The sequence below is a fragment of the Gobius niger genome (genome assembly GCF_951799975.1).
Source record: "Gobius niger genome assembly, chromosome: 2".
NCBI classification, from domain to species: domain Eukaryota; kingdom Metazoa; phylum Chordata; class Actinopteri; order Gobiiformes; family Gobiidae; genus Gobius; species Gobius niger.
Genome location: NC_136853.1, coordinates 15,316,147 through 15,460,325, shown reverse-complemented (window position 1 = coordinate 15,460,325; position 144,179 = coordinate 15,316,147). Strand labels below are relative to the sequence as shown.

The 144,179-nt window shown below is 41.1% G+C and overlaps 6 protein-coding genes across 8 annotated transcripts; 4 read left to right on the top strand and 2 right to left on the bottom strand.

Moving 5' to 3' along the window:
- The first annotated feature begins 37,792 nt into the window (after window positions 1–37,792).
- On the top strand, window positions 37,793–40,045 carry ube2g1b (ubiquitin-conjugating enzyme E2G 1b). The gene is made up of 5 exons (XM_079582646.1): window positions 37,793–38,041; window positions 38,278–38,380; window positions 38,460–38,557; window positions 39,656–39,834; window positions 39,912–40,045. The coding sequence occupies exons 1-5, from the start codon at window positions 37,999–38,001 to the stop codon at window positions 39,993–39,995; spliced, it is 507 nt and encodes a 168-aa protein (XP_079438772.1). The 5' UTR covers window positions 37,793–37,998; the 3' UTR covers window positions 39,996–40,045.
- Window positions 40,046–40,823: 778 nt separating this feature from the next.
- On the bottom strand, window positions 40,824–43,701 carry arpc3 (actin related protein 2/3 complex, subunit 3). The gene is made up of 7 exons (XM_079551577.1): window positions 43,589–43,701; window positions 43,198–43,297; window positions 42,915–42,991; window positions 42,571–42,639; window positions 42,366–42,492; window positions 41,170–41,264; window positions 40,824–41,061 (listed from the first exon to the last, which is right to left on the bottom strand). The coding sequence occupies exons 1-7, from the start codon at window positions 43,592–43,594 to the stop codon at window positions 40,999–41,001; spliced, it is 537 nt and encodes a 178-aa protein (XP_079407703.1). The 5' UTR covers window positions 43,595–43,701; the 3' UTR covers window positions 40,824–40,998.
- Window positions 43,702–43,956: 255 nt separating this feature from the next.
- On the bottom strand, window positions 43,957–46,516 carry gpn3 (GPN-loop GTPase 3). The gene is made up of 7 exons (XM_079551726.1): window positions 46,375–46,516; window positions 46,167–46,275; window positions 45,908–46,075; window positions 45,169–45,293; window positions 44,964–45,079; window positions 44,767–44,863; window positions 43,957–44,192 (listed from the first exon to the last, which is right to left on the bottom strand). Exons 1-7 carry the CDS (start codon window positions 46,420–46,422, stop codon window positions 44,004–44,006), a joined length of 852 nt encoding a protein of 283 aa, XP_079407852.1. The 5' UTR covers window positions 46,423–46,516; the 3' UTR covers window positions 43,957–44,003.
- Window positions 46,517–46,791: 275 nt separating this feature from the next.
- rnf170 (ring finger protein 170) lies at window positions 46,792–48,742 on the top strand. 2 transcript variants are annotated; one of them, XM_079582830.1, is made up of 7 exons: window positions 46,792–46,944; window positions 47,336–47,497; window positions 47,571–47,646; window positions 47,754–47,868; window positions 47,971–48,044; window positions 48,129–48,260; window positions 48,335–48,742. In XM_079582830.1, the coding sequence occupies exons 2-7, from the start codon at window positions 47,358–47,360 to the stop codon at window positions 48,602–48,604; spliced, it is 807 nt and encodes a 268-aa protein (XP_079438956.1). In that variant the 5' UTR covers window positions 46,792–46,944; window positions 47,336–47,357; the 3' UTR covers window positions 48,605–48,742. The 2 variants fall into 2 exon arrangements, with proteins under 2 accessions (XP_079438956.1, XP_079438955.1); XM_079582829.1 differs by lacking the exon at window positions 46,792–46,944 and adding an exon at window positions 47,218–47,258.
- Window positions 48,743–49,220: 478 nt separating this feature from the next.
- Window positions 49,221–66,269, top strand: hook3 (hook microtubule-tethering protein 3). Of its 2 annotated transcripts, XM_079582596.1 has the most exons (24): window positions 49,221–49,395; window positions 54,788–54,873; window positions 55,197–55,269; window positions 55,344–55,394; window positions 55,841–55,973; window positions 56,060–56,127; window positions 56,208–56,270; window positions 56,413–56,496; window positions 57,527–57,690; window positions 57,810–57,950; window positions 58,029–58,116; window positions 58,190–58,303; window positions 58,415–58,525; window positions 58,965–59,046; window positions 59,124–59,193; window positions 60,764–60,904; window positions 61,145–61,232; window positions 62,769–62,803; window positions 62,886–62,968; window positions 63,044–63,144; window positions 63,768–63,872; window positions 63,965–64,036; window positions 64,261–64,397; window positions 65,343–66,269. In XM_079582596.1, the coding sequence occupies exons 1-24, from the start codon at window positions 49,339–49,341 to the stop codon at window positions 65,356–65,358; spliced, it is 2,163 nt and encodes a 720-aa protein (XP_079438722.1). In that variant the 5' UTR covers window positions 49,221–49,338; the 3' UTR covers window positions 65,359–66,269. The 2 variants fall into 2 exon arrangements, with proteins under 2 accessions (XP_079438722.1, XP_079438723.1); XM_079582597.1 differs by lacking the exon at window positions 65,343–66,269 and having other exon boundaries at window positions 64,261–65,060.
- Window positions 66,270–75,804: 9,535 nt separating this feature from the next.
- trabd2a (TraB domain containing 2A) lies at window positions 75,805–139,951 on the top strand (the record flags this gene model as incomplete). Its single annotated transcript, XM_079582619.1, has 6 exons — window positions 75,805–76,411; window positions 77,781–78,341; window positions 111,360–111,506; window positions 112,702–112,876; window positions 134,105–134,195; window positions 139,699–139,951. Exons 1-6 carry the CDS (start codon window positions 76,310–76,312, stop codon window positions 139,949–139,951), a joined length of 1,329 nt encoding a protein of 442 aa, XP_079438745.1. The 5' UTR covers window positions 75,805–76,309.
- Window positions 139,952–144,179: the final 4,228 nt, after the last annotated feature.

Here is a 144,179-nt window from a genome sequence, read left to right as displayed (position 1 = left end):
TAAAAAAAACCTAACCAGGGTCCCATTAAGAGCACCAAGAGCACATTAGCTCTGAAATAATAAGTTTCCGTTTGACGTTGCGCCTGCACTGATCCCACACACCCCGAGTCGATGATAACTGTTCTCAATTAGTTGAAAGAAGGAAAAAAAAATGTGAGATGAATTATTAGCGCATGGCCATTGTCCCCTAAGAAAACGTACATTTATGACATCAGAGAAGGGCCGATAACCATCTGAATTTGATTTGCATGCAAAGTGAGTCACCCGCACCGGCAATAAGCTCTGCCTGTGGTACTTTAATAACATTTGGACTTCTACCGAGCACCATGAGGCTTTCCTGCATGCAGAGACATAGTCCCAATCGCATTGTGTCACTGCACCCGGATTTGATATGAGGCAAAAAAAAAAAAGATGATAACTTCCAGTAACGTTTGTGTCACTCCTAAGTTTAATGCGGTTAAAGCAGACTTCATCTTTTTTTTGGTGTGAAGCACTTTGTGGCTTCTCTGTCTGTGAAAGGTGCGATATAAATAAACTCTATATATTGCTTCTCCACGGTTGGACGGCAGGTACAGAAGAAGCTACATTTTCCTGTGGTTCCAATGTCATTTCATTTCATTTATTAATGTATTTGAATGGGACCGTGCATTTTAATGGACAATTAGTGCTGTAAATATGCCAGATTTAGCTCAAGGCTAATTTCCATCCGCAGTCCCATTTGGCAGTACTGAGAGCATTTGGACAAAGTATGCTCTATAAATTCCATGTTTATTTGGACAAGTTACAGTCAAATTTCACCGGTTGACACTGGCTTAAAACAGGCAGTTGTAAAGAAGTTAAATGTGTGACACATTTGGAGTGGAATAAATCAATTTCCATAAAACCAATTAAAAAGGGTCGACATTTAGTATTTACAAGTGAGTGCAAAAAACAGAGGTGGAAGTATTACACCAAAACAGGTATTTGGAGTTATACCTGCCAATGCCATTATGTCGTGGCCCAGATAGCGTAAGTACATCAGCCCCTATACATGCAAACCTTTTTAAGTGTATATTAGAAGATACTATGCATCCATCGCTCACGTTGCCATGACATACAGTTTGTGCGGCTCACTCGTTCTGTTGTCAACTCAGCACTCAGAGTCTCTTTTATTATTAATTTAGCTAAAGAGCATAGTTCTCAATTATGAGTCCCATTCATCACACAAGTGCATCCTGCTGAATAGTAAACACAGGCACACGGGAGGCACATCAAATAAGTTTAGACTGACAACTGCACAAGGGAAATGTAATCAGGCAGTCTAACCGACCCCCCACGTGGATATCATTAGCGGTAACACTTAACATTTAATCAGTTTGTGCGCTCAATTAAATGCATTTTTAGGTAGCCTTTTATGCCCAATTTAGCAATGTCTTTTGACTCATTTGATATAGTGGAGACAGAGCAAGCATTTCCGCCTGACCTTTCCCATCCCGTTCTATTAGAGCCGATCAAAAGAAAGCTGTGCGTTTTAACTTTGATTCACACAAAAAAAGGCCCGGAGAAGTCTTCTCCAGCTAAATGTCACATGGCCAGTCTGGTAATCAGGTGCCTTCTGTTACCGGGCAGGTTGTGTATTTGCCATAAACAGCTGCCTGCCTCCTGAAGCAAGATTAATGAGTGGAGTGAGGGTGAGCTCAGTGATCAGAGCAAAGATAAATCAGCTTAAAGGTGGTAAACATCCTCTCACAACTGAGAGACTATGGAAATGTTGCTGCAGGTGTTTTGATGCAAAGTGCCTGTAAGTGCCGACTGCTTTATAATGCTGCTTATGGAGCTTCTTCTGTAAATTTAGAGTGGGGGGAAAAATAGGCGTGTTCTATTTGTAAACATGGATATAAATACTGTGAGGATGGAGGAAAAGTAGACATTTTGAAAGCAAAAAGTCAAAATCTTGCTGATCAATTATACAGCCAATACATAAAATATCCAGAAGCCTATTTTCACATGTCCCCTGGTCATTATGTAAAAAGAGCATCAAAATACAGCACATACACATGAAAGTATGGAGCAGGGGTCACCAAAATGGTGCCCGCGGGCACCCAGGGGCCCTTTGGGGCATGTCCAGTAGCCCTTGGGACTTTTTCTAAAGTGTAAAACACTTCATTTTCTTGTATCTAATTCTTAAAATTACAGTTATTTCGGTTCTTGTGACTCAGTATGAGTTTAAAATAAAGCTATTTTAATATAATATGGGGTCAATATCCTATAAGTGAACAGTGTACGTTTAAGTCTTTAGGATTTGTTTTTAACTGGTAGCCCTCGAACAACTTAATGCTCTTAAAGTAGCCCTCAGCTGAAATAAGGTTGGTGACCCCTGGTATAGAGATAGCAGGACATATGACAAAATTACAAATCCTTTACATAGCAAAAGAGTTTAGGGCAATGGAATTTAAAACCTCGGTTTAATGAGGAGCATCTTTGCTTTTTTCCCCCCACACCCTCCAACAACCAAATGGCGCATAAAGTGCATCACAGAACACAGGGAAAAAAAAGTTGATCAAAAGGCCAGTCTAAGGCCCCGTCCACACGAGGTCGAGCTCAGGACTAAACGCACAAATATTTGATCAATCCAGCGTATCATCCATATGAAACATTTTCCAAACTAGGAGTGAAAAGATCTGAAAATGCTGTTTATGAGGTAAAATGATGACATCACAGCGTTAGCGTTGTGTCGGTTATCCATAATCTACTGACCTTATAATTCCCTTCACTGAACAATCCTCAGCGAGCCACAGGTGACACAGAGAAAAAACACTGACAGAATAAAGTCACCTCCTCGTATCTTCGGTCAATCATAAATCCATTGAGAGGTTTCTTCTTCTTCTTGTTTTACGGCGGTTGGCGACCAGTTTAAAGGAGCATTAGCGCCACCTACTGTTCCGGAGTATGGGTCAGACAGTGAGCTTACAATCCACATCCTTTGTTATCCAGAGGTTTCATATTTACCAGCGGAGTTTTGTTTATAATTCAAAAAGTTTACAGCACTATGTACAGTCTTGTTCTATTTCTTTGGCAGATGTACTGCGGCGTGAGTCAAGCCATGTGGACGCACACATTAATCGACATGGCTCCATATTTACAGAGAACGTTTCTGAAACTCTAAGTGTTTTGTCTTTGTGTGGATGTAGCTTTATTAAGTGTGTCTTCAGCCGGGATTTAAATACTGATAGTTCAGTGATGGCTCAGGGGAAAGTGCGTTCCAGAGGTTGGGTTCATACACAGCCAATGATCGACCGCCCCACTTCTTAAAACTGGCGGGGAGTCTTTTTTAATCCTATAGTGTCTCCCATTGAGTCCCCTTAGCCCCCTGTGGGCCCCCACCTCTGTTCCTGCTCCGTCTGTGAGCTGCAGCCTCGTGCTGAGCTGTGGAGGAGACACAGGCTCCAGACAACACTAAAGCCAAAACTTATTCCACGACCTGACCTTCTGCTTTTGTTGTTTTTGTAATGGGCAGACACAGATGAAAAATTATGTGAAATAAGCCGTGTGTAATCGCGTTGTTACTTTGTTATATAATTTAATCTGACTATATATATGAGGCCGACTGTCAAATAGACAGTGGCAGCCGGACATCTGGGTCAGTGTGATGCGAGAGGCTAAAAATTAAATAAAGATTAAAAGATGTTTTATTAGTCAATTCAGTTGTCAATGAATTGAAACGATCGTTCTCTTGTCCTTGTCGTGGAGCGAGGGGGGGAGGGGGGGTTGGGAGCACAGGGAGGGCAGTGTAGGAAGGGAGGGAGTTCAGCTTCGTGACAGCCTGGTGGATAAAGGTGTTCTTCAGTCGACTGGACCTGGTCGGTGGATTCCGCAGTCTCCTCCCTGAAGGCATTACCTTGAAGAGACGATGTAGGGTCTGAAGGTGATTCTGATGGCTTTGTGGGTGACATGGGTGGAGTACATTGTGGCTCTGCAGATCTTCTCCGCTGCTGTGATGGAGCTGGTCAGGATGCTCTCTAAAGTCCCTCTGTAGAAGAACCTCACAGTGATGGATCTGGTCAGGATGCTCTCTATAGTCCCACTGTAGAAGAGCCACACAGTGATGGATCTGGTCAGGATGCTCTCTATAGTCCCTCTGTAGAAGAACCACACAGTGATGGAGCTGGTCGGGATGCTCTCTATAGTCCCTCTGTAGAAGAACCACACAGTGATGGAGCTGGTCGGGATGCTCTCTATAGTCCCTCTGTAGAAGAACCACACAGTGATGGAGCTGGTCGGGATGCTCTCTATAGTCCCTCTGTAGAAGAACCACACAGTGATGGAGCTGGTCGGGATGCTCTCTATAGTACCTCTGTAGAAGAACCACACAGTGATGGATCTGGTCAGGATGCTCTCCATTGTCCCTCTGTAGAAGTTGCACATAACGGAGCCTGGGATTCTGGCTCTTCTCAACTTGCGAAGAAAGTAGAGATGACTTTTTCTTGACCAGTGAAGAGGTGTGCATGGTCCAGGAGAGCTTCTCTGTGATGTGCACACCCAGGAACTTAGTGCTGGTCACCCTCTCCACAGCAGCACCGTTGATTGTTAATGGAGCATGCTGGACCCGCGCTCTTCGAAAGTCCACCACAATCTCTTTGGTCTTCTCCACATTTAGAGAGACATTGTTCTGTGTGCACCACATGGCCAGACCGCTCACCTCATCTCACTTGTTTGACTCGTCTCTGTTGCGGCTAATATCAGCTTACAAGTACAGAACATCAAACACTATCAAGGTTGAATGGAGAACAAGAACGTAATTAAAAGAGCACAAAAGCCAAACGTTGAGCAAAAAAATAAATTAAAATAAAATAAAAAAAGTTAGACCCTGACAGATTGAACTAACAGTGAAACATTGAGGTGTGAATAACGGGGAAGCTACCTTGGTGTCTTAACTTTCTGAATGCCAAACAACAGGACTATTCAGAACGGGCACAAATGCCCTTAACCCCTGAGCTAAAAAAGGAATCCTTATCCTTACATTGCAAATAAATGAATAAAACTTACAACATCCAACACCAGTGACGGCCCTGAGCACGACAACACACACCTTTAACTAATCCCATAGCAAAGGGGTGTGGTGCGTTCACAGGTGCTCTAGTGTGGGATTTTAGAGTGATTTCCAAAACACACTATTAGCTTCCTGGTTACATTAGCAACAAAGGCCATCTTATTATGAGGTAATACAAGCTGCTGGGGCAGTCAGCTCTGGTTCTTATGCAGCAAACATGCCAAACGGGTGTTGTATGCCAGGTTGCACCATGAATATTGCAGAAACCCCATTAGAGCTGGGCAGAAATACAGCACAGAGGCACTCATCATGGCTGCACAGGAGCAGGCCTTGAGCACCAGAGCAATAGAGGCCTGGAGGGTGAAGGCATCAGTGGTGCCCGTGGTCGTTGGGGCACTCGGGGCAGTGTCTCTTAGGAAAGTGTTTTTTTAGGAGCCACAATGTACTTTTAATGAATAAAAATTAACTAAAGAATTAACTGAATTCTTTTCAAATCACAGAAATAATTCGATTTTTTTTTTTTATTCATTCATTATAATTTAATTCAAGACCTCTTCTTTGCCAGATTTAATTAAAGGTGCACTATGCAACTTTTGATGTGAAAATAAAACCTTGATATTTTTGCATATTTAACCTTTTAGTGGCGTTATGGGTGCATCGTGGCACCTTTGCTTTCCCTGACAGAGGCCTCTACGAAACTCCACAATCAATTGTTTTTAGGGGTTCGTACCAGAAACTGACCAGAAACCCCAAATCCCCAAAACAATGGATTCTGGAGCATCACTGTGAGGGAAAGGAAAGGTGCCACTCTGCACCCATAACGCCACTACAAGGTTAAATATGTACAAATAGCAAGTTTTTTTTTTTTTTTTACTAAAAAAGTTACATAGTGCACCTTTAACTACCTGGACAACTGAGAATTTGTGAAGTTGTGAAATATTGTAGTTGTACAGCCTGTTCCATGCCTTTAGAAATGCTGTGAATTTGCAGTGAATGTTTCTCTTGCTTTTTCACGCACATCAGGTTTCTGCCTCAAGGTCCTGTGTCACTTATCCGCATGTGTCTGTGTTTGTCTGCCATAAGAGAAAATAATTCCATTTAAATAAATATTTCCCTTCGGGCTTTTTAATCTGCATGAATAAAAAGCATCTGGCTGGCCAAGACAGATTCAATTGTCTTGTTTTCAGTGTTTGTCATTTCTCTTTTTGCCTCACATTTGATTCCGGCAGTACATTTTGACCTTTAATAGCAATTTGTGAGCGTCCTTGGTCAGGCTGATATAAAAAGAGGCCTTTCAGAGATGTTTACTGATTGTTGTTGATGCACTTAAAGCCAATTTATTTTTGGAGGCATTTTGTTTTTCACAAAAACAGACACTAAAAGGTGACACTGGTGGAGTTCTCTGCCGAAAGAGGTGAAACTCGGGAAATTAGAACATCTTTAAAAAGTGCATTCATTTCTAGTATTCAGTTTAAGCTGTGAAACTAATATATGACTCATTACATGCAAAGCGACATATGTATAATAGCAACAAGCATTCAGAGAGCACAAATGCATCTACGAACACAAACATTTAGGAAAACATTTATAACATCACGTAGATACAGACGGCATCGCATCATAGAAGGGGGCGTGGCCTCGCTGAGGGGGAAAGCAGAATCTTTTGGGAAACACCATTTTTCACTCTTTTTAGCCATTTTCTGACGAATTATAAACTTATTTATCCCACACAAATAAAGTCAAGTCTAAATCAGGTCCATATGGATGTTTATTCACAGCAGATTGTTCAGTAGAAAAGAAAAAATGGCATGTCATGATATCATCCAAGTCTGCTTTGGAAATAATGCGAATGGCTCTTTCTGTAATAGAAAAAAAGGCATTATGTTGCTGTGATATGTATTACCCCATATTTCTACACAATAATTAAAATAAGGTAGAATAATTGAACAATATAGCATTCTCATTGTATTACACAGTAAACTGTATTTAATGTAATTCAAAACAAATAAGCTTTTAGATACTTTATTTTTTCACATGCAATATATGAGCTTTCCATGTCAACTTCTCATCTAGGACGACCACTAGAAATCTTATTTTACCTTCTCAATTTTCACTTTGTTTATGGATAGACTGACTTCTGCCTTTCTTTTATTACTGAATACCATAAACTTAGTCTTTGTCAAATTTGAAGATAATTTATTTACATCAAACCACGATTTTAGTATTATCAGTCGTCTCCTGAGCAGTATAAATTTGTATCGTTAGCGAATAATACGTACTGTAACGATTTTGAAACCTCACAGATATCAGTGCCGTCATGGATGAGCTTAATATAGAGAGTGCAGTTACGAGTAAGACCTGAGGTGGCAGTAGTGAGTATAAAAATGACCAGCATGCATCTAGTCCCTTTAACTGTTTTCAAACATGACCATGGTCGATTCCAGAGACGCCGTCTGTATCTGTTGGCACCCAAACTGCATTATTCTGCCCAGCGCAAAAGTTGTTTTCTTAAAACAAATATTCACTTCACGTTGTAATTTGCATTATCTCCACCTCAAATTGTGTGCATTGTGGCAAAATCGCCCTGTTTTACATATTCATGAGATCCCGTGAGCTAAATGTGCACTGCTTTTCTTTGGCGTTTATGAAAGACGCAAATCTCAACTGCACTTGCTTTTTGCTCCACGTTGGTACACACTATAATTTTAGCATTTTTGTCATGGGTCACTCAACTTGAGGAGGGCGGTTCCTCAATCCACTGGCACTGCCTGACTGACTGAGCACTCCTGGCTTAAACCGTTGTCCTCTGCAAGAATAACATAATAATAGAACCCCTTTGAGGGAGAGATCCACTTCCATGTACGGACAGGCAGATAACCCATGGCTGATGGTAATTACTGTATCTATAGGTTAGGGCTGAAGCCTAGAAATCAAATGGTATTTTCCAAAAAATGACTTGATTACGCACAGATTAAAGCAGCTGTCTGAGCAAGAATCAGAAGTGAGTCATCCCCCACACAGTCCTGATAGCATTTCCTGTCCTGTTGCTCTGCACTGTGACAAAATGCATTTGTCTGGAATCACAGGAGTGGCCCAGATTTTCCTGGTCTTTCTCCAGCAGGATGGATGTGTGTGTGCTCCTACTCGCTATGAGCTCTGTTGACCTGGCACAAGACCAATCCTCACACACAAGCAACTTTAACCCTTCAGCTGTGAAGAGTTGTAATAATTAAGTACATATAGGGAAAGCATGTACATAACAAATGAGGCAACAACTGCTATCAACTATGAAGAAACTGAACTCTCTCACCTTAACCTCTGCTGCTTGTACTGTGGACATGTCTATTACACCATTATTGAAGGGAGGTGATCCCTCTAATCTAAATAACTATCATCCTATCTCGAAGCTCTCTGCCCTGGCCCTGGCCAAAGTTTTAGAATCTTTAGTAAGTGCCCAACTAAAAGAGTTCCTTACTCTATCTAATGTAAGTCCTTTGCAATCAGGATTTCGAAAGCAGCATAGCACTACAACAGCAGCGATGAACGTTTTAAATGACATAATGGAATCTATAGATAAAAAGCAACATTGTGCCGCCGTCTTTGTTGACCTCTGAAAGCTTTCGACACAGTGAATCATTCGGTACTAAGCAAAAAACGACAGAAAATTGGATTGTTAAAGGGGGGGTATTATGCTAAATTGACTTTTTCAAGCTTTACATCATGTTATTAAGTCATTCCCTCATTAAAACCATGCCTGAAGTGTTGCCTTAGCACATTCACGTATTTTCGAGTTATCTGTAGAAACTCTGATGGCGGCCATTTTAGGGATAAAACGCCTGATTCCTTCAGGAAACGCCCTCGACCTCCAGGATACGCCTCCGACCTTTCGTCACCAGCCGAGTAACCAACCACTGCTCCTCAGCAGAACCCCCTCCCCTCAGTGTCTAGCCCTAAGATGTAAACAGAGTCATCATGGAGGATTAGCTTCATGTGTTTTGAACCGGAGTTACAGCAGTTCTGAAACTTTTACAAAGACACACATCAGTGTTTCTGTTACCGAAACACCCAGGATTAAAACCGGTGACAAGAACACTTATTTCAGTGTCTGGTTCTGCGCTGGGCCTTGATGATGCGCAGAGCCTCCGGAGAAAGCTAATGCTAAGCTAAACCTCGAGTCATCACGTGAAAACGAGAAATATGCACACATAAAGTCAATAAAACCACCACACACATAAAGAACCGTTTAACAATGATCACACACGGAGCCGGGCTTGTTGATTTGGAAGTTTATTGCTCACATTTCATCTACAATGGGTCATAGCCGAGTGGTTTTCTCCCGGAGCTAACAAGCTAGCCGTGACAAGCTAACGGGAAAATTCACTGAATACAAGCAGCATATTATGCATTGAAAACGTCACTAAACAGGCAACTGCTTGAAGCAGCCTTTATGATGATCACACACGGAGCCTGGCTTGTTGATTTCGTAGTTTATTGCTCACATTTCATCTACAGTGAGTCTTAGCCGAGTGGTTTCTCCCGGAGCTAAGGCACTATTAGCCGCGACAAGCTAACAACCTTCACCTTCACAACATTCATTGAAAACAGGCAGCATATTATGCACAAATAACGTCAATAAAGCAGCAACTACTCGAAGCAGCCTTTACGATGATCACACAATGAGCCTGGCTTTACACATTTGTGGTTTATTGCAGACTTTTCATCAACAATGAGCTGTAGTCGATTATAACAAGCTAACGGGGTAACCTCGAAAAACCATTGTCCACCTGCACAGATAATGTCCGTCTTTTGAATCGTATGGGCTCCTGCAGATCCTGGTGTAGTCCATGGGGGTATAGTTAGAGATCCATAGGGCATGGCAGATGCAAAGAGAGAGCCTCCAAACAGCAGTTATTTTTCAGGCAAGAGCCCCTTCCAAGCGTCCGGGGTGGAAGGTTCGTCTCCAAATAATATCCTGTTTGGCCATTGTTCACAAAGTGATAAACAGTAGCTCCTTTCCAACAATAAAAATTAAAATGCACCGATCGTAGTTTCAATACTGTTGAGACAAGCGGAGCGTTGTTGTGATGCCACAGACAGCGTGTGGAGGGGGCGTGTCGGAAAGGGTCAGAGGTTCTTAAAGAGACAGGGGCCTATTTCAAGTCATTTGCTACCGCCATTTTGAAAGAGCAATTTTATACAAGGCAGTTATTCTAATTTACTGCATTTACAGACCAACAGAAGGTTTGGTCATCATTGTAGTGTGCTATAGACTGGTGCTATGTGGCTGAAAAAAGCATAATACCCCCTCTTTAAGCCGCACTGTTGGGTGGTTTGAAAATTATCTGACAAGCAGGACACAATGTGTAAAGGTCCAAAATAAAAAATCAAGCCCTTTAACAGTATCTTCCGGTGTACCCCAGGGTCCAATCCTTGGGCCACTTCTTCCGCTGCGCGTCGTGGTGTTCTCGACTCTGCGTCGTGCATTATAACCGTCTAATGCACGGCTCCTCGTTGTTTAATCCTTACTTACATTTTAAATTATTATGATTATGTGAAATGTGATTATGTGTGTAAAATTGTACCTTGTATGTAAACCTGTTCCCCTGCATCTTGGCCAGGACACTCTTAAAAGAGATGTTTTTATCTCAATGAGTTTTATCCTGGATAAACAAAGGACAACATTTTTTTTAATCCTGCGCCTGACCAAAAAGTTGGCCGAAATGTTTTGAAGTGGGGGTAGTTTGAGTGCTGAAAGGAATTCCATTACATCAGCAGGCGCGAGGCAAGGGATTTCAAGTTTTCTCCTCAGTGAGGCCCACCACATGTCTTTTAGACCCGGTCCCAACGCCGTTTTTTAAAACATTTTATGGATCTTTTAGAAATGAGCTTTTAACCATCATGAATTGCTCTCTTCAGACGGGGGTCTTCCCTGCTGCCTTTAAAGGGGCAGTGGTGAGGCCCCTGTTGAAGAAGAGCAATTTGGATTTTAATGACCTGAACAATTTCAGGCCGGTATCCAACTTACCATTTTTAAGCAAAATTTTAGAAAAACTTGTTTTTAATCAACTTAGTGATTTTATTACCAAACAAAATGTCCTTGAAAAATTTCAGTCTGGCTTCAGGGTAAACCACAGCACCGAGACGGCCCTTTTAAAGATTTTAAACAATTTTAGATTAAATTATGATTCTAAGAAGTTGACAGTGTTGGTTCTTCTGGATCTGAGCGCTGCCTTTGATACAGTCGACCACACTATCCTTTTAACTCGTTTAAAACACATCGGCCTCTCCGGTGCTGTACACAAATGGTTTACTTCCTACCTCACAGACAGGACGTTCATGGTAAGTGTGGATACCTGCTCCTCTAAAGTCCATAAAATCACATGTGGTGTGCCCCAGTGTTCGATTTTAGGCCCAGTGCTTTTTAAACTGTATATGCTCCCTCTTGGTGATGTCATCAGGAGACATGGAGTCAACTTTCACAGTTATGCTGATGATACACAGTTATACATCTCCATGTCTCCTGATGACACCAGGCCAATGGATGCACTTTTTAACTGCATTTTAGATATCAAATCCTGGATGGCAGAAAACTTTCTCCAGCTTAACCAGGACAAAACTGAGAGAGAGACTTTTACCCAAACTACAGTCACTGTCTTTTAATCCTTCCTCACAGGTGAAGAACCTGGGCGTGATTTTTGACTCTGAGCTGACTTTTATTCCACACATTAAGAATATCACAAAGATAGGTTTTTACCATCTAAAGAACATAGCCAGAGTCCGCCCCATTCTCTCTCGGGCCAACACGGAGACGCTAATGCATGCTTTTATCACCAGTCGTATCGACTACTGTAATGCCCTGCTTTCTGGTCTTCCCAGGAAGAGTATCTCAGGTTTGCAACTTTTGCAGAACTCGGCGGCTCGTGTCCTGACGAAGACCAGGAGGCGGGACCAGACGGCAGACGGCTCTGATGGCATTTCCTTACCTGGTTCATCTGTACCCAGACTCAGCACTACGTCCATTATTTCATCGTGTGTGTGTGTGTGTGTGTGTGTGTGTGTGTGTGTGTGTGTGTGTGTGTGTGTGTGTGTGTGTGTGTGTGTGTGTGTGTGTGTGTGTGTGTGTGTGTGTGTGTGTGTGTGTGTGTGGCTGCGTGTGTGTGGCTGCGTGTGTGTGTGTGGCTATGGGGAGGGGGGTGGGGAGAGCAGTGTTGTCTGTTTGGAAGAGTGGGTGGTTGGGTGGGCCGGAACTGCTTTTAATCTGTAAAGCACTTTGTGTTACAACTCTGTATGAAAAGCGCTTTATAAATAAAGTTTTCATTGATTGATTGATTGATTGAGGAGCACTTAATTTTGAACATGTGAGCAACACAATGGACCTTTACAAAATGTAACATACAGACTGTTACACATCAAAAGACAAAAGCAAACTTGTCAGTTCTCCTGAAAAGCCAAACATACAAATGCACATGTTCAAAAACGCATTTGTCTGTTTATGAAAATCAAAAACTCCAAAGGTGTTCAGAAAGCACCTACGTTCCTTGCCAAAACACCAAATTTAGTAAGTTTTATGCAAATAGTTTTTCTTCAAGTGCTCTTTGACCGAAAATATTGAGCTACATTGTCACACAAGCATTCATACGACTTTGCAGTGGGGGAAATGGATGGAATTTGTGCAGTTGTTTTTGGTGGGCGGGACTTAGCTGGAGGCAGAAGAGAGCGCTAGAGGCCATTGAAACTTATCGAGGGGGCTGTGTTGACAAGTGTTAGTGAGCAAGTTTAAGGTGGCTTTTTTTTTTTTAAAGGATGATGTAAAAATAAGGATCAGTTTGTGAATGTTTGGACTATGTAAAGTCACTCACTCTTTTGGATGTGACAGCTTTGTTATTTATTTGTTGCTTTCAGGTGAAGGAAAACCTGACTGGGCTATAGGAGTCAATGTGGTGCTTTCATGACGGGACTAAAATACAATAAAAAATCTCGTCAGTACTTCTTTAGTAGTATATTCTGTGTGGTCGTAATGTTTGATTCTTAAGATTTTGAACTTGTTAGCATGTAGTTTTAAATCTGTCCATCTGCATTTGTCCATGCACATTGCTCTTGTTAAGTTATAACTTCATAAAATGTTTGTTTAGACATTAAGACAAAGCTGGAATCATTTTCTTTAACTGCATACTCCATATGGTGTTATCCAGTAAAATTGCCTTTATTTATATAGAGCATTTAAACAGATTATTTACATTAAAACACGCTTCTTCATTTAGCTCCATTTCTTGTCAATAAAGAGAGCCAAGGTTCCCATTGGGAGTTACAATATACCGGTAATAATAATACCACCTCAGGCGGGCTGTTTTTTTAAACTTGGATTAATATTCCAGTTTTCTAAAGCTAACTCTGATTGTGTCATTCACCGTAATTGCTAAAAGTTGAATTGCAAAAGATTGTTCAAACAGTCTGGTCTTTTATATGCGTCTCTCATCTCAATAGCATTTCTACTGCTTGTTACTGTTGTCATTGCTATAGCTACACAGTCAGCAGAAGAGAATAAGGGCAGACGGGACATGGACCTGTCGGGTAGAGGGTTTCCCCCCTCCTAACTGGCGTATCACACAACGAGGGTTGCAAGCATCATCTAAGACAGTTATTTAGGTATAGCTGGGCGGGGCTTGTTGGTCGGGGGCTAAGACCTACTCTCCACTGGCCCACACCCTGGCTTTTTAATGCACAACACAGACAGGGCACACATTGAAAGAAACAACGATAGTATTAATAATAATCATCATAACAAAATGAATGTAGTAAATGTACACACAGTTGCTGTGGAGATGGTAATGACAACAAGGAAGTAACAAAATAAAATGTGTAAAAGAAAAATTTTTATTCCTACATAATAATGATGACGCATACATATACACATAAATATTGAGTAATAGATTGATAATAATTGTATAAAATAATACAATTATTATTGAAAGAAGTAACACCAAAAGCTGGTGACTCATGTCAGTTATGATTGGTATTTGTGATTATTTTATTATTATTATTATTAATAATAATAATCATAATCATAATCATAATCATAATGACTTGGATTTATATAGCACTTTTCAGGACACCCAAAGCGCTTTACATTTATCAACAATGAGCTGTAAGCGATTGTAACAAGCTAACGCCGTAACCTGGAATAACCATTCAAGTGTATGGGCTGCATATAGGCTTAAATACTGGGGAGATCCTGGCGTACACCATGGGGGGTATAGTTAAAGCTCCGTTGGACATGGCAGTTGTAATAGGGAGACTAGTTAGCACCAAAACAGCAGTTATTTTTCAGGTAAGGACTTGCGTCGAACACACTTTGAGCTGACGTCCAGATCGTCTTGACAAGCGTCAGACTTCAATAAGCACAAGAGGCCACAAGCATGAATGCACTGTCACAAAAAGCCTGTGCAAATGATGAATCATGTGGGAAGAAGTAGTAAATGAGTTTTCACTTGATGTGACTGGTCAGGCACACCACCAAATAGGCTGACTTGTGCTTTATCTTTCTTTTTAATTGTATTGTATGATGCTTTTTACTGATTTTCTACCTATGGCTATAGACGCCTTATGTACAGTACATGACATCGGCCACCTAGTTGACAATGTTTTCTTGTTCTGTCCCTGGCAAATAAACACATACATAAACTTTGGTTCCTCCAATAGCCTATTTGCAAAATGGTGAAATTGTGGACTTGATGTCAAAGTTGTGTTCAGCTATATTATTTTTTTGTGCCCCATCTGGAAACTAATCTTCTGCACTTAACCCATCAGTGAAAATTATGCCATTATATAAGTAAGTACATTTAATTTGCTGAGGGCCTTTTAGAGATAAGCTCACAATGTTCTTCACATAATTAAACGGTCCATAACTAAATATTGACCTAGAAACAAACAGTGAGTTCCACGTTGGCAGATCTGAGACATCAACAAGTGTCTGTGAATCAGACAGCTTACTTGGGGCTTCAGAGATAAATATACATAATCCAGGTTTGGCCTCAATGCAACCGGAAGAGGGTGAGGTGAGGGGCAAAGGCCATGTCATAGCAGCCAGCCCCCTCTCACTGTGTCCTGTGACTGACACAGCAGCTCCACCCTTAGCCTCTGACAGCCTTCATGTGTGAGCCCCTCTCTGTCTGCCCCCTCTGCTGCTCTGATCAATGATAGCTCTAATAATAAGTGCCACGCTGTCACCTCCGTCCCATCATCCTGCCTGGCACAGCTAGGGGCAGCCTTCAGCAGATCGCCACCTCAGATTAGAACTCCATTAAGAGGAGCTATTTACTCGCACATCCTCCCCCTGGGCTCAAATATACTTTGTTTGCCCACCAAAACACCATGAGGTCATTTTGACCCTTTTCAAAGTGACAAATAATAAGTTTGTGTCTATAGCTCCAGAGACATCTGATAAAAGTTCTGAATCTATTCACTGAAAAAAGCAGTCTCCTGCAAACTTTGAGCTGACTGGCCCGAGAGATTCCAAGCTATAAGTTCCATCATTGTCTATGACCTGGTCAGAGTGGAGCACGGCCCCTGTGCCTTTCTTGGGGTATTTACTTTAGATAAAATGGTAAACCATTTAAACTAAAGCAAAACTAAACTTTTTTTTTAAAAGTAAACAACAAAAATGTGGAAGACCTCGGTTAATTTATGGAAAAGAAAGCTGACATTGACTTGCAGTTAGGACAACACATTTCCAATTTCTAGCAATCTATTGTTTGCATAATTTCATTATGAGCAGAGGTGTCAGTCTGCGCCACCTCACTCACAGTTATTAAATGCATTCAAACTGTCCTGTAAGACAAGCAAAATAAATGTTGTTATTGTATTTGTTTAAAAAAAATAATAATAATTATATAACATTTATTTCCATATGAAATCTTCATTTGGTTAACTTCACTATGAGCCTAAATGTTTTGTCTTTATTCATTAACCTCTTGGCTAACATTGCATGTATTAGCCTGAAAATGTATTAACTATGTAACTATTAAACAACAGTATTCTTAGTACTGTAAGTATCATCTACTCGTCCACATTTTTCCCACATTAGAAGTTGGCATAAGTTTTAGGTTTGCAGGTTTGCAGTAGGAAGAAACAGAATGCAGCTTTGGACTCTTTCTGAGCCATTCATCATGTTGCCAGTGCACACACCTCCATGCCATCACCCACATAAGTTAAAGGCTAACTCGGAATAAGGTTATTCTCTCCTCTGCAAGGCATCTATAGAATCACACTTTCTTCTGCAGAATTAAAAAACTGTAGCATACAGATGTATCTCCTATCCATTTGCATTGTTTTAGATTTGAGAAAGCGATGCTTTCAGGGTGAGCCCTGCAGGGCAGTTTCAATGGCACGATGACAAGAAGGAGTGTCATAACTCAACAGCCCCGGCCCCCCATCCCATTACAGCACTCACTTAAACCAATCATTAGAGAGAGAAGAGCCATCGTCCTCCCCTCCTTCGTAGCCATTACCACTTCTATATTAATCTTCTGCTCCCCTGCAGATGGAGGAACCTACAATTTCCTCATTTAGCCCGGGAACAGCACAACAAGGTGCTTTGGCTTTGTCTGCAGGCAGAAGTGTGCAGGCTGAAAGATAAGGTTTTGTTGTCACTGGACGTGTATCCGACTCAATCCCACAAAATTTTAACTTAATATTATTTAGCCTTTTCTCATGTGCCACTTTAACACACCATTTATTATCTAAACTAAAATCTCAAAAGGAGTGTAGGTTGATAGTCTTTGACATCACACGTGGTTGACGTCTGGATTATTCATAATTTGTGATTTTTGATGCGTCAATGCTAACATTTGTAAAACTGCATTGGCATATTTTCTTTCATAGTATTTTTTTCTAAGCATTACAATGGTCTGAATGTGACATGCAGTATGTGTCAGAATGTGATCTGTTACCTCATATGCTGACACAAAGTACTTTTGCCTCCAGTGCAAGTTGGCACTGCTTCTTGTACTTATAGACTTCTATCTTATGGAGGCCATGAAGGAACCGAGAACGTAATAACAGCCAAAAAACGTAATCATTTTGTCCAGTTTCAAAATGTAATAAGCCGATGAGCCACATTCACACATATGCACACTTAATGCATTTGTCGAAGGAGGGACTCAAACCGGCAACATTTCCATCATAAGATGCCCCGCTTTACACTGTGCTACTGTCGTAGGAAAACACATGTGAGATGCAACAAGGTAACTAAAATGAAAAACCAAACAAACAAACAAAAGAAAACTGTAAAGTACAAAAGTGAATGACAAACCCACAAAATTACAGGTCAGCTAACAAGAGAGACATATACAAAAAGGACAATATAAAAATACAATCATAAATACACATATACAGTGGCATAAGAGGACAACTTTGAAGAGTAAAAGTCAACTTCCAAAAGTAGCTAAATGCCAAGGAGATAGTATTACATTTGTGAACATTTTTTATCTTGTCAGGCCAATAATGTAATGACCAGCCAATAACGTAATAATTAAAACATTATCGGCCGGTTAATATCATTTATCATGTTATTACCTTATTGGCTTATTACATTTTGAAACTGGCCAAATTTATTACATTATTGGCTCCTGCAGGAACATTCTTATCTTGTTTTTTTGTTCATCAGACAGCAAACAAAACCCTTAGCTTCACCTATGATCCTCCATGTATTATAGACCTTACACACAGAATGATAAAAACAACAATTGCATTTAATGTGCACCTTTCATTTTAGTGGATTGGTAAAATAAATGAATTCAGACCTAAGGTCCTAAAGGTAATGAACATAGTACATGAGACAGGCAGAGCAAAGGCATCTCAGGTTTTACAGAGCAAGTGAACATGTCCAACTTTAGGTGATGACGAACATGCCCTCCATACCGATAGTCTATTAATTATGCACAATGAGACTTGTAAATCCAGTCTTGACGGGGAATAATGTGCAGGTGGATTGCTTCAATGACACAATTGAAAAATAGGTGTTTAAGAGGCTACAATATTTCCATTACGATTATCATCTCCCTTGTCTCCCACATTTCCCAAAAGGCTGTAAAAAGCATTTAGATTTTTTTCTGTGCCAATCTGCCCGAGAAATTACCAGCAAATCTCGGGCTCTGGCAGTCCATTATCAGACTAGTTTCTCTCCAGGTAATTTCAGCAGTGAAGCAAGCATTCCCAACAGACAGAATGGAAAAGAAAAATGTCACATTTCCTGCTCTTTAATTCATGAGTCCTGCACCTTATCGCTCGAGCCCTGACCTGTTTTACTTTCTGGAGGCGCCCATTGTCTGTGCGGGTGTTCTTGCCCCCAAAGACTTTTGCCTTCATTTTTTGCTTCCTCTTTTTCAAATAGTTCAGAGCCAAGGTGTGCAAGATTCTCTCGAGGGACTGATAACACCTGGTGCGCTCAAGAGGATAGGCCAGGATAACGCTTTCAGAATTACAAATTGGTTTCTTTCCTCAAATTTTATTCAAATTTGACTCGGCTCCTTTTTTTTATTTTTATATAATCAAGGTCGAATTCACAGGTGCAAGAGCGGTCCTGGCCAAAATATTTAGCATTGATTTTATTGTGCAAGTGGTTAATTTGGCCTTGGATTGGCGAGGGAGAGTCCTGCTTTGCTATAGCCACATGTCAGGTTTTGACTAACAAAGACCACCAGAATGCTTGGAGACAGAAGTATAAGGATTTAAACAATTATGAATCCAGCATATATATTACATTAATAAAAATGTCGGAAGATCAGAATAAAAAGATAAAAATAGACGTATTAAAATACAAAAGTTCAAACTATAAAAGTCCATAAAAATAGCTTGAGATCTGGGGAAACCCTGATAATGCATGCTTATGGAAAACTAGGTTGTTGTGCCGCCCCTGTACGCGGCCATTGGCTGCAACACAGGGAAGAGTCTCTTAACTGACTCAGCCTGGGTCACCCTCACGCACAACTCCACTGGCAATATAGGCTCTATTCCACAAAGCGCGACTCGACCGCACACGCCACGATCTATATTCACGTATCGACTCAGAACACACTTCTGTTTCCAACACACACACCCACCCGCAGTCGTGGTGGGCGGCGCCCGCACAGAGGAGCACGCTGAACAGATTGTCATTAAAGTTTTGTAAGCCGCGATGACAGCAAATGTGGACAAATGCTGCCGCTGGTGAGGGTGATTGAATCATTCAGAGGTGCCAAGGCAAATAAAACAAAAAAGAAACCGCTAAAATACAAACTATGAAGGTAAGCAGCTTGCAAATGTTATGCTAACACCAGCTAAAGTTGCGCCAACAGTGCTAAATGCTAATAAGGGCAAAATCCCCTTTTAAAACAGCTGTATGATGTTGTGAAATGTTAAGTCCGTATGACCTGCGTGTCAATAGTGAGGGCTGTCCACTCTCTCTCGTTTGCCAGTCAGAGGCCAGCAGTCTGTTCATGTCATGTTAGTATGGTTGGCCTCCGCTAAACTCGCCAAACCGGGTTGACCAGGCATTGGGCTTATATCACCAGCCGCTGTCTTTGCCTCCCTCGTCCCACCCGTTTTGCTGTGTGCTCTTAGCCTCTACAATCAGTCGGTGCTAGGGCCACAGTGCAGGTGGGTCACACTGCAGGCGGGTCAATGCACGTCTCTTCAGGTTGGTTTTGTGAGTGTTGAACTGGCAAAATGCCTCCACTTGCATCCCAACTATGGCTGCCTCCTGCTCGGTGCGGCTGTCGCCTCTTTCCTCCCCCTCGTAGGAATGGCTGTGGAAAAGGTGGAAAAGGTGCTGCACATCCTCCACAGTGTGCCTTCGCTTCTTCCTCCATGCCTTCTTACCACCTCCTCCACAGTCCGCCTCTTTCAGCTTCAATGTCGCCTGCCCTGCTGTGACACCGTCCTCATGTGTCCACCCCTCTCGGGCCCTCTTTCAATTATTTAAGAACGCAAACGTGCAAGCAAGCCATTCACTCTCAGTGGCGAGGAGCGATCAATTCAGGACTTTTCTCTTTAATGTAACATATGTTATGAAGGGGAAAGTGGGTTTTTCTTTCTATGTTTTGTTTCTCACTTGCTGTTGCTGTTGTTAGTGGCGTAGTGGGTCGAGTGTTTGCCCACCAACAGGGGGGTAACCGGTATACAGCTCTAATCTAAAGTTGAAAGAGACATGTGAAAAAAGATGATCACGCTCATATTCACCCCACCCCCAAAATAAAATAAATTACAGAAACCTCCCCCAAGACAACTTCCCAAAAGAGAATAAACAGACTGAAAGAAATGGTGAAAAGGAATCACAATACCTACACGTCCACTTGCTCCACATTATGTCTAATTTAAGCTCAGTATCTCCTACTTCTATGCCGTCTTACGCAACGCACTTTGTAAGCGTTTCTAATCAGCATAGTGACTCCGCACAGGTTTATGTTAATGATTTTGCATTTGGATAATATGCCGGATGAGTAAAAGCACTGGAGGTTAATAGTAGCCCTACGATTATATCTAATCAAATTACTGCACCACGGTTAAGACATAATTAAGGCGCAGAAGATTATCGGATTGTAGACTTTTTCTGTTCAGCTCGACACTGTGGCGCAGCGATTAGCGTTCGTGCTTCACAGCAAGAAGTGGGGGGCCTACCACTAAAAACATGTACAATAGGTGTTTGAGCGTGCGAGTGGCTACAATCTGGTGTGACAATGATCTGAGAAAACGGGGCACACTGCCAGATCAGTTGTTGACCCATTGCACACTATGGAGAGGTAAATGTGGACTGCCTTCAAACATGCTTGAGCAATCAATCTTTTCCTGTCAAAACTAAACTTTTTATTCTATTGGTAAATGGATATTAGCGCCTCGTCTGCACGCCACAAAACCACCGGGATGTCCTTTACCATTTCAGCAAATTGTAATGTATTTAAATCAAATTCATATAAGCAGTTTTATGCTGTGGGATTGTGCCAACCTGGCAGCGTGCGGATAGCAATATAGATGTGGTGTGGAAGATGGCAAGGGTAACGTATTATCTGAATAGAGCTTTCCATCAATCATCACAGCTCAAATAATGTTTAAAAGTCGCAAGGTGCACCTGACAATACGGCATCCATCTGTCTTGGCCTTCATTAAAGTCTCCCTCCATTTGCATTGATTTGGCGGCACAAAATGAATGTGGGCAGTGAAGGGAAAGGAAATACTGAGGGCGAATTGGAAAAGTAAAGACAAGCCATGAGAGGTGAGTTAATGGTAAAAAGGTGAAGCTTAGGCATATGTTTAGTGTAATTTTAAGGGGAACATACTGTACACCTGGTGCAGAATTGTTAAGCAAAGGTCTATTACCATAATGTTTTAATCTCTTTACAACTCCAAAAGGTGTCAAATTGAAAGCCCGTTTAAGTGTGAGGTGTAAGGTGATGAGCTATTGTGTGATAGTGATAAATATGGCTGAAGGAAGTCCACAGTCTATGGGGGTGCAGAATTCCATCCATTCATTTTCTTCCGCTTAATCCGGGGCCGGGTCGCGGGGGCAGCAGTCTCAACAGAGATGCCCAGACTTCACCTCCTCCAGCTGTTCTGGGGGGACCCCGAGGCGACACCAGGCCAGCTCGGAGACATAGTCCCACCAGCGTGTCCTGGGCCTTCCACGAGGCCTCGTCCCACTAGGACATGCCTGGAGAACCTCCCGCGGGAGGCGACCAGAAGGCATCCAAACAGATGCCCGAGCCACCTCAGCTGCTCCTTTCGACGTGAAGAAGCAGCGACTCTACTCCGAGCTCCTCCCGGGTAACTGAGCTCCTCACCTGATCTTTGCACCCAGCCACTCTGCGAAAGAAACTCATTTCGGCCGCTTGAATTTGTGATCTTGTCCTTTCGGTGCAGAATTATTAAATGCAACTCTCTTGAAAGTACAAGGTGTCCAGTGCTTCTTAACATTTTCCAGGATAGAAACTTGTCCACAAAAAAACAAGACTTTTAAGATCATATGCCTGGATGGGGCCAAAAGTAGAGATTAAAAAACATCTAAAAAGTAGCCAGCGTTGCACAGAAACGTGCTGACTGTCTTTGGATCACACCCCCACGGTACTGACTTTGTTCTGGTGTTTGTATTTGTGCCATTGATGTGTCCTGTCTGGTTGTACGTAGGAGAGGGAGTAGGTTTTTTTGTGTTTTTCTTTGCATCTGTGGTGCCAGAAAGGTGGAGGTGGGGCACTGGAATGAGCTGGTATTCTTAAAGATGATGTTGGACCATTTCGGGTTAAAGATAGACTCAAGATGAACTTCCAAACCTACTGCCAAGTTTTAAAAAACACAATCTGCAACCAGAGATATGGGATTTGTTGATAAAATTAATTTAAAAAATCAATATAGATTGTTAAATTTTTAATTTCTTTTCATTGAGCTGCATGATGATTTCCCCAACATTTATTGCATAAAAGGGGAAGGGAATCTTATTTTTAGAGCACTTTTCACATGATACAAGTCGCCCAAGCGCTTCACACAAGGTAAGAGGATTTCCATTCACTCCATTGGTAAGTAAGCTCTGTATGTACTGTTGCCCTTGGGGTAGACTGAACAAATTGACTCTGCATCCACCACCAACCACTCACACATGACACAGGCTAGCTGGTGTTCGCTCACAGTACGAACCGGATATCCAACTCTGCTTAGCTTCCTACATCTGACGTTCTGTTATAGGCGAGTGGAGTATAGTAAATTAAGCAAGAACAACTCATTGAGATTAAACATCTCTCTTTCAAGAGTATCCTGGGGGAGAAGCAATGACATAAATTACAGTTTCACCATCAAACCAACATTGAATCAAGACAATACACTTGAAAAAAAAACTTGAAAAAAAACATGTAACATATTTACAGTTTACAGACTTTCGAGATTTGTCATGAACAATTAGAAGTGTCAATTGACAAACATTTTGTTCCAATTGAAACTCATTGTGGAGTTTATTCTAAGAGGCATTGCAAATCTAAAGACCCCCCTGAGAAACGCAGGCTGTAGGTGCTGCTGCCGCTCCTCAGCGTAGTGAGTATTTTGGAGGGACAGCTCCAAGAATAGGTTTATCCTTAGATTAAAAGGTACCAATGCTTCAATCTGGTGCATTGGTACATAAATCGAAAATTGAATTTTTTTGTCAGTAAGTGTCAGTAGTGAACCCTGCTCTGACCCTCCTCCTCTCCTCCTCATGGCTTTCCCCCTTCACTCCCCACCACACACGCTCCTCGGATTACATTCAATGAGATACTGAAATCTCTTTAATCTTGTGTGCAACACACATTTATCAGCATGAATTGGAAAAGTAAACATTTTGAAACTTGCATTAATTTGCTAAACTGCAACTTTCATATAAGTCTCTCTTTTTTTGCATTGAGAACATAATACTTCCATGTAGAACTAAGTTTACTGTGCAGAGCTTTTTTCCCCCGCAACCCTTGAACACCTCAGTGTCTCGTTACCTGCTTAGTAATGATGAGGAGGAAAAAGGCCTGAATGCTCCTTGTAGATATTGGTTGGTCAGATGTTTATCAGTTTAGAATCTTTTTGTAAACTTCTGTCATAATCCGCCATAGTCCGCTAACTGTTGCGGGTTTTGTTGCATCTGCACATGTTTGTGTTTACATGGTGCTGGGCAGGTGGGGGTGAGGGGTGTGGTGGGGGGTGTCCTGTGAGGGAGGTGCGGCGCCTGTGTCCTGCAGCACAAAGTTGCCTCATCAATGAAAACGAAAAGCTTGACATATTGAAGCCATTGTTATTTGGCCTCATCATGACCATACCAGGCCATACAAACCCATAAGGGCAGATCTCCGAAATAATAGTTTTTCCTCTTGAAGGGAACCAAAGGAAAATGCAGTCTGATAATGATGATTATCGCTGGCCTTGCTCCCACCCAGCTGCTTCTGGTCACAGAGAGGCCGTGCAGGCTGCATCCATCAGCCCCTCAAATGCAGGATAGACTCTTAAATGCCCCGGTTCCTCCCCTTCCAGCCACCACAGAGTGATGACGGCCTTGTCTGGGATAAGGGCCGATCCATTGGCCTGATTTGTGGCCGGTGGGGCAATTTCAATACCCGTCTTTGCCTTGATAGATGAGCCCCCTGCTTGATAAAGGGCCAATTTGCCATGGGGCCAATAGGGATGAAATTGCAGCAGTCGCCTTTATTTTGTCCTCTCCTCAATCCAGGCAAAACAAGGCTTAGGAGAGGGAATACTGGTCATGTAAACTAGGAAAAGAGCCTGGCCCAATATTCTTGTTCTCTTGGGCTAAATGCAAGCACACAATTTGTTTGTGTGCTAGCACAAGATTTTGAGATTTACGAAAAGGCACCAGGATGGATTCCAAAATGTAACACCTTTATAATGACAAAATATTTGGATCTTAGTTCATTTGTACTGACAGAGAATATTACAAAACTTGTGCTGGTTTTGGTTTGATGTGGATAGGCCAAATAATTACCGTCACAAGAGACATTAGCCATAAACCAGGTTGAAACATCTGCATTTTCACAGTTACCATAGAATTGTTTGCTGCCCCCCACCTCAAACTATTAAGAATGTGATGTCATGTGAACGCAACCAATACTCAGCCGAGGAAGCCCTGCCCTATAGTGTATGTAGGGTATAGTTGATTATATCTGTGACCCTAGAACTGAAGGTAAGAGGTTCTTTGTATTTTACTCATTTGACTTGTCTGGGTTGATAGGCCAAGATCGGTGTCATATGACACATGGTGACTTTCATTAATCACATTTCATTTGAGCGATATAAAACATCCATTCATTCATTTAGATGCATCTTAATGAATGATTCCATGTGGACAATACCGTAACTTTAATGGAAAAAAATAGTTGCAATCCAGTCGCGAAGTGTCACACAGCCCTACAATTTTCACAAAATTTTGACAAAACACAAGAATATGAGTTTTATGAAATTGTTTCCAATAAATGGCTGTAAAATTCATCTCACTTTTTCTTTCTAAACAACATCACATAAACTACATATAATCTCCTCCATGTCTTTGCTTGTTGTAAATGGAGACAAATTGATGACTGTCCCCTTTCTTAGGGCTGTTTTCGTTCCAGCCCTAGCCCTTAGCCCTCTGTTTTAAGGAGTAAGGGAAGGAGGAGGGCTAAGAGGAAGGGGTAGAAAAGAGAATTGAGACTGGGCCCAACTGTGCTTTGGCAGTATAGGTGAGGAGGCCCCCTACTACCATCTGTGCACTGCAGTTTTGATTTCAAATTGGCAGTCTCTTTGTATAGACTGCCATCTCCTGGGAAATCTCATCTCAGTGCTGCATATGTGTGTCACTCAATTTGAAAGATTATACAGACAAAATTGGCACTATGGAATCTTAAAGGGACAAGATAGAAGTTGTATTTTTATTTTTTTTAACTTGCAAGACTGCCACCTCAGGTCTTACGTGTAACTGCAGTCTCTATGTTAAGCTAATAAGTGTACTAATTGATGGTTAATTAGCTCTTAGTTGTTTTTTATAAAGCACTTATATGTCTTTATTTTGGATGACCTTATTCAACATCTTACTAACTACAAACAAATACTTTGCCGCATCACTTCAGAATTGGGGAACACATTATCCGATGCAAATACTGAATTAAGAGGTAATTGAAAAAGGAATTAGACTGAGTAGGATTTGTTTTCTGGCTTATGATTTGTCCCTGTTTATCGAGAGTTAAGGTAGTATTTTATAGCGTTAACCTTGCCATCCCGCCTGATCAGGGGCTTGGGTTATGACTAGGTTTAGGAACGGCAAATGATTGAAGTTGTGTTTCACTCACACAGATCTACACATATTTCAGAAATAATAAGGTCTTGGCTTTCAAATGAGGCATCACACTGGCATATAGGCTGTGAGCTCTCCTGTAATAAAAATAATTGCTAACTCTAACCCTAAGCTGGCAGATAACTGGTTACACCAAAGGCCGTGTATAACCTATAACCTTGACCATAACACTATAATTAATGTCCAACAACATCCTAACTTCTCGCAGTTATTAAGAATTAATAAATGGGAAAGTGTGAGTAGTTAGTAAGTAACTAAGTAACTAGTAAGTACCGTAAGTAATATACATATACGCGGATGACATGGCCCTGGTCACGCATGTGGTGGATGCTGAAGCTCTGTCCTAGTATCAGCAGGAGGTGAGCACCTTAGTCCAGGTGTTCACTGAAAGCTCACTGGAGCTGAACATCTCAAAGACTAAAGAGCTGTGCTGTGGGCCTAAAGGAAAGCTCCCACTCTGCATACAAGGTCAGCCGGTGGCCAGTCCTTCAAATACCTGGGAACTGAAATAGATGTCGGCCTGTCTTTTAAACATCACGCAGACTCTGTGTTCAAAAAAGCACAGCAGCGCCTCCATCTGCTGAGAAAACTCAGGTCATTTTATGTAAAAAAAAAAGACATTTTAACGCTGGTTTATAAATCACTCATAGAATCCATAATCACCTTCAGTATCACATCATGGTTCAACTTTCTGACTGTTGCTCCCATCAGGCTGGCGTTTTAAAGTCCCCCTGGCCCACAAAGACATCTATAAAAAGTCATTTGTTCCAAAGGCAATCTCCACTTTGAACGATCACAAACCATAGCCCTGTTGTTCATTATTGTTATGTTGATTTTAAATGTGCCTGTGTTTTTATTGGAAGTGTGTGTGCCTGTTTTCAGCCTGTCACCGAATTTATGTCGCCTTCGGGGGCGGACAATAAAGTTTCTTCTTATCTATCTTATCTCATATTAAACGTAGGCCTAACGGGTGTAATCACCAGGCCATAGTGTGTTGTGTATCTATGGAGGCTATACAAAATAAGCAACTAGCAAAACAATTACTCAACCATTGACGGAGTAAACATTCACTGAAGATGCAAACAATTTGCTCTGAAAACGCAAATGATGGCTTTTACATTTATTAGCATTGGATTTTATTTTTCCCATGAACTTGTAATGATGTCTTTCGAGTAAAAAGAAAGACAACGGTGGGTCTTTTAAAAAAAATGTACTCTAGTCTTTGACTTACGCCGGTCTGACTCCAGTTTACATCGTTTAGTTGCGCTCGAAAGTTGTTTCTTGTGTTTTCTTGGGGTCTGTGATGGAGTTTCAGCTGTGCTCGAGGCCGGTCTCTTCATGGTTTCCACAGAATCCATCCTCAGTGTTCAAAACAAACCTCTCGTTCCACAGCTGTGGTGAACAGGTCTGGGCTCATTCTACACATTTGGACATTGCTGGAGCATGTAGGGGGTGCAGAATACATACAAAAAAATGAAATAAAGTAATTTTTAAACTCCGTCTGTGTCCCTGTGTAGCGTTTTTATTTTGGTTGTAGAAATATGACTAAGAATTGAGCACAGATTGCAGGATGAAACATAATAAAGAGGGGGATCAAGTGCAACATGTGAAAATTGCAGATGACTGGAGCGCTGGATTCACTTGATGCTTGTGACAGGAGGTTGTTGAGGCCATTGAAAGCTGACAGCACAGAGCCCAGACTATTCACTGCAAAACGAGTGTTATGACATGGGGAGTGTAGGTTGGACGAGCGCACATAATTGGTAGAATGTATGATGACAGGGAAACAACTCCAAAAGCTATATTTTAAAGGGAACATAACTGTATATCACTTTGGCATGCAAATAATGTGGGTCTGATGGATTGTAAATGTACTTTTGCAGCACCTGCTTTTTCAGTTGCAACGCTTTTAATGGGTGTGCATGATGGATGTGAGCTTGGATAAATAGGCTCCTGTCCCTCACCTCCTCCACAGAGTGCAGGGGGCAGCCCGAGACAGAGCTGGCCCTCCTGACCAGCTTGTTCAGTCTCTTCTTGTCTCGTCTGTGCAGCCCAGGCCCGACACACGGCAGCGTAGTGGAGAGCAGAGGCTACCACAGGGTCATAACTGGTGTGTGCGGTAGTGTCTTCCTCCTGAAGTCGCTCACCATCTCCTTCGTCTTACAGGTGGTTGCACTCACATCAGTCCACAAAGTCCATGATGACCGACCGGTACTTCAAGGGTTAGTTAATAAAATATTTTTTATATACTTAAACATGTTTAGAGTTAATTTGGATCATAATTAAGCTCTATGTTGGTCAGTGCAGTACAATGGGCTGTTGTCCCGTTTTTTAATCCTGTAAGAATAAATAACGTAAACTTTACTTCTGCTCGTTCAGACCTCGGCACTGTAACAAGAGGAACATGATGGTTTGTTTGATTTTCCATGAACACGTATTTAACAGCCTATTATCACACCTCAATCTGAGACCACTGAATAAATGTATGTGGTTAAAAGAAGACTGATGTGAATACAGATGCTTCCCTGACTATTCATAAGGTGTGAGAGGGAGTTAAATGATTTTATTTAACACATGCACAATAAGAGGGCAGTAAACATAATTTGCATTGTGATGTGATATACAGTTTAATGTACATGTGTGCCGTTATAAAGAATGGGAGAAAATACCATTATAGTTCATTGTGCTGGTGGTGCCACCTGTGCTCAGTGCAGCCTACACACCGAGCCATATATCAAACCCCAGCTTCTCTAGCAAATAATCTAGTTTCTATCTCCCTACACACAGTCTACCATACACACACACAACAGTATATGTGTATATATATATATATATATATATATATATATATATATATATATATATATATATATATATATATATATATAGCTTCACAGCTAGGACAGCTAGGGTTTTTTTCTTGGTGCACTCACAATTTATATAAAAAATATGCTGGAATATTAAAATAAATAAGATAATAATAAAAACTAAAATATGGTAAGACAACAAGTGATAATGTGATAGCAGCAGATCTAAGCGTGGACACACCACACAGTGCAACAGGGCAGATTACATCCATGAGTCTGTCACTAAGTCATGGGTCTTGTTTTTTGTTCATGAATCTGATGGCTGAGGGGAAAAAAACTGTTCAAGTGGCGGGATCTATGGGTCTGGATAGACCGTAGCCTCCTGCCTGAAGGGAGAAGGGTGAATAGTCTATGGGTCAGCAGTGATCCGACCCACACGCCTCCGGGTCCTGGAGGTGAACAGCTCACAGCCAGTCACCCTCTCCGCAGCACGCACAATGCGCTGCAGTCGATGCTTGTCCCGGTCTGTAGGATGATGGTGGAGGTGATGGAGGAGATGAGGATGGACTCTGATGGCCGTGTAGAACTGCACCAGGATCTTGGTCGGCAGCTTAAATTTCCTCAGCTGCCGCAGGAACAACATCCTCTGCTGGGCCTTCTTAATGAGGAGCTTATGGTACCTTACTATTACCGATTGCACATTTTCCTGTCTATTTGCACCCCCTGATTTCAGATTAATAAAGTCCTATCTTATAATAATAATAATAATAATAATTCATTTTATTTCTTAGGCACCTTTTTCGACACTCAAGGTCGCCTCACATCCACAAGTATAATTACACAACAATTAAAAACAACTTATCTCTTACTTTGAGTTGTCAAACAGACACAAAAACACCCAGTTTGCATTCAACATAAAGGGTCTCTTTCTGACTTCCAAAATAATAGCACTCTCTTATCCCCATGCAAGTTTTTACAAGCACACATGCAGTCCTGTAGCAGTTGAAGGTCAGAGACGGCGAGGTTGAGTTGTGAATATAAATATTATTGCACGTACCCCATGTATAATGGCTTAGCTCAGAGTTCAGTGATGGCAAACCCACTGAAAATCTATATCAGATTTATTTAGCAGCTCTTTGTTATTCACGGTTACTTTGCCACTAATTTCCCATTTTAAAAAAAATGCTTTTGGAAACACTGCACAATGTAATCAGCCATGTACGGAGCAGAACTGTCCTCAAGGGAAATAAAAGTTCTATTATTTAAAGTCATGTGCCAAAACAAAAATTATCACTGGGTTAGACGTATTTCTCTGAAGTACCGAATTCTGTTTTTCATCCATTCAGTGGCAGTTCACTCTTTCTCCTTTAAAAAGTTATTCTACTATCCAGAATGAGAAACATTTCACGTCGGAAAACAAAGAGAGGATTTATGCAGCTATGTCTTTCAGAACAAGTGATTTCATTCTTTGACTCTCTGGCTACCTTCAGTTCAAAACAAACTTTTGCCACAGTTTGTAAAGCCCACTGACTTACATTCCTCCATGAATTTAAATATGCTTCACTGTGAGAGTGCACAGTGAATATGAAAATGAAAAAGGTGAATGCACATTTCAGTGACAATGCAAAACAGCCCGATTGTAACGTAGATTTGTTTGGGCAGCATTTTAAAAACACACCATGGCAGACAGGTACATGTTGTTATAAATAATCACATGTCTCATGTATAGGTGCCTCCCAGTCACGTGACTAGAAATGCAAGCGCGAGACATTTTGAAGGGAAACAAAAATGGCAAATGCAACTGAAAACGATCGCGATTCCACACAATTATGCAGTGTTTTTTCATCTGTTACAACTCACTTACAAGGAAATGCGGCACTTCGATATGCAAACAAACTGTCATTGTTGGATATAGTTATTTACTGACGTGAAGTTCTCGGTCAACATACTTTCACTCGAGTTTGGCGATATTTACATAGTACATAGTTTCTTGATAGACTTTCCGTCTTCATACACAGGGAAATCATTAAAAGCATATAAAAGCCTTTCTGCATACAGATATTTTGAGTCAGGATGGGCATCGAATACATCTGTCTGGCAACCAAAGAGAAAGGATATTCTCATTGTCAGGAGTAAGGTAAGTTACTTGACACTTCGCTAAACCAGCAGGCTAATAATACTGTAAAACACACTGAATTGGACACCCAGCTTGTTGTATAGACAGCTATCATTCACAGATTAACGAACAGTAAATCTCACATTGGCAGTAAATCCTTCTATGCTACAGCAGTTTTCAATAGGCTAATCATTTGATGAGATATCCGATTGAAAAGTACAATGGGACCCCATTAAAAGAGTAAAGACATGAGAAATTCTGACACCACTAATTTGCATCCAACTGCGCAACAAGTTTCAGGCATTTCAGCGGTTTTGAAATGTAGATTTTAAATGGAACGTTGGTGTGAGTTTATCTGGATAAGTCAGCCAATTAGAAAGCCAATTTAATATATCTGAGTGTGTGTTGCAGCTAAGTGCGGATGTGAATAGTTTCATCATTTGTCTTCCAACTTCAACTATTGAGTAGCCCCAAGCTTACATCCCCCCCCCCCATTATTCTGTGAGACAGCCATCCAGATGAAAATGTTCTTACAACAAGAAAAATCTGAAAAATGGATCCAAATTTGCCATGTTTTTGACCATCCAAAACAAGCTTGAATTCACTAATCTACGAAGGGAATGCAAAATGCTACCACAGAATATAAGCAGCACTCTTTGGCAGTGCGGTCTGTGATGAATGCATCTCAATGGGCATTTTTGTATAACAAGCCCGTAAATCCAGCTCTGATCTGGCATCTTTGTAACGTCGGCTACTAACTCTCTCACAATCACATGCATTCAAGAGACAGGGAAACCACTGCGTAAAATGGCTTGAGCAGTTTCTCCAGATAATAAAAGTGGATGTTGGACAGTGGAAGTGATGTTTCTATCTTTCAGTTTGAAGGGAATCACTATTGCAGCTGCAGGGTACTATCTGTTCTCACTGTGCTCTCCAAACCACACGCTCAGCATAATTCGCCAAGCAGGGGATGGACAAATATAAGTGTCAGAAATTTGACACTCAAAAAAACGTACGCACAAAAAAAGTGCAATGTCTGTTGTCCGTCTCAGTCTTTGCACTGTATGTTGAGTGGGTTTGAGGGAAGGGAGAAATGCAGGGGTTACACTGCCATCTACTGAGAAGAAAATGTGAAATGTGGATTATGTTAAAACACAAACTACAGGTATTAGTTTATTTGTGTATTTAGTACTGCATTGTTGTACAAAATACAGCACGACATAGTCATTTTCACTTGTCATTTTTACATTTTCATGGCAACATACATTTTTGTGTCACAGACTTTCTTGTTGCCTTTGGGGAAACAGATTTTTGCAGTTCCAAGTGATCATTCCCATTCATGACACGGACAATTGTGAATTCCAAGTAATCCTGTGCGATGAGGCTGTCGCCGTCACAACAGACAAATACTTGGTTTCGTTTTTTTTTTTTTTAAGCAACACCTGCCACAAGACTTCCTCCTCCAAGTTGACAATGGCCAGGTTGCAAATGTTTCATCACTCTTTTGGCTGTGAAAAAAAATGGAACTCCTGTCTTACCCCTGGCAATCAGCTCGGGAACATGCTCATGGGATCATTTTATGTTCAATTATTCACCCCAGCACAGCCCCGTAATACTGTACGTACACTTTTTCGGGAGAGCTGCAGTCCTCTGTTGCATTGTGCACGTCGAGCTAAAGAGGTGCAGGTCAGCAACTCATTCACTTTCCCCCTTTAATCAGTATCATTTGTGGAGTGTGTGCCTCCCAGCGCCAAGCAGTAGTGAGACAAGCCCAAATCAATGCAACAAATTACCTGCTATTAGCCACTGACCAGGGCTTTGTATCCTTTCACTAAGCTTTATGTGCACACAGAATGCATGTGCCGGCAGTGCTTTAAATATCAACCTTGAGATGCATGAATTGCTAAGTTTTGAAAGCTTTGGCAATTTTATGCTCTCTCGCAGTGACATTCAAATGTATCAATAATCTTGCACCTGAGCAGCTTAGTTCATTTATCCAGAGACAAAAGAGCGGCGGCTCCATCAATCACATACTGTGCAATTCCACACTGCAAGACGTCATTTGGTCTGTTGGCTTTTTTTGTGCAAAACCTGTGGGACTCATTCCCCACTGCGACTGGACTTAAAACCATGGTTTAAAATGCTCACCTCTCAGTTGTGTAAATGATGTTTGTGTGTGTGTGTGTTCTTGTAATTACGACATTGAGAGGACCAGTATGAGATTTTAACCAACAGAGAGATGACATTTTATTGGAAAGTGAGGACATTTTGGGTGATCCTCACTTATTTGAAGGACTGTTTGGGACAAGGTGTGATTTTAAGGTTAGGGTTAGAATTGGGTTTACATTAGGGTTAGGATTAAGGTTAAGGTTAGGGGTTTAGGGTTCAGGGTTAGGGTCTGGGTAATACATTGTCTATGAGTGTCTTCCTGTGTGTGTGTTTGTTCTTGTACTTACAACATTATGAGGAGCAGCTTGAGTTTTTAACCAACAGGGTGAGGACATTTTTGTAAAGTGAGGACATTTTGGGTGGTCATCACTTATTTGAAGGACTGTTTGAGGGTCAAGACGTGGTTTTAGGGTTAGGGTTAGAATTGGGTTGAGATTAGGGTTATGTTTAGTGGCCCTAGGGTCTCGGTATTACATTATGTCTATGAGTGTCCTCACTAAGATAGAAGTGCAATACAAGTGTGTGTGTGTGTGTGTGTGTGTGTGTGTGTGTGTGATTTGGTTTTAAGAAAGTCTCAATCCATATAGCACTTTTTTATTCAGCACTTTTAGCACGTTACAGTAAAGAACCACTCACTCTCATTCATGCACCAATATACGCAGACACTTGACGCAAGGTGGGTTGAGTGTCTTGCCCAAGGCCCAACGGCAGTGTGCACCTGCAGGAGCCGGGATTTGAACCCCCAACCTTCCGATCATGAGTCGGCCCGCTCTACCACCTGGAAAGAAAGAGTGTACTACAAATGTCATTGTCATGTTGTGTAAAGGCCCAACCATCAGCTTCAAACCTGTTTTGTTCCATGTTGAATTGCTATGTCCCTGTAGAACAAATGAATGAACACCATCATTTGGTGCTTAATGGCTTGTAATGTACTCAATACAAATGAGACCTCAATCAGTTCTATCCTGTGATGATGGAAGATGGAGCTGGGTGTTTTCATTGGACTATTCAATTATTATATGAGCCCAGTGACCAATGACAAACAATCTGGGTAAGGAATAATTATGAATAAAAGCTGCCACCCTCTGTTTAAACCTGTCATTATTGTAGTGTATTAATTTACCACTTCATCTTTCCGTTGCATTTCCTATTGAAAACATTATACTAAATACAATACTTCACAAAGATTTATTTTTCTCTTTCAAAATTTGAGAACAAGTGAATTTGGAAATGGAGATGAGTAATGAGTAAAAAAAAAAAAAAAAAGTTCATGGTATAAACATGTTCATGTTTATACCATATTCAAGTGTAAAGTCTTAAAAAAAACAAAAAAGAGGAATCATCATCTTTGCCACGATCAAAGCTGTCTCTGTCAGGTAGTTGAAAGTAACACATGTCATCATAATCGTGTGCATAAGGAAAGCATGTCCTGTCCCATCCACACTGAAACTCTGGGTTGATAAATATTTGATTACCCACAGCCTCCTTCTCGCAGCAATGATGATGGGCCCCCTTGGGCAAAAAAACAAACAAGTCAGCAGAAAGACCTGAGGTGACTGTGGTGCAGCTTGAAGAAGTTGGAGGAGCGCAAGTCAAAGTTTGGAGAAAAGAGATGCGAACATGTGGAGCTATATGAGGCAAAGGGCACGTGGAGATTGACAGGATGCTGCAGAGACACTATCCGCGGGGATTCAAATGAGTTGTGTAAAGACAACAGTGTTAAGTGTTCAGGATGCACTCTTGACTGGAGAATCAAGGAGGCTGAGAGCCAGTGGGCACGAGTTAAATATGTTCAAACTGAAAAGTATATTGCAGCATGTTGGAAATAAAATTTCACTGAACGAATGCATTCTAGATGGTAAAGTCACAAAAAATAATTCTATTTAAACACACAGAAACTATCTCTGGAGAGAGCAGTGTGAACCAAGAGGTCAAATGTTTCCAAATATTACAATAAAACTTTTGTTTACAGAGACATTCTGTAGCAGACAGCTCAAATTAAACATACTGAGAAATACATAATCTTGGTGTATTTTAAAGCAATTCGTGGCATCCACAAAAAACAAAAAACAAAAAAACTTCAGACCCAAATTAACAACTTTTTCAGTGACAGTGCAGGCTTTAAGCAGCAGTTGTGGTGAGTAGGTCTGGGCTCATTCATTAGGACTTTGCTGAAGCAAAAAGAAGGCAGAAAATACACAGTAGTTACACGATCCAAGTGTATTTACACAAAATCAAACATGTCGATTTTCTAAGCTGATACTAAGGTGTAATAACAGCACAATAATATCTTCACTGCTGAAGCTTCTTCAATTCTGAAGATGTTACTGCATGGACGTGGACATGCTCCTAAGGTGTTATTACGCCTACAATATAGTACCGCTTTTATCTGCTTAGAAAATCGTTTAATTTTGTTTAACTATACTTGGATCGGGTAACTCGCGTAACCATTTAAATAGGGATAACGTGGAAGAGCTTGATCGCTTCTAACTTCACCCCCATTTGGATCCATAGGAATATGCAAGGAGAGGCCAAATGCTAACAACATCTCTGGTCTTTTTGGTGACTGAGGACCAGACAAGTATGCATCAACTTGTCTAAACTCAGGCAACATATCTCAGTATGGAAAAACGGTGGCCTCTGTACACAGAGTACAAAGTTTAAGTTCTATTATTCTGAGCAGTACTTTTGTTTGTCTGTGTCAAAGGTTTCCAACCTGCTTCTACAATAAATGTCGATGGAGAGACGAGTCAGTGTCCTCTGTATTCTCCTGGTTTTGTTCGTTGAGCCAGCATTGAATTAAAATACAACTTGACAGTCGTAAATAAGTATTCATATGCAGAGAAAAATCCTCATTGGCAAAATCACTGATGTCTAGATATAAAATTGGGAAAGGCTCCTCAGGTGAAAAACGAAATAAAAATCTGCATTTTCTGAATAGCTTCTTCATTGTACAACAACTAACAGCACAGCAGGAAGTGGTAACAAGAATAGTAAAATTTTAAAAAAAGATACAAAATTACCATATGCTTAAAAACAATTTTTAATAATTCAAACTCTAAAAATACCACATTAGAGGGGCATCAAATAACCAGGCCCAGTCAGTCAAAGTCTCTCACCCACAAGACAGTCTTCAATAAAACTGCGTAACCCTGCCATACAAAATAAACGGCACTTAAACTCAGATCACACAAATAAAACATTCATACATTCATCAGATTACCAGAAATGTTTACTTCATTCACTACACAAACGGGTCCCAACAAATGTCCTGGCCACCCCTCAGAAAACTGGCACTTCCGACTACTTGCCATCACTTTCCCTAAATATTGTTGAAGTCAGTGGCTGCAGAATCTTTTTTTGCAGTCCGAATGTGCAAGTAATGTAGTTTTTATGAAAATGCTGTTGGTGACAGCTGTCATCATAACAGAAATAACCAGAATGCTCACTGCAGCCACTAGGGGGCAGCCAAAAATGTAAAAAAAAAAGAAAAAAAAGGAAAGAATTCCACACTTGTCCAGCAGAGGCCACACACGTAGGAGATCAGGATATAAACAACACATTTTAGCCACGTGCTGGTGAGTCTGCCCCAGGGGTGACTGTGGCTACAGTTTACCCCAATCAAATATGGAGAGAATAATGACTACAGTGGAGCACTTGTGACACGCTGTCGGGCTTTGGACCAAATCAGCATTATTTTAAAATCACGTACGTAGTGCGCTGCTCATTATTATTATTCTTTTTTTTTTTTTATAGTATTTTCCTGTTTACATATATTACATATGTGGCCCATGACCCAAAGTGAGTTTGACACCCCTGACCTAGACGGTTTGTATAGATAACTCTAGATTTGACTATTTTGTACCCCCTGAGTGTTTCTTGAGAGCTGATTTAAGAAGTGAATGTCTCCATTGTGAAATCAATAAAGCCTTATTTTATTTCATCTTTTGGACTAGCCTATAAATATACTAATTTACACTACAATTACAACATAAAACAGGGTTTTAAAAGCATCAGAAATACCGTTTGTCAGCATAAAAACGTTGGTTTGGTCTTCAGTTGCACGCTGGTAATAATAAATCATATTTAGTTCTTTTTTTTTTACATATATAGCTTTAGGCTTTGATTGATGGGCCCTGGGGCACTGTGGAGGCTTGTTGCTGCTCAGATTCTCGTCTATAAATACAGTATAGCCTATAAGATAGACTTATAGGCTACGTTATTATTATTTATTAGACCTATTATTATTAGGTTGTCTTCCTTAGCCCAGCTGTCTTACTCTGACTGTGATTTTATGACTTTGTTGGTGAACCAAAGACACATTTGCAACATGGTGGACAGTTAAACTAATCTAATCTTAACAGTCTTTGAAATAATATAGGTGTAATGTCACCTTCCATGCTGAGCCCAATGGAAGGGGACAGGCGCTTGGCCTATTAGACCTAATCATTGATTTACCATAACCAGTTAGTGCCTACATTGTTTGACTTTGATTTACAGATGTGAAGTGACTGCGGTACAGTAATAACATGAAGTAGTTGGCTATTTGTCAGTGGTCTCATACAAAAGAATATATATATATAACCTCAGCCTAATGTATTTACTTTTGATAGCCTTTTTTAATGACTTCCTTCTTCGCATGCAGTTCACTTTCTAAACTGTAGAAGGCAGTCTTTGGACCATGCCTCGTACAGGCTCTTCATCCTGCCAAAGAAGAGAAGAACTGTGGATGTATCACATGTATCAGGCATAGCCAGTTTGGACTCGCAGGCGCCGCATTAAGCCGGGATAAAGTGTTTTCTATGACGTTTTTTTTTCGGATTAAGACATTTTAATAAAACTCGTTATGTTTGTAGATTTTTTAAGTCATAACGATTCGTGAGATCCCTTGTTTTTCCTCCTTAGTGTAAGGAGAAGACCGGCGGAAGTTCACAGAATAGCCTAACCTCGCCTCGTCCAAAAACGTGGGCACTGTTATTTCTGTAAATAGTGTTTGCTCTTTTTGTGCGATCTGTTCTTATCGCTATTATCATTTTAAAGAAACTGAAAGTGAGAAATGACTAAACAGTCTTCGTTGCTACTTCGCAAACAATTATCAGGTAAGAGCACAAAAGTTTGCTATTTCTAAGAGTGCGTTGTCTTCACCAGAAGTTCTGTATGTTTGTGTTTAGGCTGTATTCTGAATAAAGTTACGTGTGCTTTGTAGATTATTCACACGTGGTAATGGTCATTAGCTATACGTGTCTGGTTATTGAGCAATGCATTTCCAATGGAAACAAACACAAAATGCCAACAGTAGTTCAGCGTCTTTACATAACCCCCTTTTTATGTTTAGAACTCAACAAGAATCCAGTGGAAGGATTTTCAGCCGGTCTTGTGGATGACGATGACATCTATAAGTGGGAAGTACTCATCTATGGACCCCAGGATACATTATAGTAAGCTGAGAATCAGAACAATTGTTGACTAAAGTGTGTGCAACTAAAATAACCTTGCCTGTTTTCCACCTTTTTACAGTGAAGGAGGTGTATTTAAAGCTTCACTCACTTTCCCTAAAGATTATCCTTTGAGACCTCCTAAAATGAAGTTTGTCACAGAGATCTGGCACCCAAATGGTAAGTCACGACTTATGGTCTGCAGCTAACGGATGCTAATACATTTGTGTTATGGTGCTTTTATAATGTGGACACTCACAGTAATAATTTACTCCAGCAAGGGTGAAAGGGCACATCAGCTGTATGCACTGGTCAGCTCAAAACAGGAAGTTACATAATGTATGGCAGGGGTAAGTTTCTTCATGGTCAAAAGACCAAGGGCTGGACCCTCCAATTGTAGGCTGAAGTAAAGAAATGCCTGTGTTATACATTATATCTGCCTAGAAATGTTAAAGGGATTGACAGTATATTTCACATTTCTAGAGGACTTTTAATAGGCATTTCAGCTCTGATTTGTGCAATAATATTTCTCCAAATCATCTTGAGGGCCAGAGGTTCTATGATAGAATAGAAGGTAAGGTATGGTCTTACCGCCTTTGCGATGCCCAATCCCATCAGACCTTGGAAGCTAAGCAGGGAAGGGCCTGGTCGGTACTTGGATGGGAGACCGTTTGGGAACACCAGGAAGCCTAGCGAATGTAGTGAGTGAGTGGTGGTGGTCGGAGGGGCCGATGGCGCAGACCGGTTGCCTCGCTTCCGTCAGTCTACCCCAGGGCAGCTGTGGCTACAATAATAGCTTACCACCACCGAGTATGGAGTGAACAAATAGTGCAATGTAAAGCGTCTTTGAGTGTCCAGAAAAGCGCTATATAAAACCAATGCATTATTATTATTATTATTAATATTATTATTATAGAGGGGTGGGTTTTGGCCCCCGGGCCTGACATTGCCAGCCCCTTATGTATGGTATTAACGTACCTTTATAGCACTGATGCGAGTACAATGTTTTGTGGGTAAAAGTTAGTAATAGAGCTGCAATCACAACTTTAAAGTGATCTTGTATTTTACATTCACCTTATTCCGGAGGTTCCTGTGGGTGCCGCTGCGAATTGTGGCACTCGTATTAGTTTGCATAGAACTGCAGACAGCAGGGGAAAATCAGTTACTACGCGGATTTTGCTGTATATTATGGCTTCTGGCTATGTGTGCAGTTATAATTATGTGGCAATGTATTTGGTTTGGAAATGTGTAATCAGACGCTTTTTTCTTTCTTTCTAGTGTCTAAAAACGGTGAAGTCTGCATCTCGATCCTGCATGACCCTGGCGAGGACAAATTTGGATATGAGAAGGCGGAGGAGCGCTGGCTGCCAGTTCATACGGTGGAAACAATAATGATCAGTGTAATATCCATGCTGGCTGACCCTAATGGAGAGTCCCCTGCCAATGTAGAAGCAGCTGTGAGTGTTACTGTACATTAAAGCATAAGAAGTAGAAGTCATTTATAGTAAGTAATATTGTTTGTTTGTTCCTACAGAAAGAGTGGCGGAAAGACCCTACTGGAATCTTTAAGAAGAAGGTGGCACGTTGTGTCCGGAAGAGTCAAGAGACTGTGTTTTAACTGGCATTTTCACAATAAGATGAATTAAAAACAAATATATATAATGTAATCAACATTCTGAGTAAAACTAGACATTTATTTATTTTGTTTTAACTTAACAGGGACTAAGCATTGCACCTTAAGCTTGTTACAATGTTTTCCCCCTTTTGGTGCACATCCTAATGTACTCGTATTGTTTTACTCAGTGTCCACTTAAAACCTAAGGTTAAAGGGACTAGATGGAAATGTACATGTTTATACTCGCTACTGCCACCTCAGGTCTACCGTGTAACTGCAGTTTCTATATTAAGCTTCTGTACTTCGGACCCGAATTAACACCTTCATGAGTGACAGTGCAGGATTTTAGCTACAGTTGTGAAGGTCTGAGCTCTTTCTACACATTAGGACATTGCTGGAGCATGTAGGGAGTGGAAAATACATAATTAACATTTTTACACTCCGTCTAGTCCCTATAATGTGCTTTATCATTATACGACAACTGTACAATGAAATAGCTTTAGGCTTTGATTGATGGGCCCTGGGCATGACCCGTAAGGAGCAGCAGCGGCAGTACCGCGCCTGGGAACCCACGTCCAGATGTAGAGCCAGGCTGGAGGATTCACCTATTGTACATGTTTTTAAACTGGCCCGAGGCCATGTGAAAATCTGTAAACTGTAAAGGTGATCAAATCCACGATCGGAGCAACAATGAGATGAAAAATGACATGAGCAATTTGACTAACAAAATGTACAAGCATGTTTTTTCCTTTGATACATTTAACATGCGATTTGCTCCGACTACATTTGTATCTATTGCTTTAATAAAGCTCAATGACTCAAAACAATTCCCAAGATCCATTATTTTATTGCATCAAGTACCAGCTCAATATGAATATCAACCGTTACAGAGGGATAAAGACATTTGAACTTAAGAGTATAAAATCATCTGAGCAAACAACCCCACAACAAAAACGTAATCCATCCTTCGTGCAGGTGTCGAGTAGAAAAAGACTGCCGTGACCGTTTACTGACCGGGAGCCGATAAGCTTTTGTTCATAAACTGTTTCTTGACAAAGCACACCCACCACTGAAAGACACACACGTACATAAACACAGGTTAACTTGATGCAATTGGGGTGCGATTTATTGTGCAAAATATTGAACTACGCCCATTGCTAGATCCAAAACGACTCACCTTGCTGGGTTTGTCTGTCTGTGGGTCAAAAACACGGTCGCATAGCCTCAGACCAGTCTCCTGCCGGATCTGCTGCAGGTATGCCCTCATGGTTTCTGCAGATGATAAAGAAAAAAAATATAAAATGTAACTATAACGTATTACTACATCACATATGCAGCTCTGTCCTCTCTAACCACAATAAAGCTGGGGGAAAAAGCCATTGTGATGTTTATTTTTGACAATCCGTTGCTTAAAGGAATAGGCCACCGTTTTTACATACTGAGATATGTTCTTACCTTAGCTTTGACGAGTTCTTTAGGACCTGTCTGGTCTTCCCCCGTGCCTTCAATCACGTAAACACAGCGCAGACGGCGTTAGCATTTAGCCTCTCCCCCTCTCCTCTATAGCTCCAAAACAGGTCAAGATAGAAGCTACCAAGCTCTTCCACGTTTTCCCTATTTAAATATGGTTACGTGAAGTGTTCCACTACAAAGTATAATTACACAAAATTAAACAATGTGGATTTTCTAAGCGGATAAAAGGGGGAACTATAATGTAAGGCGTAATAATACCAGGAGTAGTTCGAAATCCGCGCAGTAATCTTCACTTTACTGTGCGGATGCCAAATTACTCCTGGTATTATTACGCCTTACATTATAGTTCCCCCTTTTATCCGCTTAGAAAATCCACATTGTTTAATTTTGTGTAATTATACTTTGTAGTGGAACACTTCACGTAACCATATTTAAATAGGGAAAACGTGGAAGAGCTTGGTAGCTTCTGTCTTGACCTGTTTTGGAGCTATAGTGGAGAGAGGGAGAGGCTAAATGCTAACGCCGTCTGTGCTGTGTTTACGTGATTGAAGGCATGGGGGAAGACCAGACAGGTCCTAAAGAACTCGTCAAAGCTAAGGTAAGAACATATCTCAGTATGTAGAAACAGTGGCCTATTCCTTTAAGTATTCCAGTAATTGACAGTACTATGATCTGGATGGTCTTCTAATACAACCATCACTCGTTGTGCTTTGGATCAGACTAAAGAAAGAGTGACAGAGAGAAAAAAACATACCAAAAACATACCGAAAATCCCAAGATTAAGTCAAACAGTACACAGTAATGCAAACGTTCTGCATGCTACTACAGTATGCGTCCCATTACATCCGTCTAATCCTGGTATATAATTGAAAACCTGCTGCTATGAGTGCTTATCCTTACCATCCTCTTGCTTGTTGGCAGGTTTAGCATACATTGCATTGAGAGGGAAGCCAGGCTCTCCAGGAATGGGAAAGTTAGTAATGCCCAAAGTGTACATCTCCTTTTCTCCCTGACCCCTGGAGCTGCACTGTAGAACAAACACCCGTCAAATATGAGAAGAGACCAAAGAAATGTGTGCTCACTTAGGGGATAGTGCTCATCTCACCTTCTGCAGTTTCTTAAGGCATTCAGATATGTAAAGAGTGACGTAGATCAGTGTCCTATCTGCCTCATTCTGTCCATAAAATAAATAAGGCATTTTAACACACGTTACAGATACATTTTAAAGCAATTGGAATACAGTGTTCTGCGAAAGAAAGTAACTAGAAAGATCACGGGTGCACTCTACAGCTAAGGAGTGGGCAGAAACAAGCCGGAGCATGTGAAAGAATGACTCCAGCTGCTTCATCACAGAAAGAAGATGAGGGACAAAACAAACTTAGGTATTTTTAGTAACTGAATGCAACAGCAACATGGTATTATTGATATAACAAACGAATACATTCTTACCTTAATTTCATAGTTTTTGAAGAAAACGTTGGCCTTGAAATAATAGATGGCCTCATCAATTATATCAGAATCAATACCTGGGGGGGAAAGTTGTATTTCATTATCTAATAGGCAGATGTTTTTGACACAACACTGACTTAAGTATTACAGGAAGAAACACACAGAAAACTGGAACTATGAGACACACAGCAGAACTCTTCCATACATGGGCATAACTTTAACCAGGAAATAAAGGCGTCAGAAATACTAAGAAAATACATGGATTAAGAATAAACAGACTGACCGTCTCCTCTGGCTGGACCCTTGAACTGGGTTTTGAGAGGGAGCAAAGCCATATTCCCCACCATTCTGGTGTCGGGGGCCATCGAGCTGGAATGATACGCCTGGAAGGAATTAAAATTGTTGTTTGCAAGGTTTTTGAAATGAATGAGGACAGACCTGACTGAGGTCACAGCTGGGTTGAGGATGCTCGGCCGATGCAAAATGAAAACACCACCTCAAAGTGTTCAGATCGCAGCCTCAGCGGAATGTATTTTCATAAACATTTCAGCAGCGAGTTGCTAACATCTCAGCTAGCTTACCCGCGAAGGCCACTGACGTGCTCATGTCAGTTTCTCGATTTCAATCATAATGTTTAGTGAGATGGCGAATAAAGACATTTATGATCTACTCACCGGCATGTTGAATGATAGGTATCAGCCAAATAGCACAGCGAAGGACAATTTGCACCTCAGATCCTGCTTCCGCTTGTCCCACCCAACAGATTTTCCGGAAGTGAAGAAATGCAGTGGCACGAGATTGCCATAAGGGGGCGATGATAAACCAAAACTGTAATACGTTAGGTCCGTAATGGCATTATGTTCTCTTTTATTAAATAATATATCTTCACATTTCAGTTCAAAAAACAAAATGAAAACAAACCAAGAGCCTATAATTTAAAGTAGAACCAATGACGAATATCTCACAATGAGTATAGTGTCAATGCAGACCACGATTTTATATACAGTACATATACATATACCTTTACATGAAATATTGTCTGTCCTGAACATTTTAAACACACATTTGTCAGTATCATTTAATGCCTTTTCAGCTGTCAAGTTTGCATTGAAAAATTTCATCATAATTCAACTCCTCTTCATCTAATTCCTTAGGCTCTTTAACCTCGAAGTCTTCGCCATACTGAATAGAAAAGTCTATATGTTGCAGCACAATGTTAACACCCTCCTCATCGGTTCGATCAAAGGGCAAGAACCGCACCATGCTGTAGTCATCAATCTGAGCAGAGATATTACAAAGTTAGTGCTTTATCACAGACACAAACATCAATACTTTGACATAAAATAATATATACACATATAGATTAGGGCTGAACGATATGGACAAAATTTCATGTCTCGATATTCATGCCAGATATCTCGATATCGATACGACACGATATAACTATGGGCTAGGTGAAAACCAAGCACTATTCAGAAAAATAAAAACATAATAATAAAGACTGCAGCTTTATTGATGAAAATCGATTTCAGCCCTAAGAGATATGGTGTATATGATATCATCAAGTATTTAAGAATCCAGGGCCAATGTCAAAGTTGTTTGCCCAGGATGTAGGGTTTGGGTAAGGCTGATTGGCTGGCTGTAACATTTGTCCTGGGCAAACAACTTTACATTGGCCCTGGATTCTTAATTACTTGGGGATATCAGAATGACCCATATATATATATATAGATCGATTTATATAAATATGTATGTGTATATACAGTGGGGGAAAAGTATTTGGTCAGTTTCACATAGACTTTCTATTGGATTTTGGCCAAATACTTTTTTTCGCCACTGTATATATACCTACCAGTCCAAGGATGGCTTCGGTTAGTTTCTTAAACTTTTTGCTTCTGATTGAGTCAGAATTATCTTCCAGCATTAAATACATGTCTGGATCTAGATACCTTAAAAAAAGAACAGAAAGAAAAAAATAAATAAATAAATAAATGCACACATATATGCACAATATAAAACTACAAATTTGAAACATTATACAAAACTTACTTTTCAATTTCTTTCTTTGCTTTTGGACTGAGCAGGTCCATTTTAGTCATGATATTTACTTGAGGAATCTCAAGTGAAACCATCGCACTCAGAGCGGCCATTACCCCAGAAATGAACTGCAGGCATTTAGTAGAAAAAATATTTGCAATTGATGTTAGGAACTTTGTTTTAGTATCAACGTTGAAAATGAAATAGAGGTTGTTACCTTAAAAGACTCCACCATGAACTGAGAGTCCACCAGAAAGATCCCACATACTCGAAACTCCCACTGCTGCAGCTGGTCAACAAGCTGTCTCATTACAGGAAGGTGTGTATAAAGTTCAATCTGGCCTGCAAAAAAAACATATTTGGTTTATAATGAATTTCACAAAATACACAATTGATTGATAATAATAAATACTTAGCAGTAAGGCTGGGCAATTAACTGAATTTTTATTCAATTGTATCTGATATTGGCGTGGTGCTTTTTAATCGCAGGTCAGGAACTGCCCACTTGGGGACGGACATACGGACATACGGACACACGGACACACACACGGACGGACACACACACGGACACACACACACACACACACACACACACACACGGACACACACACACACACACACACAGACACACGGACACACACACACGTCGGGCTTCTTCTACAAGCCCGACAACTCCACACAAATGGCACACACACACAATTAGGGCACATGGAGCAATGTCGAACCTGGAAGATTATACATTATGCTTGAATCAACCAATATGGATTTTAGGGGTCACATACCATGAAGGGTTGAAAAGGTCAATGGGTGATATGATTAGTGATGTTCTTACGTTAAAAGCAAAAACATTGTTTGTCGATAATCGAAATTGATCAGTGGGGTAAAATAACCTGTTTTAAAATAGCCCAGCCCTAACATGCAGTTATACATTGAGATTGTGGTAGTTGGGCATTTACCTGGACAGTCAAACAGTATGTAGTCATCTTCTACATGACCCAGAGTCTCCTCCAACCAGTCAAAGTTGTTGGCAAAATACTCCATGCAGAAGACCAGGCCTCCGTTGGGACCAAATCGCAGAGAATCATCTTCCATCACATCATCTACCTGAATAAGTTCGCGGATGTCTGATGGAACAAATGCATAGTATAATCACAACAAGGTGCAAGAGTAAAACGTCTCACTGTAAAATGTTATTGCTGAAGGCCAAGTAGTCACCTGCCATAACAGGATAGTCAAAGTGCTCAGCAGCTGGATCCAGATTGATCACCTGCACTGAGCGGTTCATAGACTCGGCATGTTGAACCATCGTGGAACAGTAAGTACTCTGAAAGAAAAGAATATGATCATAATAGAAAGCATGATGGGGATATGCCTTAGCAATTAAAAAAAAAAAAGTAGTTATTTCAAGATATGCTAAATATACCTTTCCACTACCAGCAGGACCCATGACTAACTGTGCGTAACGAGGCATTTTGCCCTAAATTCAAGCGTCGAGACAACAGTAGATTAGTTTATCGAACCTTGCTAACGGTGTGCTACGTGCTACCACCGGCATGTTGTTTTTCCCTCTTCTTCTTCTTCGTTGTGATTTAAAGGTAGTCGGCAACCAACAAAAGGGAGCATCACCGCCCACTACCGCTCGGGAGTGCGATAAATATCTGTATGGCAAAAATGGAACACGTGCTTTTCAGAAAATACAATGAATATTTAAAAACGAAATTATCTCAAATGTTTTACGTGTAATTTACAAAACATGGACACTTAGAAGTTAGACGGTCCATTAAACTGTAATGTTATTGTAACCAGTTAGTGGCGCTAACGAAGAGGACGAGGGGAGACGAAGAAGACAAAGAGGAAACCAACAGTAAACCTAAGGAAATAACAATAAGCTGCAGTTACAGCAAAGCGCTTACTGAACTAACGAGACCGAGCATTTCACTATTATTTTGTCTCAAAGTCGTGCAATGACTGAACTGGGATTTTACTCTACGAGGTGAGGCCATTATCCTTGACTCGTAAATGTAAATCGCCGCTGGCGCAGCAGTTCAGCAGGTTTTTCGACTTCAGTCAGAGGATATGTGTGTGGACTCGTCTTTTTTTAGTCTATGACATAGGACTCACCTTAATAGAATCTATGCAAACCTAAGTCCACAAGAATTAATGCTATGATTGTGTAATTACATAGTCTTTACTTTAAGTTGCTGTAACCCCAAGGAGGAAGCTGTTTTTTCGCCCTTCATTATTTTGAATTGGACTGTGAATCTGTAAAAAAGAAAAACATTGCCAGAGATTTGCAACAGGTTGCATGTAAGCCCCACCATTCTGACGCTGTAAATCTACTCTATACTGTATTGTGTTTGGCTAACCATTGCTGTTTCATTCAGTGTTATGCCATGAGCGAGGGTGATGGAGGACAATTCGTGTGGGGACGTGGACTACCTGATCCAAGATGAGGACACTATAATCGAGGGTGTTAGTAACCAGGTGTTGTTTGTTGTGGTCGTCAGTGTCACCTTTCTGGCAGGCCTGCTCACTCTGCTCTGCAGGTTGGTGACAGGTGACATATGGAATGAATTTAATTGTAACTTTTAATGATCAGCTTCCCTTTTTCCATTTCAGACAAGAACAGAACGATATTCATCCAGAGAATCAGGAACATGTTAGAGCGGTTCGACAACAGCTCCAGACAGAGCAGGTGAACATTATTAATACTGTCCTTTTTTATGTATATTTAAGTGTTACAGAAATTGCTGTAAATGTTTAACAATGTCTAATTTTCTGTGTTTATTTTCCCCCAATCAGGATGACACTTCTCAGACAGAGGCAAGGCAGCAGTATTACACAGACATGTCCTGTCCTGTATGCCTACAGCAGGCTGTTTTGCCCGTAGAAACAAATTGTGGACACCTTTTCTGTGGTAAGAATTTGTTACATATTTGTGAAATATGTAAACTCAAACTTTACAATATTACCTGAATACAATAAATGAAATGATAATCACTATGCAAATATTTGCTAGGTTCCTGCATCATAGCTTATTGGAGGTATGGCACCTGGTTAGGTGCTATTCACTGTCCAATCTGCAGACAAATGGTAGGACATCATTTGCATCAACTCATCATTGGTAATCGTGGGATATGATTGGGTTGATGATTTCCCTTGCTTTTTTCTTTCAAGGTGACATTGCTCTTCCCATTATTTCACGAAAATGCCACACCTCAAAGTGTTCAGGATGGTGAGGCTGAACCACAGCTCATATTGAGGGACATCAATGATTACAACCGCAGGTTTTCAGGACAGCCCAGATCTGTAAGTTCCCCAACATCTACAAATCTAGATTCTTTGGTTATTTTTCACATGTAATTTTTTTTGTGTCCCCATAGCTTATGGACAGGTTGCGAGATGTGCCAACCCTCCTCCGTCATGCCTTCAGAGAGATGTTTTCTGTTGGTGGCTTGTTCTGGATGTTTAGAATTCGTATTCTGCTCTGTCTGATCGGTGCTGTTACTTATCTGGCGTCACCACTTGATATCATTCCAGAAGCACTTTTTGGCCTTCTAGGATTCATGGACGATTTTTTTGTAATCCTGCTGTTATTTGTGTACATCTCTATTATGTACAGACAGGTTGTAACACAGAGATTGAACGACTGACAGAAATGCACAACAAGTTTAGGGAACTTTACACTCAATGAATTCCACATTATGCCAATGAATGTATCATACTGAAAAGGCTCATTTTGGTTGAGCAAGAACATTGCCCATATCTATTTGCAGTTAGTTTCAGTCTCTAAATAAGCTCTTAAATAATACTGAGCATGCGTTCGTATATTGTTCAAATCAATACCAATTAGTTTATTTTCAATATCAGACATTTTGATACCCATGCATATTATTAAAAAACACACAAGCTTTTTATGCTGGGATACAGTTTATGCACAAGCTTAGTTATTTCTTGATGGTGAATGTAAACTTATTTTGAGTGTAAAACTGGTAACCAATCCTTATTTCACTTGCTTCAAATCCTTCAGTTCTGTAGGCGATAACATCTCATTCTTCCAAAGTGTTCTGTGGTGATAATAAATCACTTCTGTTTAAATGGGTGGCATTGATATGTCTTTATTTGAACACATTCTACTTTCTTGGTAAATGGGAGAAAAAACTGCCTCGTATTTAGTTTTTTTTTTTATGTCTTGAAGTGCAAATATGCAGCACAGTCTTCCACACACAAGCTCCTCCCCGGCCCTGTGGCATCCCACGGGCCAACCCCAGCCAGCAGAGGAACCGGAGCAGCGGATTGCTAGGGTTGAGATCTCAGTGGTGTACAAGCCGACTGTTACCCACTATCCCCCGACAACACACACAATCAACCCGAACATAAAGTAACAATGAGCACATCGGAGCCTTTGGACCGTACGGAGCTGTGCGAGAGCTTATTGACATGGGTGAGTGGTCGAACTGGGATCGGTGGTCCGCTAAATCCCACTGTGTTTGCGAGGAGACCCGGTTTGCTAGCTCTTGGGCTAAAGGCTAACGTGAAGCTAACGTGAAGCTAACGCGATCCCCAGTGAGGGCTATGGGAGCTCTTTAGCCTAGCCCACCGGCTAAAGGGGAAACGCTCCTGTCTGGTTACGTATGCAGGCCAGCTGTTTGCTGTCTGCGTTTGCTGTTGTGTTTGTTTGTCACGGGGGGAGACATATCTTTGGCTAACGACGAGTGGACTCTGCTCATTATTTTCAACTTTGCGTGTGTTTATCGGGCTTTTAACCGTTGGCTCTTTTTGTTGTTGTTGTTACGTTAGCTTCAAGTTTGACGTCTTGAATTCGGCTGCCGCAAAACGTCCCTTTCTCTCTGCGAAGAAAATAGCGATTTTACTCTAGGTGTTTAATGATCACGTTGTCTAGAGTTGGCGATCCACAGCCACATGCGTTAAGATCTTTGGTCTCTGTAATTGGTGGTTATAAAGGGCAGCACCAGTGTGTATGTGGCGATTGTTTTTGTCACACAGGCTGCCCTGGTAGCCGCGGTACACACAGGGAATCGCACCTTTCACTAGCAATAGATACAACGTTGGTTTGTAGCTTTATTATCTTAGTTATGTGTTTTATTTTAAATTACGTCATTCACTGGTATTCACATAGCATCACGCAGCTCATTGATGTCATGGCTTACCTCATGAAAAATAATAATATTTAAAGATAATACAGCCTCTCCTTAAGATGACGTAAGGGTCTGGCAGGCAGACATTCCTCCCATGCCTCCCATGCCTGTCACCTGTGGAGTCACACTGAGACCTGACATTGCTGGAACTTAAGACTTTTTGACAACATTCGTTCAAGATAAGTTGAGGGCCTTGGTATCCCCCCCCCCCCCCCAACACAGTTTATCATAATTTATTTCAGACCCATCAACAAATTGTGACAGGCTCAGCTGTTGTGATTTAAGCCACACCGCGTATTAAATGAAATAAAATAAAAAGCGTTTATTTTATGACTGATATTATTGAAAAAAAACACTTCATAAATGTACAAGCAAAGAGAAGCCTTAAGTCAAGACTGTAACTTTACAGTCTCCAGCTCGTTACCATGGAGATCCGCCATCTTTGCAGCTGTTAGCATACATTTTCATTGACTAACATGAGCTAACATCGGTATAAAAAGTGGAGAAAATAGCTGTGGAACAACTCCGTTAGCTGCTGAGTTACAGCTGGTAAATACATCTAACGCACTGTGGTGTTCAAGTGCTTTAATGTGAACAATAACTCCAGTATTTTAACTTTCAAAATCTCCATTAGTTTACAATTGCTGCTAAACTCATAATGCTTAGCGATATGACATCACATTCCCGAACTCTACAGGTTAGGTCCTCGTCCAAATCTATTCTTTGCTTATCCATTGCAGTAATAGGATTTTCTGTGTCCGGCTGGTCAGTAGGAGCATGTTTTGTATTGATGACAACTGTATAGTCAAAATGTTACGCGGTGTCCCTTTAAGCAAAATTGTTGTGGATCAAATGAATCAATGACTCCAACTGTTTAGAGATTTGGGTCCAAAATGTTGTGCTTTTGAGCCTTTAACAAACAATTGGTTCCTCAGTTTACGGTTACATTGTTCGAGAGCTCAAACGGGTCATTGTTACTTAATTTTAATCTGATCAAAGACGTTGCACAATCAAACAGCTCAATTCTAATGAACGTCACCAGTTGAGAGCTACCAAAGGCCACATTTCACGTTGCATTAATTCTCATGGTATTAACCCTCCAAGTGTTTAAAACTGTTCAAAACCTCCACCTCCTAAGACACGGTCATTGATCGTTTAGTGCTCTTTTAACTACTCTGTTCGGGCCAGTCATTCGGTCACATGATGCCTGAAGTATTTTATCCATACTTTTGGGTGCAGGGCAGCTTGTGATAAAACACACTGATTGGACTGGACTGTCCTGTAGCTTTCCTTCCTGCCTACTTACCATAGATTATAGTGCTGAAGGAAGGTCGCCGTGCCCAAATGAAGATAGCTTGACACATCTGCAACTTATTGTTATCTTTCAGATTGTTCAGAATTTTTTACAGGGGAAGTGGCGCAAAAAAGAAATTCTCTCTTTGTCACACTTGAACAAGTTGGATTCATGAATTTGCTCTTGGTCATGGGGTAAAGGTATCATATCAAGAAATGTTGTTTTGACCAAAGGGCCCATCACCAAAACTAATCCCCTTCCTCAATAACCAATATAATTTTTATTTTTATTTTTTATATATTGATATATGTCACAGTTGCCTTCGTGTACCGTGCCCTGCTCTTGTTGTTGCTAACCCTTTCTTTATGCGGGAAGTGTAAATGTTGTGCTGCCCTGATGTCACTGGGAGGATGTTCCTCACTTTGCATCGATTTTCGCCTTGTTAATGCTTTCTTTGACCGTCCCGTTTCTGTTAAACATGCTCACCCACCGCCACAAATCTCAACATGATTTTGCTTTGGCTTCTCTGTCAAATTAAAGCATGTAGCTAGCTAGCATTTTGTCCTCTTGAGAAACACACATGCCACTTGAGGAGTTTTATTGGCGTCATGTTTTTATCTGATGTCAACAGGTGTGAAAGTGATCTGTGTCTTGCCTTGAGGTTTTAGTTTGGATACCCCTGTCATAGGGCTGCGCAATATTGAGAGAAAAATGTGCGCTATGCGATATTAGGCAAGGCAACTTTATTTATACCACACATTTCCTACACAAGGCAACTCAATGCGCCTAATACGGGTGCGTTCAATATTGATATTATTGTGATATTTTGACTAAACCGTTTCAACACAGTATGTCCCATTATATTTAAAGGCACACTGACTATACTTTTGCCATCAACACATGATCCCGATGTCCAGCTCGAAACAAAAAAATCTATTTCTGCAGTGGGTAAGCAAAGAATGGATTTTGGTCAGGACTGAACCTGTTTAAATCTCAAATTCTGCTGACTTTAGTCACATCTCCGTGGAGACGAGCTGGAGACGTACCCACTCCTGGTAAACTAATTTCTTAGGAGAGGTGAGCTGCTCACAGCAAGTGCTCATGTTTGTTTGTACATTTTATGAGTTTTTTTTTTTCAATTATGAAAATATCTGTTATAAAATAAATGCTTGTATTTCAATATTATTTATTGTCTAAAATGTTACGCGGTGTGGCTTTAACCTCTTACCACCTGCCTGAACCAAATGCATTCTGTCCTCTTTGGCCATTATATAGGTCTGTGTAACACCTCATTTGAAAGCTAAGACCCACAAAACTGATCTTTTTCCTTGCGTTGTTGCTGTGTTGTGTCACCTTTTTTATGTTATTTTTTTTTTCTTTTTGGTCAAATTTTTGTTGAGTTTTTGTAAATTTAAAAAAAAAAAATTTGGCACTTTTTGGTTGAGTTTTTGTCACTTTTTTGTTGCGTTTACATCCTTGTTTTCTTCTCATTTTTTGTGGCTGTTTTAGTGTTTTTTTCCCCAAGAAGCTTTTTTGATTAGGGTAAAGCCAAACTGGAGAAAATGGGATCCGTTCAGGTGGGAGTTAAGAGGTTAAGCACTCATCTGTATTTGTTTTTCAGCAAAATGTGTCAAAACATTTATAACTAAAAGCTGAACTTTACCACATTTATTAGCTCCATGCATTTTTTTGTCTAAGTTCAGTCACTCCAATTGACTTTGTGCATAACTTCAAATCATAACAGCGCAGCCCAAGAAGTGACTTCCTATTTCGATCCAGCACACCAAAATAAAACCACACATTTGAAGTGTTTTGCCTGTTAATAGGCAGAAAGAAAGTTGAACTAATGAACTGCTGAACTAATGAATAAGATGGTGCTTTTATTTTAGTGTGCTGGATCGAAACCGGAAGTCACCTCTCGGGCGGCGTTGTTATGATTTAAAGTTATGCACAGAGTCAATTATTACAGTCAGTCAGATGGAAAAGTTGCTTCACCTAACATGTATTGTACAGCCTCGGTGCCCTTGTCCTACCAATTTCATACATGTATTGATTTTAAATGGGCATCATGTAAAGTTTAATGCAAAAAAACAAACAAAAAAAACAATACAGATCTACAAACAAGTAGTATATTTGACCTTTTAGTTCCCCAGCGGCTGTGGGTAGTTAGCATGGTGCCTTTGCTTTCTATCAAAGTGGTCCCTGTAATGCTCCGGAATAGCTAACCAACCACCCATACAGCCACTGGGTCACTGAAAGGTCGAATACGTACTACTAACCAGATTAGCTTTGTTTTTGCATAAAATGTTCCACTATGAAGCTTTCAGAAGGATGTGGTTTCACAGTGAGCACTAACCAGAAAAGGCAACGTTAATTCGAGATAATCAGAATGATATTGATCTTTAGAACACATTACTCTGTCGATATTGTCTGCAGCAGGAATTGAAACCATGTAATTTCTCTCATGTCAGATGTCAAACATTCCTGCTTTCAATTCAATCCTCCACTCCTTAAGCGCGTGGCAGGCATGTCGGGGAGAAAAGTCTGAATAGTGCCAGAGAATATATCGGCAAACCAAGAATATACAGTGGGTTCAGACAGGACGGAAACTGGATTATTCACTTTGGATTCTGTAGAAATAAACAGGAATCATATGAATTATACACAGATTTCCCTAATTATTACAAGAGAAAGAAAAAAAACATTTCTGAGGGAGAAGAGTAATCATTCCCATTCCTTAATTGTGCCTATTTTATGTAAAAAAAGAAAAAAAGTAAGGCATTGGTCTGGTCCAAACTCACTAAGATATACCTCACAATGGAGAAATGAACTTGTTACATCAGCTCTCAAGAAACGGTAAACAGAGGTATCTGATGACTAAAAAAGCTTTAAAGGGCAAAATGTATAAATAATAAAAAATAGAACAGAATATAAAATGTAGAAAGTGACGCTGTTACCGAGATTATTGCACGTACTTTTGCGCTGAAGTTGTGGCACATGAGTTACTTTAAAGTGGGGTTTGTACAGTCGGACAGCAGTGGGCTTGGGACTTGCGGTAGCGCTCCTTCTTACACTGAGGGCGTCTCAGTCTGCCACTGAAGGAGCTGCTCAGCTCCTCTACAGTCCTGTGCAGTGGGTGGGAGGTGTTGTCCATGATGGAGGTGAGCTTGGCTAACACCCTCCTGTCCCTCACCTCCTCCACAGAGTCCAGGGGGCAGCCCAGGACGGAGCTGGCCCTCCTGACCAGCTTGTTCAGTCTGTTCTTGTCCCGCTCTGTGCTGCTGTAACAAGTTGCCTCGCCGGAAGAGCCATACTTGCAGTTGTATCTGAAAGACAAAGAATGAGTTGTGAATGCATGTGTAATGTATTTTTTTTTCTTCTAGGTTCAAACATTTGGAGTGGAGGCCCCTTGTAAAACAGTAGAGGATTTGACCACTGGGATTGTCATGGCCCAGGCACTACAAAAAATGTGAGTTTATCCGTGACAGTCCTTGCCTGAGCTGGTTTTTGAGCATTCTTCTGTTTCTGTTCTGTTTGAAGTTCCTATTCCTTCTAGTTTATACCTGATAATTAATCAAGTCAGTCAGCAGTTGTCACTTATAAAGACCATTTTGTCACCAGTAGAACAGCGCTTTGCCTGGTTTGATGTGACGAAATGCTGAACATATAAATGATATTTCACTTGCATCAAGTTAAAGCTGCCCTTCCTTAAAAATGTTGTTTGTCACTTAAACCTCTTCAAAAGCGAAATATATACCACAGTCCCAAGTTATTTTTCATTGTCTTTCATAGAGATTCACAGTATTTTAACGATGCATGGATTAGTAGAATTAAACCAGAAGTGGGAGACAACTGGAGGTTAAAGGTAGGTCTTAAAATTGTTGCATTACTTGCTGTTATTTATTGGCTGTACTTTGACATTATTATTCTGCATTTTAGATCAGCAACCTAAAGAAAATTTTGAAAGGCATTCTAGACTACAACCAAGAGGTAAGATTCAGAAAGTGAACAAAGACAAATCATTCATCTAATAGTAGCCATGCCACAATAGTTACTTTAGCAACTTATTGTTTCATATATTTAAAATGACATGGGTCCAATGTTGATCATATACTATATATTATATACTATACATTTGTAATGGGGAACTCTGGTGGTTTCTCTCTGCATTGTGGTTCATGGAAGATCAAATAGTAAATGAGGTTTGATCATAAGAGTTTGATCATAAGAGATATCTTACTGATTACGAACCAATTTATCATATCTATCTATTACACGATGTACCAAGCACAAACACAATTTTAGAGAAGTGTCATTGATTCCAGCACATACTGTGATTAACAATACTATCGTTAATTGCAATATTTTCTGCTGCAATGTATTGCTCAGGCCTGTGATCAGTTCAATGTAATTCCTTTTTTTCTGCTCCCGTGCAGATCCTAGGTCAACTCATAAATGACTTCAGACTACCCGACGTGAACCTCATCGGAGAGCATTCAGACGCAGCAGAACTTGGGAGAATGTTACAACTTATTCTGGGCTGTGCGGTCAGCTGCGAACAAAAGCAAGGTGCACCAGTTAATGAATGACTTAAAAACTACCCATTAGGCTTTTATGCTGCAGTTAGGTTTTACGCCTTTTTGTTTGCTTCTCAGAATACATTCAAACCATTATGAGCATGGAGGAATCGGTGCAACATGTGGTCATGACAGCCATCCAAGAGGTGCAACATCAAAGTTTATTTTTGTGATTAAAAATCAGAAGGTTGTGTTGTGTTTTTAATGGCCTTAATTTTCTCTGCAGCTTATGAGTAAAGAGACTCCTGTGACAGTAGGGAGTGACTCTTATGAAGATCTAGACCGACAGGTATGCATGAAGACAACCATACTACCTGTATTTTTAATTGCTTAATGCTGTATTACCTAATCTGACTGAATATATATATATTTGCGCAGCAGCTGGAATTGTTGTACAATATTTTAAATGTTTTTTCTTCTTGCCACCACAGCTGAAGAAGACCGTAGAAGAGCTAAACGAGGCTTTGAACACCAAAGAAGAAATTTCTCAGAGGTGTCGTGAACTTGATATGCAGGTTTGATTTTCTTTTTTTTTACCTTGTATTAGTAAATCTATTTGAAATCACCAATTGACAATCTTAATCAATGAATTGTTAATAGTATACTTTTAAAGGGCTGCCTTAAATGAACCTGCCTGTGTTGACTGTTTAATACTGTGCCTTGCTTCTAAGGCTCTCCATGTCCAAGAGGAGCGTGATAGACTGAGGTTAGACTTAAATGAGCTAGAAGAGAGGGTAAATTCAATCTTTCTTCTATTCCTGCACCCTTCTCTGTGCCATGTTTGCTGTGCCTAATAGTCCTGGATTTTGACCTAAATGGTTGGCTTGCGAAGGCATCCTTTGGAGAATCCAGCCCCCTCTCTGAATACCGTGTGTGCATGTGAGTGCACATGTGTACGTAAACGACACATGTGCACTCTGTGGTCCTCGGCCACAACTAACTGCAGTGCAGTGTCAGGTGTCACTAATACTTCCCTGCCACTTCACCCGGATGTTCCATGTTCTTCCCCTTAAAATTAAGATTTTTGTTTGCTGAATCCCTGGAGAGGATTTTCCTTGAGATGTTAAAACATGTGTGTTTACTTTATTATTTTATAGCGTATGTCAGAATGGCATTTGATATACATAATTCTGTGTGATCTCAATATGTCAAACGAGATACTGCTGATCTAAACTATCTAAATGATTTGCAATTATATGTATAAATAAAATGACTGTGTAATTACAGTAGGGAATGTACAGTACTGTTCAACCCCAACCTGCTGCTTTGCTTTGTGTGGAGTTCAAAGCCTTGTCCGTCACAATAAGGAAATATCAAATTGTTTGTAGCCCTCCTTTTTATGTGGAAGTTCGTTTTTCTTGCCATACTGTGTGCCTATTATCACATCTGATATTTCTCTAGATAGGAATAATGCAATTAAAACACATTTTGAAATGAATAACTATTGATTTCTTCTCTTTTCTTCTCCTCGCATTCCTTTTCCCGGTGCATCCCCCTCGTCTTCCTCTGTGTCCGTTTTGCCCCTGCTCCTTCCTGCAATTGTAGGTGGCAGCTCTACAGGATGAGAAAAGCAGTTTACTGGCAGAGAACCAGGTCTTGATGGAGAGACTTAACCAGTCGGACTCCATTGAGGATGTAAACAGCCCAGCCGGAAGAAGGCACCTCCAGCTGCAGACACAACTGGAGCAGCTGCAGGAGGAAACATTCAGGTGGGGAAAAGTTGACCCACGGAAAGTAAAACGTCTTTGAACTAGCCTTGAGCTGTCATTGTGTCCCCCTATTTTGTTGTACCGCCCATTATTTTTACGCAGACTCTTTTGTCTTTAAGACTCGAAGCAGCCAAGGATGACTACCGGATCCGCTGCGAGGAGCTTGAAAAAGAGCTATTAGATGTCAAGTCACAAAATGAGGAGCTCTCATCACTAGCAGATGAAGCCCAATCCCTCAAAGATGAGATGGATGTCCTCAGGTGATTTTTACATTACCAGCTCTAAAAAAGCGAAGTGCAGATTTGTCAGTAACTAAACTCATCTTTGTCTGCTGGTAGACATTCATCAGACAAAGTGTCTAAACTGGAAGGCACAATAGAACACTACAAGAAGAAACTGGAGGACATGGGACTCCTCAGAAGACAAGTACTATGAGCCCTCTGATTGATTTTCCTCTGCAACATTATTACCTCAAGCTTGATTTCTCTGTGGATTTCAGATTAAGCTGTTGGAGGAGAAAAACACCGTGTTGATGCAGAGTAACGTCAGTTTGGAAGAGGAGTTACGAAAGGCAAATGCTGCTAAGGGACAGTTGGAAACGTATAAAAGACAGGTTCCTATGATTTGATTATTTCTTCTGACTTAGTTTATACTTTGCAGAAGCTTAATTATCTCCATGTCTCCTGATAAATAACACCCAGTCTCATCCATTTCCTCTGCTCAGGTGGTCGAACTCCAGAACAGATTATCCGAGGAGTCTAAGAAGGCTGACAAAATGGAGTTTGAGTATAAAAGACTCAAAGAGAAAGTTGACTCTCTACAAAAAGAGAAAGATGTAAACGCTGCTTGCACTTTGTTACTGCATTTTACTTTACGACACAGTGATAACATGGCAATAGGATAGAAACTACATCAGTCAATCAATTTGTGTGAAGCCCAATATAATAACAACCTCACAGATTTTCCAAATATTGCTGATTTAATCAATCAGAGGGACTTGCAGAGAATGAATTTCCCTATGGGGATTAATAACCTTAACCTAAAAGTGTAATTATATGGAAAATTATGGTCATTTAATTAAAACAAAACAAAACATGACACCCCTCATTGCAGGGTAATATCATTAATGTCCCTAACTCTTGTCTCTAACCCTAGCCCTAGAGAGACTTATAATTGTCATGTTATTGCTATCCTATTACACTGTCTGTACTGTGCAGCCAATAGTTTTACAACAACTCCACATGCAGCTGCTTTATCTTCCTTTCTGTCTCCAGCGTATGCGCTCAGAGAGAGACTCTTTAAAGGAAACGATAGAAGAACTGCATTGTGTTCAGGCTCAAGTGGGGCTAACTGCAGGTATTAATCAGATAGCACATCATGTCTAATGCTCACGTGTTTTGAATGTCCAGCGACTAAGTTTTCCTGGTATGTAGGTATGTTCCCGATGATGGGCGGTGACGGTTCTGACTCTTTGGCGGCTGAAATAACCACGCCAGAAATGAGGTAAGATGTAAGACTGTCTGTACTACGAGCTCTCCTATAACAATGTCCTGAAAGACTCTGGACCCAATCCTGTTTTGAAATTGTAATACAGAAAGTTACTTAACTTTTTATTCTACGTCCAGGCACATTCCGAACATTCCGGTTCCTTGCGGAGATGGGTTTATAAGCACAACTTTTAAGAGGCAAAGCAGAAATGTACTGTCACGAAATGCTTTAAACAACTACTTCAGGATTGCTAAAATTAGTTCAAGCAGTACTAAGTAACTCATGCCCCTAGAGGCCATAAGTGCCACTGCAGGTGTCGTAGCATGTTGCGTTTTTTTTACTCATTAATTGTCCGTGAGAGTAAATACTACGCTGACAGAAAAGACAAAGGGAGAGTGGGATATTGTACATGCAATTACACAATTGAGATAATTTTTTTCACTCAAACTTGGCTGTAAATACAGTTTCAAGTGGCGCTAGCCCACAGTTAGCTTTGCCCATTAGCCTGTTAGCTTCTTCTTCGTGATTCCATTAATGTGTATTGGGGCCTCCAACCCAGAGGCAGCGAAGTTGCAATTGTGGTTTTCTGGTCAGAGACACCAGGGACACTTGTATTACCCCTAGAGAGACTACGACAAGGATTTATTGAGTGCAAATAAAGATTTATATTCAAATAGTACTCAATTTCACTTTGGTTGGTTGGTAGTACTCATTGACTTAGGCATCTCCGTTTGCTGTAGGTATTGTACTGGTTACGAACAAATCTTGGTAAGAGAGAGAGTTTTGTTTCAAATGAATGCAGGCAGGAAAGGTTTATAGTTGGGCTGCATATCTAATCAGAGTTGAATTTCGTTTTTACGGTTACAAATCATAAATGCTGCACTTTCCAAGTTAGTAAATGAAATTTAGCTGAACAATCTCCTTTGCAAACAACAGAATGTCTGTGGAATCGTGTCATGTATGAAATCCGCTAACCCTGCAATTTACACCGCTGCATACACTTTCTCAAATGCATACTGAGCTTATAATAAAAATGGCAGAGAGAGTTTTGAAACTTAGAGTTTAGTGTGGCCTATATTGTGGCTCTGCTGTTCTTTTTGTGGACTGAGGAAAGCGGTCTGCTCAGTTTTGTAAGAGAAGCTGGTGTGTTACATCATCTCAACTGATTCTTTCCAAAAGGATGTGGCTCTCAAATGACAGGCTCGGGCTAGACTTACCCTCCTCATTGATAAAGTTGCAGGTTTATGCTAAAATGTAGCAGTTTGCTGTGTTTAAAGCTATATTTTATTGTATTCTCTCAAAAGCTTTGAGATTTCTCACGGAAGGGGCAATTTGTGGAGCCTTAGGGTGATCCTAAATATGGCAGAAGTTTGAAGCTGCATATGGAAATACAAAGGTTTACTTGCTCTTACTTGTTCCATGTACAGCAAGTTAGAAAAAGAAAAGGTCGCTCCACACTTTTGAATATGAATATGAATATAAATATGAATATGATCATTAACAACAATATGAATGTTTATGTTTATACTAATACTTACCAGAAGAAAAGCAGTTGACAGTACACTGTGTGTCTTTGTTTCGTCAGGGAACACTTAATACGTCTGCAGCATGAAAACAAGATGCTAAAACTCGCCCAAGAAGGATCGGACAATGAGAAAATTGCATTATTACAAAGTCTACTGGAGGACGCCAATCGCAGGAAAAACGAGCTGGAGACGGAGAACAGGTCAGCAGCGATGACATAACAGATTTACAACATAAGATTAGTCCTTACCAACTGTGCGCATTATAAGGATTTGTATTCAGAGTTGCATTACATTTCCAATCACATTTGGTTTTCTTATTTAAAAGTAAGAGAAGGCATCATTTTTCTACTAACATTTTGTCATTCTAATATAATGAATTCTGAATGATAATAATAGCTAAACACTGACTTTTTTCACATTGTTTGTGTTTTTCTTTGTAGATTAATCAACCAGCGCCTAATGGAAGAACAGAGTCAAGTGGAGGAGCTGCAGAAGTCTCTCCAAGAGCAGGGCTCCCAAGCAGATGATGTAAGTACATTATCTGTTTATGTGTTGTTGCAATATTATTATTATTGTATTTTCTCTGAGGTTTAAGTGTGTAATATCCAATAACTACAGGTTTTTTATTTAATTTTCTGGTTTCGCCATTTTGAACTAACACAATTTCATTTTCCTCATGTTACCTCAGCCTATAGTAAGTATTGCTTAACAGTGCTAGATCTGACAGTCATTCCAAAAAGCTATGTGTTAAATGTTGTTCACGCGTATAAAACAAAAGAATAAAATGGACAGAGAAAAACTCCTTATTGATTACAAGCTGTGATGTGAATGAGACGTAGAATAAGGAATTAATTTGGATCATTTTGTTTTCCTGTACATAGTTTTGGAATGTGTAAGTTGTAGTGCATATTTTACTAACACTTGTATACAGTGGGGCAAAAAAGTATTTTGTCAGCCACCAATTGTGCAAGTTCTCCCGCATAAAATAATGACAGAGGTCTGTAATTTTCATCATAGGTACACTTCAACTGTGAGAGACAGAATGTGGAAAAAAAATATCAGGAATTCACATTGTTGGATTTTTAAAGAATTTATTTGTAAATTATGGTGGAAATTAAGTATTTGGTCACTTCAAACAAGGAAGATCTCTGGCTCTCACAGACCTGTAAATTCTTCTTTAAGAAGCTCTTCTATCCTCCACTCGTTTCCTGTATTAATCAAAGTCCGTGTTGCTCGGCGACAGCCCCAAGACATCACTGCTCTCGAGAAGATCTGCATGGAGGAATGGGCCAAAATATCAGCTACTGTGTGTGCAAACCTGGTACAGACCTATAGTAATCGTTTGACCTCTGTTATTGCCAACAAAGGTTATATTACAAAGTATTGAGTTGAATTTGTGTTATTGACCAAATACTTATTTTCCACCATCATTTACATATAAATTCTTTAAAAATCCTACAATGTGAATTCCTGGATTTTTTTTCCACATTCTGTCTCTCACAGTTGAAGTGTACCTATGATGAAAATTACAGACCTCTGTCATTATTTTAAGTGGGAGAACTTGCACAATTGATGGCTGACTAAATACTTTTTTGCCCCACGTATTTGGGTCTTTGAGATGTTCCATTAGAAACCCGTTTCCCTCCTCCATTTGTATCTCTGTCAAAATGTACCAGTATGGTATCAGGGATAAAAATGTTCTGGTATAAAACAAAGAAGAAGTGACCACAAACTGGAACCCAAACAATATTTTTCTATCTATTTCGAGGTTTAATACCTGGTTCATTATGAGACACAGTAACTTTCATGTCCCAGCTCAAATAAACGATAAAAAGCTATTGATTTTGCTCAAAGAGAGTCATGAATGGAATGTATGACCAATGGTTCTAGATAATGAATGGTGTAGTCATAGGTATCAGTAAACGCAGCGTTGAGATACCGTTAAACCTCCATGTATCTTTATACCCAGCCCTAGTCTTCTGTGTACTGCAAATGAAAACAGATTCTCTCGCTTGCCCATTGCCAGTTTGCCCTCTATTAACCCACCCATTGTATTTTTTTCAGTCTTCAATACTTAAGAAGAAATATGAAGAGCACATGTAAGTGTTTCAGTCGTATTTCACTAAATTGTCATGTCTTGAGATAATGTTTGTGTCCTTGTGTTTTGTTTTGCTTCAATAGGGAGAAGTTACGGGAGTTGAATAATGACCTTCTGAAGAAAAACACTGTGATTGATGAGATGGAGCCGAAATACAATGCCAGTTGTGAGTCGAAAAAAAGACAAATCTTGTTTTTTTGTCGATGTTGGCGAGACCAAAATGCTATGATTACATTCTTAGGTCAAAGGGTTGAAGAGCTTGAAGATGCTTTGAAGAAGAAAGATGACGACATGAAACAGATGGAAGAAAGATATAAGAAATATCTCGAAAAGGCCAAGAGTGTAAGTGTATATATATATGAAGGATGAACCATAGTTTTCTTTTGCTACGTTCAGGTCTTAAAGCTCACTATGGATTTCTATCCAATGCAACCTGTATGTGATCTACTGTCTAAGCAGGATACGTCTTGAAGAGAGATGTTTTTGGGCAATGCCCTTTAGTGCAGCAGTGGCAGTGAGGTCTTTACAGAGAAATGTGTCACTGTGAGAACTCAACAGTGGTGGATAGTGGGGTGAGCCCTTCACTCGCACTATCTTTATTCATGACGAGTGCAAGTGCTGTTTTCTATCCGCTCCCGTCCACTTTAATAAAGAATGAGTGGCATTCGCAGCACATTGATGGTTTGATAAATTCGACCTGGCCGTTCAATCTGAAGTCGCATTGCAAGCGATCTCGGATTAAGGACCACACACATCCAAGTGGCGTGAGTTGCATTTAGATATAGGTCGCACGGGGGCAGAAAAAAACTTTGCTTTTGGGTTACCTTAGCCTGCCGTCTGACGTGGCTTTCTTTCCCCAATGCTGTAACTAAGCACCAGTCTAGCTTAATCTCTTTATCGGTTAACAACATACAACCCTAGTAGACACTCCCAGCATCAACCCCACAATGTTTTCTGTGATTTAGGTGATCAGAACCTTGGACCCCAAACAGAACCAGGGTTCAGGCCCAGAAGTGCAGGCTTTAAAGAACCAGCTGCAGGAGAAGGAGAGGATGCTGCTCTCACTGGAGGTAGGCATTCTGTTGGAACTGAGGGGTATGTTCAATGGACAGTTGCATGTGCACGTCTTCTGATGGAGTGAATACACGTTTTTCCCAAACAGAAAGAGATGGACAAGACAAAGACTCAGAGAGATTACGAGGAGAAGCTGATTGTATCTGCATGGTACAACATGGTAAAGAAGACATTTTTTTTACATTACCATAAAAGTTCACCTATAACGAGACTGTATGAAGCCTAATCAACAGGGATTATAAGGAAATGTAAATTATAGTGTAGCCACTAGGGGGCAGACTTGACTAATGCATGTTTTATCTTGTCTGGCGCTTCTCTGATGTGGTACAGTGGCAAACTGTTTGCTTTTTGAACTGTAGTTGAGTTTGCTGTTGGTCTTTTCAGGGCATGTCCATGCAGAAGAAGGCGGCAGAAGACCGACTTGCCAACACTGGCTCTGGTCAGTCCTTCCTGGCCCGACAGAGACAGGCCACCAGCTCACGGCGCTCTTACCCAGGCCATGTCCAGCCAGCTACCGCGAGGTAGACTGTTTGAGAGAATCAACCTGCTCCTCTTTTCAATTTAGTGGAAGATATTGCTTTATTGTCTTTAAGAAATTGTGTTCCAAATCTATGAGATCACCACATCACCTTTTTCAATTTTGTTTCTCGGTATTTTGTTTCTCGCCCCTATGCGGCAAAGATGAACACAGCATTGAATTTGTGTTATTTGTGGGTTAAAAGCACTTGTGCTTTTTCCATTCATCTGCACTGCAAATATGGCCCTCAAAACAGAGTCATTAACACCGCTGAAGGGCCACAAGTGCAGTATTTATATCTTTTACTTTTTCGATTGTTGCAGATTTGGGCTGTTTTTGTTGGACTAAGTTTCTAATGATTTTTTTTATAGTTTTTACCATGGAGTGACGGTATTGTGCAATTTTATTTTAGTTCAAAGCACAATGATTGCCGACATAGGACTTATTAATGTGCTCATTTTTCAGTTTAATCGGTTTATTCAATCTCCTGTTTGTTCCCCATGTTCATTAAGTGCAGCAATAATTAGTTATGTTTAGACTTTTTTCTTTCTTTTTTCCCATCTGTAACCACTTCAGCTGTGCCTGCATTTACAGGGTAGTCTCTGTCATGCCATATGTGCCACAGTGACACACAACTAAAAGCACCTCTCAACAACACAGTATAACTTATCTAAGTCCCTAAATCTCCTTTGGCTGAATACCCCAATTATGAAATGTTAGAATGAACTTCCATCAATTTGATTTATTCACCTTTTTAAAATGAAAACGATCTTTGCGACGCCTTCATTCATAACGCATTCATCAGACAGCGCCCTTTCCACTTGAATTAGGTGTTACTTTTAATGAGCTATTTCAATCGTTCAATGTTCTGAATGAAAAAAAGGCTCAGAATGTTCTCTTGTATCCGATGTGTGTCTGACTGTTGTCTTTTTGTCTCCTCCCTCAACAGCAATATCACTGCATGATTGGCCCTGACTCAGCTGAGCCTGGTTTAGCGCGGTCTTAGTCGCCCGCCCAGGCTCAGGCACCTGATGCATGAACAAGTCTGCCTTCTTTTTGCATGAGTTTGTGTTGATAACAAACCTCCAAATAACCAGCAGCAGCAGCAGCAGCAGCAGCATGTGAACTAACACGTCCTGCACTGTCATGTTCTGTCACCCTCAAAAGGGAGCGCCGATTTCTCTAATCCAACTGTTTTTATTCTTTTTTTAACCCCTCTGTCCTCATGAACTGTTACAAACCTGGACTACAGTGACACAGTATCACTTTAACTAGCTAAATATATGTTACAGTTAAGTATTAAGTATTTGTAGGCCAAATTTGTACTGTATTTTATTTTATATTATATAGGATGGCTGTCACATGATACCTCAAAGACTTCACACTTGGCATTTGTTACATAGAAGTGTTTTCGAGGTGTATAATCTCATTGGTCCTCTCATGCTGCCACTTTATTTCACTGCGGCTCTGACAGGGGGAGATGTGCTCAACCTTTATGCAGCGATGCAACATTAGGGGGCAGAATATTTCCCTGCAGTGAAATTGGCCGCAATTTTAAGTGTTTACTGTTTGTTTTTAAATATTCTTTATAAGCCCTTATTAAGCCTACTTGTATTAACCTCTTCAGCAAAAGCACTGCTGTGTATTCTGATATACTCACCCAATACAGTATTTGCAACATTATTCACCTGCTCAGCTCTTAAGCATTCACTGTTCGGATTATGGCGTTACATTTGCAATTGTAGCATTTGGGTTTTAATCTCCTTCATCCAAAACCGACTCCAAATGCATTGTTAGCTACAGGCGCACAGATATCGTACACTGAAGTGCAAATTCATTTTCTGTGGATTGATTGTGCATTAAGTTTTATTTTATTGCTCTTACTTTTTTGTGAATTTGAAATGGCGGTGACACTAGAAGCGAGCGAGATGTATATGCACAATATACATAATATATGCACATGTCAATTTGAAAGAGAGATGCTCGAATCCTCTTTGTCCAGTCGAGTGCCTTTGAATATTTAAAAGAACGGTTTGTATTGGCCTTAACAGGACGGTCCTCTTTTACCTGTGTGGTTTATTTTACTTGATGAGAGATTCTTGATCAAGCAAATGTGTTTAAACGGGCTTAATGGGGGCTTTAACTTGTATCCATTTTACTAATTGTATATTGTGTAACCTAATATTGATTCATGCAGTGAGTTTTAATGGATTATTTATTCCCGTGCCGTTCATTCTAGTATTGAACATACTTTTGCTGTTGCATCTGACGTGAACTCCCCTTAGTTATTGCTGCATTTTACATATTCTATGCAAAAAACAACAACACAGCAGTGATGATAGTGTTTAAAGTGGCTCACTTTATTTAAAATGGTGAGTGCAAACGCATACAAGTAAATCACAGTATTTTTAAATATGAACAAATGTTACTCACCACAAAGCCGGTCACTAGGTTGTATAGCTTGTAAATAAACAAATGTATCACATTTTACTAATTTGATGGCTGGCTTTAAACTTCTGTATTATTCCTGTTTAGGCTAAATGACAAAACAACTTTGCGAAAACAATAAATTGATTTAAGTGATCTTGGCTGTTGAACAGAAATATTTGTTTTTATTTCATTTGAAGTCCTCATTACAGCCGTCCATGCACAAATCCTTTGTGTAAATGCTTCACATTTGTTTTTAAATCAGGGATTATGTGAGAGTCACAATAAATTATAACTTTTCACCTTTGTAGTAGCCCCTATCATATACTCTTTAACTTGCAATACACCAGCCGCTGTTTTGTTCTTGGCACTATGTGTTTTACATGACGGATGACCTTAAGTTGCCACTCCCTGATCCCACAAATGTTTGTTTTTAATATTTGAAATCCTTGCAAACCGTGGATTTGCATTTTGTTATTTATTTTGTACTCATAAAGACATTTTCTTAACATATTGAAGTAGCAGATCCCTTTTCCATTTGCCAACTTTTATATCACCTGTATATGACTGTGTACAGACATTGTGTAAGTGCAGAAAACTATGGCTGTAGGAGGAGTACAAAAATGAAAGTTTTGTCTCAATCTCTTTCACGATGGAACCTGTTGTCCTCACAGGACAAATGTGCTTCCTACACCGCATATCCTGAAGGTGCCATGTAAATAAAGCTTGTATGAAAGAACATGCTTAACGTCACTGTGTTTTTCGCCTCACTTAGTGTTTTCTTACTGGAGTCCTGAGCCTGTAAAGTGCACAGTGTAGACTACATCCCCAGTGTTTGTGCCCTTCATACTGTACTTCTGCCCCTTATGGATCAACCTCTGTCTACAGATGCTAAATGTATCCTTTGCATCAATATTCTTATCTTCATAATGTGTCTTCTGCCACATGAATCCCCTTTATCCAAAGCTTTGCCAGTGCTGTTGTAGTTTCTTAAGAGCAGTAGTACGATCCTCTGCTGCTGTCTCCACAGTGAGTCACTCTGGTGCCGTGACCACTAAATCAAAGACCTATTTGAACAGCTGCATTCCTTCACACTCCTCCATCCTCTCACTCTCTACAGACGTGCTACAGTCCTGATGGGAGTCAAAGCTGCTGACCTCAGCCCCGCACTGAGGTCCCTCTCAGCCACTCTGAACCCCTGTCTCGAGCGCTGGCTCTGCTATGACAGAGATGGAGGCAGTGCTTCATTTGTAGATCAGTGTGCAATGCTTGGATTGCTTTATTGCAACAACAGACCCAGGACATGCTATTATATCACCTCTAATCTTTGACAGATCTTCTACAAAAGTTCCAAGATCCATTACCCACAAAAATGAATAGAAACGTTTACAAAGATGATGGAATCAAGCAGCACATTTTTCCCCCAGGTACTTTTTTACTCTTAATTATTCTGGTCACTACTTTACTTTTCCTTGAAGTAACGTGATGAGCTTCATGTCAATGTATTTGAAACAAGTAATCCTGGAGGCAGGCTGGAAAGTAAAGGCTCCATGCAAACAACCCATACAGCCGCCAGGTCACTAAAAGGTCAAATACACACTAAAATAAATAAAACGTTCCATAAGTAGGGACAACCGGGGCTATTTTTCTAGACTTTGCTGCTCATCAATAGAAAATCCCACAAGAGTCAGACCTGCATTAAATGAAAGCTTGAACCCTTGACTTGAAGGAGACCTCCCTGTCTTTTTCTTCACATTACAATAAATTGTTATTAACCGACTGTGACAATGTGCCCCAAATGCAGGGCAAGTTGTCACAATGTGTGGGGTTGGTTGTCACTAATGGAGTTTTTGATGTTAACTTGACATTTTATATTTGAACCTTTGTAACGTTTTTTGCTGTTTGAGATAAAAGGACACAATACATTTTAAAACAGTAGCAAAGCAATACTAGATAAACTCACTGTTGTTGTTTTATTTTTTGCTAAATGCTCTGTGAGGTGTAAAATGTTCAAATTCACTGAATAACTAAACATACAGGCTCTATAAAATATACTTTTAAAATAAAGTGATCATAAAAACATTAGACCCAAAAGAAAAAAAGTTCCACCATGTTATACCCCACATGACAAATAACCCCTCGGTTTTTATGACAAATAACCCCGAGTGTCCACTTTACCAACAAAACGGCTTTAGCATGTTAGCTCTAAAACGGATCAAATCAAAGCAAACTTTCAAATCAGTGTCTTTTGTTTAAGGCACTAACAAAAGGAAAGCTCTCACTACAAAAATAGGCTAAACGTTAAAGTTTGGGAGAAGGCATAAAAAACATTCAAATGTGCCCTGTCCTCATGTCTTCAGTCCAAATGAGAAAGTTATTATTGGAAGAGAAGAGGAATACCAATACACATATTATATATATAAGTACCAGTGTACAGCGCCCTCTAGTGTGGCTATACAAAGCCAAATTACCCCGCGTGACAACTACCCCTGGTCTCCCCTAAACAAGAGGAAAATCCCTCAGACGGAACCACGACAGCTGTAACAGAAACACAGTTAGTTGTTACTGAGAATACAAATAATGTTTTTTTTTTTTTTTTTACTTTTTGTCAACTGGCAGTAATTTTTCAAGTCAAAAGACATAAGTGGGCTCTTTGTGTCTTCCTAAAAAAAATAAACTGAATATATAGACTAAAATGGAGGTGTAGTTGGAGGAGACTGCTTCACACACAGGCGACAGTGGCGGTGAGCGAGTTCGAATCCCGCAGGTGCCTCCAGTGTCTGACGACGCTGAATGAGAGTGTGAACGGGTGAGCGAGTGCCTAATGAAGGAAGAAAAGCATTTACAAACACAATCAAAGGCCAAAGGAAAGTGACCACAATGTGCAAAACAAAAACCACACAAGGACACCGAGTGGGCTTTTACAACATGCATTTTACAACATTGCATTCTCTGCCAAATGTTAAAAACACATTTCATCAAACTGAGCCGAGTGTCACGGGATACTTCGAGCTGGATCAGATACAGAGGCCGGAATTTGTCTCCACCACAGAGGGCCTGGACACCCGCAATTCCAGTAAAGTCTACCTAACCATGAACATTATCGTCGCTTTGAAGCTCTGACTAACTGCTCCGTCACCCGACCACTTCCAACCCAGCTCCCCGTGTTCATGTCTCCTCGGCTCCCATTAATGCTATGTTTGTTTTTGTAAAATGAGGGCTGTTTAAAGCAGGCAGATGGTTCGACATATAGTGAATTTCACAGGTGGTTTGCTGCTGATTTGAGCACGCTATAGATGAATAGAGTAACTTAACCTGGGTAATAGGGGTAAAAATGTCAAAGTGACGCACAAACACTGCTTGGCCATGGGATTGGTCAGGTTAGATTGGCACTCGGAACAAGCAAAGGAAGTTGTGTGAAGCCACAATGACAGAAAAGATCAATAGGTGAAAACAGAAGACCTCCACAGTAAGGTGATACTCAGTTACGTTTACTCATGTAACTTGTAGGTTTGTTGCACAGTACTTTTTACTTCTACTTTTGATTTGGGAAGAAACAATCAAATTTTTGTTTCGTCTTTCCACATTGGAGCACATTTTCTCCAGTTTGGCTTTACCAAAATCTGAAAACTTCTTTAAAGGAACTGGCCACCGTTGAGATATCTTCTTACCTGAGCTTAGACGAGTTGATGCGTACCTGTCTGGTCGTTGTGCGTGCCCGTGGAAGAGCTTGGTCTCTTCTAACTCCCCCCCCCCCCCCCCCCCCGTTTGGAGCTATAGGAATACACTGGGAGATGCCAAATGCTACCAACATCTTTGGTCTTTTTGCGTGACTGAGGGCTGGCAGTTCTTCCATACTGTGATATGTTCTTACCTGAGCTTAGAAGAGTTTATACATACCTGCCTGTTTTTTGTGAGTGCAGGGCGTGGCAGCTTCCAACTTCACCCCCGTTTGGAGCTATAGGAATATGCTGGGAGAGACCAAATGCTAACTTTGGTTACTGTGCGTGACTGAGCACAGTACGCGGGTACGCATCAACTCGTCTAAGCTCAGGTAAGAACATATCTCAGTATGGGAAAAACGGTGGCCTGTTCCTTTAAATAAAGCATCAAAAATAGTGACAAAAACAAGAAGAAAGCAAAGATGAAAACGGCACGGCAGCATTGCAAGGAAAAAATGATCCGTTAAGATCAGTTAGATTTGGGTAAAGCCGAACTGGGGAAAATATGCTCGGTGAAGGAGGGGGTCAAGTGGTTAAGAAAGTCTTTTGTCTCATTTTTATGGGGCAGAACACTCTATAGAGAGCTATAAATGTCAACGAATGCCTAAATAGCCTATCATTACTACAAAATGCTAATTTTAAAATTAATATGATCTTACTCTTCTTTATGATAATAAGAGCTCCTTCGCCAGGCCTGATGGAGCTCGACCCTAATAAGATCAAACAAGCTGATTCATACTTAACATAATAATAGACAGACGGGTATGAACGCACTGTGGGAGTAATGAAGATGAGTCAAAATACTTTACTTGTGAGTGGTGGAAATTTGACTTCTTTATAATACTCCAGCACCTCTCTCAGTGCATGCCTTAATACAACTATCACGTAAGCAGGAGACTGAGGAGGAAGAGAACTCTGACCAAAAGCACTGAGTCAGATGAACTCGCATTCACAGTTCCTGGAAGCCTCTGTCTCCTCTTCTAACATGATGAATAACTCAATCTAACACTTATGGGAAACACGGGTTCTCTGTGGTCACTTAAAAGCAGCAGCGGACATGCAAGATGTGGGCCAGGATTATGTTTTCCCCCCAATGAGAATAAAAGACAAACAGCCTCCCTGACACCTGACAGGATCCAATGTATCCTCCACCAGAAGCTCCATAAATCGAAACATATGTGATCAAGTCCATATTGTGAGGGTCCTTTGATGGCGGAGACGCTCTAACTGTTTACACTGGAGCCCTCAGAAGACCACACTTGCGTTTGATCCGAACAAACGGACACTTTCAAGTGGAAATGTACAGATGTAGTGCGGGATCAACATTGACTCGGGTCACTTAGTCCGGCAGAGGCTTCAAAAACAGAGCAGCGTTTGATACAGCGATAACAAAACAACAAAGTGAGACGAGATAAAACGGACAGGCTTCAGAGGACGCCCAAGATAGAAGAATGCCATAGTGTGTTCATAAAGCCATGTGACACCCATGATTTATTCATAGCTTAATGCAAATTACGGCCGACTAGAGGAATATGGGCCATACGTGTCGATATGAAACAGGCTCTGCCCAATGAAAGCAATAAAGAACATGTGTGCGCGTCGCAGACTCAAACAGATGCTCCTTTACAAATAACACACTTCTGACGCTCTTAAAAGAGGCAGGCGGAAGCAGATGCAGGTGTCCTTTTTAAGTTCCTTTAGATACACTAATAAAAAGCCCATGAATGGCCGCATTGCCTTCATCTTATTCTTCCATAAACAGAAAAAAAGCAAGCCATCAAACCGCATTCAGGCTGAATGTAAAAATGTGTTGTAACTCACTCTGAGATTCACCAAATACACATTTTATTTTGTAAATGAAGCATCTTTTACCGTATGTGAAGTCCTGTGATTATTGTGCTGTTGTGACAATGGGCAGAAGAAAACTAAACAATATGGTTTTGTTTTGTTGGATGCAGACATTGTACATTTGATTTGATCTTTTCTCTAGGTCAGGGGTGTCCAAACTTTTTTCATGGGGGGCCGCATATTGAAGTGTACACGGGGTGAAGGGCCGTAGATCAGTAGTTAGTGCCGCAAAACCTTCGACTAGCAGAGGTTTAAATTGTGCCCCATGCCTCTATTTAAGCTTAAAACCTTCATGCCAGCTCTGTCTCACAACAAAATGTTAGTTGTTAGGTTAGAATTGTATAGAATTATTACATTTCAAATGAAAAGGTCCATCTCTGGTGATGTGTACCGATGCAGCAAGAGGGCCACCATAAATTGGTCTGAGGGCCGCATTTGGCCCCCGGGCCGCACTTTGGACACCCCTGCTCTAGGTCAACATGACGCACAGAATGCACTCTTCTTTCATTTATATATAAACCAGTGACAAACTAATGAGGCCACAAATCTTTTCAAATTCATTTTGTTTTGTGCAAAGGGAACATGAAGTTGGACCAAAAGAGTGCTACTTTCATCCAATGGGAATTTTGCAAACTCAGGCCCGGATCTGTGGAGCAAGAGGATCTGGGTGACAAACAGCAATAGGCATAATAGGCTTAGTGCTTTCCGTAGGTCACCTGATCACCTAATTTTAATCATATTTCTCAATGACGTACCGAGCTTTACCCATATCTATAAGCTAAAAAGAAAAGCATCAAAATAGCGTCAAAAAAGAGGATGAAAAGAAAGCAAAAATGTGCCGGAAAAGCAACACAAAAAGTGGTGAAAAATGTGACGAAAAGTCAACAAAAACACAACAACAAAGCAAGGAAAAAAGCAACCAAAAAAGTGACAAAAACGCAACAAAGAATGACGCAAAAAAAAACGCAATAAAAATCCACAAAAAAGTAGTGAAAAAACGACAAAAATATGACAAAATGTTACAATCACTTTTTCAGGTCTTCGCTTTCAAATGAGACGTTACATTGTTGCTCTCCAGTCGAGAAGCTAAGGGATTTGGGTAAAGCCGAACTGGAGAAAATGCGCTCCTTTAAGGCGGGTGGTTGGGCCAGGCTGGTCACAGAGTCCAGGGCTGTTTTTTCAGTCCCAGTCCGCCCCTGAACGACGTTAAAAGCAGGCAACATTTTTGATACAATTTCCGAAACAGCGCTTTGTACTCTCGGATTCCACCAGAGGGCGCTGAAACCGACCTTTATCTTGCTGTGATTTGACGTGCAGTTTTGGTCATTTGTCTCAAACGTTTCATAAAATATGTGTTATCCGTGTTATTCGTGGCGTTACATAAATCATTCTTTATTTCATATGCAAAGTTTGTCGCTGCACAAAGGCTAACTTCCTCAGCCGGTCGCGACAGATGGCAAAAAAGGCCCCGAACTCATCATTTCTTCTGTGCGCCCTGATCTATTTGTCGGCAAACATTCGCCCATCAAACTACGGCCCGGGGGCAGCATTTCTTGCGTAAACAAAGGTATTTACTCAGACGTCTGCCAACATACGTCCTGCTCTCTGCAAAGCCGCGGACGAAGCGGACCTCGGGGTGTTTGGGGACTTTTGGATAATTACCAGCCGAGTTATTACTCACGAGGGACACGAGCACAAATGTTGATCATCTGGATGTCACAGCTCGCCTTCTCTCCTCACGTTTAAAGGCACACTGCGCAACATTTTGGACTCTACTGTTGCCACCAATACAAAACATGTTCCCAATGACCTGCTGGTGCCGGACACAGAAAATGCTGTTTTGAAGTGGGTTTGAATGAGGACCTAACGTGCTTAAATCTCAAATATAGGCTACTACTGAATTTAGTCACATCTCCATGGAGACGAGCTGGAGACGTACCCACTCCTGGTAAAGCTACAGTCATGTCTTAGCAGGGGCGGACTGGGACTGAAAAACAGCCCTGGACTCTGACCAGCCTGGCCCAAATTAGAGTAATTGTGACACTTCCACAAATACATATTTTAACCTTTTACCACCCGCCTTAACATGAACGAGTGCATTTTCCCCAGTTCGGCTTTTTTAAATTATTTTTTTGACTGGCATCATCAGCAAAAAGAACGGGAAAGGTGGCCGTAGAAACAGAAGCAAAATCATTAATAATATATGATAAATAATAATGGTCCCAAAATTGAACCTTGTGGTGCACCAGACTCCACGGAATTCCTTTTAGATTCATGTTTTTTTTTTTTTTTATACCGGGCTTTACCCAAATCTAAAAGCGTCTCGATTGGAGTGCAACAATGTAACGCCTCATTTGAAAGCTAAGGCCTACAAAAGTGACGGAAACTTTTCGTCACGTCGCCACATTTTTGTCATATTTTTGTTTTTTTTAATTATTTTTTCCATCATTTTTTCTCACGTTTTGCAGGGGTTTTTTTTGTCCGTGTTTTTCCTCATGTTTTTGTTGACTTTTCATCCTCTTTTTCTCGCTATTTTGATGCTTTTCTTTTTAGCTTTTAGATTTGGGTAAAGCTCGGTTGAGGCGGGACCGGTGGCCCTATAGAGCCAGTGGCCCTTCTGTGCTCTTCCAAAATGGACATATGGCCAGTCCGCCCCTGTGTCTTAGTAAAGGTAAACCGCTCACAGCATCTTATGAGGTATTTTTTCATTGATAAATAATTCATCAAATAAATGCTTGTATTCCGATTGTATTTATTGGGTGAAATTGTACGCGGTGTGGCTTTAACTCGCCCTAATGGGTAGATGAGAGACACGACGTCAGCTGATACAGAACCTGACCTGTTCGCCCGTGTGTCTGCCCTCACTCTTGCTTTTGCCCGAGTGCTGTTATTGCGCTCTTTCTTATGGTAATGCCCGCAGTTTGTAGGCATTAACAGCGGGGCCAATCTTCCCCTGGAATCTCACTGGCACCCGCCTCAAAGGCCTCACAATGGGCGTAATAGACGACAACAAAAACAGAAATAGCCCACTGCCAGACTAGAAACACGCAAACAGACAGAAACGGCGGAATTCCCTGCTGCAAAACAAGGCCTACATTAATAATAACGCAAATAAAGGCTGCCTTAAACCTCAAAAGTAACGTCACAAACTGGAACAGATCAGTCCATTCTCTCACACACACAAAAAAAATGCAAATCAACAAAAAAAGTATGAATTAAAAAAGTATGAACGCGGCCCAATGTGCAGATTCTTTTGATGGGAAGTCGTCTTTACGCTTTACAAACGCAGTTGTTATTACCTGATGGCTGCTGTGCGCGCGCGTGTGCGGGGAGCAGCGGAGGGAGGGATGGGCGACCCAGGGGGTAGGTTTGCCTATGGTCGAGTTGCATGGCCGACAAAGATGCTCTCACACACGCTGAAGGGGGAGCGACTTGAGGGTGTTGGCTGGAGACCTCTCCTTGGAAACTACGAGCTAGCTCACGTAGTCACTCGGACGCGGCTCTGAAGTTTTACGCACAATTTTCCTTTAAACGCAAAAAAACAACAACGATAGAGTGACGCAACGTGGACCTGCTGGAGCGTTTAACCTTTGGGATTAAGAGTGTTTGAGAAGGAACAGCGGAGACTCGGACGCAAGCTGGTGATGTGACCCCCTGAGCAAGCCCGATGTCTTCGCGTCGTAACGGGTCACATGTGAGAGTGGAGCCGCGGTCCTTCCCTGCCCCGTGCGCGGCCAGCAACATGACCATGTCTGTGTAGCGAGTGTTGTCCGGTTGTCCCACGCGGCCACATGGAGCCGAAGTCGTGGGAATAGAAGGCGCCTTTCCCCCGCAGTTTGACACGCTGTTTTGGTGTGTGTGTGTGTGTGTGAAGCAAACACGCTCCCGTCCACGTTGTTCCTCCGCAGAGAGAGCTACGATGCGGGGAGCCGTGGCAGCGCTCATTCAGTCATGTCTCATTCTCCTGGCCCGGGCTGACCAGTGGCTGAAAGACTCGGAGAACTGCGAGCTGAACCGTAAAGTAAGTCACATGTGTGGGCTATTTTTCACGCTTTCAAACGGGAGCAATAAGCTGAGACCGTGGTCACGTGCACCTTTACGCACACGTTTCGTCAAAGTTTCTCCTCAGCTTTTCACCTGATTAAGACGGTTTGAGTCGGCGCCTTTCATCCACTAATGGAACTAAGATCAAGCAACACACAAAAAAGCTCCAGTCCGCTCCAGTGGGACGTTGTTTATTTGGCGCCGGGGTCCTAAGTGGCCTGTTAATAAGTCATTATCAGCGTGTTAACAGTCGGTCTAATAAACAGCCCGAGTGCTGCTTGGTGTCAGACAGCTTTAGTGTGGCTGAAATTCTGCAGAGCCCCCGAGTGATACCAGGACTAGGACCAGGAAGACATTGTGCATTTAGAAAACCCAACACATTTATCATCAGATCATGACAGGCCGAGGGATAAAGTCTGCACACTGTTCTTTTTTAACTCACTGTTTATCCTTTACACATTCATATAAATAACCAATCTCAGCATATGTATGGTTACGTCAATCTCTCCAAAATTGAGCACTTTCCACTTTCCTTTCTAACCTGTTGAACTACTACTGCTACTAATAATAATGCAAGGCAAGGCAAGTTTATTTGTAGAGCACATTTCATACACAAGGCAATTCAAAGTGCTTCACAGTTGCATAAATACAAGAAAGCAAATAGAATCAATAAAAACATCAACATAAAACTAATCAATTACAGTAAGAGGCAAGAGTGCAGATAAAATACTTTCAGTTATATGCATTTTTAAGTCTTGTTAAGATTCTTGAGCACTATTTTTAAGTCTTGTTTGGACTCGCTCTGTCTTGAGCACTATTTCCATCTGTCTTGAGCACTATTTCCATCTGTCTTGAGCACTATTTCCATCTGTCTTGAGCACTATTTCCATCTGTCTTGAGCACTATTTCCATCTGTCTTGAGCACTATTTTTAAGTCTTGTTTGGACTCGCTCTGTCTTGAGCACTATTTCGCTCTGTCTTGAGCACTATTTTGCTCTGTCTTGAGCACTATTTTTAAGTCTTGTTTGGACTCGCTCTGTCTTGAGCACTATGCAATGCATATAAATTATCAATAAAAATACATCACAATAAGCTTACTTATGCAAAGAGTTGTGTTAAAGTTAAAACAGTGTGTTATGAATACCGGAGCAGTAACTTGACTTGACGTAAGGTGGTTATTGAGTGCAGTATAAATGCTCTCCTGTTGTCGATGTTTTGTTGTTTATATATAAATGGGTGCCGTACTCTTACACACTGCAACCATGTTAAATCTGTGAGACAAATGTTACTTATTCAAAACTGACAACTCACATCGGTCTCCCCACTCTCTCCAAACTCTTCCTCAGCAAAGTGAACTCAACTCCTTCCTCTGGACCATCAAACGGGACCCACCATCTTACTTCTACGGGACAATACATGTTCCCTACACCCGCGTTTGGGACTACATCCCTGAGAACTCCAAGCAGGCCTTCCAGGAGAGCAACATTGTCTACTTTGAACTGGACCTCACCGACCCTTACACCATATCAGCCCTGACCAGCTGCCAGCTCCTGCCTCAGGGCGAGAACTTGCAGGACGTCCTTCCAAGAGACATCTACCGCCGGCTGAAGAGACATTTGGAGTATGTGAAGCTCATGATGCCCTCCTGGATGACCCCGGACCAGAGAGGGAAGGGGCTGTATGCGGACTACTTGTTCAATGCCATTGCGGGGAACTGGGAGAGAAAGCGTCCCGTTTGGGTTATGCTTATGGTGAACTCTTTGACAGAGGCTGATATTAAGACTCGCGGGGTGCCGGTTTTGGACCTCTACTTAGCCCAGGAGGCGGAGAGGATGCGGAAGAGAACCGGTGCAGTGGAGAAGGTGGAGGAACAGTGTCACCCACTTAATGGACTCAACTTCTCTCAGGTCAGTGCGCTTTTCTGTTGTGTGCAGTATTGTATTGAAGTATGCAGAATACAATGTGCTTCGATCAATGCTTGGCAAAAGATGTTCGGGGTGGGTGATGTGCTGGTGGTACAATTGCAGGTTAGCTCACTCTAACAGTTGCTTGCTTTTTGACACCAGGGTCAAAAGTTCTCATGAGGGCACAACATAATGAGGCTTTTACGTTCCCTGATTATACAGATAAAATATATCTCCTGCTTAATCCCGTTTCTGCGTGTGTCACTGGAAATTATAACCGGTGAGACACTGAGCCTGTGCGCGGGTTTGGTTTTACAGAGACTCGTTCTCTCTCCGTGCCACAAACAGCAGCATAATCCCCGAACAGCCACACACAAATCTAACGAAGCGGAGAGAGAGGAGTTTCAGAGTGAGAAGAAGCTTCTCGCTGATAACATTCAGCCATAGAGTTTATAATTAAAACTCACATCTTCGTAAAGGTTTTCAGCAAGGGAATGCAAGGTGTGGCGTGTGATAGGCATGGCATGTGTCACAGGGTCAATGCGTGAGACGTGGGAACCCTGATGCGATTGACAAACTAATCTCTTGGCCCCCAACAGCGTGTTTGACATGATCACTGTTTAGGATAAGACTTTTAGGAGAACAGGTGACATTATTTACAGAAAGTGCACTTTGATGGCTGACTTCTCTATGAAAACCAAATGCAATGTTTACAAAGATGTGATTTCTGGTAGTTATGGGTGTAATTTCCCAAATTGAAGCTCGAATAATGACCCACAGATGTGCCAGTGAGCTCCACCAGTGTACACAGCATTGTCCAGTGTAACATATAGCCTACGCACGCTAGTCACAGTGATCCTGATGTTAACATTACACACACATGTGAGATCAGTTGGAATAATCTGGCGTAGTAAAAATGTTTAAAGTTATCACCTGGACTGGGTTGTTTGAGTTGTGGATGTTTTGCCACTTTTCCCTGCTCATCTGATCAAACTCTGTACCATCGCTAGTTTCACTCAGTCCAGCTCCTCCTCTCAGAGTTTAAACCACACTGATCTAAAGGTTAAATGAATAAACTTGATCAGATAACCATGAAGAAGTGTCAATTCAAACAATCCAATCCAGCTGACAGCTTTGAAAACCTTTGCTACAGTTACACAACCACTGCAAATGACTCCCCCTTTACTTTAAGTAAGTAACTTGTTTACCATAATTAATCCTTTTCCTAGTCTCTCTGTAGGTGATACAAGTGTTGATGGGATGATTGGGGGGTCTTTCATCTCCCCCTGGTGTCTCTGGCCAAAAAAAACACCCTTGCAACTTTCCTTGCACCGGATCGGAGGCACAATACATACTAGTAGAATCACGAAGAAGCTCATGTGCAAAGCTAACTGCGGGCTAGCACCACTATAGCAGTATTTACAGCCAAGTTTGAGTGAAAAAATCCCTCTCCTTTTGTCTTTTCTATCAGCGTAGTATTTACTCTCACGGACAATTGATAGTAAGAAAAAAACTTAACATGCTACAACACCTGCAGTGGCGCTTATGGCCTCTAGGGGCATGAGTTACTTATGCTTTAACATGTGTTGTGTAATTGTGCTAATTTCTCATAATGATGTGCCAATGAACCAATGAGTACCCATTTTTTCTCGACATTTCGGCATCTCTTCTGTCTTTGAGTTGGGATGTTCTTCATGTAATTAGTGGAGACATTATCTTGTCAAAACAGACCCGTTAGCCGGACCAAATTTTACACGTCAAAGAAACTCATGAGGCTTTTTCCTTGGGTGGTGAAAAAAGGCAGCGTGTTCACAATCAGCTGTGCAAACATTTGGCTCCACCATGTCCTTTATGATTACCAAAAAATAGATGTTAATGAGCTGCGTCTGAGATCGGCAGCAAAAAAAGCCTTCCTTGTTCTTGAGGTTTGCCTGTCTGTCCGCCTGACCGTGCCCCCGCCTGACCCCTCTCTGCATTGCAAACAACTCTCAAAGGCACCAGTCTCTATGAAATCATGTCGGGTATTATTGAGGAATTTGCACTAATGCCGGTTGGGAGCTGTGGGGATTACACTCAACCATTTACCTTAACACCAGCAGCCTCCCTGTGTTGTTTTAAAGTTGAGCCTGCTGAATTCTTCCAGCGGCGTTATTCTTAGCATTTTTGCGGATACAGGATGTCACCAATCATGAAGCATAATGGGCTTAATAATAACGTAAACTGTATCAATTGTACATCCGAGTTACAAATGTTGACATACCCTAACTCTTGGACAGAATACACTTGCACAATATGAACTGGGTGCCAGGTGCATAAAGATACATCAGCTCTCGAGTGTCGGTGACTTTGATTTAGTTGTCAATTCAACAATGTGAGAGCAATGTCAGTCTACAGGGGGACAGCCAAAAACAACTTGAACAAAGAGTAATTGGCACTTTGTCTATGTAAGCCACTGTGGCCAGTGTTGAAATGTCGTTTTTTTTTGTTATTTAGCAGCTTTCTATTAATGTCAGCCAAAACTTGGTTAAATCTACACAGTTCTCGTGATTGTAATGGAGGATAATGTGAATGGCCTTTTACTGAACTTTTTTCCTTGCACAGTATGATGATAAAACCGAACCGTGATCTCCCAAATGTAAAGGTTATATAATGATTAAGTGTCTGTGTTTAAAGCAGCTTTATTCTCAAAGACAGCCACTTTTCCCCTTCCACTGATTCTTTTGGTTCACCTCCACCATTCTTTGAGGCAGATTTAACCAGTTTTCAGTGTTATCGAGGGATAGCCCTTCCTGTCAGTCTGTAATGAATATGGGTACGTTATTCCTCAGACTGTGACACTGATGGATGTTTCTGGGTGTTACTGCGTGGCTAACGATTTAAAAGTTTCCATATTCAAGCAACGTTACAGCTTAGTTGCGTCATCAATAACACAGCTGGAGTAGTATTTTCGCTTCATTGAAGGGTTTGAGTAAGAGCCCATTCACACCAGTGCAATAATCTCATGTTGGGAGTGGTTGAGCAGCTTTCCGTGGACTGTGAGACACGTGCGCTTGGTGTGACTATCACCATCGAGTGTAGACAGCGATCTGTGGAGCCCGGTGAAGCAAGTTTAGAGCGATTGTCGAGCCGGCTTCTCTCTGTTGCCGCACGAGAAGCTCCGTGATTGGCCTAGCGTTGCTGTCTGCTCAGCGAGATGGTTTTTTTTTCAACTGTGTTTTTGAGTTTTGGGACTCACTAGTGAAACTAACTAGAGTACAGTGCCATGCTTAATGCACACTGTTTCATCAACCAGATTAATGTACAAACTTCTTTGTGACAGAAAAGTAAATAAAAGAGATGATGGGACTCTGGGAAACACAATTCATACAGTACCGGGAACCACACAGCGAGGCTTTTGTTCACAACTCACAGCTAGATGCACATTATAGCCTAAACATTTCACCGAGAGCCATAACATCACGTGGCTGTCAGGCCTGGTCTGGGGTTAGTGTTGCTTCAATGTAGATGTTTCTTTTCGCAGGTGGGCAGACAAGAGGAAATCTGAGCCTTGCAAACAGTGTCTGGGGGTTTGATCGGCGTGCGAATCCACCATTATCCTGTGTGTGTTTGGTTGTTTCTTCTTCTACTGCAGAAACACTCTGATCGGTATTATTGTTAATATTCTTAAAATGCATAATCAATCGAACCCAGAAGCATCATCTGCGTTGTTTTTTTTTTTAAGGGGAGACACTGCAGGCAAAACTCAATTTTTTTTAGTTTTCAGGTTTTGGGCCAAATTGGTCTCTGAACATACAAGCTTTCAACCGGAAACAGAAAATATGCCTAATCTTCACAATAACATGTTCAAATATTGCGCTGATTCAACGTTCCCCCATAGACTTATATGGGACAATGCAATTTTAAGGGCCTTTTTCTCAAAACACATTTTTCTGTCATTGTGGCGACACTATGTCCACGTCAGTCGGACCTAAAGACTTCACATTTTCCAGCCTTGGACTGAACAATATTTGAAAGATTTTTTCAGAGGGATTTTTTATTATCTAATCCCTAGCCCCATTTATTGAGTTTTGAATGTCAAAAAATGAGGCGAAAATTACATTTTTACACATTTTATTTTAAAACTAAACAAGAAATCCCAAATCCCCTCTGAAAAAGTCTTGGTAGCTCATTTACCAATAAAATGAAACCATAAATTTGAATGTAGCTCTATCCATTATTCAGATCTCGTCGCCGAAAAGGCATAAAACACCTTGTTCTTATATGAAAAGATAAAATGACAGAAAACTTGCAATGTATTTTCTTCTCACATTTATGCCAGTGATCGACAGCAAAGGTTTCAAATTGATATCTGTAAATTTACATTTTTTCCCTATTCACCTGCAGGGTCTCGCCTTAAATAACTAAGCCGTCACTGGGCACAAACTGCACTGCCTTTATCATGGCCCATCAATTGGTCAGCAAACTGTTTTGAAATTGTGGCTTGGCACACATTAAAAAAAACCCATAAGAAAGCAGGTTTAGAAGCCGTTATGCATGATCGATGATGCTCAGCACAGGAGAAATGGGCTACACACAGCTGTAATATTGTTAGCTGGTTGGTGACTAGTTTTTCCTGAAATACTAGAATACTAGAAAAGAAATGCCCAACCTAATGGGCTCAATCCCCACACAGCTTCCCTCTACTTGGACGGAGTCGCACAAAGCCTAATTGAGTACCTTGCTAACAGTTGGCGCCATAAATCATCCAGGTAATTTCAAAGCGGTAACGGAGTGTTTTGTTTTGTTGTAGGAGGTGGTCGTAAAAAGGGAGGATGGGGGAAAGTGGGTGGTTGAGCTTGTGTTTGTCAACGGGCCCATAAAGGAAGAACACTTCCCATCGCTAGAGTTGTCATTGACTCAACAATGAATCCATGGAGCAATCTCTTTCCTCAGCAGTGCACCGTGTTCAGGGTTTTCCATCTTTTTCACACTCAGTCCTAAGGGATGATGGGATACAGCAATAAATAAAGGGGCCACGTGAGAAACCTGAAGTGTGTCAGAGGGCCGTACGACCGGTAACTTGAACATAATTCTGCTCAGCTTGTTATTGCGGTGAAATAAGAAAATACTCCTTTATAAATAATGAACAAATTGACTATGTTCACTTTCCAAACACTCACTTTGGAATCATAACTGCTGTCCCCTACCTTGAAGATGATGGCAGAGAAATGCGCTGTCCACCTGTCTGGGCCTTAGTGATAATCCTTTAACTGAGGTGGTGCACATGGTCCTTCCTTGTGCTTTCAGTTTGTGACTTTTGTGACTAATTTAACCGGAGCCTTTCAAGATTGATTTGTTACTGTTATTTGCACTGTAATATCAATCTGAGATCACATGACTTTGGGCATTATCAAGGACCGTTTAGCTTTCACAATAACTAATTTGTACCAGGGCCGGGGCTTTTTTCCATGAATAATAATAATAATGCATCGGTTTTTATATAACACCAACATTCGCTCGGCTTCTCCCATCCAAGTCCTGCCAGGCCCTTCCCTGCTGAGCTTCCAAGATCTGACGGGATTGGGCATGGCAAAGGTGGTATGGCGGTATTAATTCATTAATTACACAAGGTTAAAAATATGAATCTTAAATGAATCACACTTTACTTTAGCGGCACATACACCTTTTCAGTTTCCTTTTCAATGCAGGTCGTTGCTTAGAGAAGAACACCGCGTAAAGCCAAAGACAATTTTACTGTCACACTTGTTTCAAAAGATCATTCTCCGAAATAAATAAACTGCTATTGTCTTTGAAGCGTTTGAAATGATCACACAGGCCTCACGTCTACACTTAGAATGAGTTAAAATGTGGGAAAATACAAAGCATCTGAAATATACCTCTAAAAAATTTATGCAAACCCTAAATGAATGATGCTAAAGGAGCTACACACTTCTAGAAATGGAATTACATTGATTCTGTCCTCCTTTATTATTGTAAACTCAAACGTTTGTGGGGAAAACAGCGTGCATAAAATTATAAAACATTTGTATCAATTTTATGAACTTTCAGGCTATTTTCTGGCATTTTTGTGAAAATATCCCTGAAAAGTGACCCTGTAAGTTGTGAAATGTGCCGATAAACCTGTAAAGAATTTGGATGCTACAAATATATTAGTAAAGTTCCGAATGAGTTTGGACCACATCTAACATTTTAATTTAGTGGCTTCCCCTTTAATTAATTGCAATCAAAGAAATCAGGTATAGGGCCTTTAAATTCAATTAATAGAAATATCGGCCAGCCGATATGAGGTATTCCACAAAATCGGTTATTGGTTGATAACCAATAATATATTTACTTTCCTACATCAATATCAATGAATGTTTAGCTATAGGCTATTTGAGAGATCATCCGACATCCGAAACCAAAAGTTATAAATGTTTTTTTGCGTTTAAAAGAGAAAAATGAGCCCTCCCATAATTCCCTCGGCCTCAGTGGAGCAGAGAATCATTGTGGTGAAAATCGGTCACATGTTTGTACCTATTTCATACGTAACATGTTGTAGACTTTTGTTTATTCTTTCGGAACCATAGGCTACAAGATGAGACTTACGGTTTTTTGTTTTGGAATCTACCGATTTTTGTCTTTCAAACAGCGTCCTCTAAAGTACCTACTAAACATGAATATACAGCGCCCCCTGTTGTAAGAGTTCAACGCTGACACATTTAGAAGCTTCATACACAGGATTATAAACAAGACAGTGAAGTAGTTTCCAAAAATATCAGCTGTGCACATCAGTATCGGCCAATCAAAATCCCCAATAATCGTAGGAAAACATTATCAGCTGACCTCCATTAGATATATTTATATATTTCTGGATTTAAACCGTTACTATATCAATACATGTTTAGCTATAGGCTATTTGAGAGATAAAAAACAACAACATCAAATGAAATTACTGGCCTATATCGGCCTATATATCGGCTATCGGCCATGCCAACCCCTTCATATCGGTATCGGTATCGGACCTCAAAAATACATATTGGTCAGGTCCTACTTTGAAATAGCCCTGACACTTAAGTTAAAGAAAACAGGCTGCTCTAACGATACTGTATAAGTCATCTTCACTATGTAAAGCGTTTACTCTGTTGTTTTGTGGTTAATTGTGATTTTCTGTGTGAAAAAAAAAAAAAAAATGTCTGAGATCAGATTTGGTCACGTATCACAATATCACATTTAACTACACGGCCGATGAACTATTGTGATCGGTGCCTCCACCCTCTTGGCCAAACATTTTGTTCACAGTTTCCTGGCGTAGTTAAAAAGGTCATTTACATTTGAAGCCTTTTAGGTGCGTTCAAGTGTGTGATGGACGGAGGGACTGTGATGAGTGAGGCACAGTGGAGGAACAACAGCGGCGTCTCATTCCTGACTGTTTTATCAGGCTTCAACTACAGTGGACACACGTATTTATGGCCTTTGATTGGCCCCGATGTTTTCACTGGCTGTACCTGTTGACATTAACGGATGAAGGAAGGCACGTCAAATAATCTCTGGAGCTAAATCATTTGGTCCAATTTTAAATTCCAACAGGCATTCTCTCCCGCTGACCTTACACTGTTTGCAGGTCAGATGTTTTAGGGCTTTGAAAGTGATAGTATTTTTTCTTCCTTTAACTGAGTTTGCCACCGTTAGCCATTTGCCTGCTTTTTGACACATGTTCTTGCTCATTTAATATTGTTGGCCACTGCCAAGCTTTGGACTTGTGGAATTTGTGCTTATTTTGTGGCTGGTCTTGTTCCTCGGGCTGTCATAATAATTGCTATATCGACTTATAATTCAATAAAAAACAGATAAACTGTACATTTTTGGGCTCAATATTTATCGTCATTTCTCCCCTATTTTTTCTTTGTAACTTGATATTTAACTGAAGCAAATTGTGTTACATTATATTTTGTGTTTATTGCAGCCGGTGTGGTATTTTAGGACAGTGATCAAAATACTTTCATTATTATTATGTTATTGCAGCATGGGTGAGCTATTTTAATGCTATTTGATTTGTTTAAAATTATATATAGGCTAAGGTCTCCATGTCCCATTGTGACCCAACAGCAGGAATAAATAAGATACATACATATGGGCGGGGCCACAAACCACTGTTATAGGATATGATTATTATATAATACACTTTTAGAATGAATAAAAATAATAATGGTTTACACTTGTATTGCACTTTACAAGCCTGTATTACCAAGTTTCTCAAAGCGTCACACTGTCATCATTATTCATTAATTCTATGCTCTGTGGTGGTAAGCTACTGCTGTAGCCACAGATGCCCTGGGGGTATTCTGACAGAAGCGAGACAACCAGTCTATGCCATCAGTCCCTCTTAAAGCAGCACTAAGTAACGTGTTTACCTTAATAAATCCTCTCTGTAGTCCCTGTGGGGGTAGTACAAGTGTTTATGGAATGATTGGAGGGTCTTTCATCTCCCCCTGGTGTCTCTGGCCAGAAAACCATGTTTGCAACTTGACTGCCACTGGTCCGGAGCCACCAATACACACTAATGGAATCACGAAGAAGAAGCTAACATGCTAACGGGCAAAGCTAACTGCGGGCTAACGTCACTTTAAACAGTATTTACAGCCAGGTTTGTGTGAAAAAAAATATTTCCATTGTATAATTGGATGTACAGTAACCCTCTCTCCCTTCACCTTTTCTGTCAGCGTAGTATTTACTCTCCAAGACATTTAACAAGTTAAAAAAACGTAACTTGCAACGACACCTGCAGTTGCGCTTATGGCCTCTAGGGGGAAGAGTTACTTAGTACTGCTTTAACACCACCAACCACTCACTCACACCACATTCATTCTGGCCTATTGTACATGTTTTTAGTGATACCTGGAGGAAACCTACAGGGAGAACAAGCAAACTCCACACAGAAATACACCGCGTGGCCGGGGATCGAACCCGGGACCGTCTACCTGTGAAGCACTAACCACTGTACCACCGTGCCAAAATGAGGTGTACTGTCATTTTTTATGCTTTACAGTGGACAGTAAATCTTTAAATTTAATATTATTTGACATTTTTCCTGGTTCAATATATCAACTTCAAATTTGATATCAGTCCTACTTGTTTCTCGTCCATGTTGTGCCAAATAGTCTGACTTGCGTTTGTGGCTCTGTCGTGGTCTGTGTGTGGAGTGAGACAGATGTTGAGTACATTTCAAGTGAATTGATCGGTGTCACATCTAAAACTGAACATCTTAGCAGCTGACTTGGATATCTGCATCCAGCTATTGTTCCTTGTAATTGGCGTAGAGATCATCGTTTCCACCTCCACAGACACTGACAAGTGAAACTACATTCATGTAAACACAGATGTCTTGAGGGATGTTCAAATAAACAGGGCTTTCAGTTCGTGACAGAACAGCAGAGCTGCTACAGCTTCTATGTTTGTTTTTCAAACTGGACCATTGAAAGGTACTTGGGTCGTAAAGAGCTTTTGCACATGACGATAACTCTGCTCCACTAGGTTTAACAGTCTGGGAGGAATCATGTTCATTTTAAGGTGCCCTGTCTTTTTCTGTTCTGGAATGTTCCGTTGCACTCGCCCCAGGTTGATAAAACTAAACAAATGAAATAATAAAAATGTCAGTATCCTGTGGTGTAACAGTCTTGACTCCACCTGAACACATTTTTGGTCCTCCTCCAGTTCATTGTAAACTCAAATGATCTTCTTCTTCTTCCTCTTTCTTCTTCTTCTCCTTCTTCTTCTTCTTGTTCCTGTCCTTTTTCTTCACTTTCTTCTTCTTCTCTTTTACTTATCCTTCTTCTTCCTCTTCTTCCTTTTCTCCTTCCTCTTCTTCTTCTTTTCCTTCTTCTTGTTCTTCCTCTTCATCTTCTTCTCCCTTTTCTTCTTCTTCTCCTTCTTGTCCTTCCTCTTGTCCTTCTTCCTCTTCTTCCTTTTCTTCTTTTCCTTCTTCTCCTTCTTCCTTCTTTATCCTCTCCCTTTTCTTCTTCTTCCTCTTCTTCCTTCTTCTTCATCCTCTTCTTCCTCTTTTCTTCTGTCTCTTCTCCTTCTTCTTCTTCTTCCTTCTTCATCCTCTTCTTCCTTCTTCCTCTTTTCTTCTCTCTTCTCCTTCTTCTTCTTCTTCCTCTTGTCCTTCTTCTTCTTCTTCTTCTTCTTGTTCCCCGAAGTGAGTGTTGTACTGAAGACAATGGCTGCATGGAGGCCTGCTCCCGCTGCCTGTGTTGTCAAAAAACCCACAGGAAATTCCAAACCAGTGCTTGTTCTGAAAGTGTTGTTTCTTTGTTGCTATCACTGGGAGTAATGGTGCATGGTGGCTCGATGAATACACGTCTCACTGTATGTGCGTATGAGAGCGGAGCAGGAATGTTAGCTCCATTCATGAGTCCTAGAGCAGAGGCGCAGACCCAGCTCCCTGGAGGGGTTATTAGTAAAGGGAAGTGTGACTTCTTGATTAGAGATACCATTTCACGACCACTGCGTGACAGATCTCTAACTCAGAGTGTTGGCAAGCTGCTGCGGTCCTTTGGAAAAAAAATGACTTCAAATCTATAGCTTCAAAGCAAGAAGGTCCGTCTCCTGCCAATGAAAATATAATCCTTATTTGAAAAGGAGATTGTCAATTTCAATGGGTAATTAAAAATACCGTAACTATTTTGTCTTTAGACAAACAAACTTAACTTAAAAGGTCTGCTTGCCGAGTCTACATTCTTTCACACATGATTGTCTCTGATTCGTTTTAGCAAATCAGAAACAAGTTTGACCGAATTAGGAAATCTTTCTGATCAGAATATGGTATCTGTATGTGCATTCTAAAATATTTTCTGATTTCTTGCCGATGTCTGAAAATGTTCACCTCAATTGTTAAATTGTTTTTGTCCCAAACCACATTGTCAGGGCTGGACTGGCAGAAACAATCGGCCCGGGACTTTTGGGTCAAGACCGGCCCTCTAAAAAAAACAAAAAACAGTCATATTCAATACGATAGTCGAGGTGATGAGCAAAACAACAAGCCCTTGGCTTGAACTAAAACAGTATAAGCTACGAATCGAGGACAATAGTTGCTGTTGTTTCTGCCGAATTCAAGCTAACGCCTCAGAGCACTCAACACTTTAATCTTGTCATTTACAACTTGATGGAACTTTTGTAAAATTACTTAAAAATCTTAAAATGTGCGTTCCGTTAATGAAGTTCCTCTTGTGACTGCAGCACAAATAAACTTCTCAAAACCAACCAAATGATCCCACTGTAGATGAAGATGAAATGGTAAAACTCACCACGGAGTGAGAGAGGTGTGTAGCGAGAATAGAAGTCCCAAAAAGGCCAGACATTGTAAATCCTTTCAATGGAAAACCGACGACGAGGGGCAACACAGAGTCACCTGACAACTCCCAGCATGCACTTCTTTGCAAACATTTGTCTAAAATGTCTAAAAAGTAGAGGTCTAAGGTTCTGTGGGTCCTGGAGGGAGTTACAATAAACTATTTCCTCTTATATTCGCAATGTGAGGGGCATGAGTGTTATGTCCCAGAGGCCCATAGCTCATTATACAAGATTATCTGTGAACCATAACTCAAGAAAGCGCCACCAGAAGGGTATAAAATCCGTGACATCCCTCTATTGGAGGAATTGTGTAATTGCGTCTGTGTAATGATAGAGATTCTAATGGCTTCTCCCGCTAATTGTGGGCCGGTGTGACGTATTACGAGCCTTATCTCGATCTGACTGGCCCAACCAGCCCAAAAGTATGTCGGCCCACTGGGAAAACTCCCGATTCTCCCGATGGCCAGTCCAGCCCTGCACATTGTTAGGGGCCAAGTCTTATCTCTAAGGCACAGTTTACACGGCCACAAAACAGCGGTACGCTGGTATCGCAGGCACGTATGTGCCTTTTACATTATAATTGTATCACCTGACACAGTTTCACTGAAAACTCTGGAGGAGGTAGTTCCATGTTTCAGCGCGAGGCCATTCTCAGCAGCTCGGACACTTGTGAACAGAGGACAAATGCTGAAACTCACTATCTCATTATTTCGTGTCTCTCGTCACATTTGTATTTAGTTCAATAACAGTCTGTACATCCAAGGAAGAAAAACAGATGAACTGTCTTCCTCTGTGTACTCACGCTGTATATATTCACTGTCCCAACCAAATAAACAAGCAAACTGAGAGCAGGAACAGCCGTGAGTTAGGAACACAGACTAATAATAATAATTATATTTTTTATTAGAAATGCACTTTACATTTGACTACACAGTACTGCAGTTTTGTATTTTGTTGACACCTCTTGGCTTTCATATAAAAGCAGATCGAGAGAGGACGTGGCTGCAGAGTTTTCCTAGAGACGCGTAAACAGCGTCTAGAACTAAAGATTTTGGGTTAACTGATGCTTTATAACAGATCCCTTTGACCCTGTGTCAGAATTGGCTGCTCACTCAGAGCAGAAGTCTGTTTTCAATTACTGAAAATACTCTCAAACACTGAACTTGCACTGAATAAATCAAAGACAACAATTCTTGAATCAGCAAGCAGCGTTTATGGGAAAGTGTCTCCTTCCATCAGTCAGATTGGAGAGGTCGCTCAGGAACAGATGGCTCAGCTTGAACAAAAAACTCATTGGACGAGACGGACGCTGTCACAAAGTATGAGAGTCTGTGCGCTGTCCCACTCGCTTTTGTCCCCGCGGTAATGATGGATAAGTGTGCTGGTTATGTAAATTCAATCAAACGTGAAGCGCGAGACAGGACAATGGATGTTTTGACATCCAGAGTACAGGCTTTGGGTTTTGAGATGCAGACATTAGGTTAAAGTTTAGGTTAGGGTTAGACAAACAGTTGTGAATGCTGGAGCGAGCGACCATGAAAGACCTGTGTGTTTTGGAAAGCCTCGAGAAGGGGGGCGCGGACATGCTGGCACGATGACAGCTTTTCACTGTAATACACTGACAGCAAATCTGATTACAACTCATTTGTCCTGAACCATCCTGGCTGCTGAGCTCACTACTGCAGTTACTAACCATAAAAGTTACTCCTGTGATTTATTCCTCTTGTTAAGAAGTTTCATTTGGGAGTTTGATGTCTGGCCAGAGAATTATGGTTTAAGGAATATTCATTTGTTATTTGGACAAAGGATGAATCATGGTGACTTTAGCAAATTGTTGCCGAAGCACAAGGTCCAAGGAAATGTCAGTGTTTGACAAACTAGCGGTATTTCATACGGGTCATAAAAGTTGGAGTTTGATGTGAGAAGAGATAAAAGGGAAATATTATATTAAGGTTCCTACACCTGCTAATGGAGTATTTGCAGCTGAGCAAAGTGCAAAGTGTTTGTTTACCAAAGAAGCTTAAGTAACCTTGTGAAGCAACTGTTCTTCTCTTACATGAGTAATAATAAAGTTACTCTGAACAACTGTGAGTGACAGAAGCTTGACATATGAAAAAGCTTGTGTAATGTATGTTTTTCGTGTACCTTTTTAAAAGATTTTTATTTTACATATTTGCTATGGTATTGTTATGTATTAAAGCAGCACTAAGTAACTCTTGCCCCTAGAGGCCATAAGCGCCACTGCTGCTGTTGTCGCATGTTGCGTTTTTTTTACTCATTATTGTCCGTGAGAGTAAATACTACGCTGACAGAAAAGACAAAGGGTCAGAGGGATATTGTACATCCAGTCACACAATGGAGATCATATTTTTCACTTAAACTTGGCTGTAAATACTGTTTACGTGGCGCTAGCTTCTTCTTCGGGATTCTATTGGTGTGTATTGAGGCAGCGAAGTTGCAATTGTGGTTTTCCGGCCAGAGACACCAGGGGGAAATGAAAGACCTCCATTAACACTTGTTTTACCCCCAGAGGGACTACGAAAAGGATTTATTAAGGTAAACAAGTTACTTTGTACTCCTTTAAGGTTATAGCATAAATCAGACTTTAGCGGTTTAAAAGCTTCATTATATTCAGATAGATGTGGAAGTAGATGTGTAAAATGTGTGGTAAAATAAAAATGTCTATCTGTAAATGTTCTCATTACACATTTCAAGGCACTAACCGTAGTATACGGTTTTCTGTCATTGATACTTCCCCTCACCTGTGCTCCCAGTGTTCACTGTAGTTATGGTATGGCTTGTTATAGTATTACAGTAATTCCTCCTACATGTCTTCACTCATGAATTCCCGTCAGGCTCAGCGGTTCTATCCCACAGTCGCAGGCTTGATTTCTCTTTGTGTGTTGACCAAACAGTCTCATATTGGATGTCTGACATTTCCTCGCACTGAATCTGTCATTTTTTTCAGTGGAAAAACTTTGTGTGTGTTTTTTTTTGTTGTTGCCATTATTTAAAGACAGAAGATTAAGTTTGAGCAGTCTTTGTCATATGATGCTGCCAACCATGTGCCCTGAAAACCTCTCAGATCTTTGACTGTTTATAGTGTAATATAGTCCAGGGGAGCAGAGCTTTTCTCATGCTGATCTCCACAGGTGTTTCTTTATCTGCACCACTAAGTATTACTTTACCTCATTTTTTTCCTTTTCTGTAGAGCATGTGTAGTCTCAGGCAGCCTTTTATTGAGCATTATACTTTGTAGGGAGAGGTTCCGCTACACTCCAGTGCTCTGATGGTACAGTGTTAAAGGGTAATTGATGATTAGAAAACCCTTGTGCTGAAAACTGTTGTGCTGATGAGAAAATCTATAGAACTGGCCTGGTGACCCCAAACGTTTGAGCGTTAGTGTGTGTGTTGTAATTCCAGGTTTTAAAACGTTCTTAAAAAAATCTTAAATCTCCCATGGCAAAGTGTGCTGGACTCCTGGGAGAACATGCAAAGTCCACACAGAAAGTATCAAACCCAGAACCTTGTTCTGAGATGAGAACTCTAATCGCTGCATAACCAAGCTGCCAAATGTTGTTTCAATCAATCAGGCTTTTACAGAGAAACACTAGAATACCGAGTCCTTTGCCTACATTTAACTAACAAAAGGTTTGCCAGCCTAAATATACTTAACACTCACTAACAGTGAAAGCTCATGTAGCTTATACGTATGTAAGAGCATTTAGAGTGATTACAATGCTAATTGTGTTCTGTTTGCATCACATCATTGCTGTGACAGCATGATGTGACATCAAGTCGTCTTTGTTATGCAAGTTAAGGATTTTTGCACCAGGCTCCTCAGTGCTAAGCTACAGTCATCAGTAGATGACTGTAGCTTAGCACTATAGCTTGTATGTCACTATACCCTTTATACATATCAAAACCTTACATTTTATTTTTCACATGGTGAAATAAACAATAACATGTAAGCTACAGCAGCTACAATCCAGAACATTTTAGCCACATGCTGTGGTTACATGTAGCTCACATGAGATTAAAATAATGTTAATGATTTACTTTGGTAGGTGAGATCTTAGCTCTTTGCTATTGCAGTAGTATAAACAAAGCAGAATGGTTTAGCAACCACAAGCTAATAACAACCAAACAGTAATGACTGGCGTGTACTTACCAGACACTAATGAGTTTGGCACCGCTGGTCTATAACCACCTGTATAAGGGTACAGGAATTGTCAGCATTTCTTTCTCACATGAAGCTGTCCTGAATCAGCCAGAGTGTGTATGTATGATTGATCTGGATCCAGTCCAGCCTTGTCACGACCAGAATAAACCTGAGTCAAACTGCTCAGGCCGAAGCAGTCACACTCTGGATTCATAGTCCATTCCTCTTGTTGAATGTTTGTGAAATGTAAGTTTCTTGAGAAGTCTCTTTATTGGATAATACCAATCGAGCTGAATTTTGTGATTCAGATATTGAATGTTCCAAGCTGCTTTACATTAGTCCGTATAGTTTATGCGTCAGCCACACCAGGTGGTATACTACTTTGGCAGCCACAGTTGTCTGGGGCAGACTGACACACACAAAAAAAAAATCAGTGTTGTGGCCTAAGAAGTTACTCTTTGTGTGTGAAGACACGTTTAAAACACTTTCAGAAAGAGAGAAAGTTGAAGTTGTGGATTCTTTGTATGTGACACGACCAAAACCACCGTCCCAAATTGTTTATGTTGCAGATTGTCTTGAACTCATTTTTGTTGTCTTTAGAATTGACTATAGTTGTACTTATTTTCGGGCCTTGAACATGTTTGCGTCCTCACTCCACCTGTGTGTCTACGTCTCTGGCCCTGCTCTGCATTTTCTACCTCCTTGGTGATATTTGGCAGGTGGGCACCACACAGGGCGTTACTGCAGATTTTCTGACCACAAATATACTCGAACAAGCCACTGCCTTGAGTTTTACATTTGACGTCCCAGCAACATATTCGTGCTTCACCCCAAAACGCAAACATGCACCCTCACATCTGTGTGAACGACCTCTTTTTTTTTGTGGAACGGCAGACTCTGCACTTTTGGGAATTACAGGGGAAGTGTGGATCCGGTGCGGGTTCTCGATAAGATCTTCCCAGTGAAGCACATTTCATTTTGATTAATACTTTGTTGCCATTTGGATGACTGACAGATATTGGTCGGAGCACAACTACGAATGTGATGGTCTGCTGCTCCAAAGTGTTTTGTATTGGTGCAGAAGAAAGGGAAGGATAGATGTTGCATAAACCTGTGGTGTGTGCGGTCGGACGCAGTGTATTTCTGGAGACATGACTGTCCATCTCTGGCGCACTATATCTGTCAGTCTGTAAGATGCTATCTGTAGCATTCCAAGTCAGACAAACACACTTGTTTTGCACAGGGCAGACTATAGAACAACATGTATTGATTTATTGGATGTTTAAAGTTTCTCTAAATTGTGGATAAAGACATTTTGTAACAGCATATCCTTTTACTGTGTGATCTCCAAATGAAGCTTTTTGGCAACGTTACAGCTCATTGTGTCTTCGAGCAGTTTGGGGCCGGTTAGTCAATATCTGTCGGATATATTCAAATAGAAATAAAGGCTCACAGGCTGCCAGCTCAATCCAAGTTTGACAAACATACTTGACAGGCCTGCAGGGATGGATTTATCGCAGGAAAGAGATTCAAGATAGGTCGTCGTTCAGACCCACTTGCTCGGAAAATGACTGCAGGTCTCTTGGACCACAAACAAAAACAAACTGCAATTCCCAACTCCGATGCTCGTACATATTCATCCAGCATCCCCACTGCCCAACATCCATAAACATGTGCATCAAGTTTCTCCCACCCAGAGAGATTTGGAAAGTTTTTGCCTGCAGTAGCTCAGATTATAAAAGCTGCACAGTTTTTTTTATTTTTTTTATATAGCAACAAGGTTCTGTGTGTGGGCTCTGAGCAGCTTTTACATCCAGTTCATCTCTTTCTCAGGTGCAAGAGATTTTCACAAGCTAAGTGTACTTTCAAGGTATGCAGTAATTGACAGCCTGGGACCCTTTGCAAGTGAAGCAAACAGTATCTTTAAAGTTAGAAATACAGATTTGATTTAGGGATGTCATTATGGGTGAAATCTGATCAAATTTTGGAGACTCGGAAAAAGTGTTGGGAAAGCATAGTGCGGATGATTTGTGACTTTCCAAAGCAACTCAAGACACAGCCATGAAAAAGGAAACTTCTGAAGGCCAGACCCCAGCCGAGCTTTCCTCAATAAAACTAGAGCCTCCCCTAATGGTCAGCCCGGTGTGTTTCAAGAGCTTAGACAGTTCTCATGGTCAGCCTGTCTCCAAAGATAAGACAAGGTTAATTAAATGCATATGGCTCTACCAGGAGGTGATGCCAAAGGACAAGTCTGAAACTATGTGAATTGAGTGGTACTGAACACACTGGTTTGACATAACATACAGCATCTATGTGAAACTTCATCTGCTCAGTCAATCCAGTCCAAATCTTGGCCTTTACGCGCCACATTCTGCTGTTTAAAAGTATGACTTAAATTGTTTTCTCCAAATATTGTTCATAATCACTGTCTCATCCTTGACGCGTCGTCCTGACCTAACCTCACGCAGCAGCAGTGTTTACAGCAGTAGTGCAGTGTTGAATGGATGCGCCTGCACATGTGAAAACAGTCTGCATGTGTTTGGATGTTTTTCCTATTGTGTGGATGAAGCTGTGGGCTGTGGTGCACATGTCACACAAAAACATCCGTCTCTCGAAAAGGACAGCCATTTTCTGTCCTATTCTGAATGTCTGTTTATAGTTTGTTGCGTGTCAACTTAAAAGGACGAGATGCAAGTTGTCATTTTTATACTCACTACTGCCACCTCAGGTCTTAGGCGTAATTGCAGGTTCTATATTAAGCTTGTGCATGACGGCACTTCGGACCCGAATTAACACCTTTTTGAGTGACAGTGCAGGATTTTAGAAGCAGTTGTGGTGAACAGGTCTGGACTCATTCTACACATTAGGACATGGCTGAAACATATAGGGGGAGGAAAATACATAATTTTAACATTTTCAAATTTGGTCATAAAATAAATGCTTGTATTTCAATTTTATTTATTGGGTAAAATTCTACGCGGTGTGGCTTTAAGTTGCAGAGGAACACCTGGACAATGTGGTTCCTGGTCGGACGATTGGAATGACACAGTGGCATGTTGTAACGTAAGTAAACAATGAGAAAAACATAAACACCAGCATGTATTTGTCACAGGGCACTGACAGGTGGAACCTGGTGGCCAGCTGTATTTTGTTTCTTGAAATAGTGCATTGTGGCTTGTCTTGGCTATTTTGTCTGCAGAGAGTCTGCGTAAGAAGGATATTTATTGCATTCACTTTTTACAAACATATTTTGTAATTGAAGAACACTTTTACCATTGATAGTGCTTGGTAGAAACGGCTTCAACCTCAAAGTCGGTAAAATCACTTATTTCTCTCCCATTTTTTTTTTTAAACATACAAAAGACTTTCACTTTTACCTCACCTCATTTCCCCCCCTCCATTAACAGCTATACCAGATATAGCTTTCGCAGGCTAAACAAACATGGATCCCTGCATTAGCTGTCTAGCTTATTTACATTGCCCTGATGTAGTGGTCGCTGTAGGAAGTCCATTAGTGACCTTGGCGTCTCGAGGGGGCCACAGGTTAGCCTTTCTGACCCCAGACACGCAGCGCCATTTGTATCAGCAATGTCCAATTAGGTAGAGTTCACAAAAGCAGCACAAAATACATCCATAAATCAATTACACCAATAAGGGTCTATTTAAAAGGACTATATCAGATGTAGGAAGCTGTTATTAAAAGTACTATTGGTTTCAATTTGGGCCCTCTATGCCCCGGGGCAGCGGCAGGAGCTCAAGGTAACTCACAGACATTGACGTGGTTACATTTGTTTAGGGACAGATCTCTGTGATTTAGAGGGGATTCTTAAATACTCACACACCGATCGGGACACTTCCCTTGTTGATCTTCTGTATTCTTCTGATGAAACAAGTGTAGCCTAAGCGCTCGCAGCTGCCCTGTTGAATGGCGGCGTGCAGCAGGACCGTGTTGTTGTTCTTGACTCGTGTTCTGCTGCAGACGAACAGTGCTGGCTCAGTCCACAGTCAGGGAGATTGATGGCTGTTTTGCTTGCGGCTCGCTGTGTGTTCAGGGCCCTCGTGTTGTTGCTCGTGTACGGATGAACCAGAGTGGCTGTCGCGCTGCTCTGCGGGAAACAGGGGGCGGCGCGATATGACAAAGGCAGGTTTAAACAGTGCAAAAAGAAAGTGTCGGTGTGGTTATGATATCGCTTTCATTCTGTGATTCTATGTACATTGTTTTGTCGTTTTATAAAATCTTAGCAAAAGAATTAAACATAGGTATCTCTCTGTACATCACAAGGTCTGCAAAATTATCGTTTCTGTCTGATTTTAGGAAGAACATTAAATGAATGATGTCCAATTATACATTTTAACTTGGTTAAGAACAACAAGAACAAGAACAGACTGTCGGCTTCTGATTTGTCAGAGCAAAGAGAAGACAGTCCTATTCCACAACATCATAAAGAGCTTGTAAGGGGTGATTTTTTGGTTCCACAGCATTAGCCATGTTTGCTTACCTTCATAGTTGTCTTTTAGCTGCTTCTTACTTCTCGTTTTTTGTCCAGTGTTCACATTGCGGCCCACAAACCTTTCCTGGCTTTACTGTAGCTGCCTTCATTATTGCGTGTTCCAATCGTGTTTCATCCATTGGACCGCCCACTACCACATAGAGCTATTTGTATAGTATTGTAAATTATGTCCGAAGTGAGGCTGTGTACTGTGTCCTAGACCGTGTTGGGTTAAAGGGTGCTGTATGGAAAACACCCATTAGACACGTCCTTTGACTGCACACGCCACGATCTATGTGCTCGCATTGTCACGTATCGACTCCACCCTGTACACGCTTGTGTTTCCACTACACAACACGCGACACGCGGCGCCCCTACAGATGAGCACGCTGTACAGAACGTCATTAAAGGTTTTGTAAGAAAATGCTGCCTTCTGGTGGGGGTTATGGAATCATTCAGAGGAGCCAGGCTAATACTCCAGGAAAGAAACAGCTACAATACAAACTATACAAACTGCATCTCTGGCATGGCCCATATATGGTCATGTTTGAAAACAGTTAAGGGGGAAACAATTTGGAGAAAAAAATCTCAAATTATTGAAAAACTACTTTAAAAGGGGGAAATCGACTTTTTCAAGCTTTACATCATGTTATTAAGTCATTCCCTCATTAAAAACATGCCTGAAGTGTTGCCATGGCACGTTCACGTATTTTTGAGTAATCTGTAAAAACTCTGATGGCAGCCATTTTAGGGACAGGTTTGCCTGAGTCCTCCTAGGAACGCCCCCACCTCCCAGAGACGCCTCCGAGCTTTCGTCACCAGCCGAGTAACCAACCACTGCCCCTCAGCAGAACCCCCTCCCCACTGATGCCACAGACAGGGTGTGGAGGGGGCGTGTCGGAAAGGGTCAGAGGTTCTTAAAGAGACAGAGGCCTATTTCAAGACATTCACTACAGCCATTTTGAGAGAGCAATTTTATACAAGGCAGTTATTTTAATTTACTGCATTTACAGACCAACAGAAGGTTTCGTCATCATTGTAGTGTGCTATAGACTGGTGCTATGTGATTGAAAAAAGCACAATACCCCCTCTTTAAGTAAAACTAAGTGAGGAAAATGTAGGAAAACTTAACTTTTGTTCTGATGGAAAACCTCAGTGACTTTCCATATATTGTGGCTTCTAAATGGGTTATTGCGTCTCCTAATATTAATGCAAAAATGAGAAAATGAGATGATATCAAAATCTCTTCTTTCGCCACAATATTTCATCTTATATCATTAAATGGAAGCCGACTGAAAATGAAGACCCCCATAATGGGCACAGTGTTGCTTGTTTGAGAATATTTACGATTATGAACTATTAGTATGACCTCCTCCTGACCTGACCTGTGCAGAGTTTACAGACCAACAGAAGGTTTCGTCATCATTGTAGTGTGATATAGACTGGTGCTATGTGATTGAAAAAAGCATAATACCCCCTCTTTAACAAATGCTGAATAATGAATATGGTTTTCTACTAAACAATGATACAAAGACATGGAGAGGAGCAAAGTGGTTCAACAGCCCATAAATACATAAATAACGGTGAATGCTAACATAATGCTTCACGCCGTGCTGATGCTAACGCTAGCTAGCGCTAACTACAACTGCTGTTTTTTTTTTTTTTCCACTGAACAATCTGCTGTGAGTAAACATCCATATGGACCCGATCTAGACTTGACTTTATCTGTATGTATTAAACGACTTTATATTTTGCCAGAAAGTGGCTGAAAAGAGAGAAAAATTGCTTCCCAAAAGATTCTGTTTTCCCCCTCGGCGAGGCCATGTCCCTTTTTTGACACCATGCCGTCTGTATAGTATGAAGGTAAGCAACATGTCATGCTAACGTTGAGCTAAAAGCGGCTAAATGCTAACATCGGCAAAATCCTCTTTTAGAACAGCGGTATGATATTGTGACATATTAAATCCATATGACCTGCGTGTTAATAGTGAGCGCTGTCCACTTTCTCGTTTGCCAGCAGAGGCCAGCAGTCTGTTCACATCACGTTGTCACGGTACAGTGGGGAAGAAAAGATGGCTAGGTTTGGCAGGCTGTTGGTTCTGCTGCTGTGGCGGAGATAATGAGGATATGGCAGGGGACTGTAGAGGAATGGGATTACAGTTATTTGAATGTCTTGAGGCATTGGTTAAAAGGTGAAGGTAGCAGGTAGGGTCAGACGATATTGACCAAAATTAAGATCTCAGTATTTTCTCAATAACGATAATGAAGTGATATTTTTTGCAAAGAATTAGAAATAGGCAAAAGTGTGCTTGCCATATTTAGATTGATTGTCGTACAAAAAGATATCTGGCTTGAACAAACTACTACAAACAAGCGGGGGAAAAAACACTTCATAATACCCCTTATTTTCTACAAGGTTGGGTGGTACTCAAAATATAAATAAGAGACTCTTAAGGATACACGAGACGAAAAAGTTCGGGAACCAACCACTGTAGCAGACTATTATCAAGAGACCATTGATTGACAGCAAATTTTTCACATTATAATGATGATGCATTCCAAGTTTTCTGATATTTGATGTCTACACGAAGGTGGAGCCAACCAAGGCAGTAATGCATTTAATAGTGAAAAATACCATACCCAATTCCAGATAAGGCCCTCATTTCTGATTCCCCTCAAGTTATTTATTTATTTAGATAATGTAATAACGTGTTTGGGAATTTGTGCCTCTTTTAGTCGAGCTAAAACCTGAACACCCTTAATGAACTGTGACATATGATCAGATATCGGCAAAATCATTACACGCAGTAAGCCCCCGCCTCGAAATCTCTCACATATTTGCGTTAAAATTACTTAGTCATATAATTGCCTTTCACTTTATCTCATGCGTGATCACAAATATTCATTACAAACTCCGAAAGGCACCTCAGTGCGTCTGCCAGTAGATGTGCGTATCGATAAGAAGGCGATTTTTGTGCAGGTCGTGTTAGAATTGCACACGCTCGCAATAACACAGACCTCAAGCCATTTGGTTTGAGGCTGATTCCATGTGACAGCCTAAATATTTGTCTGTGTCCGGGAACCAAGGTAAATGTGCCCCACAAGAATGTTTTTACAGGGCCCGAGACACACATGGAAGGGAGAGAGAGACGGGGGGTGGTGCAGGAAGAAGAGAGGGAGAGAAAGAGAGTTCGGGTAGAGAGAGATAAGAGAGGATGATGAGACTATATGAGGACTCCGATGAATAAGACAGTCTCCGCAATTGGAATTGGAAGTGATCGATTAAGATGGTCAGACATAGATGAAGGTGGGAGTACTTGACAGGCAGCATGGACATGTATGGTAATTTGTCCATCACGTTAAGGCTGACGACTTATTAGGCTCTCCGGTGTTACGTCACGAATCAAGATGGCGGTTAGCGAAGGCTTCATTGAAAACAATGGGAGATTGCTGCATTGGGTGTTTGTCGTTGGATTTGAGAGGATTTATTTAATTGAATAATTGTCGGATTGTGATGAAATGTCACTTGATTATCACCATAACCTGACCAATGAGGCAAAAGTCCAATATAAACTGAAATTGGACTTAATTGGTCTTGGAAGATTAATGTTTGTACAAACTGCCAAGAGTAGCAATGACCCAATAACGTAGCTGAATATCGAATATAGTGTTAGTTATCCTCCAAACATCAGGGAATCTCGAAAATTCCCAGGATGTTCAGAGAGCCCGATACCATGAAGCTTTGCATGGATGGCATTAAGGAGGATGCGTAGCTTTGATTATTTCATCATTGTTTTATGTATGCACTTCGGAAATTCAGTGGCTCTCGAAATACAACCTGTTTTAAAGTCATTCCAACATCTCCTAAGTGGAGAGCAGGTGCCTTTAGGAAGTGTATTTACCTTTAACAAATAAATACAGAACTTTAGGTGCTTGGTGGTGGTAAAATTGCATGGAAAAGGTTAGTTTGTTGCCCCAGAACAAATAAATAAGTTACTGGTTTTGCTCAAAGAATAGTCTTTTACAGAATATATCCATCATCATTCTGTTTCATGGCTCTGATGAATGATGTATAGAGGTACAGAAAGAAGTAGTCTGTAGGTGCCGGCATCATAAAGCAAGTACAGTTCAAGTACTATTGCCAAAAAGATTAAAGATACCCATCCCACATTTATACACTGATCATTTTAGAATTTACCCAGATATAAGAGACACATTATGAGTTTATATGAACTCTTCACTCAAAAATACAGGGAATGTCTGAGGGCATGTTGTAAAGTCTGTCTCAAAGGGTCTAAAAATATGTTATCCAGTTTGTGATCTGTGCTTAATTACATCCTGTGGAAACAAGCCATTTTTGAAATGTAGTCTCGAGCTGTTGTCAGCTTGTCCACATCGATCTATTGAACTGCAAAAGATGAAAGTCAACTTTATCAATTCTATCAGAGAAAAGATTTTCCTGTCAGAATGTGGTATAGAAAGCATGATTATTTCATGAGTTTCGCTATGCGGCGCGACGGATTTCCACTTCACTTTCTCCTCCTCACCTCTAAATCAAAGCCCCCAGATTTCCTTCCGTATGTCCGGTTTTGGAAAATGAATATCGTTTACATCAAAGCTCTGTAAGATCTCGGATAATCCACGATGATGAAGCGCGGTCCTATAGGTGCGGACCATGCATGTTTGAGCGCACGGGAGTGGGTTAATCTTATACAGGTGGAAAGGCACACAGGGGTCATTAGGGCCCTTTGGAATGCGGAGGTCAGATTTGAAAAGGCCTGCTTGATAGAGGGGATGTATGTCGGGTGAAATGGAGAAGTGAGATGGAGCCAAGCTGGGACATCAGAACAGGTATATAAAGTCAAAAATGTCTGGAAGAAAAAAACATGAAAACGGTCCTGTCCCTATAAAGATTAGATGGTGCATTTTCTCACAAATAAATCATGTTTTTGCTGTGCGACTGAATTTGGAAGTGATCCACATCAGTCCTCGCACTGAACAGAATAAAGAGGTCACATGATACATTTCTCTGTTTTCTCTGTGCCCATATTACACCATGAATGCCATACCAGAGTGTCTTACTCTGCATAGACGAAGAAGGACAGTACTCTTACTTGAGTGAAGCAGTTGTTTACTCTTTCCACTATGAGTAAATCTGTAAGCGACAAAATCTTCATGTGACATACAATTATCGTGCACCTTATCTTAAGTGTAGTAGGAATATTGCTTTCTTCATTGTTTGTTTCATTTCATTTCGCTTTCTGTCCCATTTCAACATAAATCAGACTTTTAAACTCAAACCATTACTCGGTAGTAGTAAATTTACATTCACGTGCAATATTTAGCTGCCTTTGCTGCTCATGAAGTTACTCGTTTTTTTTAATAGTGGCAGGACGATGCATTTAGAGTTGCTCTTCACAGCGTTCGTGCAGACATACAGTTTACACAAGGTGCTTCGTTGATCACAGTCGTTGTCGTTATAGGTTATGCTTGGGTTGGCACATTTTTTAATTGGTGGATGCTTTTTTTTCACTTTACTTTATCTCACAGTGTGACGTTTGACAGCGTGTCATCCTGTGTGGTCTAAATATTGCCGTTTTGATGGCTGCCCAGTTTGAAGCTGTCAGGTGAACTCTTGGGTCACCCAGGGGTCTGACATGAAGTTTTATTTATTGCAGTTGGGATTCAATTTTACACCTCCTTGTGAACACCTTCAGGAGGTCAAACATTTGAGCAAAGAATAAAGTATGAACAGATCGACCCATCTTGGAGCACTCACTGATGGTTCCATTTGCACATAAAGATCCAAACACCTGATGTTCCGAGCGACTAAACCCAGAATCTTTGGGAAACGGTAGCACCGTTGTTCGAAGAGTTTTTTTTTTTTTCATTTCCTCTGCAAAAACGTGACATATCTCATTTGAACCATTATCCTTTTTTTGATTTGGCCAACTCAACATCTGACCCCCAGACTGCCCGTTCTCCACCCAGTTTCAAGGTAAACCGCTGCCATCTCTCTTGTGTAATTACGCTTCTCAACGGGCTAATGACGTTTGCGCTGGAAGGTAATCCGCCCTTTCATAAATGCAATTAAAGTAACCTTTCTTCAGAGAGCCTCTTCACAAACATGCACACCGCTTTTCCTGCAAATCCCGAGCTTAGCCAACGCTCTCCAAAGTAAAGAGCGCTGCGTTTTTTTTTTCTCTCTCTCTCTCCGGCTTCTTCAGATGAACTGTTGGACACTTCACATCTCCACACGCGGGAATTCGGCCGCTGCGCTGTTCGCCGTGGACGCCGCGCACACACACACACAGCCGACGCTCTTCAGCTCAACAAGAGACGGCATTTCCATGACAAAGGACGATTATTGACTTTCATTGGCTCGGCTCGCTTTGATATCATCAAGGGGCGGGTGTGTCTGTGTGTGTAAAGGGCCACACTGCAGTGAAGAAGCGAGAGGGGCAGTTTAGTGGGAATGTGCACTGGCGTCACTCAGGGGGTTCAAAACATCTCTCATGTTCAGCAGAGGCGGGTAGTACTCAGTTACTTTTACTCAGTACTTATCAGGGTAGTTAGCCCATTCAATACTTTTTATTTCTTGAGTAATATTGTAAGTAGGGATGGACAGATTGGATATGGGAGCCGATACTGAAAAAAATACGATATCGGGTATCGGCTACAAATATCCGATACTGAACCGATGCCAGTTTGAATTTTAAATGCACAATTTTTCCACCTGAATCTAAGTGAATATGGGCATGTTGTATATCATTGTAAAGCTAAGAACCAGGAGAATTCAATCGCTGAGTTAGTTTCGCGCAAAATGTTAGCACGGTTAGCACCAGTATGCTAAAGTTTGCGCAAGCATGCTAATGCTATTGACAACTAATCAAGGCTGGGACAGAAACTATGATAGAAATACCTAAAGTAGCCAAATAAAATAAAATTGACCACTGCTGAGGGCCAAGTGTTTGTATTTTAGTTTAAGAAATAACTGGTCTTGTAATGATCAGGTCACTTCATGTGAGTTGTTTATATTAGGATGTTTAGTGGAGAAAAGTCCAGCGATCCTTGTTTAATGTTTATCCAAGAGTTTATCAATAGATATCATTTATAAGATCCGTAATATCATGACAATAAAATATGACTTCATTGATCTTAACATGGAGAAAAGAGTCAATTCACCTTTTCACTCAGAAAAAGCCACTTTTAAGAAAGTGGTGTCGGTAAATATCGGGTATCGGCCGACACTCAAACCCCAGTATCGGTGGCAAAACAGCTGGACCGGTGCATCTCTAATTGTAAAGTATCAATCAGTATGAAAAAAAAAAACCTATTTGTGTCATTGTGAGTAAATGTTACAGTTACAAAAGCGTCAGGTTGACCTAAAATATTTGTAGTTTGTGTTTCGTGGTCATTTTTCTTCAGAAATAAATGTTTCATGGTCATTTCTGTGGAAATATTTGGATTTTCACATTATTACAACTTTTGTTTCTCATAATTTTTGTCACAACAGAAACAGAAATCTGACTTTTACACTCAAACCGTATTAAATTAGGTCAGTGTACTTTTTACTTATAATATTTCAAGTTAACATTAGTCTTACTTGAGTAAATATTTTGAGTAAATATTTTGGCTGTACCCACCTCACTGTTAAATATTTGTTTAGTGTAACACTGACATGTGCATTACAACTTTTGAGTCTCTGTCACAAATTCATAAAACACATTTTGAAAATGTTTAACCTTTTTAACGAAGCACATTTTCTTCAGTTCGGCTTTACCCAAATCTAAAAGCTTATTGAAAAACTGTGTCAAAATAACGGTGAAAGCGAGGCTGAAAGCGCAATAAAAGAGTCACAAAAAAGCAGCAAAAGAGCGATAAAAATGTGCCAGAAAAGCAACAATGACATGATAAAAGAGTGACAGAAACACAACTGAAGAGAGACAAAAACGCCACAAAAAAGTGACAAAAATCAGATGAAAAACTTGACAAAAAAGCAACAACAAAAAAAAGCGATGAAAAAGCAAAAAAACAGAACAAAAAAACAGAACAAAAAAAGTAATAAAAAAGAGACAAAAACATGACAAAAACGCTTCCCAAATGTGATAAAGACGGAGGAGGCTTTACACTGGCTGAGGTTCTCCAGTCGAGAAGCTTTTAGATTTGGGTAAAACTGAACTGGAGGAAATGTGCTTGGATAAAGTGGGGGGTTAGAGCTTAGAGAAGTGAGTCACACTGTTGACTGTTGAGTTGTTAAAAAATAGAAAAAAAACTGATGTCTATAGCTTTGACAACCTCTCGTCTTCTGCTGGGTTGTTGATCTAAAGCTGCTGGACATGTTTTCTCCTCTTCCCTCATGCAACACCAGAGGGAGAAAGGTTTTTCAATTGTCAGCCCGATTCTCCATGCGTGTGAATTTATCTGAATGTCGTAGGCCAGGGTTAGCGGAATGTGAAAGTGTGTGAATATAACTGCACATTATGAACGTATGAATATATCTTAATGTCCGCGCTCCACTGTCCGTCCCACTGGTCTCTTTACGTCACCTCTGCCCCTCACTGCTCGGTCATCTGCGGGGCTGAAAGGCAGCTTGAGCGCAGAGAGGGTAAAGCCCGCAGATTAAGGCCCGGCTCTGCGGCCGTGCCACAGATGTGAGTCTTGTTTTTTTTGTCGGCCCGAAACGGGGAGGGGCCGCGATAGGCTAATGTGCGTGGCATAAAGACGTGGGTCCCTTTCATATGCAGAGCGTCCACTTTGATGCGCGGCCGATGAAAGCCCGCGGAGAGGCTGACCCAAGGGCGGCATTGTCCCGGGACAAGAAGGCATCTGCTCCTCGCTGCCCCGCGCTCCTCCTCTCTTCGCCGTCCCACAAAAGGCCCCGCGAGAGGGATAGTGTCATCGGAGCGCCTCAGAAACTAGCATCGGCCCCTTCGCATAGACACCAGTAGAGCTCTATCTGTGCTGTGAGTGACTAGTGGCCTTTTCATTTTATTTTGTTGGGTTATTTGGTTCGGGACAGTGCATGTTAATGAACATACACGGGACTCATCAGCCGTTGTCCCACACTCGCACTTTCCAACACACTCTTACTCATCCTTGTCCATTGTGCATGTTTTCACTGATAGGGGAAAGTGACACAGAAACAGGGAGAACATGCAAGCTCCGCACAGAAGGGCCCAGTTCAGCCGGAAATCGAACCCATGACCCTCTAGCCCAGGGGTGTCGAACTCATTTGAATTGTGGGCCAAAATCCACCTTCCTCGACGGGTCATGGGTCGCAACATGAAGATACTATTGAGAAAAACTTTTTTCCAATAAATGAATAATAATGAGTTGTGATTTTAAAATACTGCTGATTTAGCCAAAAAGCTTGACAGAACTGCAATAAATAACAACAGCATACACTTGTATTGCGCTTTACAATCCTGTATCACAAGTTTCTCAAAGTACACTGTAGTCATTAAACTGTAGTCATTATTCATTCACTGTGAGCTGCTATTGTAGCCACAGCCGCCCTGGAGCAGACTGACCATTTACCACGTGGCTATAATGTGTTGTCTATATCCTATCTCTTATAATGTCAGTGCCCTCTGCTGGACACGTGTGGAATTCTTTCCTTTTTTTAAGTTTAAATTGCCCCCTAGTGGCTGGAACGAGCTCACTGTTTATTTCCTTAAGAAATCCATACAGGAATGGGCTAGAGACTTTTTTTTTTTGTGCTCTACAAGTCAGGGGCCGGATCACATCATCTCACGGGCCTGGTTTGGCCCGCGGGCCACCGGCTTGACATGTCTGGTCATGCTCATTAAAAGCTACAAAATTGATTTAAACAGAGCTTTTTCCTGGCATTGTTGCCTGCCGTTTTTTTTACTTTTCATCAGCACGTTTTGCTCACTTTCTTTTTCGTCACATTTCTCATCGCATAGCATTTTTGTCACTTTTTCATTGCTTTTTTTTATCACCTTTTCAGCCCTTTTTTTTTCTCTCACTTTACTGGTGCTTTTTTGTCACTTTTTCATTTCTTTATTTGTCTCCTTTTCAGCACTTTTTGTCACCTTTCTGATACTTTTTTGTCACTTTTTCATTGCTTTTTTTTATCACCTTTTCAGCACTTTTTTGTCACTTTTCTAATACTTTGTCACTTTTTCATTGCCTTTTTTTGTTGTGTTTTTCGTCCCATTTTTGTTTCTTTTTGAACACTTTTTCAAAACACTTTTTCTTCCACCTTTTCATTGTTTTTTTTGTCACTTTTCCATCGTTTTTTTTGTTGTGTTTTCATCACATTTTCCGTCTGTCGCTGCTTTGACGCTTCTTTCAAGAAGCTTTTAGATTTGGGTAATGCCAGAAAATGTGGTCGGCTCAGGTGGGGGTGAAGAGGTTAAGATCGGAGACTAGCATTCTGTACGTTTAAGGGCTAGTATCATTGTTGTCTTGTTTTTGTCTTCTTCATACACCCAGGTCTCTTCGCAATGCCACGATTTACGCTCAGTCCTCCAGTGCCAGTCAAGGCTTTCCAAAAAGTAGTCAGTAATACTCGGACGTTTACTTCTGTATCCAGTGAGGTCGTCTTTTATATCGTGTTTTTTCCGGTATTGTGCAGCCCGAGAATGCCCGTCGCCTTCAGCACAACATCGAAGCGCAACGGAAAGCGGGACTTATACAAACATGCATTGACACCGCTTCACAGCTGACACAACACATCTCCCCAGCGACGAAGGGTTCCCATTGGGGGACAAATAAACCCTTGTGAGTTCTGTCCCGCCCCCCCCCCCCCCCCTGACTTGTACGGTGAAAGGTGGAAGAAGTGATCAAAAACGCTGGAGGTGAATGCTTTTGTTCCCGTGGCAGATCTGAGAGGAGTGCATTATGCGTATGTGTGCCGCGGCGGCCCCGGATCACAGACCGGGGAGCTGCGCCGGGCTCCTCTCATGAAACATTGGGTGATTTCACGCTCCCACAATGCAACAGTCTTCGCGGCAGCGGGGCCGGCGGGGTTTGGCAGAAAAGTGTTGGTGAAGTTTGAGAACATTGGGTCCAGTAAATCTCAATCAATCAGTGCGTGCTCAATGGGGCGTGACATGAGAGGGCAATTAACAGCCATCAGGGGCCCCGTGACTAACGATTAAGTCATCACCGCTTTGAAGTCCCGCCCCCCCCCCCTCCCTTTGGTTTGCACTGTAATGCCACGCTGAGGAGCCTCTCGGATGCTCCTGAAGGGGCTTTACTCGCTGTTTAGAAAGTTTGCTTATTTAATCAACTCCTCACTAAAGTGGAGTTTGAAATGTCTTTGATTTTGAGGGTGGACAGTTCAGTTTGAAACGGGGGAGAGACATTCAGTGAATTGGGAGCAAACTGGGAGGCAAACTCTCTGGCAAATAGCATTTCTATGTATTATTCTTTTATCTTTACTTAATCGGGACGGTTATTCAGTATCTATTTCACAGGGGATGTCCTTGAAGCGGAATCGCTATTGCAATATTTATCAGAAAGAAAGAAAAAACACACAGCCATAGCTTCTCATGGCTGTGTGTTCTCATCATTCTATAGACTTAAATAGTACAACAGATCTGCCCACTGCAGCCATTTACTTTCTTTATATAAGATTATCTGTAAAGTCATTTTAATCAGCGGAGTACTCTCTTTACAGCTTAACTTTTACAACAATCCAATTGATGACAATAAATCCTCACAATCTAATGAATCACATTTAGGCTAAACCAAACAAGCCCAGTCATGACCCAGAGTCTCATTTATCAGTGGTTGGGACTGAAAGGAAAGCCGGTAGCATGATGTATGATTTCCCCAGGCCAAATCCTGCAGTCTGCTAAAACTCTCCCATGCAAATCCCTCAAAAGCACAGACAGACACACACACACACACACACACACACACACACACACACACACATACACGCACGATGTGTTCCCACCTCGCAGTAGCTTAACATTCTTTTCTTCAACAAATGTGAAATATAAAATCACTACCACCAAGATTCAAGGACAGATCTGATTGGATGCTGTGTCCTTCCAAAATGGCAAGGAGACAGCATCCAATTACAAGTTAGATGTGATTCGGGCTGTCACCATAGTTAGGGGAGACCGGGGCTATTTGCCACACTTTTTTTTTTCTAGAGTTTACTGCTCATCAACAGAAAATCCAACAAGAGTCAGACCTGCATTAAATGAAAGCTTGAACCTCTGACTTGACTAAGAATTCTCTCTTTTTTTTCTATCCTATTGCAACAGATTGTTATTAACCGTCAAACACAAGAACATTGAGTTTTTTTTATATTAACTTCAAATTTGATAAACCTTTGTAGCTGTTTTGCTTTTTGAGATAAAAGGACAAAATATGTTTTCAAATAGTCACAATGCCAGATGTGTTCATTACACTCATTTTAACTAACTAAAGGTCCCATCATGTTCTACCCCATGTGACAAAAAGCCCTTCAGTTTGTGTGACAAATAGTCCCGAGTGTCCACTTTACTAACGATGAAAGCTGCCTAACAAGCGGCTTTAGCATGTTAGCTCTAAAATGGATCAAATCTAAGCTAGCCTCTGTTTTTCAGATCAGTGTTTTTTTGTTAAAGGCACTAAAGGAAAGCTTTCATTACAGAAATAACCCAAACATTAAAGTTTGGGAAAAAGCATGAAAACAATTCAAATGTGTCCTGTCCTCATGTCTTCAGTCCAAATGAGGAAATTATTATTGGCAGAGAAGAGGAATACACATGTTATATATCAGTACCAGCGTACAGCACCCTCTTGTGTGGCTATAAAAAGCAATGTGACAAATGACCCCGCGCGGCAATATATGAACAATAATATATGGTGAGGTACAGCTGCAAAAAAAAATAGGATGATGAATAGTATTGGTGCGAAAAGGCTGGGTGGTCCGGGAAGGTTGGACAGCAACAAATCTGTTGAAAAAGAACGACAGCTAGATGTTTTCAGCAGAAATCAATTGCACTTTAAAATGTATTATTGCTGCAAGGCTATGAAAGATTTTAAGCGTGCTGTGATGGTTTGTTCCAGGTGATCTTTGCCCTGAATCAGACGTTGCTGCAGCAGGAATCACTGAGGGCGGGGAGTGTGCAGGTCCCGTACACAACAGAAGACCTGATCCGCCACTACAACTGTGGAGACCTCAACTCTGTCATCTTCAATCGGGACACCTCACAGGTAGGGATCACTGATTCATGGCAATCAAATTGAAATGGCAGTTTAAAATGGTCATTATTAGCTGAATGCAAATCTGGTATCGGATATTGGAGCTGATATTGGAAAGAATACGCTATATGACATCACCTAAAGTAGCCTAATAAAGTAAAATCGGCCAAGTGTATGTATTTTAGTTTTTGAAATGCTGACCTACCATATTAGTAATGCACAAGTTGTAATGATCAGATAACTTTATATGAGTTGCCTGTCATTTAACCAAGGATATTTAGTGTAGAAAAGTCCTTGGATCCTTTATAGTTTGTTATAGATATAATTGATAATAGATAAGTAGCATCTGGAGAAAAGAGGACCAGTCACTTTTCCACTCACAACCACCACTGTTAAGGAAGTCTCTTGGTATCGGTTGATATCGGCAGATACTCAAACCCCCAGAATTGGTAGCCAAAATCGGAATCAAAAAAGCTGGATTGGTGCATCTCCAGTTTAGGTACAAGATAATGTCCTCTGCAACAGCGAAATATTATTTTCTCCATTGGGTTCCTATTATGTATAACATCCTAATGGTAATCTTGTAGTTGTAACTTTAGACATCTGCATGTCCTGAGACTAGTGGATTTCTGTTTTCTCTCATGAGGTACTAACCTTTCTGGACATTTTGTGTTTTTAAGTAAAGTGAACCATAACTTGATTTAAAAATATATATATATATGAAAAACAAAACATTTTCCCTTTTCCACTCCAAAAATGAGACAAAACAAAAAATCTGTCCTATGCACAGACTTTGCGACATGCCTTACCTGTGTCCCACCACTTTCTCTGGCGTTAATAACCTCGGGGTCACCGTGTCCTTTGACCTGTGCTGTCCCATTGACACAGCCTCTGAACTAGGCGCTCACCTCTGAACCCCCGCGGGACCCCCTCCCCCCACCTCACCGCCTCCTGCCGCACTGTTGCCAATTTTTGCCAAATGCTCTTTCTTTCCCAGCTCTTCTCTCTACTTGTTGTCCTCTTTGTCTCCAGTTCATTGTTCTAATACGTCTTTGTCTCTCTTTTGCTTGACACTGTGCACCTGCGTCTTTCAAAACCTTCTCGAGTGAGTTCATTCTCCTGACATTTATTACAGTGATAAATTTCATGCAGCTTTTAGGACATGGCACACCGCCTGCTAACTTTTCTGTTCCTGTTGCGATCTTAGGTTCCTAACTTCAATAACGTGACCCTGCCGCCCAGTGAGCAGGTGACAGCGCAGGAGATTGACAGTTACTTCAGACAGGAGCTGATCTACAAGAGGAACGAGCGCATGGGCAAACGGGTCAAGGCCTTGTTGGAGGAGCACCCGGACAGGAGCTTCTTCTTCGCATTTGGAGCAGGTCAGTTGGTTTAAGATGGACATCTTCCTCCGTTTTTATTCCTACTTTGATGCATTGCACTGGTTACTCATGCTCTCCCCTCACAGCCTGAAGGTCAAGGCTTCACTTACCAGTACTGTCAATGTTACGTTTACTCAAATTCAGTTGTTGAATCACATTTTTTGAAGAAACTGTACTTGTGAAAGTAGTTTTATCACATGGTACTACTATTTGAGTTTTTTTTTTTTTACTCATTAGCTGCCAGCCAATTTCAGAACAGCCAACCCTATATTGCCGGCGTTTTAGGTGATTCTCGCCGATTTTTCAAGACCCACAGAATATTCTGTACTGAAACCAGATTGTGAAAGAATCGACTTTCTACTTTCATCAGTAAAAAAAGTTTGTTTGTAGCTTGTTTCATTCTTCAGTAATCACCAGTTGAATGTATGTAAGTTTCACTGAAAATGACAGTTTCTGACCAAAAAGCTGAGACAATCAGCTTTTTGTAAAAAGAAACGCATCAAGCAGAACAGTAGCATTGACGCAAATATGTTTTGCTTTAGTGACACCTCAAACATCTGAACAGGAGTTTCCTTCTATAAAACAGCAAAAAAAAAAACGCTTCTCTTTCATGTGCGCTGTGGTGAAAGGCGCCGCCGGACGCTATATCTGAATGCGGGCTCGGGGCATCCTTAGCATGCTTGTCGGCGGCTTTTTTAGGTCGAACACCTGTCTGCTTACTTGATCCTCCTCCTCCACCATGATCACCATCATCTCCTCCAACACTCTTAAACTGCGTACAGACCAAACGCTTTTTGGGCGTCAAAAACGTGCCTACAGCCCGTAGTTAGACACTTGTGCTTATCTGAAGTCAGACGCTTGTCACAAAGGTCACTGACGCTCTGGCCACACGTCAGCGTGTGTTCATAGCGCTACAACAGGCATCCTCGAGGCCCAAACACATTCCCAGCGCAGATTCAGCCACTGATATAAGCTTTCTTTTCGCCGCTTTTAATCCTGGGTGTTTAGGTAAAGAAACACTGATGTGTGTCTTTGTAAAAGTCCCAGAGCTGCTGTAGCTCCGGTTCACAATGAAGCTAATCCTCCATGACTTGTTTCCATCTGAGGGCCGGCAAAACATCTGCCCTGGTGGCTCAGCTCCAACGTCACTGTTGGGGAAAGCTCCTGATTGGTCGATGCTCGCAAATTTCTCCAAAAAGTTCAACATTTCCCAATTCTAGCGTGGGCCGCGCTGGGCGCCCTGGAGGCGCGTCAAAAGCTTACCACGTGCGAAAAGCTTCAAAACACGGCGCACAGGAGGTGCGTGACTCGCTGCGGGATATTTTGACGCTCTCTGAGGCACGTCCTCCACCTTTACTACGAGAACTACCGCTAACCAAAACCTGTTCAAGTGTAAGTTACCTATATTAGCCTATTAGCCATTCTCTCTTGATCATCTCCTACACTCATCACCATTGTCCTTCCCTCGTCTGAGACCACGGTATATCTAAAGAAGTAACTGCGGTTTCTACTTCTGCTACCTGTGATCAGGCATCTGAAGAGCAGTGCTGCCACAATAAAATAATGTCTACAAGTAAGAACTTTACATAGAAGATGCACATGGCTTAACTGCAGCCTTTACCACTGAAAAACATTAGTGCCAAAAACGGAAAAACACGTTTATACATTTTGTTATTTTATTGCGAAACTAGACACTCTAATACACCTTATGTGTGATTGTGGTAGCTCTGTCATGAATAGAAGAGAAATAAATGACGATCAAATCTTGTAAAAAGTGAAGATCTGGACATTTTATATGTATTATTGCGTTTCTTTTATTCTTCTTTTCTAGTCCGAGGGGACGTGGTGTTGCGTAGCAAACAGATGTAAAGCCGACACTTCTGTCTCGCTCTCTGGAGCGTGTTTGACAAAGCAGAGCGGCTTCCCATGGACAGATCGAAACAGTTGAGATTTTAAGGACGGCTGAGAAGCATCCGGTTAGATTCTTCAATCCGAGAACCAGGCAGTTTAAATGCACATGCGATAAAAAGCAATCAATCTGCGGCAACACGTGTTTCAAAATGTGTCAACAATGTTATCATTGAAAACTGACTTAAAACGGAAATATTTAGGCATTTGCCTCTTCCCATAACGTTAGTGTCCGTCCAGCGAGGAGAGCGGAGGAGAGAGTTGGAGAGAGGAGTTCATCAGAAAGGAGAGTGTTGCATAAAACCCCCATTATCTCCGAATCTAGAAAAAAAAAGAAACTGTGACAAAACTAGCCTCTGTTTTGCTTTCGATTTCTCAGGAACCAAGGCACGTAGAATAAAACTGTTTTCACCTTAGGAGAGCATAGGTTCTCGTCTTTCAAACGAGCCACGTGTCCATAGCTATAACATAGAATATGCTGTGGTGCTACAAATATCATGAAAAATGGTCTGGATTGTTGGCACTCTACAGCTAAATCCCCAAAACAGTGCCGCACTCAATGTGTTAAGTTACAGTACTCATTAAGCCCTTTTAATTTTCTAGAATCATTAGTTTCAGGCATCCACATAAACCAGACCAGTCATGCTTATGCAATTACTCAGTACTCAGTATTTTACTAGTACTATTTTAATGTACGCTTTCTTGAGTAAATATTTTTGACCACTTGTTTCATGTGGTTTATGTGTTTGTGCTCCAATTTCCCCCATTATTCTAAAACATGCACAATAAAACTGCTGGGCTCAGTACTGACCAAATCTAGCTCAAGATCTGGGGCTGGGTCTACGGGTGCTGCACTGTGGATGCCAACTGCTCCTGACAGGTTGTCCTCAGCAGTTTAAACCTTCAGTTTAAAGGAGCAAAATTCCTTTGGGGCAGGATAAAATATAAATATGCCCTGCCTTACAGACTTTAAACACAGCTACTTACTTGACTGAACAGAAGACATTTGGTGGAAATGAGGTCAAATCATCATATTTGAAAGAGAACATTAGTGGTGTAGCACTCTATTCATCTACATCAGCTTCCAGATAACGCATGCTGTCTTTTCTGGGGAAAACTCACATGGTTATCAGTTTAGGAGTAACTAAGTACAGACACAGGATCTTTTTAAGTCCATCTGAAAATGTCAGCGCAATACTTTAAATTCCGCTGCAAGCTCATAAGTCGCACGTGGCTGATAAGGGACTGGGGTTAAACCGAGGAGGATCAAGAGAGCAGATAACTGCGTAGATTTGTCTCTCTCTGTCTGCATGTGCCTTCATGTTGTTGCAGTTCATGGTTGACTGGAGTCTGTCGCAGTAAGTTTTGGCCTTTGGTAGGTCATAGCAACAGTGTGAGTTCATTTTGGTTGTGATTAGATCAACGCTATTGCTTTCTCACTCTGGAATATTCACTAAAATCTAAAAAAAAAACATTTAGAAAAAGTAATCGAACACGGTAACATCACGACTATAAAACCACCCTGGACCGAAAATGTCCCTCTCGCACAGTGCAGCAAGAGCATCAAGTTTTAACAGTCCAATTTTCCCAATGATGCCCAAGCCATAAACCGACTTTTCCAAAAAAAAAAAAAAAGTAAAAAAGAAAAGAGCAGTAGTTTCTATTGCGACCATTTCAAAGGGGAGCACACAGGAGAGCGGAGAGCCTTCACAGTCTGCTGCTCAGTGAATTGGCAGGAAACAGCTGAGGAAAAGCAGACACACATAGCCGTCCGCACACTCTCCGCGCTTAACAAGGGCTGCATTTCATGGGCCGTCCCAGAGGAGCTGCTTTTACAAGGGGACTGCTGGAGAAAGGTGCGTTGGATGTGTGTGTGCGTGTGTGCGTATGCCATAGGGGGTTAGAGCCGCTGAGTGAAAGTGATACGGCCAATCAGCCCGGCAGCGGCGCTTGGAGACGTGCAGAGGGCAGGTAGGGTTGGACCCGACAGGGAAACTGGGCGAAGGGTCTAACTGCACACCCCCCCTGCCCCAGCCCAGGATGGACCTAAATGTGTCCTTAATTATCCCAGGAGGGGCTACGGGACACGCTTCACAAGGTACTCCATTATGCCCCTCCACTTCCACCGTCAGAATCAGCTGGGAGTGCAGACTTCTCACAGAGTCCAGTTACACGGTTTGAAGTACGAGAAATTGTTTATGGAAATGGTGAATTAGAAAGGCACAAAGACTCAGAGGCAGAAGGGTGTGTGAGTGACATTTGGCCTGCTCTGTACGAGAATGTCACATATGATGATAATTTAGTGCATAGATTATTTTATATTACTATGTATTACCATAAATAAGCAAACTTAAGATTAAAGTGCATTTTCTCTGTGTAATACCTGGTGCCAGGTTCATAGCTTTTTGGGAAAGACACTGTCAATGCTACCTTTTTTTCATATTACTTAAACACAAGTTTCAATGTCCAGCATGTTTTTGGAGGTCGGGGAAACCGTAGCACCCAGAGGAAACCTGGCCGGCTGCCTTTAGTCTCTGATCCTCTGAAATGGTGCAGCGCCTCCTGGGTTTGTCCCTGTTTCAGAGCGTGGTGTCCTGCACTGGTCAGCTCCACCTTCCTCTTCCTCCTGCGCAGCTCCCTCTGCTCCACAAGAGTTTGTAGCCATCTTCTCAGAGTTTGTCCTTTCCTTGTTTGTTGTAATACCTCTTGTGAAGCCTCCGCTGTGCTGCAGGTGTCAGGGGCTCTTGGTGCCTCTTCAGTGCTTCAGAAGGAATGCAAATTTGTTTAAAGGGGACAAGGGAAGGGGCCATGAATAATGAACATTTCCTTCAATTACTTATTATGTATTGTATGTTGCATTGTATTGTATATTAAGTACATGTTTACAGGTGTAAATGAATGTCCATGCAGCATGTGACTCCTGTTGACTGTTCCAAACTTGTTCTTTATTTCATACCAAACACAATCAATGCGTTTCACAAAACATGTGTCTTCCACACGTGCACAGTTTCATAAATTATGGAAACACATTTCAGTTGCAAATAGTTGTAGAATCTTGCAGTAGATTAAAATAACTTGACCTGAGGCCAGACCTAATTTCAAAATCACATAACTAAAACTCTTTCCACTGTTCCTAAATCATGCCATTAATCACAAGGGTCAGACCTGTTGAATCCCCACTGACCGTCGATATGTGGGAAATAGTTTTTCGCTGTCGACCATGGCTCATTGATGAATGTTCTGGGCTCAGGAAATTATGAAATCATATGGTTAAAGTTTCTGGTGTAATTGCATTGGCAATAGCCATGTTTGAATTTTAAGTGCAGCTCATATTATTCAAAAAATAAACACTGGTAGAGCGGGTTGTTTCAGGATCGGAAGGTCAGGGGTTCCAATCCCAGCTCCGGAAGATGCACACTGTCATTGTGTCCTTGGGCAAGACACTTCACCCACTTTGCCTCCAGTGTCTGCGCACATTGCTGTGTGAATGGGTCTAGTTCGTGGCTGAAAAGCGCTTTGGGCCTAATGAAGTAGAAAAGTGCTCTTAACGTTGTGCCCGTTTAGAGTATCTTTGCTGTAATCTGGCATATTTACTTCCAAACAGTGAAGGTGTAGATGTTCATACTCTCCCTATCAAATAAATATATTTCACTCATGGTCAGTGATGTTGTGAAGCCATTTATTGTGAAAAAAAATAATAATATGGGAATTCATTTCAACTCACCATAACAAAATAGGTTGTGGCAACTAACGGGATCTTCACTGTTTTCTGCTGTAGCCAGTGAGAGGTTGACTTGGTCTTGTGTTTTGGATCATTGTCTTGTTGGAACATCCAAGTGTGACCCATCAGCAGCTTTCGGGCTGATGAGCTCAAATTCTCCTCCAGTATTTGTTGATAAGCTGCTGCGTTCATCCTGTCATTAAATTTGACCAGGTTTCCAGTGCCATGGTAACTCACACATCCCCAAAACATCAGCGAACCACCTCCTCCTTCACTGTAGGAGTGATGCACTTTTCACCATAGGCTTTGTTGACTCCTCCAAATGCAACGTTTGTGGTTATGGCCAAAAAGTTGAATTTTGGTCTCATTATCCCAAATGACATTGTTTCAGAAATGTTGAGGCTTGTCTCTGTGCTGTTTGGCATATTGTAAGCGGATACTTTGTGGCATTTGCAAAGTATTGGCTTTCTTCTGGCAACTCGGCCATTTTTCATCAAGTGCCTCCTCATTGTGCTTCTGGAAACAGCCACGCCACTTTTTTTTTTTTCAGCAGACTTTATTTGAGGGTTTTTCTTTGCATCGCGAACAATTTTCCTGGCAGTTGTTGCGGACATTTTTGCTGGTCGACCGTGGTTTGTTTTCAACAGAACCCCCAATTCTCCACTTCTTTATCAGAGTTCTAACACTCTAAATTGGCATTGTCAGTACCTTGGATATCTTTTTATATCCCTTTCCTGTTTTTTAGAGTTCAATCACCGATTCTTCTGCTTTCCCCTGACAAACGGAAGCGTCAGTGCAGCTTTGAATGGAAGATGCAAGGGTCTGTCAGGAGCCTAAAAACTCACACACCTTTTATAATCACACTCACTGATGACATTTTTGTGCTTTCATTCATATTCTTTGAGAAAGGGCCAAAAAACTTACTTGAGTCAATATTTTGGCAAAAATAATCATATGAAATACATAATATAAATATACTTCATCAAATAAGTGCATTAAAAAATAACGCGCTCTCAGTGTGCAGTAAAGTGTGGCCTTCACTGTTTATAGGATGGACTATTTCTGTATAGTGAATAATGTTACTCTCTCACTCAAGAGAATATGGGTTTAAACAATCCCCAAAAACACCAGTCTAACCTTCTGGACAAACTGAAATCTTTATATAAACTTTGTGACAGAACTTTCTAAGCTTATTTTTGTTAAGAGACATAATAAACTGTAGGTATAGATCGGGGGAGAGCATTTGACAAGCAACTCTAGGCCAGATCGTACACTCTTGTCAGGAACCATATAACATTCTGAAAAATGGATTCATGCTGTAATTTATATTTGTAAAATGCCTGTCAAACGATGTTGTCATGGTTTGCTTCACTCGCTGTAGTAAGTAAAAGCCTCCTTGAAATTTGTCTCCAACTGTTTGTCAAAAGTAGCAGGGCCATCACTCAAACAAATGGTGATATTGAGAAAGAGCCACGCATATGGAAACACTTTTTGCCCTTTCCTCCATCCACATAGGTACAGTAACCGTACCCATGCATTCAATCTGATTCTGCGTTCGCTTTGTACTCTCTGCCAAGACATCCACACGCTGGCACGCTGTATTTTTAATAAAAACGATTTGTTTACATATCTGAAATTTGTGGGAGCTAAATTTCAACCAGATTCTTTCCCTGATGCAATTCAGACAGAACTTGAATGCACTCAGCGGAGTCAAGCTCCACTCCAAAACCACAAATTTAAATGTTTGCGGTGGTGTAATTGCCAATCTGGTTGACAGACCTTAACGGGTTCTGTACTTTGAAATGTTTGACTATTTTCACAGACAATTAAGGGTCCTCATTGATCTTGGACGAGTTGGGTTGCCAAAGAGAGTCAAAATTGTTGGCCCATGAATGTCCATGTCAGTGGGCTGGGGAGAGTACTTGGTTTGCTGTTTTAAAACTTTGCCTGATGACACAAGATGACATGAGCTCATCTCTCATCGGCAGGCTTTTGACTTGTCGTTTTGTAGCGAGTTGCTGGTGCTGCTTCAGGCAACTATTCAAACATAGGACTTTATAAACTGGCTTTCTACAAATGTCAGCTTTGTGAAATGATGAGAGTTTCAGGTGCAAATTAAAAACAACAATATTAACATTTAGGTAATGCCATTTTATCAGAAATCTCACATTATTATGGACCTATATTAGGGCTGGCACAAAATATCGGATTGGATTAACTTTGTGCTGTAATATCAAGTATTCAAGGATTGAATTTTTCAATACTTGCGTGTGGAGGCATTTTTTATCCTGCACTCACTCACTACACTTTTCGATCTTAACACGTCAAAAACTGTCAAATGGCATTGGGTTTATAAACTTTGGACACATGACTGTTTTCTTTTTTCCTATTACATATGTAAAATCATAATTACTTATTGTATCACAATACTTCAGATCATCACATCCTGGCCTTTATCCTGGCCTTCATAGTACCTTTATCATAATGCATGGCCCTGAGAAATCAGTAAAGCAAGTCAAACAACATAAGCCACAATCCTCTACCCTGTTACATCTGATATAGGGGAAGAAATTACCGAAGTTATGAATAAATGAATAAATATGACATGATAATATAACTACAGGCTGACTATTGTTAATGACAGCACAATGGCTGAGTGGTCAGTGCTCTTTTTTCTCCGCACGCTTTCCCTATCTCCAAAAACATGCTGGTCAGGTGGGTCCATACGCAATTTTGTTATGCAGTTGTATTATGAGAAATATTGCATTTTACCTATTGAGGGGATTTAGTAATAGACACTCTCACAAGAACACAAAAGTTCCAATTTTAGAGCTGGTATAGTGACCCTGACAAAATTGTATTGATGACTTCTTTCATTCTAAACTATACATTAAACAAAGCAGTGCTTTAATGAAACACATCTTCAATACAATTCAGTGACTCTTTTGTACCATCAGAAACCACATTCTCAATCATATTTTCACTCTCTGGCTACTGCCGTACACTTCTCTCCAGATGGCGTGAAAGTCCAAAATGTGGCGCTTTTTCACAACACCTTGTGCTCGTAAACAGCCAGTTTACAACTGTTAGGGGCAGTCGCTGACAAGAGTACACACATGTCATCTAACGCCATTAAAAACCATAGCAGACCCACCGCACGGAGTAACAGAAGGCAGGCCTGGGTGAAAGCGACGTCTACCAATGCGGCTGGATCAACTCCCAGACTTCCAACATACTACACTGTCATGTTTATCTTCATTTGAACAATGTTTTGACAGTTTGAGGTGACATCATGTGGGGTAGATTTGCGCCGAGAGCAACTGTTTAATCGTCCTGTTCAATATCGTTTGCTCGGCGCCGTAAAACGCAAACCAAACATTCATCCCGTGGAAAGTGTTAACTCCAAATTCAATTCACCAACTCACTGCATTAACACTGAGGAAAATGCCCAACTTTGTTTCCTGTTTGTCTGCACTTCTTATTACGCAAGGCAGCTTTGGGAAACTCTCCTTGTTGTGTGGCCTTTTCTTTGCTTTCTTCCTTTTTATTTCATATAAGCTGATGACAGCGGTGGAAATCTGAGCAGGAAGTTGCAGTATTGAAATTTCTTCACACATAACAACAAATACATCATCATCCTCTCACTCAGGCACTACATCCATCTACTCGAGATATCCTCCCCAGATCTATAAAGGTAATAATAGTCATTTACAATAGCGACATCAGGCTATGCAATTATGGAAGTCTAAATGTTAACGGCTCAATGAGATGAGAGGAAAAGTCTCATGTCATTACAATAATTTGACACAAAAATGTTAAAATATTTGAGAGTCCATGAGGATGTCTTGAGACCGGGCTGGAACAGGGCTCACAGAGACACACGCATGCATACTAATATGTGTGTGTGCGCCCGGGGGCCATCCCAAAATGCTCCCATTGTGAACTAAAATTGGATTTCAAAGCATAACTCATCAATCTAATCACATTCGCAGCACTTATCAGAACATGTGTTGTTCATTTAATCTCCCGCTCACATACACGCACAAATTATTCAGCCCTAGAGCCGCTTCTTCTTGGTTCTTTTGGATCACATGGTCAGATTTTTCACGACGTGGAATATATTGTAATCCCCCCCCGTACATACCCCAGATGTTTTTTGGCGTCGCTACCAGGATGTCACTGACGCCTGCTTGACCTCAGCAGATCCGCGTCTGCCTCTTCTTAAAAGCATGGATAAACCTGTCCAAATAACTAGCTGCTGATTGAATAGCACCTAAACATGTGCATTCTGTTGCGCTCTCAGGGTCAAAGGTCGGCGTCTCTGTACTTGAAAGACATATTTCATAAAGAGCGCACTCTCCTCTCCGTGCGCGCAGTAAACGCCTGTCAAAACGGCTTGTCGTGATTTATTGAAAGCGCTGAACTCCTCACCCCTGACCCCGTTCAAACCCGTGTTTCCCTCACACGCACCTGGAACCTGCACTTTTACGCTGCTGCCCAGGGGCTAGCTTTCATTTGGCCGACAAATGCTTTAGCCAGCGACTCCTATGTGAAAGAGAGAGAGGCCTCGCTAAATTATACATCCCGCACAAACCGGCTGCAGCGCGTCCATTGATGATCCGGAGTCGGGATTGTTATATGGCGAACTGTCCCTTCTCATTTGGGGTGAAAACATAAAGGCAGAGGAGAGCACTGGAGCCCGGAGGGGATGGAGATATGAGCTGACAGAGGAAAAGTTGACTGCTGTGATTTGTGGCTTCCCTCTTTCAGTGCACAGTTATTGAATACGTTCTTGTCTCGGCGGAGCGGGGAGTGTTCTGGGGCACTCTATGAATGGCTCTGTGTTGCCGGCCTCCGAAGCTGGGAGCAGCACAATGATAATGTACTGAAGGTTTAGTCACAAGCAAAAGTAGCATTTACCTCAGCCCGGGCATTATACAGTATGTTGGTCAGGATTTCGTTTGTAAGCAGAGATTATGGCTTATTTATTTTGACCTTTATTCAAGCAGGAAAGTCTACTGAGATGAAGAATCTCTTTTCAGGGGAGCCCTTTGCCCCAGAGCAGGCATATTTTTAGTGATGGGGGAAATCTACGCAGACACTGAGAGAATCTGGCACGGGACCTTCTTACCGGGAGGCACAAGCACTAACTGCTGCCGCCCAACTACAACCAGTGTTGGGGGTCACGTATTACAAAAATGAGTTGCAAAAATATGTTGCTTTTTTTTCAGTAACTAAGGCATATAACATATTACTCACACAAACTGTTGGAATATATTAGTCATTACAATTGCAAGTGCATTTATATGACTGAAAAAATGACAAACTCCGCCCAAATAAAAAGCAGCACCAAATCAAATAGGACACTGTTGTATAAGATGTGCAGCTGAGTGTAGTTAATGTCCTCGAAACACAAGAGAATGGGGAAAGAGAAGGAAAAGGAAATCTCTGACTGCACTTTTGCTCATTGGCATTATTACTATTTTCAGTTTATATTTTGCCAGTAAGTAACTCAAAGTAGTGTAACTCAGGTACATTTTTGAAACAGTAAAATGAAATACAAACATTTTTAGAGCTGTAATCACTAATATAGATTACAATTTTTAAGTGACTTGCCCAACACTGACTATAACTGTTAAGAGGTACAGTATGTTGAGAAGTACAGTCAGTGTTGTTCATATTGAAACTGCCATAAAACAATGTAGCAAGATACATCGTGAATGAATTGAAACTAATGCAAATGTTCGCAATTAGGAAACCCACGACTAGCAGAGGTTTAATTTGTGCTGCACACCTTTATTTATGCTTAAAACCTTCATGCCAGCTCTGTCTCACAGTAAAATGTTAGTTGTTAGGTTAGAATTGTGTAGAGTTATATACATTTCAAATAAAAAGGATAATCTCTTTCAGATGATACTGATTCACACTTTGGACACCCCTGGTTTAGCGTAATTTTTCAGTTGTGTACCAAATGTTGAAAAGGAACATGGCAAAAAAAACAAAATTCCAATTACAGAAAAAAACACAAAACACGTATTATCTCATTTCAGGATTTTAAGTTTTAACTGCAATATTACACTGTGGAAATCCTACTACATAGTATTAAAGTTAGGCCAAAGTACAAATTGTAACCTATGTTGAAACTCCGCATGTCTCTGTCCTGGGCCACCACATCTTCATGTTCCTTTCAACTCCAATCTCCGCCATATGTCTCAGTCACGATTATTTATAGATAAATAACACGCGGCCGTTTTGCAGTGACACATATGGTTCTGAGATTGTATACGACTGCCAAACATGGCTGCAGACATGGAGCAAGGACTCTTCTGCATATGCTTTTAGTTCCAACATGAATCACACAGATGATACACAGACTTTATGGAGCAGCTAAAGATGTAAATAGTGCATTTCTCCAACTGGACATGTTTTGGACAGAGCTCTTGAGATTAGATTTAACTGTAGTATAGCAGTCCTAAGTCACATGGACATACTCTAAATTTTAGCCCAGAAATTGCTGCATGACAAGCTGCTTTATTCAATGCGGTAGAGAAAGCCTCATTCTATGGCACATCATGCATTGATATCATTATTGTAATATCATATTGAATATCATTTTTGAAATAGTGGAACCAGTGCATTGTAACATCACAAACTAGCACCCTCATCTCACATCAAGAGAGTCCTAATCTGATTTTGATTTGTGCACCATGGTCTTTACACTCCATTGAATTCATATCTAGATTAGTTTATATGTTTCAAATTGAGCATAATAATTTGAATTTAAGTAGTTTCTGACTGTTTTCGATACATTTTGTTTTAAAGCAGTACTAAGTAACGTGTTTACCTTAATAAATCCTTTTCGTAGTCCCTGTGGGGTTAATACAAGTGTTAATGGGATGATTGGAGGGTCTTTCATCTCTCCCTGGTGTCTCTGACCAGAAAACCATGTTTGCAACTTGACTGCCACCGGTGCGGAGAAAGCAATACACACTAATGTACTCACGAAGAAGAAGCTAAAATGCTAACGGGCAAAGCTAACTGCGGGCTAACGTCACTTTAAACAGTATTTACAGCCAGGTTTGAGTGAAAAAAATATTTCTATTGTATAATTGGATGCACAGTAACCCTCTCCCCCTTCGCCTTTCCTGTCGGCGTAGGATTTACTCTCCAAAACAATTAATAAGTTAAACAATCGTAACTTGCTACTACACCTGCAGTTGCGCTTATGGCCTCTAGGGGGAAGAGTTACTTAGTACTGCTTTAATTTCAGATTTCTTTCTTTTGCCAACGGGTAAGAAAATTGGATTTGTCCCATTGGGAGTTTTAAGTAACTCATGCCCCTAGAGGTCATAAGCACCACTGCAGGTGTTGTTGCATGTTGTGTTTTTTTTTTTTTTTTTTACTCATTTATTGTCCGCCAGAGTAAATACGCTGACAGAAAAGACAAAGGGACAGAGGGATATTGTACATCCAGTTACACAATGGAGATATTTTTTTTCACTCAAACTTGCCTGTAAATACTGTTTAAGTGGCACTAGCCCACAGTTAGCTTTGCCCGTTAGCCTGTTAGCTTCTTCTGGGGATGTGAAAGACCCCCAATTATCCCATTAAAATGTGTACTACACCCAGAGAGACTACAAAAAGGATTTATTAAGGTAAACATACATATAATTTAAATACAAGCATTTATTTTATGACAGATATTTTCATGATTGAACAACACCTCATACATGTACAAACAAACATGTGCCTTTGCTGTGAGCGGCTCAGCTGCTCTCTTAAGACATGACTGTAACTTTACTGTGGGTACGTCTCACGCTCGTCTCCATGGAGATGTCGACAAAGTCAGTAGAATTTGAGATTTAGACAGGTTAGGTCCTCATCCACATCCATTCTTTGATCACCCACTGCAGAAACAGCATTTTCTGTGTCGAGCTGCTCATTGGGAATTTTTTTTTTACTGATGGCAACAGTTTAGTCCAAAATGTTTGGCAGTGTGCCTTTAAGTGAAATGACCTTAGAACAAGTCTGAAATATCGTCAAACTAAAAAAGTAATTTTGGTTTGGTCTGGAGAAAAGTCTACATTAGTCAAAACCACTCAAAACAAGATGAGTATTATCAGTTAATTTAAACCTATACTTGATATTCACTTTTTGTAGTGTAGCATTTTACTTTTTTATGTTCTCCCTGTTTTTTTTGTTGTTGTTTTTTTCAGACAACACAGGTTCATAGCTTTTAGGCACATTCACTTGTAAAAAAACAACAACAAGCCATCTGGTAATCCGTAGCACAATGCTGTGACTGAGTGTATGATTCTTTCATTGATGTCTCTTTCTGTTCCATTCTCACTCCTTTACCGACACTGCCTCTCTGTGAAATGAGACATCCAGAGGCGGCACGGCTCGGCCATGGCACCTCTCCCTTGTGCAGTGTCAGAAAAGTGCTGGCTCGTACTTGCTTTCTATCTTTGATGATCAGAGGTGTGCAGCGAAAGGCCGGTGTGTGCTGGCATGCGGAGAGGGGAGAGTGGGGAGGCTGACACATGTAATCCTTAACACCGCTCCAAAGTGCTGCTGCGCCACCACAAACTCACCCACAAGGTTTATTTAAACAACACACACACACACCACAGGGCTCTCAGTGCTCTGGCTTTCATTTGTGCACGGCATAAATTCGCCAGCTCTAAAAAGCTCAGCAGTGCACTCTTTGACGGGACAATTCAGGCATTTGTGTATAGCATAATAAACTCTGCACAGGTCAGGTCAGGAGGAGGTCATACTAATAGTTCATAATCGTAAATATTCTCAAACAAGCAACACTGTGCACATTATGGGGGCCTTCATTTTCAGTCGGCTTCCATTTAATGATATAAGATGAAATATTGTGGCGAAAGAAGAGATTTTCATATCATCTCATTTTCTCATTTTGCATTAATATTAGGAGACGCAATAACCCATTTAGAAGCCACAATACTTGGAAAGTCACTGAGGTTTTCCATCAGAACAAAAGTTCAGTTTTCCTACATTTTCCTCACTTAGTTTTACTTAAAGAGGGGGTATTGTGCTTTTTTCAATCACATAGCACCAGTCTATATCACACTACAATGATGACGAAACCTTCTGTTGGTCTGTAAATGCAGTAAATTAGAATAACTGCCTTGTATAAAATTGCTCTTTCAAAATGGCTGTAGCGAATGTCTTGAAATAGGCCTCTGTCTCTTTAAGAACCTCTGACCCTTTCCGACACGCCCCCTCCACACGCTGTCTGTGGCATCAGTGGGGAGGGGGTTCTGCTGAGGAGCAGTGGTTGGTTACTCAGCTGGTGGCGAAAGGTCGGAGGCGTCTCTAGGAGGTGGGGGCGTTCCTAGGAGGACTCAGGCAAAGCTGTCCCTAAAATGGTCGCATCAGAGTTTTTACATATTACTCAAGAATACGTGAATGTGCCAAGACAACACTTCAGGCATGTTTTTAATGAGGGAATGGCATAATAACATGATGTAAAGCTTGAAAAAGTCAATTTTGCATAATACACCACCTTTAAAACAAGAATGAGGCTTTAATATGAAAATAAATTGACCTGAATTACCTGAATTAAAGATTTACTTTTCAAACATGAATCCTCAGTACTAGTTTCCCGTTGAAGCTCAAGGATCAGAAGAATCGGGCTTAAAAGTAATGCAGTCAATGAGAGCACGAATAATGGAATAAACCAAATGGTATAATTAATAAACTCTAATCAATAATGTCATCATTTTTCACTTTTTCACTGTTTAATCTTGATGCAAAATGTTTTACACAATGTTGTACTCTTTTTGGCAACACAATATTGGAAATTCATAAACATCGATGCAGCCTGTTCTCGCCTGAACTCAAACAATCTTAAACTAAACTAAGATTGATAATAGTTTGGACATAATAACATAATGTAAAGCTTGAGTTGATTTTGCATAATACCTCTTTAGACTCCAGATTTAGTATTTCTGTAGGTTTTTTTTTTTTTTTTTTTACCTTTTTTGCCTCCATCTCTTAACCCCCACCTGAACTGAGCACACTTTAGTTTAGCTTTACCCAAATCTTGAAGAAAGTGTCAAAAAGCAACAAAAACTAGCCAAAAACGAGGATGAGAATGCAACAGAAGAGTGACGAAAACTTGACTAAAAGGAGATTCAAAAGTGATAAAAAAAAATGTGACAAAAATGCAACAAAAAAGAGCAACAGAAGAGCGATGAAAACGTCACAAAAAGGCAATGAAAAAGGGACAAAAACAGTGTGACAAAGTGATAAAAACGCAACAAAAAAGCCACAAAAGAGCAACAGAAAAGTAAAAAAAAAAAACACATTCAAAAAGCAATGGACAAAAAGTAAAAATTAGGAAAGTGATCCATTTAGATGAGTTTTGTAAATTTGGATAAAGCTGATTTGGAGTAGTGTGTATTGAAATAATGTAGTAAAAAATGTAGCCATGACAATAATAATGTAACACAGATAATGTAATCAAAAAACAAACAAAAACCCTGGTGATGAAGGCTACACTTAAATCTTTATAATGATATTATAGGCTAAATGTTCAGAGTCGTTTCTCAAACAAATACAGCACAAGAGACGTAGGTTCGACTCCTCTGTGTGGTCTTTCTTCGCGGAGAGTCTGTACTGTTCTGCAGACTTTACATGGGCACCGCTTCAAGACACACTCTCCCTTCCACCAACCTCAACAGAGAGTGTTTCAAGTGCAGGCCTTTTGGGATTTTCTTAATCTGTGTCTGGCATCTGCAGCCTTAACTTGTTTTGCATGCTTTCTGCCCTTTGTCCATTTCTGTTCTGTTGAGTGTTGAATTTACGAGTGTTCTGCTTGTATCTCGTTTCCGTGTTTTTCTCCACAAACCATGCAGCCTCACAATGTCAGCGGACGTCGGTTTGCCCCTTCTTTCACTCCTCGAGATGTCTTTATGAGACTTATTTATTGGAGAGATTATGAGCTGCAGGTTTCGTTATTGCTAAACCTTTTGTCTTCGAAGCGTTCTCTCGGATACATTTAGCATGATTACTGAAAGACTTTTAATAAGTGATAATCAGGGGAGAGGCCACACGAGTCTGAGGAATGAACTTTGATGCTTTGATTTGACCGTCAACTTTGATAGATTTTGTGGAACATATTCCCCACAGCTAGGCACTCATAGTGGTGAAATGGAGAAGATGGAGAGGCATTGGATCCTGCAGAGGAATTATTTAATACTCGACTTATTTTTGTTTTGTTTACTGTAATGAGAGAGGAAGCAAAAGTTTAAACTGTTGGCTGCGGTCCAACCTGGTTCCAACTTTTTTTTACACATTTCTAGCATCCCAATTCTTCACAAGGATGAGTACGTTTCAGAACTTTGAGGTTCACTGTCACAATAATGCTCATAAAAACTATTGCTGTGACAATCGATGAAAAGGATTCATAGTTTTTTTTTCTATTTTTTCACAAACCACAGATACAGATGGCAATGTGTCATACAAGGAGGCGTAGCCTCGCCGAGGGGGGAGAAAACAAAACATTTCACTCTTTTAGCCTTTTTCTAGCGATATGTAAACTTAATTAGCACACATAAATAATGTCAAATAATGGATGTTTTTTCCATAGACATATTATTAATAGACCGTCATTCCTCATCACTCCTCCTCGTTTACCACAATGACCACGTTCGAGGAGGAAATCATGGTGGATTTACAGACTCCTCCTCCCCATCCCTGATGAAGCATGTTCCTAAAAGGGCATAAGGGCGGCATCTTCACTGTAGACTCGGCCCTTGCGTGACGTGTAGTTCAGTCACAGCCGCACAGCTCCAATGCTAACAGTCCTCATTAGTACGAGATTTCTAAACTTTTTCTTACAAAAACCAGCCTGGTTTCTTTAAAGGGACCAGATGCAGGTTGGTAATTTTATACTCACTACTGCCACCTCAGGTCTTGCGCGTAACTGCAGTCTCTATATTAAGCTCGTGCCTGACGGCACTTTGGACCCAAATTAACAACTTTTTGAGTGAAGGTGCAGGATTTTAGAGGCAGTTGTGGTGAACAGGTCTGGGCTCATTCTACACATTAAGACATGGCTGGAACATGTAGGGGGAGGAGAATACATAATTTTAAGATTTTTTAAACTCCGTATAGTCCCTAATCCAGCGCTATAACAGGAGGAATATCTAGCTGTCGAAAGTTTAGGAAAATTAGAAATCAGGCTTTAAAGTTTTTAACGTGTAAAGTGCAATGCATTCCAATGGGGGACTAGGGGCTATATCGAGGTACTACAGCAATGGCGGCCCCTAGTGTCGTCGTCACAAAGCAGAGCAGCCAGCGGCCCTTGTTTTTTTTTCACGGCAGATTGTTCAGTAGAAGTGAACAAAGCGGCAGTCGTAGCTAGCGTCAGCATATAGCATGATGCTAACATGAGCATCATAAAGGCATTCTCCGTTATTTATGTATGTATGGGCTTTTGAATCTTTTTGCTCCGATACCTGTCTTTGTATGTTCATTGGGTAGAAAACTATATTTATAATTCAGCATTTGTTAAAGTAGTTTCGGAGTAATTATTGAAAGTAATTATCTTTGATGGCGTCCGTATCTATTATATACGTTACTCCATATACTCAAGGAGGACGGAAACACATCAAATTTTACTGCAAGTAAGAAAAAGTCGAGTGCAGGGCATTTAAAGTTATGTTTGTTTTACAAATGTATTAGACTGCCTGGGCCTGTATTATTATATTTTTAAGTTTATATTACGAGCGTAGTATGGCGATCTCAATGTATTTTAATCCTACATACGTGTTGGCGACTGCACTATCTTTTCCATATGTGACTTTATTGATTGAGAGGAAGTAACAAACTGAAAGCATGAGTCCGTAGGTTTATTGTCATATGGGGTAATAAAGGAGCTCATTCAGCGCTGTGGGGTGGGGGGGGGTGGGGGGGGGTGGGTGGTTCTGAGCAGCTGAACATGTGTAGAGGAGGAGGTCACCCCACTGCCTGCAGCTTTGTTTATCCAACATGCTGTAATGTTATGAGAGCGGCTGCGCAGGCCCACTAACTACTTGTAATGTAAATATTGCTGGATATGGAAAAGGAAGGCTATTTAAGGCTTACCATATGCTCTAATAATTCTAGTTGCCGATTTGGGAGACTTTAGGGTCTTATTAAAGAATGGACACCGCTGCGTCTCGTGCTGAGTGCAGCAGGTGTGTCCTAATGCAGGGCCTTTGTGGTGTAAGGAACTGGTTTAGCGCCTCCATAAAATGTTCATGTTGTTCGGGGGTCGGGTTGCGGCAGCAGCGTATGATGCTTCACGCATGGATGTTTTATGTGGACATTAAGCCAATGGATGAGGTGGAGGTTTTATTGCCATTGTCAGTTTTAGCCAGTGGACTAGTTAGTTCACTTCATTTTGTTTTAATAAAAGTAAGTCAAATGTATTTGTAAATTTGATTTAAAAAAAACAGTACACAAAGAACTTAGATGGAAGAAATACAGCGCCAGAGAATGCAGGGCGTCTCACCACCTCTGATTCATGCAGAGCACAACAGAGGACAGGAAAACATTACTGCTCTTTCAGAATGTCCGTTTTATAGTTTGGGGAAAAAAGATCCTTTCGTGCGTCACAGTCTATATCCTATTTTTGCACATATTTTATTCACTACTACACAAGACAGGGATGTTATACCGTATAATAGCCTGGACAGCCATACTATTCTCTGTTTATTCTTAACATGATATTTTTCTTTCAAATGCATTTCAAATATAAAGAGAAAGAAGTGTGTATTGGCTGGCCAGGCTAGTTATATGAAACATGAAACTATGAAACATGCATGGAAGCTGCATATGAGCATATCTTGATGTGTGGAAGAGAGCCTTCAGGTTTCTCCGCTGGCTCAGGCTCTTTGCAGGACTATATATTGTACCTTGAGCTTCATACTCTGGACCTTTCCATTGACTGACCCGAATGAAGAATCTTTGCTGATGTCTTTTTGTTTTGTTCCTGCAACAAATGAATGATTTTTACTTTGGGCTGTAAGCAAAGCAGGGGCAGGCCTGGTTAGTACCTGGATGAGATGCTGATGTGAAGGGAACAGCCCCAGGTAGCCTCATCAGTGCTACATCTGTGGAGGAGTTTGTCATTTATTCAGATACAGATGATTCCATGACAAGTCCTACAGCTTTCCCTTAATATTCATGCTTCGAAACGAGGTACATGCTTAGATTATGGAGCCTTCAGTTTGCATTACAAGATAAAGCAAACTGTGCCATCCGGACCCAAACCTCCCGACACATGAACGGTCAATGCACCTGTGAACATCTATACACTCATGCTGCCGTTCTAGTGTCTATTTTTTAAATAGATAAAATAAATAAAACCTGTTCTGATTATGATAAATAACCCTGTGTTGCCTTGACTCTTCTAAAATCCTTCTAAAATCTGCCACAACCCGCCAAATTTCTCACATATTGCAGACCGCCAGCAGCCATAGCCTTGTCACAGTCACGATCTTAGCGTCATTGTGCCAGCCAGGTACACTTGCAAGGAATGTATTAATTAAGCATTACAAAATACTCATCAATTTTGTGAAAGTGAAATGAACAAACCTCCGAACCATTTCCCGTATTGTTTCGCACTACGCTCCCCAGACATCCTTTTAATGACAAAGATTTCCTCCGGGCCTGGATGCCGGTGGCGGCAGAGGCAGCATGGCGGCGTCTGCTGTGCATCGGTCCGAGTCTCTATCAATGGGCCGGAGCCAGATTAAAGTGCTGGGCTCTTTGTTTACTGCGGCCTGTGATGGCACGGCTGAGCTGCCCTGCACAAAGGGCCCCTGCTCCTCTTTGTCAGACCTCTTGACATGGCAACCTGAAGCCTGAATGCCCCCACTTCACCTAGAAGAGAGGGTCGAAGGCAGTGGCAGGGGAGAGGGGAGGGAGGGAGGGATGGAGGGAGAGGGGCGAGGATACAGACAAGTAGGCATCGGGAAGACAGAGGAAGGAGATATGAACAGGAACCAAAGACGTCGGACTCAAATTGCAATAGGTAGAACTTTTTACTCCAAGTTTTAAAAATCATGTGATCCGAATACAAGGTGTCAGAAGGTACCACCTATACATGCAATCTTAATGATGTACGAACGTCTGAAACAAAAGGAGAAGCCAATTTAGATTTCCTTAAAGGGACTATACAGAGTTTAAAAAATGTAAAATAATCTAATTTCCTCCCCCTAAATGTTCCAACAATGTCCTTCTTCACCACAACTGCCTCTAAAATCCTGCTCTGTCACTCAAAAAGGTGTTACTTTGAGTCCGAATTGCCGTCATGCACGAGCTTAATATAGAAGGTGCAGTTACACGTATGACCTGAGGTGGCAGTAGTGAGCATACAATGGCTAACTTGCATCTAGCCCCTTTAAGATAAGCCAAAAATGTAATATTATAACATGTGAGACTCTTGGGTACAAAAGGTTTGGGCATCCCTGCTGTGAACTTTGAACTTTAAAACAAGATTGGGATATGCAAGCAAAAGTGTATTATATTCTTAAAGCTATTTCTGAAATATCTCTATTTTTTTTTGTGCATCTCAGGTCACTTTCTTGGCAACAACACCGTCATCGATGTGCTTCGTCGTCAGGGATACGAGGTGGAGCACACTCCCGCAGAACAGCCATTAAAAAGGTAAGTCTGCTTCCCTGAGAGTTCATTCCACCCCACACACCCTTCTCATGATAGTGACTGCAGATCCCGCCCACTTCAGTCAATCATGATTGTTACAGAGCAGTCATACATGCATCTATTCATTCCCTGTACGGATCGTGCTGTGGTTTCAGAGATGTCCTTTTCACGCCGTGCTTTCATTTTCTCACAGCGCTCAGCAATAGATTCATTTAAAGTGGTAACGTCATGAACAGGTCATGGAGGACAAATGCAACTCCATTTATTATAGGAATCTATTTTATATTAGGCTACTTATTTACCGTCAATAACCGCCCTAGCCGATCGCATTTTCTCTAGTTCAGTTTTACCCAAGGTCAAGGTCAAAGTTTATTTATAAAGCACATTTAAAATACAGTTGACACTGCCCAAAGTGCTGTACATGTTTCAGTGCGAGACAAATATATATATATACATACACACAGTACAAAAGAACAACATGGAATGATCAACTCAGCTCGTGTTAAAAGCCAATGTAAAGAGGCGTGTTTTTAAGAGTGACTTAAAACTCTCAATGGATGAGGCTGATCGAATCTAACCCAAATCTAAAAGCTTCTCGACTGGAGAGTAATGCCTCGTTTGAAAGCTAAGACCTACTAAACTGAAAGTAACTGTTTTGTTTCGCTGTCGCATATTTATGTCGCATGTATTTGTACATTTTTTTGTTGTGTTCTTGCCGTTTTTTGTTGCTCTTTTGTTGCGTTTTCATCACTTTTTTGTCATGTTTTTGTCACTGTTTTTTAAGGTAAGTTATACTGTATTAATCTCTGTAGAGAAATCTCTGTAGAGAAATGAGTTCTCTGCATTTGACCCATCCTCAGTGTCGCATGGGGCGACCTGTAGGAGCAGTGAGCTGCCAGCATGGGCCGGCACTCGGGGACCCATCTCCATGATGTGGGGCCAGGCTGGTGGACAGAAACACCTGGCTGGAGGATTAACCTATTGCACATGTTTTTATAACCTACCACTAACCTATGCAGACACGGGGAGAACATGCAAACTCCACACAGAAAGGCCCCGTCCAGGTGGGAATCGACCCCGGGATCTTCGAGTTGTGAGGCACGAGCGCTAACTGCTGCGCCACCGTGTCTATATACCCTGTCTATATTGTGATATTGTTGCTTTTCTGGCACTTTTTTGTCACTCTTTTGCTGCGTTTTCATCCCCGTTTCCTTCGCTATTCTGACGCTTTTTTTTCAAGACGCTTTTAGATTTGGGTAGAGCCAAACTGGACAAAATATGCTCGGTTCAGGTGGGGATTAACCCTCGTGGGGCCTTCGGTCATTTTGACCCGAAAGCCACTGGAGCCCGCGGCCTATCAAAATGACCCGAAAGCCACTGAAGATTTTTGTATAAAGAAGCAGAAAAAAATACGAATGCATGGTTATTTTAAGGCTCTTTTTTGGAGTGTACTTTTTTTTTTACCTTAGGGTCTTGAAAGGGTGCAAAATTAAGGGCCACAGAAAAAAAGACAGAAATTCACTCAGAAGTTTATTTTTCTTTCTTGCAAATGACAAAACTTCTTTAACATTTATGAACAGCCTAAAGGAAACAAATAGTGTTTGCTTTTTTTTTTTACCTTTACATTTCCCTGAAGCTGGTTCTCCAACCAAAACGAGGCACCGGGAGAGGTGGGACTGGAGCTATGCGGGTTCCCCATTGAGCCCATGTGCTGATGGAACAAAGTTATTGAAGGACAAACATTGATGCTGCATTCAGTCACATGTTTTTAAGGCACAGACAAAAATGCACATTTTCAATACATTGTAAGAATTAAAATCCAGGGCTGAATATTTATTACAAATGATCTAATACTCAAAACGGATGCAGTAATTGAACACATATGAGCCGTTAGCCCAAACTGCTTTGCTTTATTCACTACCAGTTGGTCTCAAAAACAACAATTACCAGATATGTGAGCTTAGATAAAGAAATCTGGGCCGTAAAAAAAAAGGAAACCGCTCTCTCAGTAGGTCTTCTGTAAGCTTATGTTTTGCTTCGGCTCTAACCAAGTATCAGGGATGAGAACCGAAAGCAGGAAACACAGAGATGACAGATGAAGCGGGAGGTAGAGAATATTATGTTTCGCCCATAGTTGTTGTACATTACCATTCCTTCTCCAAACATTTCTCTAAAAGTCCCATATTTTAACACTGTAGTTGGTAGATAAAGTTTCACATCTTGCCTACTTTTTTTTGCAGCACAACCCGCTGTCTTGTGTCGCTGACAGGAATACATATATTTCCCCGACTTTTTTTTCTTTCTTTTCTCTAAACTTCAGCTGCATTTAACATATGTTTTTGAGCGCACACGAGTCCGCAGCGCTCGCAGCCAGACCCAAACCAGATGTTCGGGTTCCGCTTCAGCCCTTGTGAGAAATATGTTGTCTGCAGATAATCTAAAACTGAGAGCGGTAATTATCCTTTGAGTGATTTTCTTTATTGGAGCGCCTGCCCTCTCCATATGTTTCTACACACGAGGCTGAGAGGCTTTATTAATCTACTTAACTCCGTCAACACTAAAGGGGTGACCCCAGTGAGCTGCAATGAGGGCCAATGTTTTTATCACTCACAATAGGTTTTCATGCGCCAAAACCATAAGATTGAATGACAGTGCATCAGCCAAATTGCATTACAGATGGAGTTACCAATGTATTGCTTTGTAGTCGTGTACATTTCCTTTGCCGCCATACAGTACATCTATATTTTAAAGGAACAGGCCACCGTTTTTCCATACTGAGATATTTTCTTACCTGAGCTTAGACGAGTTGATGTGTACCTGTCTGGTCTTTGTGCGTGCCCTTAGTCAAGCAAAAAGAGCAAAGATGTTGTTAGCATTTAGCCTCTCCCTGCATATTCCTATGGCTCCAAACTGGGGTGAAGTTGGAAGCGACCAAGCTCTTCCACGTTTTCCCTGTTTAAATATGTTTACGTGAAACATTACACGATCCAAGTCTAGGTACACAAAATTAAACATGTCGACTTACTAAGCGGATAAAAAGGGGTACTATATTGTAGGCATAATAACACCTCAGGAGCACTTCGACGTCCACGCAGTAATAGTTTCAGAATTGAGGAATCTTCCGGAGTGAAGATATTACTGTGTTATTACGACTTAAAATATAGTACCCTTTTTATCTGCTTACAAAGTCGACATTTGATTTTGTGTAAATACACTTGGATCGTGTAACTACTCATGCAACCGTATTTAAAGGGACTTGATGGATTTAAAAATGTATTTTCTACCTCCTACCTGCTTCAGCAATGCCCTAATGAGCCCAGACCTCTTCACCACAACTGCTGCTTAAATCCTGCACCGTCACTCAATTGTTGTCAATTCGGGCCCGAAGTGCCGTCATGCAAGAGCTTAATATAGAAACTGCAGTTACCTGTAAGACCTGTGGTGGCAGTAGCGAGTATAAAAATGCCGACTTCCATCTAGTTCACATATCCGGCCCGCGAGAGGGTTTTTTCTGGCCCCTGGGATTATATAATTTTATTATTAGAACTGGCCCGCAGGTCACTGCACGCCAGCAGCATCCAGGTACTTTACACGCACCAACGCACTACATTTCCCACAATGCAACGGTGGCGCTCCGAGCGGGAGGCCACTTCCTTTCATTATTCATCAGCGGGCATTAGCATCACTTCAAAAGTCAACTTTCAGATAGTCTACCCTTAAAAATGGCAAAACGGAAGGTGGACACTGAGAACTGGACTTTTCTGTGTGACATCACGACTCATCTGAATAGTAGTATATTTTTAGGTTTTCAGTCTGTTTAATGGGGATCACTAGACTATATGCGGTCATTACATTTTTTTCAATGAACATTCGATCAGTCCGGCCCTCGGCTTGTTCCTAAATTTTTCATTTGGCCCCCCATCCATTTGACTTTGACACCCCTAATCTAGTTCCTTTAAATAGGAAACACATGGAAGAGCTGGGTCGCTTCTACCTTCACACCCGTTTGGGTCCTTTGGAATTATGCTGGGAGAGGCGAAATGCTAACAACGTCTTTGGTCTTTTTGCGTGACTGAGCGCACGCACAAAGACCAGACAGGCAAGCATAAGCTCATCTAAACTCAGGTAAAAACATATTTCAGAATGGAAAGACGGTGGCCTGTTCCTTTAAATGCAGGAATATATTTCAAAATGTAAATATAAGTAATAAGTGAATAGTTTTCAATCATTCATTTACTACCGTTATTGCTCAGACCATATACATTTGCCTTACAAATGTATAACAAATGCTCAAAAGTGTGAAGTTATAAATGTTGCTGTAGATTATTCTGTGCTGAGACGAGTTGTTGAAAACACCGATGTTCTTCATTCAGTCCGGTTTCCATGTTTTTTCCTGCTGTTTTCAGAATGTAGATGGTAGCAGAGATAAATCTGGCACAATCCCCGGTGGCCACCAGTGAAGAGTGCTTGAAAGGCCAAACCAAGCAGGGCCCGTGCCTCCTGCTGCGGAGCGTGTAGTGCAGCCTTGCATACAGCACAGTGTGGGTGGCTATCTGCCCTCACAGATCAGTGTGTGAGATCTCTGTTGTGCAGTCTACTTTCACACATGTACTGAGAGGCAGAACGCTGCACACATACCAGCCTGTGGGCCAGGGCAAACCCCTGCGTGTCACCCATCACGCTACACTCCCAAACTTTAAAGATAAGCACAGCACTACCAACAAACAAAAGCCACAACTTCACATGTGAATGGCCGCCCACGTTAAGGAGGAAAAATGCTATTAAATACCACCACACCGCAGTGTTAATCCTTTGGCTTGAGCTCTGCTTTGAAGTAGTTTTGAGACTTTTGCATCTCGCTCTCTTCTTTTCTTGTAATCAGACTTTTGTTAATGAATTCCATCCCCAATAGGCAAAGAGGCATGTGACTTTAATTATCGTTTTTTGAGATCTGAGTCAAAACTATTATTTGAACAACATGGGATATTGCCAATGTCTCGTTGCTTGTTAAAATTGAAATATGTTCCCTGATGAAGGACTGAGTTATTACAACGAAGAAGTGTCAAAAATACAAATTCAAGTGAAAAAATATTACATAAAATGGTTTATCTGATCCGTGGATACAATCGTTTTGAAATTGACCAATAAATGAGAATTGCAAACATTTAATCCTTTCTTGCCCTTTTATATACATATGCATCTGTAAGTTTACAATGTACTTACACATTGTAGTATTAGGTCGATTATCTGTCTAAGCTACTGCAGATGGAAATAACTAAGAAATTGGTATTTTTGGCACTCAAACGCAAGCCACAAAACCATAACTAAACCAGGTCCAAACTAGGACTAAACACAGAAACCAGATCCACATTTAGGCTAATTCCAGTTATTTGCACATCTGCAACATCCTGTTCAAACATAGCAGGGTCTTTCCTCGATTGGTATGCTACAATATGTTTTCAGGCTACTTTTAAAACCTTTTTATGATGTGTATGTCCTCTTTCAGACCCACCTCGCCTGAATCTGAGGACCACCGTAAGGAATTCCCAGCCCTGGAGCCTTTCCTCCATGAACTCCCCCATCGCGGACACGACCATTTGGACGAGGAGCACTTGCCTCACCTGCTCTTCCCGCCCGATAGCTTGGAGCTGCTGGAGAAAGCGGAGAGGAAGATGTTGAAAAAGAAGAGGCGGAACAAACAGAAGAAGCAGCGGCACCGGCATTTCAATGACCTGTGGGTTCGCATCGAGGACAGGTGAGTGGAAACCCGAGACGACGCACGGTTGAAATGAAACGCGCAATCGCAAAAGGTCATAGGTGAAGACAATGAGAAAGCCAAGACGAAGAGGATGTGAGAGAAAGGGAAATCCTCAAGTGTGTAATGCAGCCTCCGCGCTCCTCTATAGAATTGCAGCCACACTTCCGGATGAGCCGCTGCAGGCCTGGTATCACATCTCTGTGCTCAACAGTCATACCCTGCAGTGCAGAATGAGTCCAGACTGGTTTGGAGCCAGTATTTGGATCTTCTCCATATGAAAACCTGGGAATTCCTGCCGAGTATCCGGTTTAGAGCGCTCACACTAGCCTCAGGCAGGGACTCACCGGACAGCAAAACAGGCTCATTTTCACAAGAAAACTGGGACTGTCCCATTTCAGATATGATGATTCAACCACAGAGACGGTTAATGACAGACAGAACAAACATTTAGACTTTATGCCTCATCCCTTACTAGGGCTGTGCAATTAATCGAAATTCGATTACAATTTAGATTATTGCACTAAACGATTACAAAATTAGCATCATCTAATAATTTTTGCAAAGCAGACTTGCATTATTTCATGGCGCTGGGATTATTTTCCCTTCTCATTTCACGTGCCATGGCTCATGCTTCTGCCTGACATGAAAACAAACAGCGCTGTGTGATGATGTCATCAGGCCGCGCTGCTCAGTTTACTTGCGCAGGTGTGAGGGCTGGCCAGCAGGGGGCAGGTGTGAAACAGAGACCTCTCCTTAATCGAGGCAAACTTTAAATCATTTGTACTTTTATGACTGTTCAGAAAACTGAAAATATTTATATAATAAAGAGTTTTTTTAAAGGCAACAAATAATCGTTTGGATAATCGTGATTTCAATGATGACAAAAATAATCGTGATTATTATTTTTTCAATACTCGAGCAGCCCCATCGCCTACCCTAGTACATAACTAAATCAGTGTGTGGGGGCTGGTGTAGCCTCAGGAACCAGAACCCACCACCTACAACTCTTATTCAACATTTGCACGATCCACTTTAGGGTCCCAATCCAACAGTTGAGAACCACTGACCAAAGGTAAAGCAAACCAATCTACATCTCTACTCGCTGCAATGTGCCTTCAAATTTCCGTTGGTTCATGAAATTCATCAATTGAAACATTTTTTCCTATTGGCAAATGTTCCTGGTTTGACCAACAGTGCTCCCTGGTTATGGAAAGTATAGCCCTAACTTTGGTAGTGAACAGAAGTGGTTTGTCCTCATTTGTGTACGTTCAGTCTGAGGGCGGCTTGTACAAAGTGCCCATGTGCATGCCTTTGTATATTTTAATGTCTGAGAAGGTGACTGACTGGAGTTTGAGAGACACGAGCCAATGACGTGCCACAGCTTTCTGCCCCGCCTGGTTTTCCCCTCAAACTTTTCATTTTCTGGACAATTTTGTGTGTGTGTGTGTGTGTCACAAAAGCGTAAATAAGCCCCACAATGGATCCCCGTTAATGCATGAAATATCTCTAGTATTCATGGAAATTCTTACAAAGCACTTCAAGTCAGAGGTTGTGCTTCATTTTTTATGGGGGGACTTTGGTTGGAAAAATAAAAGTGTGCCTAATTAATTAGCAACAGAGCTCACTTTCTATTATCGAAGCCAAAACAAAATCAGACAGATAATTTGTGACTCTCTTAAGCCTTATTCCAGTCACACAGAATATATATAATGGCAGTGGAAGACTTGGAAACAGTATATTCCATAATATTGCACTACTTGAACATTCACTCGCCAGTCCATTCCATTTCTTTTTTCGGTCTTTCTTGAAGAACTTGTGAGCTTGTTTTGTCTGGCCACAGCCCAGTCCAAACCACATGTAATAACGCCGCCGGCACCATATCAAACAGAGAGGGCGGAATGAGTTAATTACTACATGTTTAGACAAAAATATTGCACAGGGAATGAGGGGCTGATAAAGATCGGCGGGAACAATATAAAGAGTGTGCCGGATATGTAAACAGTCCGTCATTGTTAGTTGTCCAGATTGCTATTTCGGTCTCCATTTGATGTTGTTAAGTAATTGCACTCATGTTGTTTATCTCTCATGTTACGTGCTTGATTTGGCTTTGAATGCAGGGGGAATAAAGCTGTCTGTTCTGCAGGGCTGCGATTCGAATTGCGACAAGATTCGGTTCACGGGGACCATTAGGGGTGAAACGAGGCTGAGAAATGAGCCTCTAAACTGATTCAAGAATCTCGTGCATTTCAGAGCATGTTTTAGGGTTAGCAGGATTTGTACATGATATGATTGAGACAGGGTGTTTTCTTATTTGGAAAATGCCATTCAGGAACTAAATAACTGCAGTCTTTGTGTGCAGCCCTGCTCGTTCACCTCTTAACCCCCACCTTCACCAAGCACACGGGTTCACCTTTACCCAAATCTAAAAGCTTCTGGCACAATGGGGAGGAAGAATATACAACAAAAAGAGACCCCAAAAAACAACAACAAAAGACTGACAAAAACACAATAAACAAGCAACAAAAAAAGCAACAAAAACATACTGGAAAAACAACAAAAACGTGACAAAAAAGCGAGTGAAAAAAGCAACAAAAAGAGACAAAAACACAACAAAAATGTGGTGACAATGCAGCAAAAAAAGTCACAATCTGTTTTGTAGGCCTTAGAGGACTGACATTGGCTGTAAGCTCCAGTCGAGAAGCTTTTAGATTTGGGTCAAGCTGAACTGGAGAAAATGTGCTTGGTTCAGCCTCATTTGAAAGCTAATTCCTACAAAACTGATCGTGACTTTTGTTAGGCTGTCGCCGTGTTTTTGTCACAAGCTTTTTTATGCTTTTTAGTCATGTTTTTGTCACTTTTTTTTATTGTGTTTTTTTCTGGCTTTTCTGGCATGTTTTTTTAGTCATACTATTGTGTCTTTTTTGTCTGGTTTTCGTAATTTTTGTCATGTTTTTGTTGCTTTTTTGTTGTGATTTTGTCACTGTTTTGTGGCTTTTTTGTTGCTCTGTTTTGTTTTGTTTTGTTTTTTGTTTTTATTGTTGCCATTTTTTGCATTTTCATCCTCGTTTTCGTCACTGTTCTGACGCTTTTTTCAAGAAGATTTTAGATTTGGGTAAAGCCAAACTAGAGAAAATGTGCTTGGTTCAGGTGGTTAAGAGGTTAAAAAGCAATAACCAAGGAGCCACGGCCTAAAACAAGCGGGTAAGATAGAAAGGACTGAACCAGGTCTATAGTTAGACAGGAGACAGTAGATAGTAATAGTAGAGTTTGACCGTTCTTTTTTTCAGTCTTATTTCAAACATCCCAAAATCCCCCCAAAAATGTATTAGCTATTTGTCCTGAAATTGTTGAGCGTGACCAACCATTACAATAATCATGATCAATTTTTGTTTTGTCTTTGCAGTAATGTGGTCCAGTCTCCTCCTCCACCGATGGTCAGAATCATTAACGGCTACATCACAGTGCGACCTCCGGACAGACCGCCGCAGATCAACTACGACCGCCACCTCACATCCTCCGCAACTTCAAATGTCTGTTTCTTCTCTTCCTTACTCAGTCTGCTAATCGGCCAAACAACCATCACACGTCTCACACAAACTCTGTAGAGCACTCGAATGGGAATGTTTGTAGAGATGAGGACAAACTACTGGATGTGAGGGCAGAAGATCATCGGATTCTCGGTCGCCCACACATCGCTGCGAGAAGACCAAGTGTGTTTGACGAAGTGTGATGATGTGGCGGAAAATGGACACTCGTGACTTGAAGCTAAGACACCATGACCTTTGTGTAAATGATGTAAATTGTATGGCTTTATGTAAATGTCTGTATGTGCGTGTGAACCATGTGAGCTCTTAACCCACAAAATGTTGATGTTTCTACCTTTAATTTATTCTTCCATTTTAGAAGAATGTATTGGTTGTTACGAAGGGGACTGTACATATTGTTTAAATGTCATAGAGGCATTTTAGATATATTAAATACATTGGCGTTTATAAATATATAAATAGAAATGCAGTATATTTTTTTTTAAAACAGAGAATCAGGAATTTACCTGCGTGGCCTGAGAAGTCGGATTTCCGTAGGAGCGGAACGGGACAGGAGCGTTTTGCCGGTGCTACGGCAGCCAAGCGTGAACTGCTCCGCGCCAAAAGGGTGAAGGGCGTGGGGGCGTCCAAAGCGCTCCATACCCGAACCCTACCCGAACCCTACCCGAACCCTACCCTAACCCT

Coding starts and splice junctions, on each gene's coding strand:
- ube2g1b (XM_079582646.1), top strand. CDS start 37,999: ATGACTAAACAGTCTTCGTTGCTACTTCGCAAACAATTATCAG. Junction 38,558..39,655: donor AGAGATCTGGCACCCAAATG/GTAAGTCACGAC, acceptor CTTTCTTTCTAG/TGTCTAAAAACGGTGAAGTC. Junction 39,835..39,911: donor CTGCCAATGTAGAAGCAGCT/GTGAGTGTTACT, acceptor TTGTTCCTACAG/AAAGAGTGGCGGAAAGACCC.
- arpc3 (XM_079551577.1), bottom strand. Junction 42,640..42,914: donor TCAAAAACTATGAAATTAAG/GTAAGAATGTAT, acceptor TTTTATGGACAG/AATGAGGCAGATAGGACACT. Junction 42,493..42,570: donor GCCTTAAGAAACTGCAGAAG/GTGAGATGAGCA, acceptor TTTGTTCTACAG/TGCAGCTCCAGGGGTCAGGG.
- gpn3 (XM_079551726.1), bottom strand. CDS start 46,422: ATGCCTCGTTACGCACAGTTAGTCATGGGTCCTGCTGGTAGTGGAAAG. Junction 46,276..46,374: donor GTCCTGCTGGTAGTGGAAAG/GTATATTTAGCA, acceptor CTTTTCTTTCAG/AGTACTTACTGTTCCACGAT. Junction 44,193..44,766: donor CCGAAGCCATCCTTGGACTG/GTAGGTATATAT, acceptor ATCTCTGCTCAG/ATTGATGACTACAGCATGGT.
- rnf170 (XM_079582830.1), top strand. CDS start 47,358: ATGGAGGACAATTCGTGTGGGGACGTGGACTACCTGATCCAAGATGAG. Junction 47,647..47,753: donor AACAGCTCCAGACAGAGCAG/GTGAACATTATT, acceptor TCCCCCAATCAG/GATGACACTTCTCAGACAGA. Junction 47,869..47,970: donor TTGTGGACACCTTTTCTGTG/GTAAGAATTTGT, acceptor AATATTTGCTAG/GTTCCTGCATCATAGCTTAT.
- hook3 (XM_079582596.1), top strand. CDS start 49,339: ATGAGCACATCGGAGCCTTTGGACCGTACGGAGCTGTGCGAGAGCTTA. Junction 55,395..55,840: donor TTCTAGACTACAACCAAGAG/GTAAGATTCAGA, acceptor GCTCCCGTGCAG/ATCCTAGGTCAACTCATAAA. Junction 58,304..58,414: donor TGGAAACGTATAAAAGACAG/GTTCCTATGATT, acceptor TCCTCTGCTCAG/GTGGTCGAACTCCAGAACAG.